The 106267-nt window shown below is 38.7% G+C and overlaps 1 protein-coding gene across 1 annotated transcript; it reads left to right on the forward strand.

Moving 5' to 3' along the window:
• Positions 1–41947: 41947 nt before the first annotated feature.
• ARMC2 (armadillo repeat containing 2) lies at positions 41948–105171 on the forward strand. Its single transcript, XM_086744181.1, has 19 exons — positions 41948–41971; positions 44470–44691; positions 45991–46063; positions 49324–49489; positions 50734–50941; positions 54344–54394; positions 64147–64217; positions 67986–68078; positions 70965–71140; positions 72501–72603; positions 75135–75355; positions 79717–79862; positions 82034–82133; positions 93382–93703; positions 95117–95239; positions 97080–97193; positions 98601–98733; positions 101222–101379; positions 104795–105171. The coding sequence occupies exons 2-19, from the start codon at positions 44474–44476 to the stop codon at positions 104950–104952; spliced, it is 2634 nt and encodes an 877-aa protein (XP_086600307.1). The 5' UTR covers positions 41948–41971; positions 44470–44473; the 3' UTR covers positions 104953–105171.
• Positions 105172–106267: the final 1096 nt, after the last annotated feature.

The following is a 106267-nucleotide window of genomic DNA, read 5'->3' on the forward strand; positions in this document are numbered from 1 at the left end:
AATATCACACTGCAGTTACCTATGCCAAGGCTCATCTGCTGGTTTGTTGCTCAGTCACTCAGCTTCCCATCGTTCCATGTGTTATCTGTCCACAGGAGAAGCTGCCTCTTTGCCCATGCAGCTTAAATTCTTCAAGAGCCTTTGGTAAAAGATGCCAAATGTCTTTTTTCAATTCCTTGTAGGTGTATCGACCAGATCTCCTTTCCATATACAGAGGGACTTGCGAGGCACTGCTTCCCTTCACAAGGTTTCTTTCCCTAAGTCACACTTACTTACCCATTTGTTCACTAATTCTTTTCTTTAACTAGTTCACCTGGCTTGGTCATCAGGCCTAATGTTTGTAGTTACCTGTATCTTTCTCTAGAGCCATTGCTAAAACTTAGCACCATGTGAGCCAGTGAGTTTTTCCTCAAATACATTTTTTGATACACTTAATAGTGTTCTTACATATATAACCTGCCAGATAGACATTCTCTTCTGTTTTCTTCATTTTTCTTCATTTGGATATAACTTCAGGTTTTTAAAGGATGCCTTTTAACTTGTAGCAACCTTAACTAAGTTGTTTAGCTATGCTCAGTTTATTTTTAAGGCTTTATAAAACATCTAAGATATGACCAGCCCTTGGCTGGTGTAGAAGCAAAGTGTGAAAGTCTTCAAGCATTAAATTGCAGGACTTAGAGGCTCTTATGACTAAGGTCTTCTCAGTTACATGCTAAAGACTCCAAGAAAATCCACGTTTCACCACCATCTCTGTAAATGAGCTTCTCCATTAATCCCTTAAATGAAGGTGAAATGGCAAAAAAAAAAATTAGTTTCGTTCTGGCTTTCTTAATGTCTCGGTGGGAAAATTTGTACAGATTGGTCCTTGAATCCAAGGAGAATAGCAGCCACCTCAAACAGGATTTTAGAAGTAATCAGACTAAAAGGGGGGAAAATTGAGACTGCCCACCAAAAACGTGGATGAAAGGAAGTGTAGGATAAAATTGGATAAATAGAAAACATGAAAAACTCCACAAAGCTTTCCTAAAAATAGTTTATGACACACTAGCCAGACATTTAAAAAAAAACAAAACAAGACACCAAACCGTACTTTCCTACGTGAAGGAAATGAGTTGACCTAATCTGACTGGATTTCAGGAAAACATTTGTTAGTATGCTATTTGAAAACTAAGGAAGATAGCAATTACTAAATTAACTCTTAATATGAATGAAAGCTGGTAAGTACTTTTGAAGGGGAAGTCTCAGGCTAGAGAAAAGTTGCTAGCAGACTTCCTTCAAGAACGATCCTAGACAGATCTTACTATTAATTTTCACTGACTACTCTAATCTAGGAATTAAATGTATGATCAGCTGATGACACAAAGCTGGGGCACTGTTTGCACAAAAGGGGACTGGAATATGATATAACACAGGGCACAAAAGTAATGTTAGATGATGGGCTTGACTCAGGATCCTGGAACTCGGCATACACCAAACCTAGCGAAAGTTCTCCAATATGGTACTTTCACTATAAAGATAAACCACAGTGGTCAAGTTTCTTAGTTGTCCCACAGGCATAGAAGTAAAATATACCAAATTAAATCGCTATATAAAAGTGTCATAATACAAATTTCATGCAGCAAGTTCCAAGGGAAGACAAAGAGAAGAAAGTAAAATAGATTTTTGCTTGTTTAATGAGAGACAGTCATAATGTTGCTTAACTTCCAGAAGCACAACTACCAAAATCCTCCAGATTCTTCTAGAAAAAAAAAAAGAATTCTGATTTTTACATGTTATTTAAGAGTGCCACACAACTCTTGCACATCCTGCTCTCCCTTCACTCTCACAGGCATAACCTGTAAACTGGAGATTAACCTACAAGATCAATAGAAACAATATAATGTGACATTCAGTCAATCTTCTCTGTTGATCCTGGAAAAATATTTCAGAATTTGGTCTCTTGCTCCCAGAGCTGTCAAGTGAAGCCAGCGCAGGACACCGAGTCAGAAGTACTGGACGACTTTCTGAAAGCTCACGTGAAATAACACACCAGGATGTGCCCAAGGTAACGTAATACTAGAGACAACTCTGTTTCATGAGCCAAGCTAGCTCACCTGTAAAGCTCTGCACTGTATCACGTGCATGTGCCGGCTCACGTCTATAATCATGCAAAATGTAGATGTTCCTGAACAAATCTGGACACGCCAGAAAATTCACGGGAAGCCCGTGGCTTGGATGACACTGATGACACTCTCCTTATAAAAAGCCTTTTGACACCCTTGTCATGCAATACCTGTATAATAGTGCAAAGTTCAAGGTCATAAACTAGAAATCAATAACAAGAACTTTTGCTATCAGCATCCATAAAAAAAGGTAAGCTGCGTGCTTTGCTCAGTCCTCAAGGCCTGTGAGATGTTGATAGCAGGTAGCTCTGAATATAAAAGAGATCAAAATATTAGTTGCTGTGTATCTAGCAGGAATAGGAAGGTATTAATGCCACCGTGAGAGGCTCTGATGACATCTTATCTGAAGTACTGTGTCTACCTCTAACCCTGCATGCTAGAAGAGATCTACTGAAAGTCGAAAAGGTGTAAAGGAGGGTAAGAAGAACAATGGGGGAAAGGCATCCTCCTCTACAACAGGTATGGCACAGCTGTTTTGGCTGAACTGAGGCTGGTCAGATTGTGGCAGTAACCTAAGAAAGTTCAAGGGGTGACAGACTGGAAGTGACTTTATACCAAGAGAGAGAAATGCTCTTTAAACTGAAGTCAAAGACCCCACAGAACACAAGGGGGTCAGCTGGTGCTGAATACACATTATCTGAAATCTTTAACCACTCAGAGGAATAGAAAATGAGGAGCAATCTCATGACAAGGGTAGCTTCAAGATGGAGTCTGGTATCTCTGCAAGTTGAACAGTGCAACATGGCTGCCTGCAATAGCTGGGATTGGGCCCGAGGGCTGAGGAGGTCTTCTCCAGTCTTGCCTGCATCAAGGTCAGAGCTGACTATGCAAACTTTGATTTCCAAAATGCATATCAAATTTACACATTTGTCACCAACCAGTTTATCACCACCTGCTATCCTGTATTCAGTAGTGTTACACAAGAGTGTAAATCACCATGGAGTGCAATCCTCCTGTTAATTCAGTTGGGGAACAATGGGTCTGTGCATATGCAAGTATCTAATTAGTCACATCGTGGTTGGACATATGTGGAAATACCCTGTTTGACTACGAAATCATACTGACTGCTTTGGCTTATACAACGATGCATGATGCTGTGACTCTTGCATAAGGAGAATTAGGCCTTCTGTTTTAATAATACTGCACCATTCCGCTCTATTCTGAGCCCTTAATCTTGCATCACAGTAAAACATTGTAGTAGCAACACATAATCATGTATTTTTCCAATTTTCCATTTTGTACAATGCTAGTTCCTGACCTCTGCTAAACGTGTAGAGTGGCCTACCTTGACACAGTATCATATTAATCTTAACTGAAAAGAGTCCTCGTAATGGTAAAAAGAATATGACTTTACCTACTCATGAATTTCAGTTTTCAGTCTTCTTTTCTCATGAGAGCTCTGTCGTCTTAGTACGTCACGTGTCTAGTTTCACAAGTTCTGTTTGTTTTAGACTGAGATGACTTGGCCTTATTAGCTCCTTCTATCCCTTCCAGTTTTGGTGAGGTCCCAAGTGCCTCCTTAGCAATATTGCAAAAGGAAATCCCCATAAACCTCACAAAGCTCTAAAAAAGCTGAGGGCAAAAATGAGCGGATGTCTGCTCTTGCAGGCAGTGTCCCTGCCTTGCACAGCGCTGCTATGGATGTCAATGGCAGCTCTGCAGAGAACTGCAGCCCACAGGTTTTGCTCGCTCTCCAAGTCTGAGAGGACACCCTCGCCCTGAGCACCTTTTCTGTATTTGCTCGACGTTTAGGGGAGCTTATTGCTGAGATTTCAAGGGAAGAGTGTCGTCACTGCAACATTTCTGTAATTTACAGCTAATGGGCGATGAAGGAGAAATGCAGTTTCTCGGCACGGTACGAGGTCATGTTCTCTAAGGCTGGTGAGATACTTGCCCTTCCACTCAATTTCTAGGGGCATCTGCTCATTTCTGAATTATCACTGCTTCATTTAGATGAGTGTCAGCAATGGACAGATAAAAAATTGTTTGTGTGCTTTTAAAAATACCTGGATCTTTTCTGCAGAATATGATCATTTCTTTTCCTTACATATAGCTATTCAGATTCCTCCTAATTGTCAATTAATTTTAGGGTTAATTTTACCTGCTTCCCCCTCTCCCAATACACAGATATGTATACACTGATGTACGCGTACATATGCATACCTTATCAAAATTATTTCAGCAGAAGTATGAATACCATGAACCAAAAGTTTGGCATCCCTACTACAATGAAAGCTGACTGCCACCTATGGGTAAGAGTTCATGCTAACATATTTAGATAAAATTTTAATAGAATTCTTTGTAATTAATTCAATTTCTAATTATCTAGCAGGACAGAGTTTTGATTCATTTGCTATATATTTTGTCAACAACAATCACTGCTCATCCTGTGAAAGTTGGGTATTAAAACCAACTCCCTTACAAAGGAGCATCAGCTTTACGACGAGTAAAAAAAATGGGGTATGACGTTCTTATTTTTCTTCTTCTGAATAAGGAATACATAGAAGTACCTTAATTCCCCATGCAAAGAAAAAAAGACTCAATGCCACACACCTAGGTACATCATATTAAATAATTCTGTATTTAATGATTACTACAATTTTGAAGTTTAGCCATCTCAAGGTTTTTATATTTTGCTTACTGCTTTCTTTTACTAAACACATACAAACAGCTTAGCTATGCAGTCTCATGAAAATGTGCATATAAGCAGTATGTCATAGTAATTTTCTATTCAAAATTTTTCATTTTTCAGAGTAAAACGAAAGCTAGTGGAGGAAGGGAGGCAGCAGAAAAAAATGTATGGCTTGATTACGTAAGCCTTGATTTTTCTGATAATCAGTCTATGTAGCGTTTACTTAGAAAACTCAAAAGGAAGTACGGATTGAAAAGCCGAACTTATTGTGTCAAAAATATTTTTCCAATTCAGCTTTGGGGTACTTAAAAGCAAACGGGCTGACAATTCTGTATATCTCACTACTAAAGAGAAAAAACGCTACATTACAGCTGCTATACTGTAGTAAGCTGCATTAAAATGGACATCACTATCCACCCCTCAGAAATATCATAGGTAAAAATAGCTGGAAGTGTATTAACGCATATATTTCAGTTTTGGAAAAAAATATTTTGCTCCAGTAAACAGAAGCTAATTGTAGCCATTATACTTCTCCCTTTTGGGGCAGGGGCATAGTATTTCTGAAGGAAGAGACACAGAAAGGAACTTACAAAAGGAAAAATTATATTAAAAGAGACAGCAACTAATATAAACTAAGAATCAGTCTGATAGTCATGTATTAAAATCCCCCTTTTAAAGTAATCTCAGTCCTATTCTAGTTTATTAACTATGATAATTAGCCTGTCTAAAAAACCTGAAATAAATATTACACTAGTGCTTACCTTGTGCATTTTCACACATTTAGTTTTATTACTAAATGTATGTTAAAAACTTATGAAATACTATATAAGCAGTCAGAAAATGCCACTTACGTATCAGACGTTATCACATCAACATTTCATGCTTGCTCTCCGACAGCGTCAGTACGCTTTAAAATCTACGTAATTCAGACGTTTATGATAAAATCTTTGTGCTTCATAGAAAAAAAGCATCTTGTAGCTAAAGTAACTGTGCTCCACAGTAATATATTTGTTACACATTTTCCTTCTTACTTCTGAACTGATATATTTTAGACACTGCAAAAATAACATTCTCCAATTTACTTCCTTGCGTCCACTTTGGCTATCGCACCAAGCTGTCAACTGTCCAGTAACATTCCCCTGTATTTTCAAACCACAGTTTAAACTTAACCCACTCTGTCTCCTTAGATGGGAACTTCATATCAGACAGAAATTACTCCTTAGTGTGTTTGATGAATCCAGCTTAAAACAAAACACAGAACTGCACGAACATCTGTGACAAATGACTTGTCTCAGCTATTCTACTCTTTCTTATTTAATCTCCCCCTGGAGTACAATTTAGTAAGTATACTCTTTTACAGTGCAGACCCCCTCCCACCAACCTACTGCTCGCAAAAAAGAATTAAAAAATATTTTCCATGTGTCATACCAAAACCTGAACTGAATATAGTTGAACCTTTAAAAATAATTACTAGTAGAAGAAGAGAAATAAATTAATAAGCTAGCACCCCAAAATTTACAACAGCAACAAAATGGCAAAATAAAAAGTAAAAATGCAGCAAAGGTTTGTTAAACTAATACATCTATTAATAGAATATGAAACAAAACCCTCCAACCCTCCTTCCCTGGTGACACATCACTGAGTTACTACTTGTATAATTCTAAAAGTATAAACTGAGAGCAAAAGAGCAAAATTTTTCTTTATCTAGTCAGTATTATGAATTTTGAGATATTCCTATTTCAGTATCTTTAAAACTGAGGCCTTATTAAAGGACAGGCTACTTGGAAAGACCTCCACGATATTGGAAAAAAACCAGATAGGTTTCTCCTCATTTTTTTTCCACCAATGATGTCTATGTTTGATAGAGGGGAAAAAAAACCACACAAATGAGGCAGTGTACCTAATTCTCTGAAGGGCTTGTTGTTAATTTTATGCCTCTACAAAAAGACAAGGAAAATTCCAATTCCCAAGTAAAGAAATACAGAACGTCGTAACATCACAGCTTTAAAAAATGATTCGTTCTATTCTACACAGATTCTCATCAATTTCCCTGGAACGCTGCTTATACTGTATAACACTGATTTTACTTTAAATAATAGTACTTAATGCCTATATGGATTTTTTTGTTATCTAATAGCTTTGCTGGACTGGTCATAGATTTTTACTATGCTACGTATTTTTTCAGTGCTTAGTTATATGCCTGCATTTTTCAATAGACATTCCAAATATTATTGTATTCTGGTCTATTCCACTGTATTTTGACACTGGAGAAGCACATTCGGATGCTCACAATATAATGTGCTTACAGACACAACTAAAGAAAAAAACAGATTACCTTCTTATACAGTGGAATGAATGGGACTTTCTTCTAATGGGGAAAAACCTGTTTGTTCATAATAATTTAGTTCAGAGTTGAAAAAGGGAGCAAAGCACCTGGAACTGACTCATCGTAAATTCCAGAAATGCAAGGAGCTTCACAAAAAGTCTGCGGTTACCTTGTTTTTTAAGTAACCATGCCAAGCTGACAGCTATTAACAGTAGCAAGGACTTGCATAACGAGGACTTGAAGGAAGGCTTAGTACTATCCATGCCGGAGTGATTTAAAGAGAATGAAGGCACGTATTTCTTTATGATGCATTATGTAACAACAGAGAGGGCAATCTGAGGCATTCAAAAAAATACAGGACCCACATTTGATCTTATATTTGGTATTTATCATACAAATATTTTACAGTGCTTATTGCTTAAGGCTTATGAAACACCTAACTTAGGAATGTTATCCAGTACAAATGAGTTTTAAGTGTTTCAGATGACATATTTTATGTTTTGGACATCTTTAGGAAAATGTAATAGGTCCTATAATTCATTTTCTTCAAACTTCTGCAACACATGCAATCTCAGATAAAATAAAATTGTCAAAATCAGTGATAGCTGGACCTTCTGGTTCACATTAGTGTGAAGAGAAAACTGCTGTTGAGCTGACACATTGATAGATTACGAGTTATGCTGAAGAATAGCTAAAAATGGTGATTCAATCTTGTCGCTACTATATAAGAAGAATAACAGAAGTGGAGATGTTACTCATTATATCATGTCTTTTATCAAAACCCTAAAGGGTTCTGGTGCATCGAACACATTCTCTTCTTGAGAGCTTCTGGCTTTAAACAATACCAGTGTAAATAAATGAACCAAAATTGCCGACTAAAAAACCCAGGATGAGCTTATGCCCTAAATTTATCTAAACATGAAAACAAAGATCAGATTGTAAAAATACTATCTTTTCAGGGCTTTTTTTTCCTGTCCTTTTTTTTTTTTTTTACAGCAGAGATGCTGGGCTTGTAATGATGAAATGGAGAGCTAGGAGGATTATGAAACACAAGTTAACATGAAGGGCAAATCTGCCTGAAAGAGAGGAAGAATATTATTCCAATTATTTAAAACTTAGATGGGTTAGTTCCTTAACTAACTTAAATCAATACAGCTCCCTTGAAATCAGTAAGGTGATATAGATGAACTCAAGATGTATCTAGCATGTAAGATACTGCAGACTGTCATCTTCTATTAGGACACGTAAACATAAACACATGTGGAGAGTCATCTTTTCTAAATAGCTCCTTAAATACTCCAAAGACAACTTTTAAAACAGGCACCTTAAGTCCTTCTGCTATTTTACCCCTGGTCCTGCATTGATTTGAACCTTGCATGGTCATTTACGCTGAAGTGAAGTCAGATTTAAACACTGACTTCAGTTCCTCAGTGCTTCATACTTCCCTGTGCTGCTGCAAATCATCACGGAAGGCTCAAGATGGAGGGAAAGGGGTCTTGGTAGCTTGTGCCTTCCTCCCACAGACATCACCGAATGCTCCTGGTGCTTACTTCCGATTCATCCAAGGCGTCCTGCAACAACAGAAGGGGAAACAAGCCTTCACAGTCCTCGTCCTTCACAGACAGGGATACCAGGTAAGGAAAAGGAGGAAACACAAACATTGGGGGGGGGAAGGATTTCTCATTACAGGCTCTCCTTTCCCAAAGGGAAAGAAAGCTTGACACAAACTTCATCATATCATAAAACCATAAACAGGCATGCACCTCAGACTTCCGATTCCTCGGTGGTTTTGTTTCATGGAAAGATAAAGCATTCTTTTGATTTTTATTTTTACTTTCACCGGGGCCTCTATAGTAAGTATTTGCAGCTTCTCCTACAATAATTAATATTTAATGTTGCATAGGAATTTCATATCTTAAAAAAAAAATAATCTCCCCAGCAAAACTGAGACATGTTTTATTCTCAATTTGGGTATGAATGGGGAAGAGGGGAATAAAAGCAGAAAGGCAGAAAGTTCCATCACCTTCCTCTAAACCATAGGCAGAGCCAGAAACCGAGATTAAATCCAAGAAATGTCTCAACCCTGGTCTGTGTTGTGCCTACAGTTCTTAGACACACATTTGCCTTCTGAGTATGCACACCGACATCTTTAGGATATTCAGGCAATGTATTAACACATTGTGGGTAAGGGAAAGAAATAAATCAGAAATATTTGGAGGGTGTGAAGCAGTAAACAGTAACTAAGTAGAAATGTTTTAAGCAATGTTATTACAGCTGGACAGCAAAGTACATTTCTACATTCTCCTTTCAAACCTGTAAGCTTGGTAACAAGTGAAACGAGTTAGATTTCCTCAGTCTGAAATGTAACTGATTTTTTGTTTGTTCCACAACGCCGTGCAGCTCCTGGGTACAAGAGCTCTCAGAGATGAAGGTCCGCTTTTCGGACAGGCCCCGCAGGGAAGGGCCGCGGCACGGCAGGGAGAGGCGCGGGCGATTCTGGCGGGGCAGCCCCTGGCGCTGCACGGCCCAGCGGGGACCCAGCCCGCCTGACGAAGGACGGCCTTTCCCTTACTCTACATTTCGCCAGGCAGAGGAGGAGAGGCTTTTACATCTCCCCGTGCAGCGCCAGGCACAGTATCCGCATCCTCCTATTTTTCTTTTTAATATTTTTTTTTTCTTTTCAACCAGACAGCACATCGACACAGCGGCGTTTACCTCTTCGCTCGAGCCCTGGCTGCCATGCAACCCAGCCGAGGCAGAGCCCACGTTCAGCGGAGCGTCGCCAGAGAGGAAAAAAAAAAAAAAAAACAAAACCAAACACCACCCCGTCCCTCTTCGGCGCCGGGCCAGGGGCGCGCTGCGGGCCGGCTCCTCGGCAGCTGTGGCGGCGGCGGGGCGGCAGCGTCCATCGCAGCCCGGTGGGGTGCAGACATCCACGGGCTCCGGCGACTCGCGGGGGCACCCGGCCCCTCTCCGTCTCCTTCCCCCCGCCTCCCCCAACACCACTGCCAGGTACGTTAAGCCGCGGAGATAAAAAAATACGGGGAGGGGGGGTTAAGGAAAGAAAACCCACCCAGCCCCGCGGCTGCTCCCCGTCCCCGGCGTGGAGGGGCCCAGCGCACCTGACAGCCCGCCGCGCCGCGCTGTATTTCCCTCCCTTAGCGACAGGGGAGGGGCGCGGCGGCGGCGGCCTTACCATTGGCGGAGGCGAGCGGCGCCGCGCGGCCATAGGCTGGCGCCGCCGCCAATGGGGCGCGCTGTATCCGGGAGGCAGGGGGCTGTGGAGCTATTTAAATCCAGCTCGGTGATGTCAGCGGGGGTGGCGGTTGGCGGGGGTGGCGCGGGGGAGAGAGGGGCGGTTGGTGGTGGGGTGAGCGTTGGTGGGCGCGCCTGTCAGGCCGCGTTAATCATCGGGCGGCCGCTGCCTCCGAAGGGAGGTGAGCGGGAGCGGCCCGGAGCACCTGCGCGTCCTGCCGAAACACCACCCCCTCGCCCCCCCCCCCCGCCTTAGGGGACCCGTTAGCCCCCTCCCGCTCCTTCCCCTCTCATCGGAGCGCCGCGCTTATCCTGGTGGCGGTGCGGGAAAATGGGGGTTCGTTTCGCGGTGTCGGCATGGCGCACGCTGAGACTTGAGCGCAGTCCGGCGGGCTCCCTAGTTGTGCGAGTTTCGCGCTAAGCCGTTCCTTAAAGAGAAGGCAAAAGCGCCGCTTCCCGCATTAAAAAAAAAAAAAAAAATACTTCTGCAACTGTGCAGGGGCAGGGCTCACCTCACGTTACCTTTCGACGCCGCTCTGATTGGCGTCCGGTGCCTCCCGATGGCCTCAGCGATGCTGCAAAAGCAACGGAGCGCGTGGAATTGCATCCCTTGGGCCGTGGACGCGCCTGACTCCTCGGTGTGCCAGGGTTGCCTGGTTTGGATCCTGAGGGAATGCCACAGGCGGGAAATCCCCAGCTGATGACGCAGGTTTAAAGGTGTGTGTTTGGGCCGTAAAGCATAGCGACAGTAGGTACAGCCACCTGGCTCGTTTTCCTTTTGCGTTTCTGATTCCTGTTAGGGCAGATGCTGTTCTTCTGGTCACAGGGAGGATTTTTACATGTGGAAACTTGATAGATGCTTTTAGCTGCCTGTGTTCTGTTTCCTATTGTCTCCCCAGCACAGCAATCACAGGTGGAGTTGAAATGGTATTATGTTACAACAGAAGAAGAAAAGCAAAAACAAAATCCAAATGCACTGGTCTGTCTTGGCAGAAAATGTCTTGTAAATTTTTCAGTGCTTCAAAATGCCGGAGACCTGTCCTGGAGCTCGTCTTGTTTAGCCTAATAAGGGCTGAAAAGTGAGACTGGAGTAGAATTGTTTGACCTGAGGCATGTGATCATCCTGCCTGATGCCCCATACCCTGATGGCTGCACAGCTCTTTCCCCTCTTGTGTGACTCAAACTTACCTGTGATGTGACCAAAATGCAGGCATCTCCCATCGTACGATGGTGTGTCACTTGTGATGGGAGCACACATAAACATCAAGTAACAGACTGCAAGCTTTTCTCAGTTTGCGGATGGATGTGCGCTGTGACTATAGATTTTGGCCTGTAACGAACAACAGGCATTTTCTTTGCCTTAAGATATGTGTTCAGCTATATGGCTGCAGAAGGAAGTGATGCCTTAAAAGGGGTGTGATGAGCTGAACGTTGCTGGTGCCAGACAAGATTTATCATGAGGAAATTGGGACTGGAAATGAGAAGGAAGGAGGTTGCTGACAACCAGGTGACTGAAGGTCTCAACAGCCTCCCAAACAGGACAGTGGGAGCAAACAGCCTGTGCTATTTCATGGTGGAGCTTCATAAATTCAGTCACCATTAGTATGAGAGGGCAGGTTTGACCTAGGGCTTAGTAATTAGAGATTAAATGGGTAGTTGTTACTCCCAAGGAAGGATGCAAAGCCCTTACTGTTAGGTGTGAGGGAGCTGTCATTGAAATGACACTTCTTCACTGTGGCAGGATATGACAAGAGAAGTAGGAGACAGCAGGGGAAGGCTGACCATGGAGGCAGCTTCTGTGAGGGGAGGGGAAGGCTTGTCATAATTTGAGGTCCTCAAGGTGACTCTGATTATCTTTTTACGATGCTCTTTCACTGAGAGTCAGATGGAAGGATATGAAAGCTCCTTTCAGGAACTGACTCAGTGTCCCTTTTCAGTCCTCTTGGCATTTCCTTGCTTTTTCCCTATTTGGAAAGCTGCTTGGAAAAAAAGATTAACTCACAACAGTCAGTGTGTTGTTTATATATTGTATTTGTCCATTAATCCCACACTCCAGATTTTCTGTGAGTTGCCTGCAAAGCTCAGGAAATAATATTCTTTGCTGTTTTGACTGACCTTTCTCCCCATGGTCCCTGGCTGTATTACTTCTAGGGTGAGAAGTGTCATCTTCCTTTGAAATACCAGATCAGCATTAGCAAGAGATGAAAAGCTGGGCAGAGGTGTTTGTGGTGGTCCTGTTCCTGACTCATGCATCTTGCTCACATGCTTGGAACTAATCTTATGATCAGATTTGAATTGAGAAAAAAATTTTCTCTAACACAGGCTATTGCATTTTAGGCGAAAAAGGGAAGGAGGAAACATTCACTCTCCTTTGCAAGATAGAATGTGGCTTGCTTTGTAAAATGAACTTGGGTATTTTGGGGGCAGGAACTGCTGGAATGGACAAAGCCCTTGGCCTAGAGTAGTATAAACCTTAAGTTTGTTGTGGGGAGTTGGGGCTAGGTGTTAATATATATGAGTGGAAGAGGGGAAGATGAATAGATCTTTCTGGATTTCACAGCTATAGCATAAACTTACTGGGACAGAAAGGAATGTGAGGAGTTCATCTGTCCATCCCATGATTTCATTGCTACAAAGCAGGATCCAATCTCACCATCTATTTCCTGGTGAGTATGCAAATTATACAAAGATCTTCAGGGATGGGACTTTATAACCTCCCCAGGCATCTCTTCCAGTGCTCCACTTCCCTTAGCTTAGGACAGTTTTCTGTTGCTTCCAATTAGATGCCATTTAACCCCATTACTTCTTGTCCATCTAGAGAACAGGGTGTTCCCTTCCTTTTTACCATAGTATTTACATATTTTGAAGACTGTCAGCATGCATACCTTCAGTCTTCTCATTTTTTAGGCTAAACAAACTCTTAAGCTGTTCAATTTTTGATGACCAATACTTTTTTTTTTAGTTTGCTTCATGTGACCCTGACCTATCTTCACTTTGCAGTCTTATGTACCTGTTTAAGAAAGTAGCAATGTCAACATTTCCTTATAGTCCTTTTTTCCCCTAAACAACCATGGTGAATGAACAAAATGAATGGCAGGTGAAATGTGCAGTCCCTGGGAAAGAAGCATATGCTGTAGGGGAGGGTGGATGGATGGATGGACAGTGCTGAAGTGGTGATACCAGCTCAAAAGAGGGACATAGGGACAGCAAGCTGATAACCCAACTAAATGTGCAGCCCCATTGGGGGGGGGAAGGCAAATTTTAGGATGCTTAAGGAAAGAGAATGCTGAATGATGAACTCTGTGCTCTGTAAATGATGATCACTGGATATTGCTGTGTGTTGTAGCACCTCACATCTGGAGTTTCACAGGGTGTATAAAGACTGCAGCTAAGGCTGAATAAACTGAGGCATGGAGAAACTAGGACACACATTAACTGAAGTTCAGACAAGGCAGAACTGGAAATCTCCTCCTACTCTTGACACTGCTTCTTCTTGGCCAGTCTTTAGAAATCATTCCTGCTTTAGGCTAGTGATACATGATACCGTATTTTTTTCTTGTTAAGAACACATTTTGCAGGAGGGTGTATAATACTGTGTAGGATTCAGCTGAATTCAGGCTGCAAGATGGGGTCAGTTGCAGTCCTCTGTTTTAAAATATCATTGATTAAAATTTATTTTAAATGTTCTGGTCAGGAATAGTGAAGCTTTTAAATTTTTTAATGTGTTTTGTGTGGCAAATCCCTCTGTTAAATAATTAGCAAGTGCTCTAAGCATTACTGCATATTTTATATTTCATCTGCCTAGAAGAAATGGACAGTTCTGTTGCTATCGCAGTTTATTTTGTGATACTCTGACTGCTGGAAGAGTGACTTCATAGTTTTTCATCTGATTATTCAAGGAATGGAGCTGGACAGAAGAAGGATTTAACCACAACTTTTCTTCTACTCCCAGTCCCAGCAGACCTTTGAGTTTACAAAGAAAAAAAATCTACACAAGCTGAAAATGGGAAAACCAGAGTGGTTCAACAGTACAAAGGATTACAGTGCTGGATCTTATTTTCTTGGCCAGCACTGCTATAATGGTTTGCTTATTTTACTTTTGACATACCCTGAAATGTGGAATAAGGCTAAATTTTTCTCAGGCAGCAAAAAATAAAAAAATAATCACTGCAGCTGCTGTTGTATGAATTAGTCTTGGGTACCAATGGACACTAATTGTGTTTAAAATGAAGAATTTGGCACCAAAAGCTGTTCAGATTTAACCTTCTCTTCACAGAAACTGAGTTACTAATGATTTTTTTTTTTTAATGGAATGAAGGATAAGATCACCTTTTAATTGATTTTGATGATCAGGTCTTTGTTCCTGAGGCTCTTTGAATAGTAGGTTGCGTTAGAAGTGTGTCCCTGGCTCTGCTGTGGGCAATTCTGTACATGTTGGTGCTGTTAGCAGGCCACACCAGCAGGCCTTGGAAAGCAACACAGAATGGTAACTGCCACATCTGTTTTCCTGGAAAGTTGTCCTGTCTTCAGGACAAACTTTGAATTCTGAGATGGCTTTCTATTCCTAGCACTGCAATTGGCAGCACCATTCCTGAAGGAATGAAATGCTTCAATCTCCATGTGTGTTGGACCTAATAGCCCTCCTGGCAGTCATTGAGAAGCTTTAATATGCCAAAAAATGCAGACATGGGCTCCTCAGCCAGAAGGAATTGCCCTAGATTAGAGAGTACAGACAAATGTTGATTAACCAAACATGGATACAACACACGAAACTCTTAGAGTATAAGCTAACTTCCAGGATTTCTCCTCAGGTGTAGCACCAGTAGTAGCTCAGAGCTCTAAGCAATCCTCTGCTTAATTTCACAGCCACTGCTTAGGTAGCTGATGCACTTTGTTTTCGAAGCTATGTTATACAGAAGACCATTACCTGTGCACACTATCTCTGCATGCACTGAGGCTCAGTTGTATATTTTGCCCACATCATTTTCTTACATAATGTTGTTAGCACTTGCAACAAGTGTCTTCTGAAGCCTTTAGAAAAGTCTCTTCTGGCTTGCCAGAGACAAACATGTGGGATGCTGGTGACTGTCTGGGAGGATGGTTGCAGTGGTACTCTATGGTCTGTTAAGGGCCAGATCCCTAGTCAGGCAACTAGGATTGCGGGGAAAAGATCAAGGAGTTGAGTAAAGCTAATTCTCAATTCTGGCAATCAAACTGGGGAAATGTGTATTTTCTTGCAGTCCCGCTGAGGGACTTGCAAAAGCTCTTCCATCTCCAAAACATTGCTGAGACTGATGCCAATGAAAATAATGTGCAGAAACATTTTTAACATTTATGCCTCTCCTTTGCAATTGAGTATAGTGAACTCTTGTGTGCTGAAGTGCAGGGAGTAGAACAGAAGACCATAGAATAGAACATTTTCTGTTGGAAGGGACATACAATGATGATCTAGTCCAACTGCCTGACCAGTTCAGGGCTGACCAAAAGTTAAAGCATGTTATTAAGGGCATTGTCCAAATGTGTCTTGAACACTGACAGGCTTGAGGCACCTACCACCTCTCTAGGAAGGCTGTTCCAGTGTCTGACCACCCTCTCAGTAGAAAAATGCTTCCTAATGTCCAGTCTAAACCTCCAGGTTTGAACCATTCCCATGTCCTGACACAGCTGTGAACCATTCCCATGTGTCCTGGATACCAGGGAGAACAGATTGGCACCTCCTTCTCCACTTCCTGTCCTCAGGAAGCTGAAGAGAGCAATGAGGTCACTCCTCGGTCTCCTTTTCTCTGAGCTAGCCAAACCCAAAGTCCTCAGCTGCTCCACACAGGACATTCCTTCCAGCCCTTTCACCAGCTTTGTTGCTCTCCTCTGATATGTTCATGGACCTTCACATCCTTCTTAAATTGTAGGGCCCGGAACTGCACACAGTACTCAAAGTGAGGCTGCACCAATGCTGAATACAGCGGGATAATCACCTCTTTTGACCGGCTGTTTGTACTGTTTGATGCACCCCAACAGACCAATCAATCTATGAAGACTGGAGGGGTTATTTGCCATCACTGAGATTTAGAGAATTCTTTAGTTTTATTGATTAGTATTTCTAAAACAGTGTTGAATTGTAGCTTTCCTGTTGCAGTAAAGCTATATGACTAGTATTCTGCTATTTTGTTTGTTAGAAGCTTAGGACCACAGATTAAAAAGTGGGGATGTGAAAAAAGGCTATAAGAATGTGTTCAGAATAGCATAAGGAGGAATTTTATGCAGTATTTCCTAAGTACAATGTTGCTGAGGCAGTATAAAATTTTACCCTATTCTTTAATTAAACTTATAACAAAGTCTATTTCTTAAGTATTGGTCTGTTTGGGCGACTACTCTTGGATTTGGGACAAAGTTTAGTGTGATGTGATATCACATCAGTAGGTAATAGTAATCTCTGCATAATTTTCCATAAATTTCCATAATATTAATCTCTGCAGGGAACTTAAGAAGAATGTCCTTTTACGACCCCATATAATGATGGGGGAAGCTTGTAGGCTGAATTTCCCAGTATGTAGATTGTTTTTGTTTTTAAAGTTAGCTCTCACATTTCAGTGTTGTCTTCATTCTCTCCACAATCCAGAAGAACAGCCTATTCAATAGTTAGCCTAGAATTTAAATCTAGAGATGACTGTTGCAGTAAATACCAGCATGACATTTAATCTAAATTCTTGCCTAAAATATCTGCGATAAAGCCTAGATACTATAGGTATGCATATGTATATATTGGTCCTAGAGTGTGATCTAGGCGGGGTTTAAGCACCATGTTCCAAAAAAGCAAATCCATGTAAACCAGTCATCACTTCTTAATCATCTGAGCATATGCAGACACCTACCATCTTTGTGACACTGTTTTAATCCTATGTGGATGCCAGCTGCATCTTTAGCACACATGGAGCTTACCAAGTTCAGCACAGAGCTATTTCCAGTCATGAATGCAAAACAGCAAAGGTCCACTTGTCCACTTCTTGTCAGCCATTAGAGGATTTGCCAAGGAAATCAGACCTTCAGCACCTTCAGACAACAACTCCCATTTACTAGATGAGAGATCTCACCTTGGTGACATGAGTGGAATCATGACACAGCCTTCTCCATGGTTTTGAGAATTGATTTATATTCTCTGCCATGCAGCCATGGCACTGTTTTCCTTTCTATAACCACTTAAAATGCTATATTACTCTGGTTTCTATGAAATTCATGGTTTGGAGTAAGGAAAGGGATAATTTTAACACAAGAACTGAAATCGTGTCCGACTCCTAAGTAGAAAGAAGGAAGAAAATGTCTGTAGTGCTATTTCCTTAGGTTTTCTTTAATTTCTGAGATGAAATATGTACGTCTTCGCTCTGGTACACATACTCTCTACCTCAACTTCTCTTGCATCCTTTGAGTAATTATTCTGTTAGGAGTTGTAAGTCACACAGTGCTTTTCAATTTATACAATTCAGCATGCAGGAGAAGTGTTTATCAAATTTATGGGCTGAAATGGCATCATCAGCCATTCACGAGGCAACACCTGCAAGGAGCACTCACAGCTTCTTGTCCTGAGCAGTACAGAATACCGAGCAGCTACTGGGTTAACTTGTCCTAACACAGAGCAAAAGCCCCTGGAGTAAATCCAGCATTACTTATCTGTTCGAGGGCTGCATCCGTGTGTTTGATTGGTGTCTTGTTTTGGTTTTGTTTTTCCAAGGGAATCATAACTCATTTGCACAAACAATCCCTAGTCCATAATGAATACACATACCAGGATTTATAACATAAGTTAAAGGAGATGTGCTCATGAGACAGCAAAGCATGCAGTGGTAGAAAGGAAAAGAAGTACCCTTCTGTCTGACAAGAATCATCACTGAGAGCAGAATATAATTTTAATTTCTAAGTTATCCAAATACTCACATCAAAAAAAAGGAAAACAAAGAGAGAAAACAGGTATTTATGGGCACACTGATGTCATAAGTGCTTTTGTACATTACATTCAATATCTGATGGGTAACATACAGCATCAAAGTGCACAGCGTTTATAAAGACGTCATTAAAAAACGTGACAGTCTAGGCTGCAGGAGAAGGTAAAAAAAAAACCATGGTCCCACTTAATCATTTGCCTGAATCTTACATGGCTGTTTTCAGGGTAAGAAAAGCAAGGACTGTTAAGCAGAAACTGTGTCTGGTGGCAAGTCAGCTGCTGCTCAGGAAAAGGGGTGAAACTCTGCATGGCGTCCTGAAAAAAAGCCAAGAAGTTGTGATCTGCTGCAGAGAGCTGAGGGTGCATGTTACTCTTTAAATTAATTTAGGTAAATTTAATTTACCAGTAAATCAGCTATGATAAGATGTTGCAGAGAGATAACCGTGTTTTAGGTGTGGGTGGAGATAATACGCACAGCAAAACAAGCTGGTTGGGTATGTGGAGAAGCATGTTGCTGGAAAATCTAGTGAGACACTTCATACTAGCTGCAGTATTTTATATAAACTCATGTCACATGCTGTTGATCAGGCAGAATTTAAGTGCTGAAGAGATTGAGCTGTGGCAGAGTCTCTGGCTTTGTGTGATGGCCAAACAGCCCAATGTGGACCACTTATTATCATCTTAACTTCTACTTTCAGGTTGTTATGACTACATAGTACTGTTTCATGGCAATTTTAAGGTTATTTGAAGGACTCTGGGGAGGGGAGTCTGAATGGCATACAGCATTGGAGGGGACACAGCAACAGCTGGAAGATGCAAGAGGATTCATAGAGGAGGAGAAGAGGAGAGGGCAATGGAGAGAAGGAGAAGTGAACAAGCATGGAGTGCAAAGATGGAATAGAGGTGTACCATTATGGTATAGTTTAAGACCCTACCTAGGGTAGGGTCTTAAGACCCTAGGGTTTAAGACCCTACCTAGGGATGCTAGGACCCGTGGGAAGATGAAGAGTTTTATCAGTGCTGTTTGCTTAGCATGGCAGACCTGCTTATCTAATTATTTTTATCTGTAGTGTTTCTAGAATACAAGCCATGTGCGAGATGTACTGCAACATGGAGACAAGTACTACAGGCAGTTCATCTGCTGGGATCTGCAGATGCTGATGCTTATGGTCCCTCATAATCTGGTATGTGGCTAGCAGGAGTAGAGGAGGCTTAGTGAAGGAGAGCCACATACACTTGGTTCCGTGATTCAAACAACTATAGCTGTCAAACAATAGTATTGCTTGTTTGGGAGTTAGCTTGCGTTAAAGCTCTTCAGATCTACTTGCCAGGGGCAAGCCTCCAGGCTGGAATGCTGTTAGGAATTTGCAGCTTAAAGCTCCTTGGCAGCAGTTGCCATTTTCCAGCTTTTGTGGCAGCCGAGCAGGTTCCTGGGAGTGGGAGGGGATATCTCGGAGGGTATTTGTGAGATACCTGGGAGATGTGTGTAAGGATGGGGAGGGAATGTGGGAGAAGCCAGCAGGATGTCCTGGGTCTGTGGCAGACCTGGCAAGGGGAAGGCTGTACTCAGTCTGTTTCCCCTCTCTCAGCCTGCCCCCATTTCTTCCTCCCCAGGGATGGCTCCTTATGTTCTTGGAGTTCCCAGCTTGTTTCCAAAGCCCACAACTGTCTTCTTCACGCTTTATAGCTGCCTTCCTCTATCAACTCAAGTCTGCCCAGAAAAAAACCTCCTTGTGGCTTTGCTGTAGCCTCTAATTCTTCTCTACTGAAAAGAAGAGGATACTAGGGTGACTCCTTAAAAAGCAAAGAAGGAGCAGAAGGTGTTTATGAGGTTATTTAGGCTAGAACAGCAGAGTCTGCCTTCCAAGGCATAGGCAAAGTCCCTTAAAGTCTTCAGCTGCCTCTGCCTTTTCTTGGCCTACTGAGCTGATGTCACTTGAGTAGTTACACTGATATCAGAGACCCACAGTTTGACCTTCATTATGTTGCTATGTAGTTGTTAGGGATGTAACTTTCGTTAGGTAAAGCACAATCAGGCAAGTGTTATGAAGAAAACATAATTGGTAGAAGCAGCAGAACTGACCTAATACAAGAATATGTGCCCAGCGACTTGCTACACCCATCATGAAGCAACATCTCGGAGTGGACCACCAACCAGTAAAGGTGCTCTCCACCTTATCAAACTCATCTACCTCAGCCTAAGGGCAGTAACACAGTGCCATCTGTGCCATCTTCAGGGACATCTGACTGTGGAGGACCTTCAGGAACATCTGGGACCAAGCTTGTGTAGCTGGAACCAGCACACTTAACACTACTCCTCCTGACTACTGACAACTGCTGGTCCTGTCAGCAAGGAAAGAGGAAGCAGAGAGAACCACTCTTCCGTACCTTTGTAGTGTTCTTTGCATTATTAATCACTCTTTCACAGAGGTAATGAATATCCACAGTCCTTCACAAAGACCCAATTATTGCATAATAATTAATGTGTGCATTTAGCCCATCCTGACCTAAACCACAAGATGCTGAAGTCTCTTGACTCAGCTGAAGCCTGCCTCGTAGATTTCCAAACCAGGATCAATCAGTGGTAGGTATTTCTACCCACTCTCTCCAAGTTCCTTGCACAGTTTCTGCCCTTCCCTTCAAAGTCTGTTTCCCAGTGCAATGATAGTCAGGAGAGAGTGATTATAGGACACATCAGGATCACAGATCAGTGGGAAGAGACCTGATGGGCACAGTAGCCTCTTTTATCTCTATACCTTCAAGTGTATGTAGAGGCTACATCTGTGCAGCTTTGTGTCCAGCTTAAATGAGCAACTGAATTAATGCTAACTGAATATGCGTGGATGGAGTAAAACATTTTCCTCTTCACCCCAGATTTGTTTTCTATGCAAATTAAAATCTTGGCCAATTGACCTAGCCACATCATTGATATTGTCCTCTGTCTCCTAGCATAAATAAAACACAGCTCTATGTGTTCCTTGCAAGCTATCCTGACTTAGATGACTATCCATTTTCCCTTCATTCAGGTGTCACCTTTGGTCTCCTCAGGGTCCTCATATCCATCCAGTGTGTAAAACTGGCTGATTCTTCCCCTAAGTTATCCCTAAAATAGTTCAGTCTTCTCGAACAATTGAAATTTATCTGGACTTTCTTCATCTCATAGCTTCATTAATGAAAGATGAGTTTCAGTGCTCTGAGGAGATTGTTTTCCTAGCCCTTTGCTCTCTCTCCTGATTTTCAAGGGAGCTGCTTCCTATCTTTGCTCGGCCAATGCTTCCATACTGCTTTGCCCACCTGAGTTTTAATTCACACTTCAAAGTATTTTCTTCCTCACTGGTCTTGAAGTCTGAGAAGAGTAGTCTTTTACAAACATACATGGTAGACCATTTTAAATGTTATCCTTCTTCCAGTCACTCTCCAAAACTGTCTGTCACGATAAGCACATAAACATGGCCAGAATCTAGTTGCAGACATTCTGGGATTTACACTCACCATCATAGCCACTCCTTCGTAAATACCATCTCTCTCTCTCTCTCTCTCTCTCTCTCTGCATCGTAGCCACTCCTTTGTAAATACCATCTCTCTCTCTCTCTGCATCCACCTCTGGTTTTTTCTGATGATTAGATAGCAAAATCTTTGTGGCCAAGAATGTCATCATTTTGCTCTCTGTTTAGAGAAACATCTAATACAATTGGCTTGTCATTCATGACTGGAATTCCTAAGTATTAGAGAAATGCAGGTATTTTTTTTATTTTATTCATGTATTCATTTAAAAATAGCATGTGATTTTAGGGAGTATTAATTTTAAGAGATTTTTGGGGAATATTCCTGAGAGAAAGTACAAACTCAGTGATTCAGGATTCTATCCACAAAATGGTTTCTCCATCACTCAGATTGCCATGGAGTCCTTCTTCTTACCTTGTCTGTAAAACCAATATTCAGCACTTTTAGTGTTCATCCGGACCCTCATCACAAGACCACAAACTGGATGAACCTTCACTGCAGGAGTGCTGTGATATGAAGACAGAGCAGTTTCAAAACCGCAGCCACTGTGTATTCTTTCAGATACTTAGAGTAATAGATTTTCTAAGCTGTGTCATCTCACCAGATTCTTAAAGGACACCATCTGGCTGTACCATCACAGAAGTCCAAGTATTCCCTCCCCCTCCCCAAAAATGCAAAGCTGTTTTGAAGCATAACTGTTAAATGTATTTTTACAATTAAACAAATTGAACAATGTATTTGAAGACGAAAGAGCATCAACAAAACTAACAAAGCAGATTGTGTGACTCCCCTCCCTAGAAATCCTTGAAACTCCCAGACCTGATGGGAATGTGGAATTTGAGTGATGTTTGTTCTTTTTTCCATCCGCTCAGGAGCACCATTCTTCCTGCACTAGTGACAAAAATCATAATACAGATCTCTGGATGTACCATGGGAATAACACGACAGGATACAGAAATTACTTACTTACTTGTGACCAAGTCCCACTCTGTTTAGTGCTTTCCCAAATTAGGACTGTTACTAGCAGTAGATCTGATGATAACAATGAGCTTTCTCATCACACTTCTTTCTACTAAACTATGACTTTCCAGTATTCTGCAAGCCCACAAGTCACAGCCCAACTTCTAGCTGGAGAGTTTCTGATGAAGTAGAGACAAAATGTTCTGTAGGTCAGTAACTGTTTAAAAGCTATGCAGCAATGGATAAAAATACAAAGTTTTTCACAACAGGGACTTGTTACAAGTTTACTGGCGATCCGTGCTGGTCTTTTATTACTAGGTGATGTTGAAAAGGTGAAGAATACAGTGATGAGGTTTACTGATGATACATAGTTCTTTAGGATACAAAAATCAAAAGCCAGCTGAAAGGTCCCATGAATAGCTGAATGAGAAAAGGGGTGATAAAAGTAGGTTAATTTTAATTTTTCAATGCAGACTAATGGTTTCTCAACTAACATTGCTACCATTCAAGAAAAGTGGCCATGGAATAATTTTGACCAGTTTGATGAAAATACTCAATCATAGTTGAAATGCAAACCTCAAGGAAAGAAACTGAGAACAAATGGACAACATTGGTATAGCACTCTACTTTTCTGTATCTCGTATTTCTCTAGGTTACAAGGGAAAGCAAGAAGAATGATCAAAGGTATAGAACATTTCCATGTGAGGAGAGAGCAAATGAAAAGTAAACAGACTTAAGACATTTCTGTTTGGAGCAAGGATAACAGAGGGGATACTATGAAAGAAGTCTTTGAAAATGGTGACTGGTATGGAGAAGGGCACATAGGAAGCAATCATGTACGGCTTCTCACAGTAAGAGAACTGAATGGGAGTCTATAAAATTCTCATTTGGCAAGTTCAAACATAAGGAAGTTATTTTTCCCATAATGTAGAATTCAATGTAGAGTGCACACACTGTTATGGTAACAAAACCAGTAATGGGTTAAAAAAGGAGATGGAGTGATCTGAGAGACAGGCCCATTGAAGACTATTATACAGTGGTCTAGAAAGAGATCTCCAGCTTGGGATTAATGGGAGCTATGGGATATGCCCTGGAAAGAATCAATTTGTATGTCTAATGAGCTTTTCTAAGCACCCACAATTGGCCACTGTGGGGAAAAGGAAACCAAGCTACAAAGACCTTTGGCCTGCCCAAGTACAGACATTTTAACTTCTACTTTCCAAACAGAGTTAATGACTTTAATGAGGCTTCTAATATCAACCACATGTGAGGGTTAGCACAGGTAAAGGATATTTTAAATATTACATTTAGTTCAGTATTGCGTCGATAACAGCAATGAAATATCCAAAGGGCGTCATTCAAGTGGCGTTGGTTATATGCCATGAATGCAACAAGCCTATATATGGGACCAGAACTCTTTCTCCTGGTAAACATTATGCCATATGTTTTTATCAGGCACTAATTTTGGGGAGAATTAATCTTTATAAAGTTATTACATTAGAGTGTCCTAGTTATGTCAAAGTATAGAGCTGGGGGCTTCTTCATTTATACAAATATTGCTGAACATTTAATTTCAGAATCTCAGTCTGGTGGATAATAAAAAATGACTACTCACCAAACTTGTAGCATTAAATGAAGACTATATTTTTGGCAGCTCATCGGAGAGGGATTAATATTACTGGAATTGCTTTGTTTCTCAGCAGTGCCTCCTTAAAAACAGCTTCCTCTGAACACATATTTCTATTTTATTGAGAAAAGGAAATACGGTATTAGAAATAAATGTTTTTAAAGGGTAATTTAAAGAAATATAATCTTGGCAGATGCTGAAATATTTTCAATTTAAAAAAAACAGTATTTCTGTCATCCAGTTGGCTTTTTAAAATTAGACCATTACTCCTTGATAAGTTAATTACAAAAAAGAAAGAGACTCAACCAATCTAAAAAAGCGTTTTAATGAAAGTATAGAGCACATGTCTAAAAGCTGCTCTTACTGATTTATTGGTGAAATTTTACTTTTTATATGAAAACCCTTGTCTCTGACATCTTAAATCATAGAAAAAAATGCTCAATTTTTCACCCAATCACAACTAATTTTTTTTACATTGGTACACTGATGGACTATTGTTTTTCTGTGCTACCATCCATTATAAAAAGTGACAGCACCATAATTGAAATTATTTAAAATATAGTGCATTTAGATATTTTTTTTTACTTCAATATAAGAAATGCTGCTACTGGAAATTGCTAGGATGAGTTACTGAAATGGAATTATTGCTCAGCAAGCCTTATTCCTCTGGGGGTAGGAAATGAAAAATATCAGAAATTCTTTTGAAATGCAAAAAGATCAGAGGAATAGAAGAAACATTTTTTTATTGTGTCTGAGGCTTGGTCATCTTCAGTCAAATCTTTATGCTGCAGGGCAGATGATAGCCAGTATCAAACACTGCAGAAGTTTCATGCTGCACAGGCACTTAGGAAACACGGAGGATGTTGTAACCGTGGGTTAAAATGTCTCCAGGTTCATCAGCTGAATCCTGGTCTCACTGAAATCTCTCACAAGTCTTTCAGGCTAGTGAAGTCACAATTTCATCCCAAGTATTTTGGGTAAATGCAAGCAAAACTCACCAAAAAGTTGCATTGGGTGATTAGCTTTGTAATATCTGCTCATGGATGCCTCTAACTGTGCTGCATGGCTGCATTTTGTGTGTCTTACAGGAAGAACCAGCCAAAGCGCCCAGTGGGAATCCTTCCTGGTCAGTGCTGGGGTCTCAGGTGTGCCTGAGCCAAAGTCATGGCAGGTATCAGTCTAACAATTTAACAGTATGAACAGTGGCAAGCCAGAGTCCAGACTAAATGCCCTATTCCTGATTAGTCTACCGCTATAGAAATTGTCCCACAGAGCCAGCTGGTTTGGCAGCCTCTTTGGGAGCCTGTCACTTAGCAGTGTTTGCTGACTGGTAAACCCAGTTCACGTAAAATGCTATTTAACCTCTAACAACTGGAATAAAAACATAACAGAAGAGGAAAAGATTTTAAACCTTAACAAAAATATCAATACCTATCAGCATATACATATACATTTATCAATATATATTTCAGCAAAAGGTATTTCAGCCCAATATAGTCACCTCTGAGTGCTGCTGTACTGCACATCTCTCCCCCTTGACCGTAGCCAGAACTAGAACATCATTTACATCAGGCTCCTGGTTTTTTTTATTCAACACTTCTCATGGCCCAGTTGGCTAAGAGGTGGCCAGAGTTTCATGTAGACAAGATTGTGTGACCCCAACAAGGGCGAGCCAAGATCATAATAAATGGCAGCTGCTGCTGCTGCATTGGCTGTACCTGATGATGTCCAGCACAAGTTAAATCATAAAAAATCTTCATGAAAAAATGTTTGTAGACAATTTTTATACTTCAAATACAGGGGGAAAAAAAGCACAGGATACAGTCAAAAAACCCCAGCCTTGCATATATACTGTCCAGTGGTAATTTTAAGAACCCAGAACTTTTTTAAAAAGGTCATTTTTTAATTGCATATGAAGTCTCCTTTATACAAGATTTTCTGTATTACTCCTCATATCAGTACTATCTCAGAAATAACAACCACCTATAAATTGCAATACTACTCACCTTCATAAATGTGGAGCAAAATTTGGGCAGACACTAGGCCTTTGGCTGTACCCCTCCTTCCTTTCAGTGAACAACAATCAGGTACCACTGTAAAGTTTGTAACTTTATACTGTTAGATGAGAATAAGCAAGGGAAGCAATTATGCCCATTCTCAGGAAGTATATGAGCCCAGTGTCATCTCCAGATGTTTAGCCACATCTTGGTGGACACTGTAATGGGAGATCTAAGATTGACCAGTCTGACCATTTCCTTAAAAGTTTTATAGCAGGTGAATACCTTTTACCATGTACTCCTGCAATCATGCAGGTAATTAAGTAGCACATCCCAGGTGAGCCCCAGGAGCCCCTAAAATAAAATTCCTAAGCCTCACAATGTTATTGTAATTAGTTGTCTTTCTTTCTTTTTTTTTTTTTTTTTTTTTATATTGCATCTGTCCTGTGCACTAGGGATGACAAAACATAATTTGACACAAAATATTTAGAATGTTTTATTCCGAAGATAAGAGCTTATTTTCATTTTCCCAGACTGCATGCTCTTTCTTTCCTTTGCTTTTAACCATGAATATTCATGGCAGTGAGAGACATGGTAATGGTGTTCACCCCTTCTGTTTAGAGGGAAAACCTGTCTGGTGATGTTTGTTTTCTCTTCATCTTACAAAGTGACACAGTCTAAGTACCCTGAAGGACAGGCATGTCTGCTCTGCAGTTTTGATTTGGGCTTGTTCCAGGTCAGACTATTTTTCAAACACTACTAATTACCACTGTGGACTAGTTTGTATTTTGATATAAATGAAATAACTCTCTTTAAGTGCAAACTCCTAATTTTTGCAGGGGGAAAATGGAAGTCGTAAATTCTATATGAAAAATAAATATAAGCTACACTGAAAATTGGAGTTTGGATCGTTATTCATTAGTTGACATTAACATGCATTAGGGAGGTTACTGATAGCATGACAGTAGAGCTCTGAGGCCAGGTTCCAGTTCTGTCACTTGCTTGTGGCTTTTCAGCAGGACTTTCTTGAGTTGCTCCATGGTGGAGCAATGTGCAAGGTCAAGCGGGGAATGTCACCGAAGACCTGTGTTAGGGGCTGTGTCTGGCCTGGGAGGATGTAGTCTCCCAAGGTAAGTCCATTATCAGGGACTGTGTTTGATTCTTGTGATATTTATCATAGTTACTAATGCACCAGCTCAAAAGGTCAAGTTTTCATTTGAGGAAAAATGAGTCTCTAGCCTTGTACTTCTGGAGAAAAGATGAAAATATAAGTGTACAAAGGCTTAAGAAGTACAAGGATACTTAAAAAAATTATTAAAAGACACAATAAACATGAATTTTTGATCTGATGCTATGATCTGGGGGATGAATTAATGATTTTTGAATGTCAGGGATAGGAAAGATTAGGACAGACAATAGAAAAAGGGGTGGAGGTATCTTCCAAAATATTGGTTATTTAAAGAGCTGTTGCCATGTGTTTAAAACATGAGATGATTTTTTTTTTTTTTGCTACTTACAGAAAAACCCCGACTATATCAAGTCAATGCAAGATGAAGAATCCATGAGGTGTTGTAGGCTATGATCTTTCTAGCTGTTATCTCACTTTAGTCAGTCGGAGTGTTACTAACCAAAAACCTGACCCCTGTTGCTGCAAAGTAGATCCACAAAAGGCACATCTGCTCATCTAGCACAGAATTTCTCTTCCACAAGGGCCTCAAGACCTGCTCGAGGGCTGGCGCCTCCTGCCAATCAGTTAAATATGTTTAATTTTATTTTTAAAATGAAACCAGATTTTACAGGAAATATGGTAGGATTCTGCTGACTACAGTTTGTTACGGGACGATTAACAATAGCCAGGCCTGAAATACTGTTTCGATTAGTATTTGTTCAGAATAGTGAAATGCTGGAACAAAAAGTACAATAGTTTAGCAAGCTTCCAACTGCTATGAAGCACACATATAACAGCAGTAAGATCTAACAGTAAGAAAGAAAAGAGTTTTGTTGAAGCATTAGACTGAGTGTGAGAACTCTTCAGGGAAGATTTTCACACTTGGCCCAGCTGCAGCTTTGTGCAAGCACTGCATCACTTCCTAGCTGGGCAGAAGTCTTTTGTTGCCAGCGTTGCCTGTTCCATCTCTGAGTATCCTGTAAAGGGCTTCACACAGGCTCAGTGTTGGAAGCATGGTGTAGAAATCATGGCATTTTGCACAATGAAATGGAGGAGGAACAGCTTTGCTGCCTGCATGGTCTGCCATAACCCAGAGCATCTCCATCTGCCAGCCTTTGCTGGAGGAAGGTTTCAGTCCTCATGTTCAACTGGAAGGCAGGTGACACAGTGGGGAATCAAAACTGCTGTTGTGCACCCCACTTTTGGCTTTGAATTATTGTATTGGCCTTCAAGAGATGGGACACAGAATCTCTTTTCTACTATCAGTTCTTATAAAACGAATTTAAAGTATGTAAAGCATCTTTCTTTTTATTTTTTTGTAGTGCTGTGTAAGAATAAGATGGGAGGATTGGTTTATTTGTTTTTGTTGTTTTTTTTTAATTCCTGTACATTTATTTTAGTTAGATTTCACATGTAATTTGCAGTTAAAATGTGTCCTTTTCCTGGAAACATATGCCCTTAGCAAAGTGAATTCTTATCTCCTTCAGGGATCAGGGTCCCCACAGAACTTCCTGGGACTAGAAAAAGTATTTTCTTATTTGCATTTGACATTGCTGCCAGAGTATGAAGAGAGAATTTTTGTATTGAATTTGATGGCTCCAATATTCCCTTTTGATTAGCTAGCCAGTAGTCAAATTTCCAAGGGAAGGGCACACCTGTTTCAGAAGTGAAATCTACCAGTTCTTCATAAATGTCTTTCCTTTCATATCCCCTGACATAAGGTGAAACCTCAATATCTGAGAAGTTTACAACAATTGCCTTCTAAAAACCATAAAATTCAAAAATCTGCTTTGAGTGACAAATACATTCTTATTTTTCACTTTGAACCCATTCTCTGTGGTTCAACTTCATTTGTTTGGTTCATCTGTCTCTTGCAGACTCATAAAACCCTGGAGTCCAGTCATGGCCAGGTCTTCATAATGTGAGATACTGTATAAACACACTAGCAAAATGATGCTCCACCCCAGAGACAACCTAGAACTGTGGAACACAATCCTAAAGACCACTAGGCACCCAGGGAAGCAGGAGGATTATTGGTCAATACACTACTATAAAATGTGACAGGCTGGCTTTAGCTTGACGGTAAGTTATCTTTTGCCATGTTTGTAGTCTTAAGGTTGGAGCTGTATGCTAAGACATCCTTATTTGCTTCTCACATTTATTAATATTATGTTTTTCTGCTTGTATCACAGCTGGAGACTGTTAGAAGGTATTTGGGAGCCTACTGAACACAACTTGTGTTTTCCCCTGTGCAGGCTTGCTCCAGGAGCAGTGAGTAGATAGCTGAAGGGTAGGAAAGAACCATCTAAAAAAGATGTGTGTGATAAAAGAAGACAGCTAAAAGAAATACTGGGTTTTTTAAACCCCTCCCACCTAGGAATGCTGTTTCTTGCACCTTCAGTTTCATCTGCTTTTCACAGTCTATCCTACCCAACCCGCCTTTCACAATTACCCCGGCTTTGGAATGAAGGTGTCAGCAGCTGTAAGACCCCGTAGGGTGTGATTATCTTATTTCCTGCCTGTCGACTATGTTTAAACATACGGCAAACTGGAAAGGTCAGTTTTCTAGCATGACTCTGGAGTACACTTAATTATAGTCTTGTTACTGACTGACCTCTTGTACCTACAGAGATTAAACATCTTGGACAAATTTTCATTGCTTGAATCTGTGCCAAATCCTTTTAATGCGTGAAGGACTTGATCACTTTTAAACCAGTGGTGTAGAGCAAACAAGGCTCAGTCATTTGATGCCAAGGGGCCTGCTTGAATTTTGCAGTAAAGAAACAGAAATTCATCACAACTGTGAGGATAGCAAAAGAAAATGTATCTGTGCAGATCTTTGTTGATAGTCTTATCTGACTGCTAGGTACGTCCTGTTTGGACCAGGCTGAGTGATGCTGCAGCAGCCAGCAGTACTACAGCCATACTACCGTGCATGATGAAAACATGTTACCTGGGTCCAGGGCTTACCATCAGAAGCATAACCTTAGCTTTCAAAATAAGAGATTTACTTTTTAAGTATTTACGTAGTGGAAATTAAAGTAAATTAGATCATATTGTAGTGTTGGTTTTAGCAACTTGCACTTACTCTACTTCCATCATATTTAGACTTAAATGTAGCTGAAAAAAGTCTTACTTAATCTAGAATGGGGCTATTTTTAGGGCTGTTTGTATGCAACATCGACTACTTAAATTTCACAGTACCTGGCAACGCTGGCTTTTCTGATTAGATTGAACCTTGCTGAACAGGAATTCTTGTATCATTTAAGAGCAATTCTTTGCACTGCCTGTATTCTATGTCTTCTCCTCAGAAGCAGGGATGATGACAGATGATGTCTCAAAAGATAAGTAATCTTTCACTGCATACCCTCTGCCTACAGTAAGTTCTCTAGATGTCATCCATAAGGGTCACCAGGAAGATCCATCATGGCATCCTACCTACCTTATTTATCCGTTCCACTTGCTATAGCTACTAAAAATAGCTGAGTTTGGATGAGTGAGTCTTCCCCTCTTGCATGTGTCAGTCTGCAGGATCTAATTCTGTAACGAATTTTACAAAACTGAAGACTCATAAGATGAATGGGCTGCATTTACCTGCTAACGAAATGTGAAACTGCATCCCCTAAGAATATCTGATGATTTAAAAAATCCTTAGGACAGATGTCAATTAAAAGGAAAAATAAAGGGGAGGGATTTCACCCACCCTTTCATGCTTATTTCCTCCTCTTCTTCACTGTGCTTCAATTTTATTGTTTCTATTCTCAGATAAGCTTTGTCTCCAAATTAATTTTGCCATTTTGTATGTCTTTTTTTCCTCTTCTTTACTTTTGCATATTCTAAGTTACAATACAACTATATAAGAGAATATTTCTACTTATTTCTAGGCATTTTCTGTATTTTTATTATTAATAAGCATGTACCTATTACATACACATTGATATTTAAATGATTATTTAAACCTACTCATCATTAGTATGATTGAAACCAAGTTCAGCATCAACCAATGGCTTATTATTGGTCTTAGTCTATGCGTAAGAATGGGCAGATAACAGTCAAATTTTTGAAGGAGAGGCTAACTATTAAAATTTTTTTTTGCACACCCTGGGCTTCTGTTGATACTTTCAGTAGAAAAAGTAAATGACTGAACGTAACCTAGCTTCTCCCCACCAGAAATGGTTTGCTTACATCATGACTGAATACTGCACTGACAGCAGACCACAGAAAAGCTTGCAAAACCTGAGCTTGTGGTTTAACATTGAATAAATCTCCTCTGCACTAAGACAGACAGGATGGGCCAGATTGTAGTTTGCTGGGCAGATATGCATAGGGACAAGGAGAGAAGGAAAAATAATTCTTTCACCCATTCCTTCCTTTCTGTGCTCAGGAGCAGGTTGTAGAATACAAGAAGTGATGACAAACAGCAGCTTGCAAAAATACAGAAGAGCCCAACCTTTCTTCGGAGGTGGTGCTGAGCAGGCCAGCAGGCTTGCAAAAGTAGGTGGGCTTGGCACAAGTACGGAGAGAGTACATCCACAACAGTTGCAAGGTCACACAGATATCACTAAAGTATCTACGAATATTTGAGCTGCAGCTACTGCCAGAAATTAAAGTTGGTTTTTGCCAAAGTAATTCTACAGGTAGAATTGTTTGGGTTTTTTTATGTAGGATAGTATCACTCCCCACATGGAGGTTCTTGTTCCAAAATAACAAAGAATGCCTTTTTTCCTGAGTTTATTTATCATGGAATGAAAGTGTCCATACAGGGAGCCTTACATTCATAAATATATTGCTAGATTTTTACTGGTTCATTTTTCAGTGTAGACACGTCCTAAACCTACTATCAATAAAAAAAAAACCTGAGGAACAACAAGAATAGTGTTGATGCTGGGATATCCTGGGGATGTTATCATTGTATGCAAAATCCATTGCTGACTCAGGACGAATCTAGACCATTACACAAAACACTGTCGGCAATGGAGCACCGTGTTTAGCAATTTAAGGAAAGATATGTAAGGCAATAGAAAGGAATCCAAACAAGCAACAAAGATGGTTAGACACATGGTTTTGCGTTTCACAAGCACTGAGCTCTCTTAAAATAACACGGAAGGAAGAAAGAAAAGCCAGAAAATTATATATCAGCAGTACTATTTCTAAAAATAATGGTTTTCAAACTTTTCCATGAGGCATTAACAGCTCTTTAAGGGATAATCTTTATTGCTTTGTAATGTACAAAGCAATAAACAGCTGCTGAGATTGATTAATAGCCAAAGCAAAGTTGAGGCATGTAATCAATCTAAAAAGCCATTTATTGTGAGTATACTACAAAGCAATAGAGATTATTGCTGTTGCACAACAAACCATAACAGAGAAAACACACAGGCACACAGACACACACAAACACACAGAGAGAAAACAGTTGTTTTCTTTTCAAGGCTCGCAGTGCTACGCTGCCTTTTCCCTGAGCTTTCAAGCGGCAATCTCTGACTAAGGCAGGTGACTGGCCTTGCAGCAAGTGATCTCCTGAAAAAAGTAATGCTCTAAGAACTTCAGTGTTATCTGAGAGAGAAATAATATTTGGTTTTTTAGTTCTGTAGCTAGAAATACAAAATTCCACATTTACTCATCTTGTCCTTAGAAATGGTACTGCTATTCGTATTACCAAGACAAAGAATTGACTCGCCAATTGAAAAATTACCTAATTTGTGCTCATGCAGAGCTCATTTAGAAATGAAGGCTCTTTACTTTTGCTTTTTTTTTTGTGAATGGTTACTAAATCACTTTAAAGTTTTTCACAGGAATACTGCATGAGACAGCTGGGTTTCAGCTGCAGTTATTTAGGCCAACTACCTCACCCCATTCTTGTTATACAGCTTCAATATAGCTCTTAATATAGTTCCATTTTTGCCTCCTCCAGTCTTCCTGGGAGGCTGTTTCAGAATCTTACCTCTCCAGGGGTTTTAAACCTTTTACAAAATTTGCATTCTGAATTTTGCAGGTCAGATAATGCCCATTTGTTCTTGAATCAACATTGTCTTTTAGCAAAAATTCCTCTTTATCTTCTTTAAACATATGATATGGAGAGCCTCTGACCCTTCACTTCTGCAGAATAAATGAGCTGTGCTGTTGTAGTCTTATGCCATGTTAGGCTTGTTCCTTCATCAGTCTCGCCACCCTTCTCTGCACCCATCCCTGTCTCAATCCCTCTCTCCTGAACGCAGATGGTCTGGATGGCATGGAGCTCCAGAGAGAGTCTCAGCACTGCCTTCTCCAGCCACCCTCACTCACAGTGTCTCCTGGAAATATCTCGCCTGCTATACCAAATTTGGACCAAATTTGCCTTTTTCATCTCCCCTTAACATTCAAAGCTGGTGGTTAACTTGCACTTTCAGGCACAACTTGCATATTTCTGTTTCTGAACTGATGACCTTGCAACTTATGACAGAAATTTGTATTAGTTCGCAAGGGCACAAGCTTGCAATTTGCACTATTAAGTTTCATTCAATTTCTAATACTTTAGTTCTCAAGGTTATTCAGGTCTTCACGTATCGTATTGCCATCCTGTTCCATACTAATTATGTCTCCCACTTCTGTGCCATCAGCAAATTTCATTTACAAACTCCATCTTCCTACTTTAAGGTAATGACTAAAAATATGACGGAAGATGTATCCTTGAGGAACTCTGTTAGTAAAATACCATTCAAAGCCAGGTATCACAATAGCAGGAACTGAATTCTTCGATTTCACATTTGCAGGAAATACAGATCAGTTCAGTTCAGTGAAATTTCAGATCGTAGTGGACATAAACTGTCCAAATGCTTGTCTTTGAAAATCTGAACTATTCCATACCTGAAATTACCTAAAATTTAATAACATCTACTTAAAATATTAGAATAAAGATTTGCATAATTCCACTTACACACCTCTTTACAGCTATAAAAATGAGGAGTGGAAGAATTGTACTCATGGCGTGGTGGCCACTTTGATTATTTCTAGGCATTTGACTCTGGTAGTTAAAATACTTGTTTTAAAGTAATTTTTACCCTAGCAGTCAATTTTACTCTTTAGCCAGTCTTATATTTAATTTGTTTTCACTTTCATACTATTCCAGCAAATCACAGGTTCCCTAGAGAAGATGATGCCTGTGCCTGAGACCACATTCACTGTGAATTCCTGTTCTCTGTGGGTCTGAAAGTTCAAATTGCCTCCTTTTCCCACTGTGGGCTGCCATACCATTCTTCCTGCAGGAAACACTGGGCCTAGACTCACACCTTCTTAGCCCTTCCCTACTTCTTCCTCTTTTTTTTTCCAGAAACTGTTGAACATCAAGAGTTCATGCTAGCAGCTTTCTGCCAGTAAAACTACGCAAGAGGAGCGTACAGAAGAGGAGCTACAGGTTTCTGGGGACGCACGTTGGCCTGGGTGTTGGTGAGGAAAAGGGCTGCTGGGCTCTCCCCTCACCTCTTGCACTGCTGCCGCTGTGGGAGCAGCCACTGGATGCCAGCTGACGGGCGCCCTGAGGCCATGTGGGCCACTGCTGCTGCTGCCGCTGGCCTTGTCTGAACTAGAAAGTTTTACTGGCAGAAGTTCTGCTGGCATGTACTACTGACACAGCTGTTTTGGCAGGATGGGTTCACATTTGGCTATTTTTTTAAAGATGCAGTATGTCCTCAGAGCATCAGGCTGTTATCAGCAAAAGAAGTCTGGCATTGTGGGAGGCTCACCCAGCATACCTGGTGCTGCTTTTGGTAGATTGCCTTCTGGTCATTTTTTGCAGCATATTGTGGAGCTGCCATTGTATACTGTAAGGTACAATATCACATCATAAAATCTGTGTAAATATTGGGTCAGATTTTCAAAAATTCTTCTATCTATCTTGTGCAATAACCTATTTTTCTATGTGTTGTTTCTCCATATTGCAGATTTCTCACTGCCAGAAACCCAGATTGTATCAAACAGCAGAGCTCTCTTGTTCATTTAGGGCAGATGAAAAGATTCTTTCATATCGAAAGAGCAGACTAAAATATTGGGTACTGGAGACAAGTGGAACATAGAGACAATGAATGGCAGCTAACTATTTGCAGTAAGTATTCGCTAAACTACGAGAACAAATTGTAGTTTTGAGTCATACTGTGAACACTGGATGAGAGAACGTTTCAGAGTTGGATGTCAAGTTTGTGCCAACCTCATAGAACATTCACTCTGAGATAAGAGCTGCTTAAAAGAGGTGACAGTGGAGAAATAGGTGGTGTCAGCTTTCTGGAAAGCTGTGCCGATTTGAGCATATTGGCATTATTTGGGGTGCTTAGTCTGCAGTGAGCTACACAAAAATAAGTATTTCCTGCTGTACAGTCTCTTCATGCTGGGTAATGTACTGGAAATAAGAGATGAACCTGATACAATGGGCTTTACTAACTGTGGTGGAACAGTAAATAAGGTTTATGTCCAATTCGGTCCCATCTTGTTTTGAATACATAAAATGAAAGCAGTGCTTCTCTATGGTGATCTCTCCAGACAGCATTTTACATCAATATTGTTTGGGAGAAAGATGATGCTTGCCTCCCCATCTATCCTGTTGCCATTAATGGAGGTAACAAAGCAACAGAGACAAGGCAGCTCTGATTGGAAGGGTGTTTGTAAAAACAAAACCACTGTAACTGGAAAAAAAAAAAAAACAGAAATGTCCATCAAACCACAAAATTCTAATTTAGCAGTCTCCTGCAAAAAACCATGAAGGGTCTCATAGTATCCCTTCATTTGCTGAGCGAAGTTTTATCCTGTTTCCTGAATTCAGCACAAAGTCAGTGGCAGTGCTTTGGTTTTTTCCATGACATTTCCAGATATTAGAGACAAGTGCTTTTCTTAGATAGCATGTAGAATATATAGATGGATAGAAAATATATAGAGCTTAGAGACTCTATATGCGCACAGAACCTGCTGGACCTCTGCATAGATAACCACATGTGTAACATCAGTTCTGAAACAATGAGTCTGACATGTTATGGACATGCAGCACCTGTGGTCTGCGGACAGCCTGTATACATGTAGTAAGTGCCATGGGTTCTAGACATGTCCAGTTTATTATGTACTCACAGATATTCTGCTTAACACATGCACAGAAGGTCTGGTGTGACTGTGCTGCACATGGACTGAGACGGCTGTTTTAGATTTCCTGGATGAAAATCAGGAAGACTAAGTTCTATAGAATGATTTATTGAAAGTATATACTCACTCATTTGGTTCCACTGTCACTAAAAATAATCTAAAGTAATTTGGTTTTGTTCCAATCATACTGCATATTATTGGTTTAAAGCAAGTGTGTTTTGTAAATGATGAATGTGCTCACTCACTGCTTTGCAATAGCTTTGTTTCTGCTCTGTAAAAGTTTTGGGCTTGACTTTTTGGACTTTTGCTGAATACTGACATTTCAGTACTCTTAACATACTCTTAGTATTCCCTCCCACCAGCAGCTGGTAGATACAATTTTGACAGGAGAATGCGTTAGGAGGAAAGGCAAGGAATGCTGATGTAGAAATCTTCAGAAAGTAAACAAGAGCACTGTGTTAATGCACCAGCCCTATTACAGTGAGTTCCCTTTCTAAATTAGCTACATATGTTCAGTGAGCTCCCTAAGGGGTTCTGTATGTCAGTAGTTTTGACTCTATCCATGTCTGTGTTTCCAAAAAATCTCTTTTGATGCAGCCAGTTCTTGGTATCATTCACCACAGGCTTATGTGAATGACAAGAGTAGTATCCCAGCTCAGTATACTGTCTGTAGTGAGTGCACAATCATTGCAAGGAGTGCACAAGCTGGTTATAAAAGGAACACCTTGGACCACTGAACTTAAGGCTGTGTCTTGTGAGAAAACAAACTGCCTTTTGTTCTTCTTCACCCATTACTGGCTCTTTTCTTGGCTTTTAGGCTTTACATTGGATTGTGGCCTCTGTGATCTTCACATTTTCCTTCCATATCTATTGATTCTTGAAAGAAGTATCCCTTCCTGCTCTAGTTGTAGAAATTCTGGTCTTAAACTGAGTAGCAGCACCAAAGTCATATGGAGTCCTGTCTCTCTAGTTGGGTCAAAAGGCAAACTAGAAGAAAAGCATTCATTTCGCTAACATGCCAGAGATTTCCAGTCACTGGTAGAGGCAGCAGAATTAACGGGAAATCAATGAAAGCAGTCATTGATGTAGGGACAGTTGCATAGTGGGTGTGTGGCTAGCAGATGGCTCACAATACTTAGCTGCTACAAGAAGTCCTTGCATGCCATGTGTCAACAGAAACACACCAACTAAAGGGTATTCCACTTGGAAAGCTAGCATAACTTCACCAGGAAAGCTCAAGTTTTTATTGACGGGACTGAACAGTGAGCATGGAGGGAATCAAGTGCTGGCCAGAGTGAGGGTAAGGTGCAGAGTTTGCAGGACACTGACACAGTGACCAAATCACACTGAGCAATGCAAGCTAGAGATTGATCATTGCAATTTTTAAAGTCTTAAATTTCAGCCCAATCTGAATAAGATTTTAAGGAATTTTAAAAAATAAATATATCACAGAATATTTAAGATTGGAAGTGACCTCTAGAGATCATCTAGTCCAATACCCCTGCTAAAAGCTGTCAATTAGAGCAGTCAGCTAGAGCAACTTTTTCAATCAGATCTTAAATACCTCCAAGGATGGAAACCACACAACCTCTATGAGCAATCTGTTCTGGTGTTTGACCACCCTCACCATAGCAATCTGTTCTTATGTTTAAATGGACTTTGCTGTATTTCAATTTGTGCCTACTGCCTCTTGTCCTTTCAGTGGACATGACAAGAAGTCTGGCTCCACCTTCTTGGCACCCTTCCTTCAGATATTTATACCCACCCAGAGCCTTCTCTTCTCCAGCCTAAACAGTCCCAGCTCTCTCAGCCTTTCTTCATACAAAAGATGCTCCAGTCCATTAGTCATCTTAGCATCTCTTCGCTGGACTTAGTCCAGTATGTCCATGTCTCTGTTGTACTGAGGAGTCCATGATTGGACCCAGCACTCCAGTTGCAACCTCATCAGTGCTGTGCAGAAGAAAAGGATCACCTCCCTCCAGCTGCTGGCCATGCTCTTCCTAATGCAGCCCAGGAAGCTATTGGCCACCTTTGCAGCAACAGGACATTGCTGGCTCATGTTCAACTTGGTGTCAACTGGGATCCTCAGGTCCTACTGGTGCACGAGGTTGTTCCTCTTCAGGTGCAGGACTTTACATTTCCCTTTTTTAAACTTCTTGAGATCACTCTCAGCCCATTTCTCAAGCCTGTCAAGGTCCCTCTGAATGGCAGCACAACCATCTGGTGTATCAGCTACTCCTCCCAGTTTTGCATCGTCAGCAAACTTGCTGAGGGTGCACACTGCTGATGACTGGCCTCCAGCTGCATTCTTGCTGCTGATCTCAACTTTTTGAGCTCTGCAGTTCTGCCAAATTTCAGTCCATCTCACTATCCACTTAAATGGTCCATACTTCAACAGTTTGTCTGTGAGGGTATAATAGGAGATAACCAAAAGCCTTACTTAAGATAAACAGCATACACTGTTCTCCCCTTATCCACCAACCAGTCGTCTCATCATATACCCAGCACTCTTTCCCTGTGACAGATTTCCCTGCTGCATTTAATGGAGATCTTCATAAACCTGCTTGATTAAAACTTATTAGGCCACCTATTACAGAGGTTGTTTTTAACCACCGTAAAATGAACTGCTTCACCTGCCTTTGTAATGAGCTACAAGTGATATAAAACACAGAGCTGACTTGACAGCACATACCAGATGGTCTATGCAAAGTTGAATATGACAGGGAAATTTTTGTCCAGATTGGAGGTGGGACTGTTGTTTTGTTTTGAGAAAAGAGGAAAGAAATAGGAGAAAATGGGGATTGCATTGCCACTTGTGTTGCTGAAATCGCACTGAAGGCTGCTCTTACAGGTCAGCAACAAGAAGCAGTGAGTATGATCAATGAACACTTGGCAGGCAAAGTGTTTAACACTGTTAACTAATTCTGAATTGCATTGAAGTATAGGTCTTGTATGCTTGGATATCCAGGTAAGTTTCATTTCTACACAAATTTAAGTTAGCCAAACTGGAAATTGAGACTGGATACCAGCACAAAATCCCTTTCATGATTTTCAAATTTAAAAGGTAAAGTAATTTGAATGAATATGACATAATTGAATACTTTGTAATTTTTTGTTAGCTAGGCAGAACTGCTCAGAACACATTTCTTTTACCTCAGCAATCTTTTGAGCAAATACTGGCTTGCCTAGACCTAGTCAGCTTATATGTTTTGATGATACTTCCATCCTAAAGTGTTATTGCAAACAAGATTTAATTAAGTACCTGCATTTAAAATAGGTGCTGAGAGAGTTCATTCAATAAAAAGCACGTAAGAAAGGGATTTAAGTGAGAAAGTTGTAACAGTTGAGACATATCAGAGAGACATCACAAAATAAATATATGCTATAAGTGCCAAAGCTCAGAAAATGAATAAAAATTAACTCTCCAATTTGATGACTTAGAAAATAAAGAGAGGAGAAATAATGTGCATATGAAAAGGATTAAAGAAGCAGCCAAGAAGGAAGACTTAGTGAGTTTAACTGGGTGGATTTAAAAATTGTTTAAAGAATGATGAGATGATAACAGTAAAAAGAGATTCAAACTGGCTTTACCAGGAAACCGATCTACACATTTTTGTGTGAAACTTCACTTGTATTATCTCAATAAAAGAAAGGTTCAGAAGAAAATAACAGAGAATGAGCTAACTGTGAATGATCTGAAAATAGTGTGCACGCACATGCATACACACACATACATTCTTTTGGCTTTTAAGGAAGAAAATACAAAGAAAAGCAAGTACAATACCAACAAGGTTTTCATTACTTCTGAGGTGTTGAATTTGGCTGCAGAAGAAAGAGGACTAGATGTCTAATAATTAGAGATAAAGTAGAAGCTAGGAGAGATAATGTCATGAGTTATGTAAACCAGGTGGGGTTACACATGGAATCTTTTTACTGCTATCATAATGCCTGTCAGAGTCAAAAGAAGAACTGGAAGAGGACGTTTTTCTAGAAGAAAGGGGCATAACAGGCTTATAATAATATTCAGAAAGACAAATTACATTTAAAATATCCACAGGGTTCTTGTCTAACAAACATGAGGAAGTAAAAGTTATTATGTTAGTAAGCAATTAGTAAAAGGAACTTTTAAGTCAGTAAGATATATGTATATTTACATATAAATATATACACAAGATGAACTTATTTGGAGAGTGCTTTCAGATATATCTGAAGTATGTTATAAAGGAACCAAGGAAGAAGCTTGGTCAGACGGAGCTGTATTTGTTGCATTTTTCTACTATTCACAAAGAGATAATAACCACCCTTCTGGAGCAGTTTTTAGATAAATTTCAAAATGCATTCAGAGATAGCTAACAAAGATTGTCCTTGTCAGTCATGAAGAACCCACTTGCCGCAACAGCCCTGTCTGTTGTTGTTCCATGTCTGGAGATTTTCCGATATGGGCCCTGATCACCCATCCCGGCAGCAGGTGGCACGCAAGGGAACTGTTCAGTGAGTACCTGGTGCACCTGGTTTACGGGGTCCCGAAACCCAGAGGTGGATGCATCTTTGGTAGGGCCTTGCCCAGGAGGCAGCTTTGGGGGAAGACACTGTGAGTGACCCCCTTGTGCCACTCCAACAGAGATCTCCGGCCTGTGGGACCAATTTGTGTGACGGTCTGCTACGGACAGCGTGAGAACAGCTCTCTTTTGGCCTCCCAGAGAGCAGGAGGCGAGCAGGAGATGCAATGGTGCATCTGGCCTGCTAGGCAGCCGCCGAGAGGAGCGATGTGCGTGACAAGCGTGACCCCGAGAAGGGGTTTTGTGGCTACTGCTACACTGCACCAGGGTCCCCCGGTTTTATTTTACTGTGGAAAACTTTCAGTGTCTCAACTTTCCAATCTGTAAATCTGAGCTCAGAGACAAGGTACTGTAAGAGGACACATCCAGCATTTCCAAAACGAGTAACTTTTGCCGCCACTCATCTGGGCTTTTACCAGATGCTATGCCATACATGTGGGCCAGGACTGGATGAGGAAAGCGCCTGCCACCAGAAAACTACCATCCTCCGGGACAACGGTGCGGCAGGACTGCCCCACTGCCCCCGTCCCTGCCCCCGCAGTGCCGGCACGCCGACCCCGGCAGGCAGCAGCCATGACAGCCGCGGGGCAACCGGCCTGAGCCACACTGCGCATGCGCCTGCAGGTGCCGCGCAGGCGCGTCAGTGCCTCCCGGCTCCCCGCGCCCCAGCAGGTGCGGCTGAGGGGAGCGCGCGGGGCGTAACGGTACCGGTAAGGGCGGCGGGGCCGCTGTCTGCCTCGGCGGAGGTGAGTGCGGGGCCTCCCGGCTCCGGCCTGCTGCCGGGCGGCTGCACCTTCCCCGCCGTCCGACGGTTGTGGTGGTGTTCCCGGTTGCCATGGGAACAGCGGGCAACGGAGGCTGCTTGGGGCGGGAAGGGCGAGGGGGGCCGGGCCCCGCGGAGGCAGTGGCAGGTCCCGACCCTCCGCGGCTGGGCGAGGGGGGTGGGGTCGGTCGGCGGGGCCGTTATGTCTGTTACGCCGGCAAAACGCCTCGGCCAGCGCCCGGTGTCAGCGGCAGCCGTGCCCCGCGGGGCCATAACTCTCCTCCTCGGGGCCTGCCGCCTCTCTGCCCGTGCTGGGGTGTGCGGTGAGTCGGGGGGGCGGGGAGGCGGCTTTGCAAAAGTGGCCGGAGAGGAAGACCCTCCGGTCGGTTTCGCGGCAGTTTGGGGCCCACCGTGTCCAGGGGAGAGTCTTGTCTGCCAGGTTTGGGTTGGTTACTGGGGAAAGCTTTGGTCAGCTTTTGCTCCACAGGTGCTGCTTGTTTGGGGAGTTCCTCTTGCATATGTCGTCTGAGGGCCACACTGAAAATTTTGCTCTGTTGAGGGTTGCAGCCTCAATTTCTTGTAACTTTGCTCTCATTTCTTTTTGATAGTGATTTCTCTGCTTCAAAATTTCACCAAGCTGAACGTGTACCAGTTGTGATTGATAAATGTTTAAAATTATATCTAATGACACACATTATAAGTTCACTCTTGCTAAACCTATATTTGAATTCTAATTATTTTAGAGGTTTGCTTGGGAAGATAGAATCTGGACTCAAATGGTGGTGAGCGGTGTTCATGACTTGAGTACAGGGTTTCTCCTCAGTGTACCTGATGATTGCAAGAGTACCCACTCTGTACGCTAGCAATTAAATAACACTGGCTTTGAGATGGGAGATAGGATGGCAGAGTCAGTGTGGTGCCAGATTTGATGTAGTCAGCTGTGCTTCTCTCGTATGCTGGTTGACCCAGGGTAAGTGCTGCAAGAGTGCAGCTATCTTGCTTGTGGAGATAGCTATGACTAATCTGGGATTCTCTGATCCTGTACTGCTATCTACTGCTTTCAGATCTTCATGTACAGCAAAGACCAGACCTCTGGAGTAAACACTTGGGGGAAAAAGACAGCACAAGTATGGCTTTTCAGCCGTACATATTGGTATACATATTTTGCGTACCGATTATGCTGTCCCCATTGACACTGCAATGTTCCCTTTATCTGTCCTGTGCTGGGATAGGGGAGCAAAATGGGAATGCTGCTGGATTTTCAAAAAGAAACAGTAACTATTAGAATGATTTCTTATTTGCAACTAAGATACTGTATTTTAAAAAGGATATAGAGCACAGTTTGTGGAAAAAGAGAAATTCTTACAAATAAATAAAAACCAGACAGAACTAGTGTTATATAAACAATGAAAACCAAGGGTAAAACCAGATTGTACCCTAGGCAGCCGGTGCAGTCATTCCTCTTCCACTCTTGTGCTACTCCTTCGCCCTATATTTCCACTTTCTGCTTGTTGCGTTTTTTTTTTTTTTTTTTTTGCAACAAGCAGAATAAATTAGTCTCTGGCACTGCAATTGAATGATTCAGGTACCTTATTCTCACCAAAGTCAAGAAAGCTTCTGGTGGCTGGGAGGGTTTTTCCCTTATGTATGGATTTAGGTTGTAGTTTTCTAGGAAGAGAATTGGCATAATATAGCTGAAGGTGCTTCCTCAAAGCTTGTAGCATGTGGGACGCCGGAGAGCAGATGAAACTTCTTTCTTGAGTGCTGCTGCAGCAGAGCAATTGCTTGATGCTTAAATGTTTCAGCCTTAGGCATTATAAAATGGAGAGTACAAATCATCTCTCTTTTGAGAAAGAGGCGGTGGTTGTATTCTGATGGCACCGTGGCCAGACTCCTTCAGATGAAGAGTTACTCGTGGTTCTTAAATGCTTGCAAGAAAAAGTAAGCTTTCTTGTCCTATCTTATATATCTCTCTATATGCATATCTCGTATTTTATGTCACTGCTTACTTGTTTCTCTGTGTTCTGTTACATTTTCTGGCTAATAATTATGTGATATCAGTTAATAATATATTGGGATTGTGTCACTACCGCAATTCTGAATGTGTACAATACAACCTTATGCCAAAATGACGAAGTGTTAATGCTGTCATCGATTCGTTTGATAGTTTTACGTTCTGCTCACTGCCGCCCCACCGTGACAGTTCCCGGCGCGCTCCTGTCTCTGCCTTAGCGCCTGGAAGCCGAGGCTGCCGCCCGCCACCCTTGCCGCTCCGGTGGTAGGGAAGTGCCATCCTTTCCTTTCGCCACTAAAGTAGCAACGCAGCAGTGAGCTCAGTCAATCATTCAGACTAAGTCATAGGTTCTCTTTGCAACGTTAATTATTAAAACTTTGGTGAATTAATAGTTTATAATTTAAAACTAGCTTTATATTCTGTGCCTTGCATTATATTACACAGTGTTCTTTTGCACTACTTTCCAGAGGAATGCAAGCTTCAAAGAATAAAAATATGGAAAAGGCAGAACCATTCTACAGGCTTTCAGTGCCAAAGCAGAAGACCAGTTCTGAGATTATAAATGAAGCCAGAAATGTCCTACGAACACTAAGAACTCGGAGACCGTTTACACCTACAGAGGATCAAAGGAAACTTTTTGGATCTGGATCCTCACGAGCTCCTCAAAATAGACCCCCTTCAGTTTTTAGGTACTGTGGCTTTAAGATTTTTTTTTTTTTCAAATATCCTTCAACAGCAAGAGATTTGATTCTGTAATTATGTTTCCGGTTTTTTTTTTTTTTTTTTTTCTCTGGTGTTAATCTGTGTTCCTAATCACATCCTTTGCCTTCTTCTAATGATCCTTACTGTTGGTGTTAATCTACATGTCCAGGAAGTTCCTGTGGATTAGAGCTACCAGAGGCAGTCATTACGCTAGTTTTATACGTGGAAAATAGTATTGCAAAATGGTCTGTAATTCACCTTTTTCTTAAGACAATGTATGCTTTTAATTGATATAGTCTTCAACTTTTCTCTAGAAACTGTGAAAGCTTGCTCGTTTCCACATAAACTATATGCTAGATATTTTTTCAGAGCTTTCTGAGATCTTTTTAAATATATAGTTGTAGGTCTTGAAGTTTGAAATGCTCATTTTTAAACAAAATTTATACTACTTCAAAATTACTTCTGTGTGGAGTTTTATTGCACAGCATAATTCACAGAGCTCAATAGATCTAATTCTTGTGACAAAACCCAAACACATATATTTGGCTTTTTACATCCATTTTCCCAGGCATTTTTTAGTTCTCCTTATCTACCAATTCTGTAGTGACTGTAGGGAGGAGATGTGACCTGTATTTGTTAGGTGTCACGCATGCCGGAAAGGATGCTGAAAAATGCTTGAATGGCCATACAAGTCAGTGTCCGTGCTGTTTTCGTGGCAGCATGACTTCAGGCACTCAGTGTATTCAGTATTCCTTACTGTGTACTGTTGTGCCCTTACAGAAGGCAAGAGCCTGAGAGTGGCTTGGCTGTTTGCTGATGACCAGGTAATGACGTCACTCTGGCTGACATTCATGCTTGTTCTGTCTGTGCTTCTCCTGTGTATGGGAAGGAGCATGCTCATGCCTGCACAAACCTGGGTTTTCTGCCCTGCAGTCTTCTGCAGCTTGTGTCAGATAGCTTGGGCACTAACCACAGTTGGATTTGTGCAGGAATTTAGGCTTGTATTAGAGAATTGTTATAGATGTGTATGAAATAAAGTGTATCATGGCAGGTGTGCAGGCATTCTTTTAATTCTTCTTCCTTGATGCTGCTGGTTTCCCAGATATCAAAGCTAAATAGCATTCACAGAAGAAGTGTGATAGTATAAAAGTGCTCTTTCACTCTTCCTTTCTTCCTATTTTTCCTCATATTGATTGGCATAGGGAAGAAGCATGCAATTTAAAAAAAAAATCCACCACGAAACACAGTCTGCTTTATTCATATTATGTTTAATTTCTTTATGCTAGTCTTCATGCATCCAGTTTTGATTTGGCTGAATCAAGACCAGTGTCTGGTGTTCGTCTTAGCCCACTGAATCATGTGAGTACTCTGGAAATAACTATACAATACTGACATAAAAATATATGTATCAGTAGTGCTAGGAAAATATGTGGTTTAAATAGATTGGGGAGAAATGGAAGCCTGTCATAATGTTAGTCTGAGACTTATAAAGTCAATTTTGTCTTTTTTTTTTTTTTTTCCCCAACTAAACCTGAAAATAATTTTAACTATTTAAATATTGATATATTGCATTATATTTCTAAGTGACTTTAATAAGAATCAGAAGACAGATACTTGAGTCAGCTTTCTTGTGTAGGATTACTAAAATAAAAAAAGGTCATGAGAGCCTCAACATGAGCCAGCAATGTGCCCTTGCTGCTAAGAAGGTGGCTAATGGTATCCTGGACTGTATTAGCAGGTGTGTTGCCAGCAGGTTGAGGGAAGTGATCCTTTCCCTCTATTCAGCACTTGTGAAGCCATACGTGGAGTGCTAGGTCCTGTTCTGGGCTCCCCAGTACAAGAGACATGAAGCAACTGGAGAGTCCAATGAAGGACCACAAAGGTGATGAAAGGACTGGAGCATCTCTCTGCAAGGAAAGGCTGTGAGAGCTGGGACTGTTCAGCCTAGAGAATAGAAGGCTCAGGGGGATCTTATAAGTATATATAAATACCTGAAGGGAGAGTGCTAAGAGGACGGTTCCAGGCTCTTTTCAGAGGAAGTGAGCATGTGAGCTGAAGCAGAGGAGATTCCCTCTGAACTTCAGGAAACACTTCCACTGTGAGGGTGATGAAGCCCTGGCACAGGTTGCCTAGAGAGTTTGTGGAGTCTCCATCCTTGGAGATCTTCAAAAACTGCCTGGACATGGTCCTAGGCAACTGGCTTTAGGTGGCCCTGCTTGAGTAGGAGCGTTGGGCAAGATGACCTCCAGAGGTTCCTTCCAACTTCAACCATTATGCTGTTCTGTGATCAGTAACTTGAAAGTAACTAGGTTGATCGTGCTTTCTATTTGACTTACAATCATTACACCTTTTTAGATAAACTACATATCTATAAAACAGATAGAAGTACTTGTAAAAACCCCATTTCCCCCGCTGTGAAAATGTTGAACTATTTTCAATTTGTAAGTATCTGCTCTTTCAGGTATTTTATATTTAATCTTTAAATACAAGATTAAATCACAATCGTTTGTTTAGTACCTGAGAGAACAGAGCATGCTAAAATGGATAATTACACTTGCTGTATATATTGTTTCTTGAAGACAGTAATCTGAATGTAGCATTCTTTAGGAAGCTATGGAAAAAAATTCCAAGAAATGCTATACTTCAGTATTTTCAATAAGGTTATGTATTTATATTTATTTATTTATATTAATCAAAATAAGAAATTCTGACCATACTTAAATTAGATTAAATATATAGAATCATAGAATGGTTAGGGTTGGAAGGGACCTTCAAAGGTCATCTAGTCCAACCCCCCTGCAAGGAGCAGGGACATGCCCGACTAGATCAGGTTTCTCAGAGCCTCATCCAGCCTGGCCTTTAATGTTTCCAGGGATGGGGCATCTACCACCTCTCTGGGCAACCTGTTCCAGTGTAAATTTAGTGTAAATCCAGTGTAAATTGTAAACAATCCTCAGTGTAAAAATTTTTTTCATAATATCTAATCTAAATCTACGTCCCTCTATTTTAAAACCATTACCCCTCATCCTGTCACAACAGGCCCTGCTGAACAGTCTCTCCCCATCTTTCTTGTAGGCCCCCTTTAGGTTCTGGAAGGCCGCTATAAGGTCTCGCCGGAGCCTTCTCTTCTCCAGGCTGAACAGCCCCAACTCTCTCAGCCTGTCTTCATAGGAAAGCTGCTCCAGCCCTTTGATCATTTTCGTGGCCTCCTCTGGACCCTCTCCAACTGGTCCATGTCCTTCTTATGTTGGGGGCTCCAGAACTGGACGCAGTACTCCAGGTGGGGTCTCACCAGGGCAGAGTAGAGGGGGAGAATCACCTCCCTCGACCTGCTGGCCACGCTTCTCTTGATGCAGCCCAGGATGTGATTGGCCTTCTGGGCCGCAAGGACGCATTGCCTGCTCATGTTGAGCTTTTCATCCACCAGCACTCCCAAGTCCTTCTCCTCAGGGCTGCTCTCAATCCATTCCCCGCCCAGCCTGTATTTGTGCCTGGGATTGCCATGACCCAGGTGCAGGACCTTGCACGTTGCCTGGTTGAACTTCATGAGGTTGGCTTGGGCCCACCTCTCAGGCCTGTCAAGGTCCCTCTGGATGGCATCCCTCCCCTCCAGCGTGTCAACCACACCACAGCTTGGTGTCAAATTGTTGAGGGTGCATTCTATCTCACTGTCCACATTACCGACAAAGATGTTGAACAGTTGGATTTAAATACTGGTGTTAAATTTTCATTTGTCTTGTGTGTGACAGTGGAAAGAAACTAGACAAAACTACTGTTAAGACCAATACAAAACCTGCCTTTTCTGCTTTACCGATTGAGATAAGTGAGTACCCTGTAAATGTAGAGCTTGTATTAGTCACCGTGGTTGTGGGGAGTGGGTCTCACCTCTTGGCTGTTTTAAACTAATACCAGAGAGCTCTGAAGGATCAGACAGGAAACTTTCTAATGGATTCTTTATAGTAAGGAAATTGGAGAGAACCTTGATCTTAGAGGGCAATGCCTTTATGTAGGGCACAACAAATGTTTTGTACCAGAGGTTCAGGGATTTGGTGCATCTTTAAGGTGCAAGATACTGATGTGAATAAAACTAGAACTTGCGTGTTTCTGCATCTGCGTGACTTGTCTTGGCGTGATAGGAAGTAGTACATATGATATTAACTTGTTTGAAGGGTTTTGGAAATACTATTTTAGACCTCAAAAACAAATCGTAAAGAATAGATGTGCCTCTAGAATTGTTAGTGCAAGTCTTTGGCACAACATTTGTTTTTTTGACAAATAAGCATACTGCAGATGATGTTAAAGGAGGGAAATAAATTGTTCTGAGTTTCAGTTGCTCTATGCAGGCTAGTTTTTGTTTTCTGCATCCTGAATGTTTGCTTTTAAATGACTTTCTGCAGTGATAATGGTATGGATATCTGGTTGCTTCAGTGGAATGGTATCATTAGATTCTGGACATGAAAATTTCTTGATAAGCAAACCTATGTAACTTTTATCTATTCTATTCTTAACTTAACCCTTTGTATAAATCATCTGGGTTTTAGTTTGGTTTTTTTTTTTGCTTATATGAAAATGAAATTATCTGTGCTTTTATTAAAACGTTGTCTTTATCTTTGTCACAGAAACCAATCCTAGTTGCTTCTGAAAAAGATGAATTTTCTTCCATTTCCCTTCCAAAGCCTCCTGCTGATGCTGCAGAGGTTAGAAAAGTCAGCAATGCTCGGGCACGCTTATTTAGAACTTCTCAGGGAAATTTTCTTTCTGCTAAAACTGTTTCTCCTGATGAGAGTAAGAATGTTTTGATACGTATTATTGCCTAGAAAAATAACTGCGTGATGGGTTTTAATATCACTAGTTACATGAATTATTATATTAAAGGACCTACATATCATGTCAGAGTTAATTTTAAAAATATCTAAATAACTTTAAGGCAGTTTTGAAAATGTGATTTCCAAAAGTGATACTGGGTTTCACTTCTGAAAGTGTTTTGAAAGCTACTCAGGTGCCTTTTTTCCTATTAGTTTCCAAGTAATGGAATTTTTACTAAAAGTTTACTTCAGTGAGCAAAATCAACATTAAATGCTGAGATGTTTAGAGAGATAATGAGATGGCATCAGCTAAGGAGATTTCCTGATGGATTATTGAGCATAAAAGGAGTAAAAAGGAATGATAGGTCTTGACAGACCTCCGACTACGTTGTATTTGTTAAGAGTTTCATTAGTGGAGACTTAATAAAGGTCACTAAATGTGGGACTTTAAAAGTAACTTACTTGAAACTGGGGAATGACTTGACATCTTGGTTTCCTACACATTGTCTCATAATAAAACATGCTGGAACTCTATCTTTAATGAAGACTCATTTGTGATAGTGACAATGCTTACGTTGGCTCGGATTTTTACTTTATATGATAAACTGAGTATCTCACTTTTTACCTTATTGCAAAATAAGTCTTATAAAAAAAAAAGTACTTACATTTACTTTATTATGTACATATTCTAGAAATATTTACATAATGTACCCCTATATGTAGTTTAATCCATTAGCCTTAATAAGATGGTGTTACTGATTGGAGAAGTTGAGAACTTAATGTAGTTATAGCCTGAGTCTTCTCTTTGGGGATCATGCAAATATTTATGTAAGTTTTTTGTGCAGGTTCTTATTACATGTACATACCAAGATACAAGATTAACAACTACCTTTTTCTTGAATTCTTTCATAATATTCAGATCCTGAAATATAATCACTTCTTTGACAAAGTACAATCCACCTATCTATAAAAGGGAAATGAAAAAAAAGTCAATGAAAGATTAAAATGTTAAAACACAAAACCAAAAGACTTTTAAGAATTTATGTCCATAAGAAGACTTTGGCTACTTTCCTCTAAATAGCATTAAGCTTTCTTACCTTTTAAATTGGTAAAAGTAGTTTTTTATAATGTAACATGACAAACAGTAGTTCATTTTGAGCTCCATTGTGTGTATTTATTGTGTAAGAATGCTTCTACAAAATATGTTGTCTTTGGTTATTTCAGATGAAGAGAAGCTAGATTCTGAAGAACCAGCTATGATGAGTAATCTTTGCAGAAGGAGTGATAACTGCTTAGCGGAGCAAAGGCCATACACACCATTTAATGATGAAAGTAGACAATTAATTTGTAATGAGCAGAGCAGCAGACTGGAGAGGGAAGACTTCCTGAAAGGAACAGCAGGAAAATTCTTATTTCAGCTGAGAGGAGAAAGGTCGGTATTGCCTGAGTATGGTAATGTGCACCTTCCACACAGCTCTCCTAGATATTCAATTGTGCAACTATCAAAATGTTTAAAATTGATGGAATTTGAAGCACTATTTATGCATTAAAACAAAACTTTGTTTAGATTATTAGGAAACAAAAATTTTTACACTTCTGTTCTTAGGAAGTTTCTACACTTAAAAGACTCATTTGTCCAAAAATTGTTGGTAGAAAGTTCCTTGATAGAAAATAACTTTAATTTTGTGTGATCATTAACGTTTCAAAACTAAGTCTTCTAACAATTGCATATAGAATATTCAAGTTCAATTTCAATGTGCTTGTTTTTGCAGTTCAAGCCTGTTGTTTTAAGGTGCTATACAGTCTAGATGAGTAGAGCCGTATCTTCAGTTCTGATATTGAGTAAATATGTGTTCAGACACAAAAGCCAGGCTTAAACTCACTGGCAATAGAGGCAGATTTTTTTTTTCTTGTAGCTTTGAGTTTTTTTCAGTTCATTTTTTTTTGATGACCAAGTAGGTGTAAGAGATTAATAAGACTTATGTACATACAGACTGTTTACTGAACCTAGATTATCACATCCATTCTGTAATTCACAATTTTTTTTTTCCTTCTTATTTTCAAATCACATCCTATAAACACTTCAGTCACTATTAATGATTAAGGAGTATATTCGTAATTTTATAAAATTAAATGCCTTTCATTTACTAACTTGATGATAGTACTGAATAGTTTAGAGAATCTTGTCCATTGAGGCTGTTACAGCAAATGATACATAGCAGAGCTATCATAGCACTCTTTTATATTAAACTGAAAGCAGGATTAAAATGAAAAAAAAAAGACTGATTCTGAAAGACTGGAAACTTGTGGGAGTGAAGAAGTTGTTTCATGAGTATGGAGAGAGGGAAAAGAGAAAATAAAATAAGCACAGTGATGAAAAAATGTGGGTCAATGAAAGTACAGCACCAAGGAGAATGACGATAATTTTGCACTGAAGCATTCTCCCATTAAAATCGGTGATCCCAAAGACTTTTTAGGTAAAGATTGTAGGGATTATCATAGTACATGAATTACTGTCATTTGACTCTTATTTAATAAAGCTGTGGTGTAAAGTACTTCAGTGTTGCAGTTGAAAGGGGTGATTAGTTAATGGTGTCCAAGTGTCTCTAATAAGAAAAGGTCAGTTGATGCTTTTACTAATTAGAAAGAATGATCTTCATTCTGAGTGATAGATTGAACAGTAAACTTAGACATCCTTGCTATTTGTTCAAAATCATAAGCTTGAGAGCTCCACAAGTCTTTGATTTTGGGTTTTTGTTACTGGTGCTTTTTACGATAACACATTCATATGGCGTTGTGTACAATAATTACTGAATTTTCTGCTAGCCTGAACCACAGAATGACTGGCTTCTCTGTTGAAGTATTCTTAGGAATAGGTGAAAAAAGCCTATTGCCAAAAAGGTTGCTCATTGCAGCATGAAGTATTATAGGACGTTTTCAGTTCAGTTTCTTAGTGTAAGAGGCATTTTAGAAAATATTAAAAGTTGAAAGAGGAAAATTATGTCTTTTCAATTTTATATTTTTCAAATATCATTATGCATATTTGAAGAATAGGTTGTCAAGGTTCATTTTGCATAAGCTCTGCTGGCTTAATTTCTTTAGGACCTGTTACTTTCTTTTCTGATTCTTAACATGATAGCTAAGATACTAATGACTCTAACCATAAAAGATGGAATGTTAATGCATGTAGCTTGTCATATCCATGTCTGAACTAAGGAGAATAATACTAGAGGTAGTTGAATCTCATTCAGCACTTAAATTAGATCTCAAATTACTGACTTTAAGATAGTACAAAAAAATATTTTCCAATCTTGTTCTGACTGGTTTTCTCTAAAATAGAAGACTAACATAATATTTCTTTCTCTTTCTCTGTTGAGTACAAGATCTGTATTTTTGGACGGTACATCTTTACCTTCTCTTGTGGGTTGTGGTTGCTTGCTTTGTGCTTGAGACAGAGATGATCTATGCCACTTCTGCCTAAGAGATGCCACCTGTGCTGCTTTATACCCTTGCACCAAGGATCACTAACAACATCTAGGTGCTCATGTGGCTTAGAGTGTCAGGCATACCTGCAATATACACAAGAATAATACAAAATGCTTTCCCTTTAGTAAAGGACAAAGATCCCTCCTCTATATCAACCCAAGCAGTTTGTGCCATCATATAATGGAATGACTCAGGTGATCTCAGCTGCTCTCATGCGTTCTATCTCATTGCTAAGACTTATGCCAATAAACACTTCGGTTCAGTATTCACATGTGATGCTATACAAGTCAGGAATCTATATCCTTTTTGCAGTTCAGAGGTGTCATTCTTCATCTGACAAGGTGGTTGAAAAGTATCACAAACTTTTCTTTCAGTATAGTTTGTTGAGTTTGGTCTTGACAGGAGTTGTGTATAAAAGGTTCCAGTACCATAAAGCCATCATTGCAGTAAAAGAGTTTTGGCATTCTTTCTCAATGGAACATGTTTGCAGGTACTAGGCAATTGCTGTGATTAGATTGCATGTTTTTCTATGTCATAAATGCTTGAGGCATCTTGTATGAAGTTAAAAGATACTTTTTATTTAAAGTACGTTGTATTCAGGAGTAATAGGATAAAGGCTTAAAGGAATGTGAAAAATTCATTACGTAGAGTCCTGTCATTCTCCATATGAAGCACTTGTGTGAGCCTCAATTCTGTATCCCAGTGATTTAAAATTCTTGCAGGAATTAAGCAAGAGGATTATAGAAATAGTACACTTCATACAGGGGAAGGTGCACAAGACTCCATACTCTCCTTTCCCCACAGTTCCTATATATGTACCAAAATACCTTTTCTAATAAAGCTGTTTTTCTGTTAATGGTAAAACTGTAAAGCATGCCAAAATAACATGGCAGATACCTGCCATTAATGCTATTACATTTATTTCAAAGAGAACAGAAGGGAAGTATTTTATTCCAGCAAGAGACTTGCTCACTTTCCATCTCAAATTCTTTTGTTGTCCCAAGGACTGATGAAAAGAATGAATAGCGCTAATGAAATCACTACTGCTTTTAAAGATGCTGAGGGGGAAAAAGAGAAAAAGACTTTTTGAGGGGAAGAGTTATTTGTCATTTTGTTTACAATTCTATTTTTCAAATAACCATCTAGTTATAGTAGAATAGGTATATTAATTGAAGCAGATTGAATTTATTGACATGTTGCCTCAGGAAAGCAAGGAGCAATTTCTGACAACCATAAGGAAGCTAAGGTTTGTTTACATCTTCATCCAGCCATTGTGCTTTACCATCTATTGTGATTGCTATAGAAATGAAACTTCTAAAATGTTTTCTGCATTCATATATTTCAACAGAAGTGTCAACAGTGATGGCAGATTTGCTGATGAAAAGCAACAGTTTCCCTGGTGAGAAAAGATGAATTTTTTTTTTTTTTTTCTCTCCTTCAAATTTTGAAAATTCTGAAAGCTTAGATGTCATTCCAGGACTCGTTAGAAACATAGATTCCTTCAATAAGGAAAAGCTTGGTGGCAAACAGTTGATTCCCAAGTGGCCTGCTCTACACTTCTTTAATAAGTAATTTCTATAAATGGCTACAGAAGAATTAGAAAGTGCTGTAAAGAAGATACACTATGCCCTTTTTTCCCCTCACCGTTGCTGTCCTAATTAAATGCCTGTTTGACAGAATCCTTGAGAGGTATTCATCAATGGCTTCCATAAGACTGTTTTCTCTTTCTTGTGCTTTTTAGTGTTTTGGAATGCTTCAATAGAAAAATGATAAAAGCAGGGGATGAGTGAATACTGGAAATCACTTCTGTCTGATTGCTTAAACTAGCTTCACATCTGCTTCCAAAATATTTGTTCCTTTTCTCCTCAAAGAAAAGGATTCCTGCAGAGGAGATAGATTTCTTTCCTCAAGGGAATGCCCATTCTGTTTTGCTCTGGATGAATTTTTGAAATGAATGACATGTCCCTGCTCCTTGCAAGGGGGTTGGACTAGATGATCCTTCCAACCCTAACGATTCTATGATTCTATGATATTAGTTTGTTGTATGGTTTAGCTGATATGGCTGCAGATTCTCCAGACTTCTTTCAGGAATTGTCTTTTCTTGTTATGTATATACGTAACTTTTAGAGTTCTCATAAAGACATGGAAACAGGAAATTAATCTACTCTTTCTGTATTTCTGCCTCAGTTCCACTAGCTGTTGAGACCACTAATTTAAGAAAGAAACAATTGAGTGGTGGGAAAGCTTTCACAGGTAGAGCTTTTACCATGTTTTCCAGAGAAAGTATGACATCTAACCTTCAAAGATGCCTGGTTTTATATATGGTTAGGGAGTACTGAGGAAAAAATTGAGAATGAGGAATTCTTTTTTCAGAACTTCTTGTAGGCTTCTGAAGAAAAGAGCAACAAGTAGCTGTTGCCTGTGATCCCATCAATTCTGGAAGACAGTGGAGTTCAGGCTAATTTTTACTGCCTATTCCAGAGGGAGTCTTTCCAGTCTAGTCATTAGTTTCAGGATAAGGTCATTGGTCTCCAAATCTGGGAGACCTAGGTCTTGTGAGTCCTTATTACCAATTGAATGCTAAAAGTGTGCCAAGGGGTAAAGAAGGAATGGCAATTCAGTCTAGGTAGGGTTATAGTAAGAATGAATTTAGATTAATTTTTTGTTTAGAATTAGAATGCTTATGCAAGATTCAAGTTAGGAAGATGAAGATGCTGTGGTTTTCTGACTGAAATATTTTTAGGCTAGTATTTTAGGTGGTTTTTATAGTTAGAATTAGGCTGTCAGTTGTCTGCTTGCTGAAAAATACCTACCACAAATAGATATTGTTAATATTCTCTGTATTAGGCAGAAGATGCAAAGACTGTGAAGAATAAAAAGAATAAGGATATAGGTTTTTCATCAACCTCTATTATTCTTTTAAGCCATGCTATTTAACATGTGCATGAAGTTCTTAATCAACAGCCTGTATAAATAGAATACTATATTCTTTTATCGTTGGAGCTGTCATGAGTAATGGACTGTGCCCGTGATCGTGTTTATAGAGGAATTGTTATTTGCTCATCTTTAGGATGACTCAGAGTGTATTTGGCCTATTTGTCAATGTATTTTTGCAAATTATCTTGCCTTTCTACTTTTTTTTCTTTCTCATATCAATGGTATCAGTTATAGTCTCAATTATAGTTTTAACTCCCCTTGTTTTTGTCTTTTCTGGTGATGTTACTTATTATATAATCCTCAACAATTCCTGAAATAATTGCTGGACATCTGTATTATCAGTTTTTCAATTATTTGCATGCTTTTGAAAAACTTTGTAGCTGAGAAACAGACTGACTAGAGATTTGTGTAATTGGTTTAATACTTTAATTTATATTTCTTTTAACTATCTGCAAGTAATTTAGGATGTCTCCACTATGTTTTCTAAAAGGAAAATAGTCTTTAAAAATTGAGCTATTATACTAATTCTTTTTTCTTTGGGGCAGACCTATTACTTATTTGACATTGTGTTTGTATCTATCTTGTTTGTCCCTGAGATGACATAATAGAAAGGGAAATTCAGTGGTAGTTGAACGAAATAGGGACACATTCTCTTAAGTGGCTCAGTGAAGATCAATTCTTTGTCTGAAAAGACAGAGTGTCTTTCAAGTGCTAAGTTATGGGTAAGGAAGAAATAACTTGTTTTAAAACAAAACAAAACCTGCAAAAACATATTCCCTACCATTCAACCAATTAAGGACAATACAGAAAACTAATTCTGATATTCTTTTCACAACATAAAAGGTCAGGATAGTATAATTAAATAGGAATAAATGGATTAATGAGAAATGCAAATGTTAATTGGCATATGGAAAAACTGATTTCTATGAGAGGGAATGATAAAGCAAAATACTCATTTTTCTCATTTGGGCAAAAAGCTAAAACCAATTCCTGTTAGTTGCATTGGCAAAAATACTAGGATGTTATTTATGCCTCCTTTCAAAGTCTACACAGCAATGTCTCGTTATTAAAATCAGTAACTATGGTTTAGAGTTAGAACTCTTGTTTCCTGATCACTAAATGCTTACGGTGGAAGAATCATGGTAGCAGAGGGCTTATGTTCCAAAGCGGTGCTTGCTAAGCATTGTGTAACTGAACGTTGTCTGAGAAAATCAGTCACAGTCTCTCTCACTGGCTCCAGCTCCACATCTGACTTCTGCTCTGCCTTGGGATTCATGCACCACCTTGTACCTCACTGCTGGCTCGGGGTCTGCTGCATCATCCTTCTTGCCCTGATTCTCAGGATCACCGTTAGTTCCTCTTAACTTTCCCGGGAGCCGCCGTCCTTCTTTTTGAGATGAAGCAGCCAAGTTTGGCTGTGCCCTGATAAACTTGGTCTAGAGCCCCTTAGGTATCTTTGCACCCTGCTCCCCAGTGCTCTTGCCAAGAGACCTGAAGGAGAGCTCATGAGGCCACAGTTCTGAATAATTTAGAAAAATTATAACTGCCAGTCAGTTTATAAGCAACCCATTAGTTGATAGAACAGAGGGTTGTGCAGCTGTCCAGGGGGACCTTGACAGACTGGAGAAATGGTTTGACAGGAACCTCATGCAGTTTAACAAAGGCAAGTACAAAGTCCTGTATCTGAGGAGGAAGAATCCCAGGCACCAGTATATACTGGGAGCCATCCAGCTGTGAGGCAGCTTTGTGGAAAAAGGGAATCCTGATCGACAGCATGTCCATAGAACGGATCAGGTTGAAAGGGACCTCAAAAGATCATCTGTTGTGGAAAAGGAAGCCTAGATGGGGCTATTTAGCACCCTGTTCATTTGCATCTTGAAAACCTCCACCAAACCTGGAGTGCTGGGTCCAGTTCTGGGCTCCCCAGTGCAATAGAGATATGGAGCAGGTGGACAGAGTTATAAGCTACTATGATGATGAAGGGAGTCCCTCATATGAGGAGAGGCTGCGGGCTGGGACTGTTTAGCCTGGAAAAGAGAAGGCTCAGAAGCGGTCTTACCAATGTATATAAATACCTGAAAGAGGAGGGTGTATTGTGACACCCTCATTGGTTGTGTGACAAGAGCTCTTCCTTCTCCCCCATGGCAGGCACTTGAAAGAGGAAAAAATAGTTATTTACCTGTGACTGTTCTTTTTAGAGACTTTTTGGTTGTATATACTTTCACAACACATCCTTGCACCTTTTCCCTTTGTAGTCCTTATAGGATTTGGGAATCTTTGGTTGAAAGGAAAATACACAACTGCTTAAATAGCCAAATGATCCTTATCAGTAGAAGGCATGCCATCCTGGGTACTACTAGTGTTAAAAATAAACCCAGATTACAGTGTAGATGTAGTCACACTCTGAATATATGTGTCAGTAACATCTCAGCAGTCTTTCTAAATAGCGTATCTGTTTCAGGATTATCCACAATCAGGGGACTGAGCTCTGATCTAGTCTGAAAGAACACCTTTGTGCCTAGTAGTCCTTTTGATACATCTGGCTTGCCTGAACAGGCCCCCAGGGTCTGCTTAGCATTGCTCTAAATCTATTCTTCTTACTACTTAGTGAAATGCCTTGATTTTTGGGTGTAGATACATCATGTCTGGCTTTCCAATGCACACGACATATGTTTGTAAAGTCAGATGTTCAGTGCTTGTATTTATGTATAAACAGTCTGCATCTTTTACTTGTTGCAGTGCCTAGGCTGTTTTAGAGCCTTGTGAAAAGTTAGAAATTGCTCTCGTAGATGTTTGAAGACCTGAAAACATCAATATATCAAGGATCCAAAATAAAATTTGTAAAAATGTGACTCACGTTTTTGGGGTTTAAATTAACTAGAAGAAAGGAAGTTTGTGGGGGCTGAAGCGGGTGGAATGAAGGAAAATACATTGGGGAGAAATTGAGTGACTATTGGAGGAAAATGGAAAAAAAAATAAGAAGGAGGGAATGCATCAGGGTGTAAAACAGAAACTGAAGGAGAACTGCAGGCAGGACACCCCAACACCACCTTCTCTTTGCTAGGGGCATCTGAGAAGCTTTCTGGTTACTGTTAGAAGACACTGAGCAAGGTGAACTTTCAGTGTGACCTATTATGACTTTTGTATATTTTTGTTACATAAATGGCTAGTGTACTTCTAGATTAAGTATGACTGGTTTTGTTTACCTTATCAAAATAAAGACAAAAAAAATAGAAGGGTTCTAAGGACAAACAAGGAAACTATCCAGGGCTTAGATTTGCTTACGAGGAAGGAATTAAGAAGATGAGAATTGTGGTTCTATAGATACAGAAAATGCTCTGCAGATTCAGATGTGTAGAAATTGTATGCTTGTAATTACAGTTTTCTGACTTAATAAAAAAGTCTTAATTAAAAGAAATAAAAGGAAATTGAGAGGCAATAAACTCAAAAGACATAGAAATTTATCTTAAAATAAACTGAATCTCACCCCCCAACTAAATATTACTTTACTTTAGAAAATGCTACTGTAAGTTAGCAATGATGCTGACGTTTTATCAAGAGCACATGGATGATAAGAGATCTTTCACATGGCAGCAACACAGACTAAAGCTTCTTATCAGAAAGGAACTTCTGAAGAGGTTTTTCTGTCAGTGTTTGTACTTATCAGTTTTATGTCTTCTGATACACTGAAAAGAGGTAGTTGAAGACAAGCTTTTGGACTAACTAGATCATATTCTGTGTAGTATTTTTATAAAATGTATGTAAATGTATATTCTGTGAATTTTAGTATTATTTTAGTTTATACAGGTGGTGCTTTCAGAAGGTAGTGTGCTGTGTGTTTTTTCCAGGTATCTTCCAAGTTACTTTTTCTGGTTAAAAAGTTGCTGATGCTTGAGATTTACTAGTATTTGGAAAGTTTTGGGTGGAGCTGATTGAGTGAAAATTATGTTTTGTTAGTTAGTCTCCATAAACTCCTTGGATGTTAAGCCTAATATTCCTTCTATTTCTGTCAATGGAAACCAGTTTGGTGGTTCTGATGTCTTCAACCATCCCCCCACCCCAAAGAAGTTGCCTTAAGCAGTCATGTACAATTCGCCAACAGAAGCTACTTATAAATACAAACTGAAGGGTGCTCTGCAGAATCTTGTCATCTTCTGGATCATAAAGTTGATAGTTCATTTTCATTTCCTTGTTTAAAAATGAAAAATAAATTTATTTCCAAACACCAGCTAGTGTCTACTGTGTATGGCTTCCTCACGTTTACTCAGGGTGTGCTATGCACTATCTGCTTTTGAGTAGCTCTCTGTGTTTGTGAGACTGCGTTCAGATTCCAGTTTACGTGAGATGGTCCAAGTTCCTTTCTCTACTTCGAGAGAGAGTCCATAGATTCAGTTCACATGGGCACGAGAGAAGAGGCTCATAATCTCTGGAGGAGCAAAGTCATGTGAGATCTTGGCACTTGCAGGAGCAGATAGTATGGGGCTTATGGCCTTTTCCATATCCACTGCCCTTATCTTTTGCTCATTCCCCATTATTCTTTCTCTTCTCCTTGAAAACTAACTCTTATATTCTTTATTGCATTATCTCAGTTACTGTGTTTCTCTATTCTTGTCCTGCTTCCATATTTTCTAGGTTTGCCTCTTAAAGAAGTTTTAACAGTATGTAGATGTTACAAGAGCCTTACCATGAGGAGAGGAGAGGGTAGTGTCTGGAGAGAATGCCTTCAAGTTTGACAATTCAGAAAAGATGATAATATTCTTTCTAGTTAAGCTTTGCTACCTCACTGATCAAATGTGCTTCTTAGAGCCAATTCTGTAGAGAACTATTAACTTGCTAGTATTGTGCTATGTGTCCCTCTTAACTGGTAATTAAATAATTTATGGAGCACCAGGGCTACATCTGTACTAATAATTAGTAAAAATTAAACAAAGGAGTTAGTCTCTGGCTTGGTGGCCGACTGCTTTGTTTTGGTTATGTTAATACAGTAAAAGTACTCTTAATCACCTGCCTACCACACACAAGATATTGGCTGAGAGTGTCCTTACCTCTGCTTGTCTGTGCCCAGGCATTTGTCAAGGAAAGTACTACCTTTCTTGGACCAAAAATGTTGCAGAGACCATGCTAAGGGTGTAACTGTATGGAAAGATGTGCCCCAAAATTCAAGCCCACTGCCAGATTCTGTTTTAGAAGTAAAGAGGTAGCCAGGTGCTCAGATGTTTAAGGCTCTGCAGTATAAGGAAAGAGCCCAAGCGCTGTTCCCCTGTTTGGATTTTACACTCAGGTTTGTGACTCAGACTATGGTGTTGTGTGCAGCTTCTTTGGAGAGAACTAGCCCAATTCTTTGCCTCTGGGATGCAGTTCTTAGAAATGTAGTTTTCCCTGGAATACCACTGAAGATGAGAGTTTTCAGACTTAGCATTAACAAGAGGTTCATGGCAAGAACAAGCAAGTAAACATCTGAACATGTAGAGTTTCTGCATAAATGCTGCTTTCACTTAATTATGTATTCTTTCAGGGAAAAAATACTGAACACACTACTGCAGTGCTGGCTCACCTTCCTTTTGGAAGCCCTCATAGTCTGCATACATTAAAAAAAGCAGTTTTCTTCATAGGGACTACTATGATCTCCTTTATATGAAAAGGATAGAGATGATCCAGTTGCCAAGTTCTTTTTCCGCTGTAAATCATCAGAGCCTCTGTCAGTTGGTTTCTTGATGAGTCCCTTATCAGATGATCACATTTGTGCCAATTGACTTTGTTTCTAAGGCAACCACTCTCTCGACAAGCCAGTTCCCTTCAATAGGAGGTAACTTATTTTTTAGAGTAGGTTGATTACATTTTAACTGCATAGTTCTTAACACTATATTGCTGCTTAAGTTTCAGCCCTACGTGAAAGTGAAAAGATAACAAAGCAGCAAAAGTCTCTAACTAAAATGGAGTTGGCAGCATGGTAAAAACACATAAAGGGATTTTATAATCTTTCACAAAATGCATATATTGTGCATATTCCCTAAAGATAAGCCTTCCTACGAGTCATTCTCATTTATGTATGTGTTCAGTGTATTCTTTTTCTGAAAATACTGGGAGTTCTATTTGAGCTGTTTAACTTATGGGGATGTTTCCCAGAAGTACAGATTGTTCCGTGAATACCAGCAGTACAGCAATCCGCTTTCCTGTTTGCATAGGTCTCTAAACTGGTTGATACTGATGTTTAAGAAATCATACGTTGCAACCAAACTTTTTTTTTTTTTTTTTGACACAGTTCAGACTTTGACATGGTCTTACCCTTCACGTTACATATGTGGTGTTTCCATGTGATAAGTGTTCAAGTTACCACATCCTTTGCTTCAGTGTCTTTTCTATTCAACTGCTTTTGTTTCCTACAGAAGTTGTAGGATTGTCTTTGTTGAGGTTTCTTGGATTAATCCTGTGGATTTACATTTTAGGGGAAGAGGCACGGACAGGATATAGTTACAAAACTCTTTTTCTGAGGAAAGCAAACTCAACCATCCATATTCATATAGGCGGATAGTATCATCATGCCTACACATAATTCTGAAGATACTGATTTCTGAATATGGCTGGATTAGTGTTAGGTGACTGAAGTTCTTATTCTCTTGCTTATCCAGTGTCCTTTCAGGTTATAGTCTTGATTTTAGGGATAGCTGAATCTCGTAGAATCATTTCTTAAATTTTTAACATTTGTAGGACAAAGTATTCACATAAATGTTAACCAGATTTTTATTTCTATTAATACACTGAACTGTATTTAATGTGTGCTGTAGAAACTCTCTTTCTTACTGATGTCAGTTTATTTTAGAGTAAAGATGCAAGCACTTGTCTATTTTTTTGTTTGTTTTTTTTTTGTTTGTTTGTTTGGTTGGTTTTTTTTAAGCATTGCTTCTCCAGAGGAGTAGGAGTTGCCGTATATGAGCTGATACAATTTCAAGATAGTTTGTGTAAGCATTTGGATTTTGGAGCACTTAAATGCTCATGCTGTAAAAAGAAAACATTATTCACTATTAGCCATAATGAAGCAAGTGTTCCTCTGTAACATGATTGCTTGGGAAATTTTTGACTGACCACAGTGAGCTATCCAGTCCCTTTTGTAGGGAAGTGATCTTAAAAGAGCTTTCTCTTTTATTCTGTCTCCATCTGTTGATAGGATGACTTACATCTTCTGTCTGGACTGGCAGACAGGATTTAGGCGCCAATCCAGCAAACCACTTAAACAACAGTTCAGCCTTAAGCCTCATAGCAACTAAATTATCAGGTTAAAAAAATTGGAATAACATTGCTAACATGCTGCTGTTATCTTTAGAAGGAAATTTAGGAGATTAGGTGGTACTGGTTCATGAACTATAAATGCAATAAGTGTTAAATTAAACATACACTGAGAATAGAAAACATAGATTAAGACCTTTGTCTTTAGTACAGAATTTAAAGGAGGAAAGATTCTTGTTTAATAGCAAAGAGAGTCTATATCTTGTATATTTCTTTTAGATCAGTGCTGCTTGAGTGTGTAGCTAGGCAAACAATAAATTTATCACACGTTGTAGTTTCCTCTGGCCGAAGAAAGACTACCATACAATCAGCAGGAATTCTGACGTTATTCACTGTTGCTTTACAAAGAAATGACAACACGTGTGTTTCTTGTACTAACAGAACTAGTGACCTCTACACAGTTAGCAATAATTCACTGGCAGACCTGGAAATACTAATATTTATGTTGAAGGTTACTGAAGTGTTTGTTTCTTTGAAAATTCTTCTCATTAAATCTTTTAAAAGTATTAATTCTATCAGAAGAAATCACTATCCTTGTGAATGGATGAACTTATGGTTTTTGGCTAGTTTATATTCAGTTAATTAAACTGATGATAAAACAAAAATTGGATCTTTCTGAGTTTAGTTTGGTTCAATTTTATTGTACAAGTGGAAATGTTTTAGATTTTGTGTTCCGTAATGGTGACCTCTTGTGGTGTAAATATGTCAGTGTTTCTGAAGGAGCTTTCTGTAATACATACTGGAGAAAGTTGTATTTATATGTCATTTTTAATGAGCAGATAGCCTACTAACTTAGTAAAATAACTTACTACCTTTCCAATTAGTTGTTAATATGCAGATCTTGTACTGAATGCGTGTGAAGAAAGGAGTATTTTGAGCACTGTATTCTAATATACAATTATTTGTGTGTTTCTATACTGTATCTTTTAGTGACCAGATGAAAAAGCCTGGCACAAGTTCATCGTGGCCAAGGACTACAGACTGGAAAAGAAGAGTAACAGGTACTTCATAAGGCATTTCAATCTCCAGTCAAAAAAAGTGAAATACAGTCAAACAGAAATAATCTAATTTGGGGAATTTGAAGATCTTTTTCTTCTTTTTTCACTGAATAATATTTTTTGTTTTCTAGATGTATTAGATTTTTTTTACTGTTGTTGGTAAAGAGAAGTAATCTTCAAGAGATCTTCACTCTAAAAATCTGTTGATATTTTCTCTTGTTTTTCCCATATGTAGGCTTAAGAATTTGCCAATTCATTAACACCTTGTTTGCCCATCACTTTTTATAAGCTGGCATAGTTGCACAGAAACTAATAAAGTTATGCCAAGCTATATTAGCTGAAGATACAGATTCTGGATTGCCCTGTAGGGATGTATTTTTCTAATTTTACCTGAAAGATTTTAATTAATTTTTCCTCATAGCTGGCACATTTCATACATGACAAGTGCATGCTTGAGAGTCTGATATGGAAACCTGAAGTTCCTACTCTGCTATTATTGTGCTTTATTAGTATTTTTCTAGAACTAAGAAGTTGCATTATTCTGGATCATTCCAGCGAAAGCTGTAATGTGCTCTGCTTTCATTTCCTTCAGAGGAGTTGAGAGAATTTACCATGTCATGGGAGTTAGTATTCTATGGGGCTGTATTTTCTGTTTATAAGCTTTTATTTGTGCTACTGAAAAAATCATTTGTGTTACTAGGATGGTTTCTTTTTATATCCACTTTTAAAACATGTAGCTTCCTTAGTTTGTGCATACTTTATCTTTAATCCCAGAATAAGCAGTGGGATAGCAGTAGGAATTCTCAATCATTTCTTCTCTATCGTGGGGTCCAGGGGGGAGTGTTCACTTAGAGATTATTTCTGTTTTCTGGTGTGATTTATGTTTATACTTTCACATTTTAAAGAGGAGGTATACTGTTTTAATATTGATATATTTGTAGCTGCTCAGTATTCCATGAAAAGGCTAAATGTGATAAGTCAGGCAGTACACAGCTTTTGAAAGCTCAGTGTTGCTAAGGCTCTTGTATTTACATGCTAAAAACAGCAACCAATAAATGTAGACTGATTAGGGATATTTTTTGACCAGAATGCAAAGCTGTGGTTAAGACCTATGAAAAACTGAGACAACGAACTTTGACTTGCTGAATTCCTTTGCTTGAGTATTTTTGCTGTTGAGTTGTGTTTCACTCAATGACAAGGTTCAGTACAGCTTCTGTAATATTTTACATACAACTAGTGCCATAACTTTTCATCAGCTCCTTAAAAATCTCCCAGGACAGAGACATGCAAGTTTACAATTTATTAATGTTGCTTTTCTTTATAGTAACGTTTTTCCTGTTTGTTCCTATTGCTAGGATTAATATTGTTTAGTAAAAGCTGATTATCTTCTTTTTCCCCCTAGTTACAAGAGATATTTGTTTAAAAAATATTGCATTAAAAAATTATGGCATTATGACTTTTAGGTTCTTACATTTTTCTGATGAATGTGAGACAACTGCAGCAGAGTGGCACAAAAACCAGTTCTTTTTGTTCTTACCTAAAAATTGGATGGCTTTGTAATTTTTTTTCCTAGTAAGAAGTTTGGTCATATCTGCAAAAGCATATATGAACTATTCTATTTCTTGCTTAATAAAGTTAAGCATGTGTGTAGTTAGAAAGTCAGGTCCATCTTTTAGTTTGAGAGGTAGCTACAAATTGGAAAGAGAAGAAATAATAGAGTCAATATGTGGGTTTTGTGGCAGGAAGGAACAGCGCACGCTATTCTAGTGTTCTCATTTCAACTGCGCTCTTACATTATCCATAGCAGAACTTTCATTTCATTGCGAATGCTTTGCTATTAATTAAACTACTCATCAATCTAAATAAGACTATTAACTCATTTGATCTAGAACATAAAAAAGGTCTACAAAGTAAGTAATATTACATAATAACATGTACTTATACTAATATGTATATATGCACACACTAACAATATATAGTTATTGTAAAAACACACTTGCCAGTCTATTACTTAAGAAACAGCAGCATTTTTGTATAATCTGTTGAAACAGATATAATTGATAGATTCATTCTGTGTAAAATATAGGTAGACAGTTAAAAGTTAATACAGATAAACAAAAAGCATCTGCTTTTTTTTTTTTTTTAAAGAGCAAGCTTTTAAAATAGTCAGGAAGTTTTTAATTGTTTCATTGTTCCAAGTAATGCTCAGTAGACAGTAATTTTTTGAAGTTCTTGAGATACTGTTCTCATTATTAAAATATCTAAATATCAGTGTTATCATGTAGTACAGTATTTTTTGTGTTTGATAATGATTATGTTAAGAATTTACATTGTTATTTAAATGCAAGAGCTAGTAATGAAACTAGGAGACACTTTCTGACAAATCTGTCACTTAAAAATGTATATATTCTTAATGGCTTTCTTAATTTTATATAGTGGAGTTGTGTGACTTTTATTTCCTTATTTAAAAAAAAAAAATCAACAAAGCAAACCTCATCTTTATAATAACAACTTTGATTGCCTGCAAGATAAGGAGCTTAACCTAATCTTGAACTCCAAAAATAGGCCTACGTACACCTTGTAAGCAATTGTTAGCTCCTTTAAAACACAAGTTGCACAGAAGCTTTGGCTCTCCAGCTGTAGTAGGCCAATGGTCAAGACTAGAATTCTTTTACTTCTTGTAGTGCCAGGTGAATGTGAAAAGTATGTTCAGCAAGTCGGAATAATTCCCAGTGATACTACAGTAGTAGTAGTAGGAATCACTACTAGTGATTCCTAGTGATACAAGGTCAATTCTGGAATCCATTTTGTAATAAACCATGTTTCACCAAATTGTCGAATCTGAAAACAGATTCACACTTCCAGTCTTGTTTCCAGAAGAATTTTAGACCACGAATTTTTCAGTCTACCAAGTTCTAACTTGATGTCTCCTGGTAGACTTTTTTTGTCTTTTCTTTTTGAAGCAAAGTATAAAAAAAAAAAAGCTGAAATGTTTTTTGAAAATGTGTGTTTGTGAAATGGACAAGGTTTCTGATGATGAACAGTAGCTCTTTCTCAGTCACTGTGGAGGAAATTGGTTGAGGTTAACAAGAAAACTGGGAGTTGGTTGCCTTTAAGATTTCTGATATTTTTATTGGAGGTAGAACATCTTTCAGATATCTGTAGTTTCCTATTCATTTCCCAAGATGCTGTGTGAGAAATTGTTTAACATAACAGAGGATAAGAGGGAAGCATGCATTTTACAAAAATTCAGGTGAGAAGTTCTCCAAATTAATTGCATGAAGTGGTTAGAATTGCTAACAGGATGGGATGACTAACAAGACTATTTTTCTCTAACTGACAAAGGAGTCAGTTACCATGCTTAATATAATATTGTGCATATACACTAGATATGGTTGTAGAATCCTGGAGGATTGTCTGTAGTATGGATATTTTTTAACACAGAATAAGCTTTCACATGGACACAGAGCTGAAAAATAGTAGGACATGTTGATGTAAAAGTAGTCATTAATTTCCAGTTCAGTGATCAAATGAAACATTAATGTCAGCAAACAAAAACAGATCTTGCTTTACAGTACAGCTTTACATATCAAAACATTTATCTATCTAGTTTTTCTTGAAACTTTTGTTTTTGAGAAAATGTAAATAGAAACAAAAGCTTGAATAAGTAGAACAACCCGGAATATAGCAAAATGTATTTGTAGTTAGTTATTTGTGTAGAAGTCGAAACCTTCACTGAATATGTGCTTTTGTTTTTAATGTATTTTGAAGGCTTAGAGGATGAAACAAGAACACATGAAGCAGAAGAGGAAGAAATCTTTTGGCGTATGAAGATTCTACCAATTCTGCCTGAACTGGAAAAAGGTGGGTAACACGGTTCTTGAAAGGGTTTTTCTGTACCATTCCCTGCAGGAAACATGGGACTTTTTTGCATTTACTACAAAAGAATAATAGTATTTGGACTATGTAGCCTTTTATGCTTTCATATGTTCAGTGACTTTGCAGTGTCTCTAGGTGGCCCAGGGCGGTTGGACCAGATGACCTCCAGAGGTCCCTTCCACTCTCAGCCATTCTGTGGTTCTGTAAAAAAAAAATACTGGTTTAGAGAAGATCTTGTCTGATTAAATTACCTTATCTTAGACAGCTCTGCTAGCTTAGCAATCAGTGATGAGGTAATAATTTTAAGAATGAAGTACTGCACAGATTCACTGTTTTAAGCATAGACTGTATTGAAGGTCTCAATTAATTTTAGAAAACTAAGGAAATTTTAATGAAAATTTCCATTTGTTCCTAAAGTGTTAGGTATCTCAGAAAGTATGTAATGACCCAGAATACTGAAGCAAAATTGAGTAAATTAAGTATGGTTTCAAGGACTGAACTCTGAAATACATTTTAACATTGCATTCAAAAGATTGTTTCGGTAACTTCTGTAGACATTATATTTATTTGAATGGTGGGAATATAGAAAGTAGATTGGTTTTTACAAGTGGCTAAGAGTGAGTGTCGAATTAGGCGACTGTTCTGTTTTACAGGATCTCTTCAGTGTTCATTATAGCATGGTAGAGATTAGAAATTTTTTTTTGCGTAATTTTGCAGATGTTGATGAGTATGAAACACCTGTACAGTACTGAGTGATTCCCAAAACATATAATTATTTTTAAAAGACAGGATTCTCATTCCCACGTCTGTCACTGATGTGTGGAAAAACAGTGATCAGGAAATTTGAAAACAGCTATGCAGCTTCACATTTTCCTTCCTTAATGCTGAGATTGTAGAATATGAGCCACTGAGTTAAAGTTTTGCATAGTGAGATGTTCTTTATAGGTAAGCAAAATATTATTTAGAGCTAAGATCTAATAATGTCTTTCCCTTGTCATGAATGTAACTAAGGAAAATCAATTTTCATGCCCCTGTTCTGCAGTCTTTACTTGATTTGGTTAGTGTGTTGGGTTGTTTTTGTTTTTAAACTTCATTATGGCTTAGTTTTTCTAATAATAGATGAAATTATCTAATGATACTTTCTCACCAATTGATTGAATGTAGTACTACAGAAACCTTGAAGTTGAGTTTTGCTGCTTCTTGAATATTCACACAGATTGTAACTGAATTGCACCATTGCCTCCTGCAGCTGCATGTTATATTGCTTCATTTAGACTGTTTACTGCAAAATTGCAGTTTTTCCTATAAAAATGAATATTAGAATTCCATAATTTTAATGTTTTGAGTGGGTCTGTTGGGAATTCAGTATTTTTCAGTTTTGTGTGCAGTCACATACTTCATATCTTTCAGCTAATTCCTTGCACGTATATTGAGAATGCATTTAGTTTTTTTATATATTAATAGAAAATACTTTTTCTTCCCCTTTCTGCCTCACAAATATTTGCATAAAACTTTCAATTCAAAAACGAATCTGAAGTTTAATCTGGAACTTAATTATTGTCTAAAATATTATGAATATCATGTGCTTGATTGTTATGTGACAAAAGCAAATAGAACACAAAAGTCTGTTTTTCTAGAGGAGCAAATACTGAATTTTGTTACATTCCAGTATTCAAGGGTGCATAAGCTTCAAAACTACCCCATGGGATGAGTGATGAATTATTTTTATTGTTGTCGTTAATTTTGATAAAAATGGAGACCTTTTGGTTCCTTGCCACTCTTGTTTCACTGCTTATTGGAGCAGAGAGTTTAGAATCATGGTAAATTTTGTTAAATTTTCTGTCATGATGGGAGTAGAAATGGAGTAGTCATTGTTGTTCCTTGAGTATGATGATCCAAACTGAGAGCTTCCAGGCACTACTCAGCATGAGGTGAGTCCTTAAATCTATCTACAGGTTTGAGGGCTTAAGATATCATAGTTTTTGTCGTAATTTCCTGTCAATATATATTTCATCACAAGTGTTTTGCCTCCTTGAATATGACTGTTTCAGCTGTGAAGTACATCCTGAGTACATGCAGAGTTTATACAGACAGTTCAGGTGCATTTATACACTGCTTTATTAGTGTCACCTTATAGACAAAAGCAAATGTAAGAAAAGGAAAAAAGAAAAAACCCACCCTGAATTTTAAAAATAGACAAAACTTTTCCTTTGCCCTCTAAACTAAACCTGTACATGGTTCCGTTGTGTTGAGATGCAGATTTTGTAATAGTTGAATGTAGGTTTTGTTTTTGTATTTTTTAAGTGGTGCCTGAGGGACTCAGGATAGGAGGTAGATGACTTTTTTTTTTTTTTTTTTTTGTCAATAGGCAAACAGTCCACTCAAATATATCTTGCAGCTCTGCTATGCATTAGAGAGTTCTAAGGAGTTTTTACGTTCACTTGTTCTCAATCCTAGCAAGTTTTCATATATTAGGTTATGTGTATGGGCAGAAAAATACTCCATACCTGTCTCTTTTTTTGCATGTAATGTTTGGTGGAGCTCTTTAAAGAGTATATTTGGTTTCACAGTTTCCTGGTAGGCATTTGGTCAATCTGATTATTAAACATTAAAGGTGAGTTTCTCTTTAGCTTCAGGAATTATTTTGGCTCTGTGATTGCTTGGCTTGAGTCTCTTCTTGAAAGAGCAGCATAAAACTGTTTCTGAGGATCACGTTGTCATTTTAAAGAGATTTATTGGGTGCCTTACTTTTGTTGTTGTGCAACCCATTCTTTATTTTGTTCTCCTGTGTCTTTCTCCATTGAGGTCCTCTGGAAAAGGTTACACTGATAATTATTTTTTATTCTCTCTCTTCCTATGCCCTTCAAGTAGAAGACAATATAGAAAATCTTTGTCTGGCTTGCACCAAGCTCTATCAAGCCTTGAATGAAGGAAATATGCTTGGAAAAAGATTTACAAGAAGAAGCGTGCTTCTGAAGACATTATATAAGCTTGTAGACATTGATTCAGATCTACTTTGCTTGAAGCTGGCAAAGATTATTCTGGCTGTAAGTGTTTTAAAATGCTGTTTTGTAGAATGTGAAGCTCAAAATCGTGAATTGCAACTTACATTTAATTTTTAATGTCATACTTTTAAACTGTATTTAAACTAACCCTTTCTAAGCACAATTTCTTGCCATATGGATATTGGTTTCCCATTTATCGAGATTGGCACTTGTTGGAGCCTATCTTTGCCGAGAAATTACCTCTGGGGGAGGAAAGAGGGACACAAAACAGGATAACTGGTGTATGGTGGCAGGAATATTGCTTAGGCATGGAAAAGAGACAGTGTCCTAAGCTGGGATACACATGCAGGGATTTAAACAACACAATAACTTAAACAATTACGCATAGAAGTGAAGTTTAGTTTTTGAACAATATCTTGACCTTATTAAACACCTTTATCTGAAAATACCAAAACAGTTTGTTTTGTTTTGTTTTGGTTTTTTTTGGAAAGTGAGTAAGTGTAATTACCTCTTCCTCTAGTATTTCTGGTTAAAACTCTCAATTAAGTTGGTGCTTTTGAACCTATTAGTTCAGCTTCCACGAAGTATGTATGGACAGTCACTGGTGACAGGATACCAGCATTGTGTTGTAGACATTTTAGTAATTAGTGTGTGTGCTGGGGGGGCTTTTCCTTTAAGGTAACATATGTTATTTTAATCAGAAGATATAATTATATATATTTAGGTACTACCTAGATGTTAAGTGGTGCTTTTTCTTTAAAAAAAAAAAAAAAAAACAAAAAACACCCAAAAACCCAAACAGTTCTGTTACAGACATTTTTCCGTGGAATCTTTTTTAAAACTCATGAACAAAAGAAGAAATTGCCCTTGAAATGCAGAGGAGAGGAAGGGATTTCTCATTGTATTTTTAACACTTTTACTTCAGTTTTATAATCTCTCAATAACTATTGTACATCATAAGATCTTTGTTTTCTGATATTTGAGAATAACTTTCATTGTGACATGTGCTGTTGTACTGGAGTTCTCCCTGTTTTGGCATCTATGGCCATACCAGTGAATCATGTGCAGAATTTCTTTGTAAAAGTAAGTTAGAGAAGAAAATGTGCAAATTATTTATATACTGCCTGCAGAAAATATATTAAAAGTTTATATATCATCTGTTATTTTAAAGTCAGTCAGCACAGTTTGCTAAATAGAGCTTAAAATAACTAGGTTTCAGAGTCCTTTCATTCTGCAAACTTTTCAGTTTGTTTCAGTGTATTGTCAGGGTTTCAGCTGGAATTTAATAGTTCTGTGAGAATACAAGTTTGTCATGATGTCTAAACTTTTAAAATGTTATGGTGCATTTTTGTATGTAGATTTTAGGTGTCATTTTTATGTATGTCTTTTACTTTCTTTGTAGATGAAAGTGGATGGAAAAAATCTTCTTGGTGTTTGCAAGCTTGCATTTAAAATCTGCAGGAATGAAAAAAATGATTACATCGTTCAAAATGATAGATTATTGGGTATGTATTCTGTTTTTGCATAGAAGTTAGATGTTGAAAATCAGTGGGTACATTGATGAATTTTCAGGAAACATTCTCAGAGTTAACCTTGTCACACACTAAACATTGCCTGCTAGGTCAAACTAATGGTCCACCTAGTCCAGTATTCTGTGTCTAACGATGATGATAGGGAATGCTATTTCTGAGAAGCGTGGAAGCCTACGTGTTTTCTGTGACCCATTTCCCCTGTGCTTCCCTGGCATCCAGAATGGTTACATTCTATTAGAGAGATCAGATGATGCATCCCTGCCTTTTTAGTCTCTGTTTATAGATTTTTTTGTTCATTAATTTGCTTAATTCCCATTTGAACTTTTTGATTCTGTCTACCTCTACAGTATCGTAGAACAATAAGTTCCAGAAGTTCTGTCTGCTGTTTTAAACCTGTCTACTTTTCATCATGCCTCTGCTTGTAGTTTTGCAGGATTTATAAGAGTTTCTACAATCAGCTTACCCTCCACCTTCATGATTTTCTAAATCACAGTCATATCACGTATCTCTGCCTTCTCTTCAGGCTGAGGCATCTCAGCCTTCTAGCTCTCTTTGAAAGGATATTGTGTCATTCTCTCGGTTGTTTTAGTAGCCCTTCTCTGTACCTTCTTCAACTCCAGTAGATCCTTCTTGAGATACACAGAACAAAACTGTATATAGAAGTCAAAATGTGTCTGCACCGAATTTTATAGAAGCAAAATAATGCTGTCTATGTTCTTGGCCATCATCAGGAAGGATACTGAGAACAACTCTTGGCATTTTTTAACTGCTGCTGCACATTGAGCAAAGTTTTGGAGAATTGTCAGCTATGGCTCTAAGATCTCTTTTGTAATTGTAACTGTTTGTTAGTTACACCATGCAATAGGAGAAATATGAAGAAAATGACAATGTATGAATGATACTCAGTATCAATTGATGGTCTTAAAACTTCATTATCTTTTATTAATGTAGACCTTGATCTTGCAAGCATTTATTACATGTGCGTAAGTTAAAACATGTGTGTATCTGCTTAAATAAATGAGAGTATTCATGTTAAAGTTTAGTATGTGAGTGTTGTCAGAAATAAAGACCAGATAAGCCTTTCCAGCAGTAAGTTTAGCAGGAAAGGACTCAGAGAAAAGAGAACAGCTCAGATTGCTCAACTTGAGTGGATACTGAAAACTAGTTTTTAGAGATTAGTATCATACAAAAATCTGGACAAGCTGAGTGGCTATGTGTAACCATTTGGTTTTTTTGCTCTTATTTCCATCTTCACTTACTTTTCTTTCACTTGCTTTTCTTTCCCTGTATTTTAAATACTCATGAAGGAAAGAAAGTTTTTGGTAGGCTTTTGTTTGTTTGTTTGTTTATTCAGTCTTTATGTTTTGGACCCACCTTATCCAGGCCAAAGGCATAAACCTGGGCCGTCATCATAATCACTCAGATCCCTTTTGCAACCACTGGGTTATAGATTTAATTTCTCTTTCTTCCTCTGGCCCTGTGAACTGTATATGTGCAGTGTAGCAGCCCAACTAGAAGAAATAAATTAACGGTTGATCCCATAATAGACAGCTACTGTTCAAGACCCTGTTTGATACTAAGCAGAGCAGGGACCTGAAACTGATTTTTCACATTGCCGTAACCCAAGCGATTTAGCTGATCACCAGGCAATGGGTGAGAGTGAGAGTTTGGGCAAGAGCTGGGGGTGTGTGTACTTCATCCATAAACACCCATATACTTGGACAGAGTTTCAGCTTGAGATGAGACAGAAAAAACTTTAGAAATCTCTTAAGTTTAATAAGATGGGAAAATGTTTTTATTCAACTGGGTGGAATCCAGGAAGCAGAAGCAAATATCAATTTCAATCAGTTACTAGAAATGCAGAAGTATAAAATTGGTTAGGATTACTTATTTATTTAGGATACACCTACCAAATTCAGAATGTCTCAATTTGACTGTGAAAGATACATTAAGCTTGTGCTAACAACTGTTAGTTTTAACACTTCAGATAATGACAGTGGTAGCACAAAGCAAAAGCGCTACAGTAACTTTACCTCTATGAAAAGTCTAAAACTGTTGCAAACAGACTTCAAATGTGAAATTGGGATTAGACGCCTCTGCTTTTTAGTGCTCCATTTGAGATACTTTTAAGATATTTGATTATTAAAGAAGTAGTGGGAATAAACCTCTTAAGAATGTCACATGTTTAGTACACAAAATTCCAGTACAGAATCACTTTTGCAAATCTTGATTTAGGATTTCAATCATTACTGCTATATATTTACAACTAGTGCTGGTTTTTGAAGACAGGGAGAACAAGAGTCAGGCCTATTCTCTTATTGATCAAAAATTGTTTCTTGGTTTCAATCCAAATACTCAGTTTTTTCTAGCCTACTTGTTAGAAATGTATTCTAAAGAGTTCAGTCTGGGGTTTTTTTTCCCCCGTTGTTAATCTCTTCAGTGACTGGACTGTATCAAATATAAATGTTAATATTAGGCTTTCTGAATAATGATTTTCCTTTTAGATTGTTTGTTGGAGGTCCTGAGAACTGAAGATCTACAAAAAAACAATGAAGCTTTCTTATATTGCATGGGAGCTATAAAATTCATGTCTGGAAATGCGGTACTTCTTAATGAAATGGTCAACAAAGGAGCGATTGAAATGTTGCTGCAATTAATGAAGCAGATTAATAATATAAAAGAAAATGACACATATTTCTCCAACTTGGGCCACCTATTAGTCCAGGTTAGCATTTACTTTTATTTCTAAAAGTACACACTTCAAGGGCAAATTAAAAAATTTAGTTAGAGGAGATAAGCTAACCCCACGTGCTACTGACAGAGTTGTACCTATACTTGAATAGACTTATTTTTAAGAAGTTTACGTGTAGTTATTCAGGACAATAAATACAAACCGGTTTTGCAATATTCTAAGAGATTACAAAAATCTTTTTATTACAAGAAAAATGAATTTTAAAAAATGCACAGGAAAACATAGCTATATTTCTTTGACAAAGTGTTTCTGAACAACTATAATTTAAGGAAAAAGTAGTTGTAAAGCTTTTTGAAGGCAACAGACTCAAAACTATCTTTTCATATAGGAGGTACTGTGATGAGTGATGGCTATGAAAATTAATCTTTTCCCCTAAAACCGTAGTGTTTTAGAAAAAAAAACAAATGGCTATGTAGCTAAATCTTAAGTTAAACATAGGTTGTGGGTTTTTTGTTTGTTAAGGATTTGCCAGATAGATTCCTGGCATTTGTCTTAGAAATCATTGATGTAAAGATTAGTGAATGTATAACTGTAAGCTTTTGGGACTTCATAGGAAAATGAAACAAATGTTTGCTGGCTACTGTTGGCATTAATCACATAACACATATAATAGGAATCTTGTTGAGTAGAAAGAGATGGAAATTTATGTTAAGTAGATATAAAAATAAATTTTTGCCAGTTGGGGCATTTAAAAATAACAAATGATGTCCAAGTAATAAAACTAATGAATCAGATTATTTTCAGCTGTTTGACTAGCTGTCTGAGCTTCCCCACAACTTTGCGGAAATGTGTTCTCTTCAGTTATTTGTATGTGGATAAATTTAGGGGTTTTTTTAAATCAAGAGTTTAATATGCAAATATGTAGAAGGAAAATGTTACAATTTACACTTTTTTTTTTTCCATTATTGCCTCTGCTGTTTCAGTATGATTGGAAGGGTAGCAAAACTGTTCTGTACAGTTTGAATAGACTGGCTATTTCTAAGAAGGGCTCAAGAATTTTGTGGAAAAGACAATACTAAGTGTTTCTTATTGAGGTTGCTGTTTCATTTGTCTATATTCTCTTTTATTGTAGTACAGATACTTAATTTTTCTTCCTATTTTGTGAGAAAAGTAGTGATTCCTGCTGCTATGGAATTCCTGTGCGACTTTCTTATATCAGTTTCTCCAAAAAAATCTACATTAATGTGCACCATTTTTTTTCATGTGAGTTAATTGTTCAGTCACCATACAGAAATATAGGAATATTTCTGTTTTCAGGGATATAGTATTGAAGAAAGTTTTGTCGGTGATTCATGTCTTCAGAATAAAGGAAGTTTTTGTGGCATGCTTAAACTTGTAGCAAAAGATTAAATTACATACAGTAATAATGAATAAATACAAGTCTTCAGGAAAAGAGAGCAAATTATATTGGAGGAGAAAACCACCTTATATAGTCACAGTGGTCTCTGAGGGAGGCTCTGTCATCTTTAAATCCAGATAACTGAAATACCTGAGATCACTGGGACCAGCTCTTCATTCTTTAATCGTATAATTGCACAATCACCAGATGGCAGTGTTATACATGATCTTGCCAGGTCCTTTTTGTGGGAATAAAGTCCTCTGATTTCTTAATTGTTACATAAAGGATTTTATACAGAAGTCCGAGAATACAAGAAAAAAAATGTTTGTAATAATAATTATTTTTCCTTAATAGAGGATATGAAACAAAGATAATCTTTGACTCATTTTATGTTGCTTCACCTAATAGTCTCATCAGATTTATGTGAGATATGGTAATGCTTATTCAAAGCCAAGGCTTTTGAAGTGTCACTGACAAGACTTAACAAGTACTCTACGTTCCTTAATTGAAAAGCACTTAAATGTCTTCTACTTTAAAAATAGCATTTGTGTGCTGTTAAATTTTCTGTTTGGGTGAATTTGATCTTTCACATGGCAACATAAGGATTAGGGCTGGTGAGGATTGCTAGAGCCAATTGTTAGGCATTTCTCCCTGAATCATGTAGTCTGCTTGAAGCAATCATAGAATCATAGAATGGTTAGAGTTGGAAGGGACCTTCAAAGGTCATCTAGTCCAACCCCCCTGCAAGGAGCAGGGACATCCCTGACTAGATCAGGTTGTTCAGAGCCTCATCCAGCCTGGCCTTCAACGTTTCCAGGGATGGGGCTTCCACCACCTCTCAGGGCAACCTGTGCCAGTGTTCTACAATCCTCATTGTAAAAAATTTTTTCCTAATATCCAAGTATCTGTTGAATTCATCTGCTGTCTGGGTAGTGTCTATTACTTTTTAATATGTACTATTCAAATTTCACTTGCATACTAGCTGTTCTTTGGTGGATATATATTTTTATGAACTTCTGAATTTCATTGTACATTGCACATTTAAGGGTATATATTTTGCATTGCTTTTCCTTTCCAACCTGTCTCTGTGTGAGGATGTCTCTTGATAGAATTTACTGCTGGAGGATTTTGAACCGTCTATCTGTCTTGGGCAGCGAAAAATTTTAGTCTCTTTTTGGAGACCCCCACACCATTATATTGATAAACATTTTTTTTTTTTTTTTAATCTTCTAATATGTAAGTCTCTTTGCAGTGAAAGCCCTGGTCTGCCTTTGAACAACACTTGTAATATGTGGTTATCCTTTATTTTCTTTATTGTGAAGTTTAGCTAGGGCTTAACAAATATCATCATCCTAGGCTGGCTGTGAGCCTCTTGTATGTGAGCACTGAATGGAGTCTTCTGTGTCTATTCCATCTGGCAGGACTTTTTCCACCAAAACTTTTGAATAGTAAAGTATTTGATCAGAATATTTTTATTTTAAAATATTTCTCCAGTGTTGTGTTGATTTTTGAATGCATATCTGGAAATGTATTTTTATGCAGTTGTTTAGTTAAAATAACAAAGGACTTTAGGTGTCTTCTTAAAAAAAGAGGTAAAAGCAAACGGCTTCCACAGGTTCAGTTTCTGTTTATTCTGAGTATAGTATGCATTTCATATTTAGTGCTGATTTAGTTAAATCCATTCACGTATCACATATTTTTTTTCCCTCTATACCTTGCTTCTCCATTTTTACATTGTTCCTTCTCCTCTTGTTCCATTGCGGAACATCTTGAACTGCATTTTCATACTTCATTCATGTAGTAACTGAAGACATGTACAAATTTGTCAAATTTGTTGAAGTAGGACAGCAAATTTGACAGCTGCTGGAGAATGGATAGAGTAGTGCACAGAATCTGATGAGCAAAAACTCCTCAAACACAACAACTTAGCCTGTTGTTTGTCAGATTTTTCCTTTAAAAGTAGCAATTATGTATCACTGGACAAGCCATCCAATTGAGTGATAAAATACTTAATTTCTAGAGGTTTTTGTGATTACAAACAATTTGAACAGATAATCTTCGTGCCTTATCAAACTACATTTAAAACTAAATTGAAGTGAAATACCTTGCTCTTAGAATAAGGAAAATTTGAAAAATTTCCATATGCATATTAGATTAAAAGACTTGACATTAATTTTATAGTAAGTTCTGGTTTAGATCCACAGTTAACTTACGTGTCATTGCCTGTTGACCTTGGCATTTGAATACCCTTATCTTGGAAGAGAACCAGAGCATTTCAAAATATGCAATAACTGATTCATTTTGCATATCTACAAGTGATGGATATTTTATGCTTAAAACTCCTTGAAATAGAACAGTATCTTCCGAAAATATTTTGGTTTCTTTAAAGTAAACTTGAGGACTTAAGCTTTTCATTTTTATACTGTTCAAATAGTGGATTTCTCTTGATCTTGATTAACTTTTAAATTTTTTAAATCAAAATAAATTTTATTGTCTTTTAAAATAAATTAATCTTCATTTTCAACTTATAGTTATTCTCAAAAATATATTATATATCAGTATCAATTTGCAAGACTTGTAATTTTGCAAAAATTACTTGTAAAACTTGTAAATGTGCAAAATCAGACATTATGCAAAAAATCACTTTATCCACAACATTTCACCTAATTTCCAGTTGATATATGGTTGTATGCATGCATGCGAGACTTAAAAACATATGCAAGGTAATGTTTCCCTCAAAGAAGGAGGTTACATGCAGGCAAAGACCAGTATCAATATTTCATTTTCAAACAATTATTTCAATATACACAATTTTGTTACTTATACGTTTCCTGTTATAATTTATTGGTAGGTACATACCAGCAGAGTGTTAACAGGGCATTCAGATTGCCTTAGACATTGTAAATGGGATCTGAGTTTTATTAAATTTTCAAATTAGTGTGGATTCTGTTGTAAACGGCTGTGGTTAATAAATCTTTAAATATCCTATATGCAGCTGACAGCTACTTTGCGAAACTTGGCTGACTTACCTCCGGCAAGATGCCAGCTCATGTGCAGTGGTGCGGTCTCTGAGCTCTCTGTGGTGCTAGAGCAGCGTATGAATGATAAGGACGTATGCACCTATATTGTCAGGATATTCAGGTACGTGTAGAACGCAGTGGTATTTCTGCAGGCAGTCAAGTCAGTGTTGCTACTTCAAATGAGCTCAAAGAGGGCAGGATCAAGCACTAAAATTGGAAGACTTACTTTGAATTGGTTTTTTTAAGGCTCTGTGTAGTTTTAAATGATTTTGTATTATAATTGTGTCTTTATTAATAGCGATAGAATTGTTTAATTGTAGCCATGCAAACTTGGACTCATTGTCTCTGTAAGAAATATTTTGTTATATTGTGTCGTCCTTTGATCCCACGGATTCTGATTGAGATTTTTTAAAGTACCATTTCTTATATTTTAAAGCTGCATAAATTATTAAATATTTATTAATCTTATTTTAGGCCATGTTTTAAAAAATGAATGAGAGAAATTACACAAGCTTAAGGTATATCTGGGACTATGTATTGTGAAATAAAATACAAAAGAGAAAATGTGATCAGTGTTCATCGTGTTGAGCTGTCATAGAGTGTTTGAGTAGATTAATCTGTGGAATCAGGGCTTGAGCGTGCAGATGGAAGCGCTGAAAGAATCTCAGTTTTATGAGCAGCTCAGTGGCTGCTTCCCAAGATGTGCTTTTTAGAGGGAGATCAACATGAGTGAGTCACCCTAAAAGATCCTTTTGTAGTCTGAATAGTTTCTCAGTCAAAAATCTTCCAGTTAGCAAGCACCAGCTTGCAATATCCAAGGCTAAATGAACAAAATTTAAGGATTCCGAAGAAGTTATGAAATTAACTGTTGGTAATTTCAGGAGAAGTTAAGTTATAAGCACAATTTATGAATGCTGTTCTGGATGAAGTATTTGCCATTGCTGCTTTGTTATTGTATTGAGTCATGTTGCCTGTGGCGCCATCTTCATTGAGAAGTCATTCTGCTGTGGACTTCTCTTGTTCAGCCCTTACAAATTATCCATCACAGATGAGACTGTGTTGTGCTTTGAAGAGCAGCTACATAAGGGACTGTCTTTCCTTCTCCACGGCTGAAAACAAGCGAATCTGGTCCTTTGCCATTTGTGCTACCTGTAAAGCATGTGAATTGCTTCCCCAATTCCATGCCATCTTATCCAAATCTGTGTCTCTAATTTTCGTCCTAAAAATAAGTTGACTTCTAGCCATGATTACAGCACTTTGAGGATATTTACTTCTTCTAAGGAGAGAGTGTGCATTTTACTTGGAAAATGCCATGAAAAGTGAGGTAATGGGTTTGTAATTAAACGTGATCAATACTTACACTGTAATTCTGACAAGGACACTTACGTGATCTAGAATTCAATATGGAGCAAAAGTAATTTGTCTTATTTAAAGCTTCCTACTGCTTAAATTTTTTTTCTTAAATTTAGTGAACTGCATGCTCCAAGGATACAAATTAGCCATAAAATCAATTTAATTAGCTCCCTGGAAATTGCAGTCACCAAAAAAAAAAAAAAAAATCCTATGCAGTACAGAGCACAGATTTGAATTTTGTTTTATCTTCTAGTAATACAGGATTATTATTTTCTCTCAGTCAGTAACTTTAGGCAGCTTCTTTGTAGAGAGTATGTTCAATCTATTCAGATGGTTCATTTCTCTAAGTCTGTAAGTCTTGTTGTAATTGAAAATTGACACAGATATTTGCTGGTTTTGACTACATGAGAAGTAAGAGGTTATCCTAGTTTGTTCTGTTACTGCAGTATTTCTGGTACCACCAAAGCATGTCCAATTCTCTATTTTTGTAATTGTTAAGGTGAGCAGTGTAGGACTGGAGCAACTGTTAGGGAATACATGGAGATAAAATCATGACTGCAAGAAGGAGTGTTCTCTATATTTGCTGGTGAGAGACATGTTCTGTTAGTGCTGTTGCTGGGCTCAACTAGACATACATTAGCAAGGGACCCTTTATTTCCTCTCCTGACTTCCCGTGTAATCTTGAACTTAATGGTTCTCCCATTTAATGTGAAGAAGTGCTAGTGTTGGCATACTGTGCCCATATGGCAGGCAGGTTGGGAAGATCCTTGTGTTCACTTCTACCCGTAATTCACTGTGGCAAGGATAGTTAGACTTCTGCTGTGCTCTTATGTAACTGCTTATGCAGAGTCAAAAGCAGAATGATTTTTTAAAAAAAAAAATCTTTTGTGGAAAAAAAGTGCTTTCATTCATATATATTTTATTTTTGTACCTTTGTAGCAAACTTTCTTCCTATGATGACTTCTGTGCAGCTTTAGCAGACTGCTCCAGATGTTATGTCTTATTTTTAGCCCTACTAAACAAACACCAGAAGCAGCAGGTCAGTTTTTTTAATCTCTTGATTTTTATATATTAATCCTCTGATGCGTCTGTGTATTATTAACTATAAGCTTGTTTTCAGTGACCTACTTCTATGCATTTGCCAAATAAAAATTTTAAATGATTGACAGCATTTCTAAGTAGTAAATAATTGAAATGAAATAATTTAGATTAAAAATCCAAAGCAATACAGAGGACAGATAATATTGACAGTTAACTTATCAATCCTTTGCATGTGTAGAAACAGATTAATTGTTTTTCTTAGGTTTTTTTAAAAACACCCCACTTTTTAAAGCAAATAGTTTATTTGAATATTTAATACTAGGAAATTGTTGAGATTTCTCCTGCTCTCCTCTCCTGCAAAAGAATTATGAATTTTCCAGAGTTGAGCAATGTGTAAGCAGGTGGAAAATCTGCCCTTGATAACTGCATAAGGTATCAGAATGTCTCTCTGCTTTACCAGAGAAAACCATATGCCTAGAATACCATATTTGGAATGTTCGTCTAGAAATAAGTGTTTAGAGTTTATCAAAATCCCTCATATTACAAGGTGAAGTTATATGAGTATACTTCATTAGAATACCAAGGGTCAGGTGTTGCTGTATTGTCCTGCCACATCATAGTCATCTTTCCTATATTTACTGGGGCACCAGGCTGTGGGATTTTGGTGCAGGATCATGATTTTAAAGATTGCCATGTTGTTAGGAATGGAGTGTCCCATGTATAGCAAATTACTCGGCTCTACTGCTAGGTAAGATTTAAGAAGAAAATAATTTTATATATAGTATAGATGTTCAAAAGTGGGACAAGGTTTTGAAATATAGAACATTGAATCACATTAAGGTTATTCTTAAAAGTAAGGAACTTTCTTACCTACTCCAGCATCTAAACTAGTTTAAGGACATTTAGTTACCCTATACAATTTATCCTGTCCAGCCTGTCTTGATTTTCCTTACCATAACATGCTATCTATGAAAAATCAGTGTCCAATTTTCCTTACCATAACATGCTAGCTGTGAAATCTGATTTCACTGGATGTTACATTAGCAGGACCAAGCTCTCAAGTCAGTATTATGTCAGATCCTCAGCTGCTATAAACTCTCATTACTCCACTGGAACTGATTTCTCACTAGGACTTAAGACCTGCAAAGTGTTTCTGACAATAAAATGTATCAAAAAAAAAGACTAAAAACATGTCTTGCCCAGGAAGTATATTGAAGGGACACACATTTTTTTTTTTTTTTAAATGACCAACTCTTACAGCCTTACAGTCAAGTTTAGAGTTCTGTTAGAATATTTTCACTTTCTGCAAAGACTGTATCACTAGTAGAAGATAAAATCAAGACAGGCTGGACAGGACAATGACAGGACAGTTCTAGTTCTTACAGGCACTTGGATGTCAATATCCTTTTTGTTTGTAGCTAGGAAACTTTGGTTGAAAATGGGGCTGCAAAAGGGCAAGAGGTAGAGCACGTTTTGGGGTTAGTAATTCCTGGAGAATTGTTGAAAGGAGGTCGTCTGTGCTGCTGTTGTTAAAGGCAGTTAATGAAAGTAACCAGATTGACTATGCTGAACCATCTATTCTTTCTCTTGCCAAATACAAATATAACTTCTCCCTTTCCTGTTTACTTGCCTCCCTGTTTTCTATGATAATACACATGGAAGAGGAACAGAGATTAATTTGTTTCTATTCTTCTAAATGTCTGTTGATTACCATTTTTGCAGCATATCTGAGTATTTCTAGGTTCAGGCTGCTGTTGCATTGTGTAGTGTTTGAAGACACTTCAGTAAAAAGCTATGTGAATGCTGTGTAAATAATAGACAAAATATCAAAGGCATGATATTTTAGTAGATTTATAGTTATTTTCCCTTGTGAGTACTGTATTAAAAACTCAACAAATTATGGGACTGGGAATAAGGAGCTTAAATTGAGTAACATCTTCCTCTCAGTCTTCATCTATAATTTTAAGGGGAATTTTTCTAGGTTCCTGAGATAATAGCTTTGTGTCATAATGAATTGTAGGCTCATATATAAATTCAAATTGTTGTCAGGTAGTCTTCAGAATTTAGCTTCTTATTTCTCTACTTTAAGTGGTCCTAAAACATATCTTCAACTATATTAGCATTGCTTCTTGTGTTAAACTGTCAGTTGTTTTATCAAAATACAAATTAGTAAAGAAATAGCTTGTGTATTAAAAAAAAACTTAGTTATTATGTTATGATGATTACATTACAGTGTCTTCAGAATAATTGTTTCTTACTGCAGTTTTTAAACAAGCATGCAACTGTCAGTTGTCAGCTTAGTGAAGCCTGTGGGAACAAGAAGGGGGACATGGATAATGTAATGCACCACTTTTTCTGTAGTATGTAATAAACATTTGAGCTGTGAGGAGTGCAAATGTTTTTCCTGAGGTGTAGTTGGCACTGCTAATCTTTCTTTTAAAATACTGACAGCTCGTGAGTTACAGAGTGAGTTGGTATGTGTTGAAAAGAAAACAAGTAACAGCAGTGCGAGTAAAATTGTCTGCTGTGGGAAGAAGCAGCAAAGAGGTGGATATTGGTATTAACTCAAAGCATCAAAAATCTTCAGGACTAAGGACTGATAAGTTAAGAAAGGAAGTGTGTGTGTTTTCTGAATTTTCAGGTTGTGGAGTTTGTGGAATCAGATTTTTTTTTTTTTATTGATAGTCATGGCAGCTAGAAACATACTGGGGAAAAAAAAAATAAAAGAAAACCAGCATTCAGACTTTCTCAAGTGCTTTCATAACTGTGACTGTAAAAAAAATAAGCATTAAATATTGTGAAAATAAAAATGTGAGCACTGGAAATAGGATTAATGACTTGCTCCCATACCACACACTGAATTCCGCAGGTGCCGCCCAAATAGTCTCTGTTCTTCTCACCACACTGCAGTTTCAACTCTTCTTTTTTTTTTTTTTCCTTCCCTCAGCTCATTTTCTTTCTTGGGTGGGACAGTAGTAATTGAACTCTGTGAGAAAGACTTTTGGGGAAATTGAGTTGGCAACACGTGCTAAATTCCATGTGTCATAGTCTTAGGTAAGGAGAGGAGTACAGAAGATTGGAAGAGCTGGATCTGCAAGGTAGGAAGAGCTGGATCTGCAAGGTAGGACTGGTGAATTCAGCAGTGCTTTTCTACACGTCTGAAGTACATGTTCTGTTAGACTTCACTTGTGGTTGGTTTTGAAGCTTACTTGGTGGAATAACAAGTCCTTGTGGCTGCCAGATGCCATGAAATCTGTCAGAAGTGTTCTTGCAGAGCCACCTTGCAAGATGAGCTTTGCATGCTTCTGTTTCTAGTCAGCATTGTAGACTTTTGCCCATCTTCAGAAATCTTTTAGCAAGGTACTGTTCCTTTTTCTGAGATCATCATCTGGGAAAGATCATCTCAGCTTTTCAGATAAGCTATATGAAGGATGACTTTCTCAGGCTGTGGGTAATGTCATAAGTCACGACGGGGCTGTGCTTTTGGAACAGGGAGATTGCCTAAATAGGGCAGTAGCTTCTGTCAGTAAGTCAGGCACTACCTGAGCTTAGGTGGTCTGCCAGCTTCCATGTAATCTTTTAACACTGTGTAGTTAGGAGTCTGTTTTCAATCCTAAGTGCACAAACACGGAGTATGATACTAAAATTTGCACAGAAGAAATTTTGTGGCTGTTGAATAGAAAAGTCCCTTTATACTTCAGTGTAGCCTACTTTTTAAGTTAGGAAACATTTGTTAAGTATCTGACAGCAATTGCCCCTTCAGCAAAAGAATAATCACTTTCGTTCACATGAAAGTTTCATTGAGTCTACTATCCATACTTGGTAGTGGTGAAAATCAGATGCCTAGAGAACACTAAAACAGAGCAAGCGTATAAGATATTTCCTGTGTATACTTACCATAATTCCAGTTCTTTCCATTTTGGAAACTTCCTCAGCTAGCTGTGTTTCTCTGTGTATGAAATAAACCTCAGTGGGCTGCTTCTCCATGAAATTCTACAGTGTCCCTTCTACTTCATATAAACTGCTAACACCTTAAACATCCAGTGACAAGATGTTGCCATAGCAACCACCCATTGCACAACTAATTCCTTTTGCTTGTTTTGAATTTGGCCTTTACTGTCTTTATTTGATTCCCTCCAGTTCTTATATTGAAAAGTCAGTGAATATTTAATCTCTAGTCATTCATTTCACATGACTTCTGATTTTCTAGACCTTTATCATATCTTCTTTGAGTTGTGTGTTTTCCACAATGAAGAGTCCTTGCTTACTCAATCCTTTCTGATATAGAGGCTATTCCATACCATTGTGCATCCGTGTTGCTTTTCTCAGAACTTTTTACAGTCTGATGTCCTGTATCTTTTTTTGAGATGAAGAAAACAGAACATGATAGTTAAGATGTTGGCATATCGTAGATTTGAAGCCTGCATGAGTTTATTTCCCAGGAATTCCCCAAATTTTATTTGCTTTCTTGACCTCCTGTAAGCATTAAACCCCTGTGAGGAATCTGTCATTAATCTCAAGATTGCCCTCCAAGTGCTTATGGTTAGTTCAAAGGCTGTAATTCTGTACATGAAGGTATGACTGTTCCGTGTTTTTCCACATGCGTCTTTTCATGTTTATCTGCATTTAAATTTAATCTGCTATTTTATTATCAGTTGATTACAAATCCTTTTTCTGCTCTTCAGTCAGCCTTCATCTTTACTACTTTGAGTATCTTAGTGTCATCAGCAAACTCTTCCATGTCACAGGTGTCACTCACTTTACCATGTTGTTTATGGACAAGTAGAATGCAACAGGTCCCAGCATAGAACCCTGTGGAACTCCACTGGTCATCTTCCACCATTGCAGGAACTGCTAAGTTAGTCTATTTTGCATTGTCTAATCATTTACATATACCAGGACATTCTCCCTGCTTGACTGCTTAGTTTCGTTAGAATTTTGGTGACTGACTTTGTCAGAAGTCTCCTGGAAAGCCACATAAGTGATATCAGATGGGTCTCCTTTACACAGGTTTGTTCATCCCTTCAAATGACTCCAGAACTGGGTAAGTCAGGACTTGAGTCTTAAAACTGATTGTATTTATCTGACTATCTACTCATTTTATTGTTCTTTTTTATGATTCCTTCCAATTTATCCAGTCCAGACACCAGGCTTGAATCTCACTTGGATCTTTTTCTAGTAATAGATTTTGTGTTTGTTACCCTTGCACTCCTTCGGCATCAAGGCAGTTTTGAGAGGTTGCACAGCACTGTTAGTAATTAAGCTATTTAATTAATTAGTTCTTTTAGAACTATTGACTGATTATCTAGTCCTGTTAGTGTTTGTCTTGTCAGTTAGCTCCTTAAAATTTTGTGATCACTTCCGTTTTGGACAAATCCCCTGATGAGAGCATTGAGATCTGCCCAATTGCTATCACAGTGGGCAAGAACTCATTTAGCTTCTCGGCAATTACGTTTTCTTCTCTGAATGCTCCTATTTTAGCCTGATCATCAATTAGTTCTGCATATTCTGGCAAACTTCCTAGCCCTGATATGTTTGAAAAGATTTGTTGTTATTTTTGCGTCTCTCGCATCAGCTAGTAGAACTGCACTAGTTTACAATTGCAATTTGCATGCTGCTTTACCTGTTTGATTTAACAATCAGTTTTTCAGAAACAGTCTATTAAATGAAGCATAGACTGATGTTGCCTTGTAATCCTCTCTAAGGAGATATCCATATTTATTGAGTTGATCTGCCCAGCTTTCTTCCCAAATGCATCTCCAGGTAGTGGGTCCCAAATCAGTTTACAGTCTTCTGTGAGCAAGCAGGCTTCTGATTGTGAGATTACTACTTGTCTTCCTCCAAGAAAAAGACTCATTTTTAGGGCAGTTGAATGTCATTTTTGCTCTGAGGATTGCTGCAGTGGGGAAGGTTGTTGCAGATGAGGCCTGGGCCTGTAAATGCAGGGAATTTCTCTGGTTTGTTTCTGGTTTTATTTATTAGATGAAGACTTACCTGCATGCAGTGACTGGGCTTCCTGGCTGGTTTTTTTTGGCTGGCTTATGGAGAATTCTGTGGTGAGCTCCCAGGAACCCACTATCTGCTTATTTCAGTCAGTCATAAAACATAAGTCATGTAATACCCCGAAGCAACCACAGGGTCTTAACAATAGAGTCTAATGCTGCAGCTGTGTTTAATTCAGATGTACATGTTGGCCTCTTAAATGCTTTGAGAGTATTATTGTTACTCTGCTCAGTGGCATCGTAGTCTTAGGAGACACAGAAGATACTTTTTTATTATTCTTGAGGGGGCTGGGGGGGCTGTATTTCTGTATCCATAGTTGCATCTAAAGAAATGGTTATCAGTGCTGACCTAAGTGTTTTTTGTGTTTCAGTTACTCACTTTTCCCCTCTGTGCCATCCCTCCATTTGGGCTGAGGATAGCTGTTTGTGTGACTGCATGATGCACCAGGTCACAGAACTGATCCAGCTTCCAGTAACCTTAAAACTGAAAAAAAGAACCCTAGTCCTTTGCTGGGTTGTCTCCTGTATTGCTTTCCAGTCTAGTTTGTTGAACAGCCACACAAATGATTCCTTGTTCACACATACTGAGAAAACAATATGGTAGAGGAACCAAACTGTGACTGGAGAGGAGAGTGGGTGCTGTCACTGGAGTATTTTGCCTTATTTTTTGGTATTCATTTTGTTGAAAGATGCTAAAAGCTTGGGAACGGCTCTGAAAAGAGCTAAAAGAATGAGTAGAGTTAAAATAAAACAACTCGGGAGTAAGTAAATTAATTAATGCATTACAAAGGTCAGACCATTAGCAAGTTGCCTGTTTATAGAATCTTCACAAGGAAAAAACTTCTGTTAGTGGACCATCCTTTAATCTAGGAAAAAAGTGATAATAAGAAATAGAACAGGCTGAAACTGTACAAATTTAAACTAGTAATAAGAATGAAGATTTTAACCAGGGAGATTAGTAATCATTGGAGCAATACCATGGGGGATATGGTTTTCAACTTTTTTTTTTTTCAGTTCATTATTTCTGAAATGTTTTTTGTTAGAGAGTGTACACTGCTTTTCATCAAATGTTGTTTTAGTGACAATGTACTTGCTTTTTTTCATTACCTTTCCCAGATCTCCAGATGTCCACAAGCAAACCTAAGGACATGAGGTTTTCGTTGCTAAGTCACTAACTGCAAATGAACCCTTTTCTGAAAAGTTTACCTAAACAGATCACATTTTTTGGTATAGAAATTATTGGGTAGGGTGCTGTGGTGTATGACACACCAAAATATAACTACATTTTTCTAATAACCTCTCCTTCTCAAATGCATTCATATTTGCAGGGGAAGGAGGTTCTGGCAAAGTACTCCCTGCAGTCACTGTGGCAAAGCTGCTCCTCTCTGGTCCTTATTTCAGGTCCCTCAGTCAAGAACTTAATTTGCTTTTGATACTTCAGGATATTTCCTCTCCCCCTTCCCCCTTTTCTTCTTTAAATTGAGTTTTATTTTGAGTCAGTTGTTGTTTTTGGGTTTGACCAGGAATTTTCACAAACAGAACATCCCTTGAAGATTGAATCCTTACTGTGTTTGGAAGGTATTAGCTCCAGAATGGCATGATGACTGTTATTTTGTCTATAGACTATCAGACCCTGCAAATAAAAGTTTCAAATTTTCTTTCTAAGGTATATTATGAAGCAGAAATACAAATTTGGAAATTAAGTGTCAATTAGATTTGAATGAGAAGCAGTTCATACTGCTGAGCTGGTCGTAGAATTTTGACCACCTCCATTGAAGTTTGTGTAACATGGAAAGCAGATTTAATTTACAGCTGGAGATTCAGTAGGAACCCAGCTGCTGGAACCTGAATTTTTGTTTCATACTACTCCTTCCCTTCTGAGGATCCAGACACCAAGTAGACTAACTACAGGTACTTGGCTGACGTGTACAAACTCTAGAAAGAACTCTCCTCCCTTATTTATCTTGTTTTAGTTAGAAATTACTGACATAATTGGCTTTCCTTTCTTGCTGATAAGTAAACCTGTACTATTTGTACCTCTGATCATCATGCTTTATGCTGAAAGGCAGGTACATTTTAATTGCCAAGATAAACTGCTGTCAAGTTCTGTGACTCAGCAAGTACACTGGGTACCTTTGCTACTAGGGCAGTGAAAGGCATAGATTTTTAGAAGTAGATAAGCAAAGTCTTTCCTATCAGTGGTGAAATGTATGTATAGCTCCAGTTGTCAGAAAAAATAAGAGATAAATGTTGGAGTATGTGATGCCATTACAGCTTTAAAAACAAAAATATTGCAGTTTCTTCACAGATTGGAAGCAAAGAAAAAAGTCAGTTCTCCTTCTCGAGCTTTTCTTGATGTTTCTTCAAATTTGTTTATGTAAGTCAGGCTGTGTGGTCTCATATGGAACCTTCCAATCAGGTTTGGGTACACTTTGTGGATAGCATGTCTCACATGAATGCCTTGTTATAAAAACATGAACTAACTGAGTTAAATCCTATCTTTCATCTAATTTGTCTTTAGTGCCATACATGTTAAAGCCTCCATATTATATAAATTAATCTGATAAATCTATTTTTTTCTCTAAGTGTGCAAGAATGTCTGAAATTCCACGTGCAGTTAATACTCAAACTTTTGGAGATGCATAATAATCACATTTATTATACTGATTCTTTTCATTATGTACAGAAAGGCCCATGGGCCTTCTACAGGTTTAATCTTGCAAGCAGTTTCAAGATACCATTCATCTTTACATGTAGTTCTTTACACAGCAATTCTAAGCAGGTGTTTCTTACTCTTGCAGTGCTTACCTCATGAGCATTTGAAAAAAATACAGCCAAAAAAATTATGAACCCTTGAGTATTATGCTGCTCCGGAGAAGTTGTACTAGCTTTTCTCTTCGACTCTGCTAGTTAAATTTTCACTGGAAGGTAACGAGACTTTGGTAGTATGCTATTAAAACCGGATGTGCTTAGGTAAAACAAAGTATTTTCTAAGTTTGTTTTGCTAGCCTGTAGGTGGAAAGCACAGTTGAGATCACACTTCTCAAAATATCAGTTGATTGCTGTACAGTACCTGTTTGTCTGTTTTCTGATTGGGTAGAGCTGTTGCTGGGCTGATACTGTTTTGACCAAAATTAGAAAGTCAATATAAACGAGTCAAACTAGACTGCCTGCTTTTTTTTTTTCAGTTCTCTCATCTGATTCATCAGTTGTTTGTTTCAAATTCTTACAGCCTTTGTGAATTGGGGGTTGTGCCAGCAAAGGTGAAAGCTCTTAGTGGTTAGTCAGAAAGAATGTTCATAAAGATTTGTCTTGATGACATTTAGATGCTAGCAAAAATATGAAGCCTGGTTAAAAAAAAAATGGGAGCGGGTCCTATGATAATATTAAATACGTCGATGCGAGAACCTATTCCTCCCTCACTTGGGAGACTGCCTGCTTCTTGTATTCAGGGATAGCATTCATGTTCTTGACCCTAAGAGGATGTTATTGCCAATGTCTTGTGGCAGAGGCTTAAGACCTGAAACTTGCTGGTGAAGGCATGTGTGAAAGGATTCACTGCTTACACATCTTTTTCCTTTAGCATTAGTATCTATACTTCAACAAGTTGGGCTGTGCCTGGTTAACTGCATTATTAATACCACAGAGGATTAGAATATCTGTGAATGTAACTATTATATGTGAAGAAAAACACCATCTCAGTTGTTTAGCAAAATGTTTGGTTAGTGCACGTACAGCAGTTTAGCAGCTAAGGGTAGGTGGCTGTGCTGTACTTGAAGAAATGCTGTTACTTTAACTGTGCTGTTGAGATAAAGCTATGGACTTTTATTTTTGGAAATTAGTAGGATTTGATGCAAATGACAGAGGGAATTGTTTTAATTAGTTTATACTTGAGTTAGTTCAGACTTTCAGAATTATTTATTTCTTCTTCCATACAGGTGGGCAAGAAAAAATGAGAGTGTTGTTGAACGCTGTTCAGTTAAGATCCACTAATCTTGCCAAAAGATGACTATATGTCAGTATGTGCAAAATGAAACAATGAGAGATTTAATTCTACATCCCACTAAAGGGCAGGGATAGAAACTGCTTTAAGAGAGCAACTTTGTTAAATCATAAGATCTCAAGATACCGTATAAAAATAGAAAGTTGGTCTCATTTAGCAATGATAAGAATAAATGGGTAGCAAGAACACAAAATCAAAATCAGGAAAAAAAAAAGCTCAAAATGAAATACAACTAGAAAGGGACATAAAAAGGACCAGGAAAACTTTCTGTAGTACGTTAATAATGAGAAGACAATAAGGAAATAATTGCTGCAGTGTTCAGAAGAAAATGAGAATTATTGGCAGATGCCACTATGAATAGTGAAGTGTCAAATGCCTTTTTTTTTTTTTTCTTCCTTTTTTGAAAGGGTTAAGTATAATTAAATGATTAATCTACTTCAGCTTGAGCTCTTTTATCACTTGAAAATGACCTGGAGCATATTTAAGTGTCTTCAAACCAGATAGGCCTGATGAAATTTACCCTTTGGTATTGACAAAAGGACAGAACAGGGTAATGTCTCTGGGATTCTTGAAAAGTTATGTAGGGTGGCAATGCTGTAGGGCACCTTTCTTTGAAAGGGGAAAGAGGAGGAACTGGGCAATAACAGACCAGTCAGTTCAGATTGTATTCCTGGTAAAAATCTGGAACAAATAGTTCAGCTGTCTATAAGCAATTGGACTTAACAAGGAAGTGAGTAAGAGCTAACATGGATTTAACAGTAACAAATCAAGGGGAAGGGGTTTAACCTCTACGATGGATAACAGGCCTAGAGAAGAAGAGAACGTGGTGGTGTTTGGCCATCACAACTGACATTTGCTTACTTGAAAGATTAGTAAGCTTTGACCCATATTCTAGTTATATAAAGTAAATAACTATATTCTGGTTATATAAGGAGCTGTTTTAAGATGTTTTAAGATTACTGTGGGCTTGGTAAAAATAGATGACCTATACTAAGTATATCCTGTTACTAATTACCCCAATGCTATACTAGTTCTGTCAGATGTTTTTGCTTTCTTCTGTAAACAGGGTTATGAAAAATAGTAGCATAAAAATTATTTCTAGTTTCTGTATTTGGCATTCCTTCAGCTGTTCTTGACCTGCTATTAACTGAATTGTGAAGCAATTGTGTATTATCTTCCTTTTAAGCAGCTAATAGCTTCTGATGTTTTCAGTGTAATAGGGTTTGTTTATTTTATTGCAGGATTTGGTTATCCGTATCATCTTCATTCTTGGTAATTTAACAGAAAAGAGTAACAAGGCCCGTGAGGAATTTTTTAAAGAAAGAGGAAGTGTTAACACCTTGATATCATTATTCCAAACCTACTATGAACTTGATTTGAATGCACAGAAATGGTACCATGAAAGAGGAGAGGAAGAAAAAAGCCATCCAAAGCATCCTTCAGAAGCAGAAGATGTTCTGATAAAAGTGATAAGAGTCCTGGCCAATCTCTCCATTCATCCCAGTGTAGGAGCAGCTCTGGCAGCTACCCATCGTATTGTAGAATTACTTGTTACAGTACTAGGTAATAAAATCTGTTGTGTGTTTTGTCTTTGTTCAGTGCGTAAGGAGAGTTTAGAATTTTTCTACTTGACCTTCTTATCTAGGTTGAGCCATAACTAAAGCGATTCATTTTCTAAAATAACAAAGTCAATCTGCTGATATTCATAAATTGTTTTATGTAGAAAGCCTGTTTGAGACAGTGGAAGCATTGCTTCTTTGGTACTGACATTTTAATGTCTGGGGAAAGACATTGTAGCAGTGTTTCATTCAGTGATTCATTAAGATTTGCAGATTTGATCATTAAAGATAAGGAAACAAATTTTATTTTAAATACATCTCACTGAGAGTTCATACATAAGGGAAGTCTGTTCTTATCAGGTGCTGCATACATGTGTTTGGTGCTGTGTTTTTTAAGGCTTGCAGGTTTTGTGACTGCTCTGGATTATGTGGTTTTTTTGTTGTTGTTGTTCCCTACTTAAGTAACTTTCAGCCTTCTCAAAAAATTTCCTCTTATTTTTTCTTCTTTTTCAGATTTTCAATCTTTATCTCTTTCAGGTGGAAGGGAGTGTCCCTTTCCCTCCAAACAGAGGCTTAGGACTACAGTTCCTTTTCCACTTACTGATCTCTTTGTAAATCTAATTACACACTAGGACTCGGCAGTCTGTTTTCCCCGTTGACAGTTTAACAGTGACAAGATACATGTCAAAGAACTCAGTATATTTTAGTGTGTGATGAGAACATTACATATTATGTAAAGACTAGCAACTGGATTATATGCAAGTTTACTAGTTTTACCCACCAGCTATGGGGGATTAGAGAGATCAGACTTGCAACTTTGTCTGTTCTGTATTAAGCCCTATAGGAGCTTCCTGGGTTGGAACTGTCTTAATTGTGATCTAAATCAGTATACACAACTTTCAGACTTGCTGGTTTAATTTTGCACTGGTTACCATTCTGTCAGGAACTCTGAGAGAGAATCTTTCAAATATTGTTCAAGAAGTCCTTCCCGTGCCCCGCCCCCCTCCATCCCCCCCCCAAATTTTTCATGGTACCTGACATTTCAGTATTATAGTCCTTGGTATTTCTCGGTGTCTGTCTCACAGGCCTATTTTCTGCATGTGGGTTTTCCTCAGTTCCATCTTAAAACAGCAAAGAGGATCTGTAACATGTGTTAACTAACTAGATTTTAAACCATGTTGCCTTAGTCACAATGATTTATGTAGATGAAGACTTGGAAAGAGTGACTTTGTATTGCCATTTTTGGATCAGCTGTTTCTGTTAGCTTCTGCTATGTTACTGAAAAACAGAATAGTTGTCTAACAGTGGCCCTGTAAACTATTATTTGGTTTGCTTGTGAGATATAATGCACTGCTAAGTGAGACTCATGTGCATGACTCTATCTACATATGCTTTTTTTTTTTTTTTAATCTATCAGAATACAAATCAGTTGATGACTGTGAGGAGTTGGTCATCAATACTGCAACAACAATCAACAATTTATCCTACTACAAAGTGAAGAGTTCTGCTGTTCAGGACAAGAAGCTACACATTGCTGAAAGTAAGGACTTTTAAACTAGTATTTTTATATAGCTTTTTGAAAGTGGAAGTTATTCATGCTATATTTTGACACTACAGAAAATAAAAGGCACTGAGAGTGTTTTGTGGTACCGTATTGTAGGACTATAAAGTTCACAGGGCTAAATTCTTGCCATAATGATTTCTCATTCTTTTGGAATATAATTCTTTGACTTGTGTGAAAATAGTTAGGTTGTTGACAAAATCACTTCTTCCCTAAAGGAATTTGCCATATTGTTTTCTGGCAATTTTTGCCAGACTTGTTCAAAATTCATATGCCTGAACCAAAATAATCTTTTTGCTTTTTATTTCTAATCAGAGTATGGTAAGAAAGTTTGGTTGGTTGGTTGTTTTTTTCTTAGTACCTCCTAGACCTGCAAAATCTGATTTATGTCTGTTTCTGGCTTAAAAATCCATTGATGGTATAGGAGTTGTAGAAAAAAAAAGTTGTGATTCTCTCACCTCTCATGTTATGGATGATAGTCATACTTTAGTGATGTGTGCAGAGGTAGAGAGTGGGTATCTCGCATACCTTACTCTCTAAATAAACAAGGCATGGGGGAGAGATGGAGCCTAAAGTTTGTACAACGGGTAGAATGAGGAGTAGGAAAAAATATTCTGACTGTCAACTTAGTGCCCTGACTGGCAGACATCGTATTCCGTCTAGGTAACAGTTCTGCTGTTCTCTCATGAGTCATTTTTGTCACCCATAAGCCAGCTGTTGCTAGTCAGAGAAAAGTGGAAACAAATTACTTCCCTGCCTGTCCCATTTGCTCTCCCTCTGCTGTTTTTATTGTTAGCATGTGAAACCAGTCCCATCACCTTTCCTTTGCCTGAACTGAGGAGAGAGATCTTTTGATGGAAGACTAGCAGGCTTCCTCCTCCAGGAGACACTTTGAGAATACTTGCTGTTTGATACAAGTGGTGGATCCCAAAGACAAAAAATAGTCATTTCAGATGTCTCTTTAAGACAAGTTCAAGGCATGGTCAGTATTGTAACATTCAAAGACAAGTAATGGGAATGAAGCCAACCTCTTTTCTGTGCTTTTTCTGTCACTTTTTCTGTGGGAAGGGTTAAGAGTTCACTCATATTAATCCTTTATATGATTGACTGATTTCACTGGTTCACTTCATGCTCACAGGAGTCTGATAAATGTAGCTTCTGTAACATCACTCCTTTACCATGCATCAAAAACCTACATGGTGGTAGCTCTTCCTAGGAAATGCTGAAGGTCTCATTCTGTCTACTGAAGTTACATGCTAATCAGATGTGAAACCGCTAAGCAGGAAAGCGGCAAACAAGTAAATGTTTCAGACAAGGGGCAATATTAAGTAGTTGTTCAGAAAAAGTGGGTTTGCACTGAGAGAAAGTAGAGCTAATGTCAGAAAATAATTTGAGTTTTAGGAGGCATCCCACTATAAAACCATCTGCTCAGGATCTAAATCAGTTCTCTTTGTGTTACAAATTTTTTTTCTTCTTTGTCTTCCTGGATTTTCACACAAGGCCACTCAAAACTGTACAGCAAAACTAGCTCCCGTTACTACAACTGTGCTTAGGCTATCTTCATAACTCCTCATCTGTTCCTTTGCATTTAGCCCCGTATTGGAGCTCTTTGTCTCATCTTCAAAGCCCTACACAATTTAGCTCTTGTTCTGCCATCTGCTCACCCCCTTCCCTGCAACCAGACAGTTAGATAACTGTTCCCATTTATTACTTTTATTCCTGTTGCTGCTTGCATTATGATATTTATTGATAAAAAGCCAAGCACATGTTTGTGATACACAAGTAATTGTTTTTATTTCATTTCTTTGCAAACCAATAGTGCTTTTAAAGCTGTTAATGAGCAACAACATGGATGGAGTTGTGGAGGCTGTCAGAGTCTTTGGCAATCTTTCCCAGTGTCATGAGATCTGTGACTTCATCATACAGAAGAAGAGTGAGTTACTTTTGCACTTGTAGGAGTCCTGTTTTTAAATCTCCGTAGTTGTAAAAAAGACAGACTGTTAATAAGCTGTCTCAGTTAAAGGGTAGAAGCAATCTTCTCTGATGTTTAGCGAATTAGGCAAATGTCAGGATCCAATAGTAGTCATTGTAAACACCATTTTATTTCAATTTCATTTAAATGGAAATATTGCAGTAGGAAAAATGTGCCATGGTGTGCCTTCACAAAGGTAAATACCATAAAACCTCTTTTTTCCCTAAAGATTATAATTTTGAAACTTCCCTTCTCTCCTTCAATTTCTTAAATCCTACAGGTTGGTAGTGATATGATATAAAATGAAAATCCAACTTAATTCTCATTTAGGTTTATAATTATGAGTTTTTGATTCCCATGTTTGACAGCTTGTTAGCATTTTGTAACATGCATTTGAGATGTCTGACTGCCTCAACAGAGACCTATTTGCCTCTGGGTGAGGTTGGATGCAAGTCTTCTCAAGTCCTTTTTCTTTGGGTGTCTAACAAGCGTTGGGAAAAATGGCAACTCCTTGCTCGCCACAGAAGGTGTAAGATAGGTTTTACTGAACTGGTGTTTAATTAATTTTTTGTATCTGCCTGTCAGTGCTCAAAGTGAGGTGATATGCCACAATATACAACCCCTTCTTTCAAGGGTGGACATATCGCCACTTTTGGAGGAGCAAGTATCTGCAAAGGGAGAACTGACACTTAATAGCTGGTTGCTGATGAGCTGTCTCAGTTAAAGAACTGAATTTTCCACCTTGGAGAGACGGTGGTGTTGGTGCGCCGAGCTCAGGAAGAGCTGAGAGGCTGCCTCTCCACTAGGCAAGACTGACTCCCTTGCTGGAGTTTGCCTTCCACTGCCGACTGAGTTCAGCGTCAGCAAGTGCTGCGAGATGCTGCTCGTCCTGTCTCCCGCAGGAGCCCCAGGCTGCAGCAGTCCCAGCTGGACTTGGTATGCTCTAGGGCAACCCTGCCACTCACAGGGGTAAGAACTTCCTTCTCTGGGTGCCAAATGCCAAATCCTAGCAGTTTCTGATGACTGATTGAAAGGAGGGATGCTACTTTTGAGAAATAAGCTGTAATTTAGTTTGGTGAACTTAACCTCTTCTGATTGGATTTTCACATTACTTTGGTGTATTTTTGTAACTATAATTTTATGTGTTGCTTTGAAGAAAGCTGATGTTCAACATGATACAAAAATGGCTGTTACTCTGGCTTATATGCCTATTTTACATGTCACAGTAATAGGCTACAAGGTTAAGTTTTTGGGTAGAGTATCCTGCATTTGACTGCTTTCTGAGCATACATGTTTAATAATTATGTTGTAATGCCACTTGTATAGTAAGTCCATTTTCTGAGTAATATTTTTTCCTTCGCAATCCAGTATACAAGTTCATGATTGCTTTACTTGATGCCAAGAATAAAGATGTCTGTTTTTCTGCCTGTGGAGTTCTACTCAATCTCACAGTAGATAAGAACAAACGAGCTCTTCTGATGGAAGAAGGAGGAATTGGAAAGTAAGTTTCTGATTATGATTATGAAAAATGCAAGTTCCAGTAGTTTGGCCAAAGTTTCAATCAGATTCTTTTTTATTGGAGCCAATAACTTGTAATAAGGATACATACTCAATAGATATTCAGCATCTAATGTTCTTTAAGAGAAAGCCTTTCATATTTTTGGGGTGGTTTTTTTGGGTTTTTTTTGTTGTTTTTTTTTTTTTTTGCAAAAGCATTACAGTGGTTTAGTCTACTGCAGAGCCAAGAACCATAGAATAATTTCACAAAGACCCTCCTGATACACACAGCAGAGGGGAGTACAGTACAAGAAAGCAGCTGAAGCATGGCTTTGCGATAGGTGCTTGAGCTTGACTTAACTGGATCCTCTGTTAATTGGCACCATTAATGTGTTTCTGTTGTAAGTGTGAAGATTACTTCAAGAATTATGATACCCTATATGGTCTCTTGCAATTTTTGTACCTACTTCCTGCTGCAGGGAGAGCTATCTGATGTAGCTGTGCTCGGCAGAAAATAAATAGCTCCTGAGATTCCTCTCTCCGAGAGTTCAGGTTTAAGGCACGTGTACTGTAAGTGGTTTTAGATCTTGAAAAACCACTGTGGATGCAACACTTGTGGCTTTGATGTTCAGATAATAGCGGATCCAGCTTAATTGGAGCAACATGAAAGATCATGTTCCTGTGCTTGTAAAGCAGTTGATACAACCCATGTTTGTGAAACAATACGCCAAGCTTTGAAATGCTTTCCTGTTCATACATCATACTTTTTTATATAGTGTGAACAATGCATAGTCTGCTTATCCTTCCTTCCCATGTTCTAGTTAACTTACCAAATATAAATCTGAAAAAGAATAAAAATAATTTACAGGCAAATTGGGTAATAAATGTGAGAAATTTCTATTATATAGAATTTCTTTTATATAGAATACAGAATATTCTGTATAATATAGAACATAGAATTTTCTATACTCTATCTGAAAATTTGTGAAGAAGGAAAGAAAAACAGTATCAATATGGAATAAATCTAGATAATTTGGAAGTGATTGTTAAGGAGGTCGTCCTGACTGTGCCAGATCAGCTCTGTGGATTTTGGAAATGAGGTTATTGTACCAATATATAGTGGCCCTAATAAAACACGGAATTAGTCTCATCAGAGAGTTAAACTTCAAAAAATTAGGGCAAGGTCTTTTGGCTTTTCATTAGATGCCTCCCAGTCTTCCACAATAACAGCCTTCAGAGAGGAAAGAAAAAGCAAACCTCCTTTTAGTTGCTTTTTAGTTACTATTTTCAGCCATACCTGAATGTAATAGTTATCCCATGTTCCTTTTACTAATCACCAGATAATGAATTTCACAGTGAAGGAGAGAAGAGAGGAAAAGAGGAGGTTGTAGAGCTGGGGAAGAGAACAGCAGTGAAGGATTGCTGTTAGAAAGCTCACTAGGGAGAGGTGAAAAACAGTGTTTACTTCTACTGCCTCAGGTCTTGTGACCTCTGGGTAGCTACTGTATGTAAGCTGGTGCATACAGAAAAGTTTTATAGCTTAATTTCAGAGTCCTGCTTATGATTGTAGCCTGCATTTCGTATCTGCAAGGAAGTGAGATAGATTTAGATCAGATATAAAGAAGAAATTCTTTACTGTGAGGGTGGTGAGGCACTGGAACAGGTTGCTCAGGGAAGCTGTGGAATGCCCCGTCCCTGGAAGTGTTCATGGACGGATTGGATGGCGCTTTGAGTGACCTGGTCTAGTGGAAGGTGTCCCTGCCTATGGCACAGGGCTTGGAACTAGATGATCTTTAAGGTCTCTTCCAACGCAAACCATTCTACGATTCTATGAGACTGGGAGGACGGTTAAGAGCCTAATGGTCCTTAATATGACTGGCATTTCTGAGAGTAGTCCATTGGGAGTGCTAGCTGGGGAAATACAAGAAGATATGAGATCTGCAAAACAGTCAGATGTACTGAATGTAAAAAGCAGTTCTGTAAGTCATGGAAGTAGCAAATTCCTTAGGATTTGTCTTCTGGTTAGATCCTCTGATGTGTAATAAGCTGTATATTCTGACTGAAGCTTTTTCTTAATTCATACCGACTTTTCCAGATGAATTCTCGGTGCCTGATAAGGTTTGTCATTCACTGGGATCTCTGCTGTAGTGGTAGCCACATATTTGGGACAGTCACAGAGTGTAATGAAATCTAGAATTTTAGTGTCTTTGAGATGGTTACATTTTTGACATATGTGATTGAAATTGGTCAGCTGGGTTAAAAAGTTACAGGGGATGGACAGATGCAGTCAGGGATATACACATATGTGTCGACAAAAGGTATGTTCACATCCTTAGGGAACCAGACTAAATGAAAGGGGGAAGTTACTCAGGAAGAAAGTAGAAGTTTCCTGTGAACTTTCTTGGAGCCTGCATACATTTCTAGACTGCCAGCTTTTGAAGGGCCCAGGAGAAAACATGGAACAAACCACTGGTTTTGTTTGATACTGACAGGTTAGTTGACTGTTTACAAGACTTTGGGCCAGCAGACTGGCAGCTGGCTTGTTTGATATGCAAAACCCTGTGGAACTACAGTGAAAACATCACAAGTGCGGCCTCATGCTTTGGAGAAGACACCGACACATTGCTGGTGCTGCTCACATCGCTCTTAGGTGAGATTCCTAATCTTGGTCTCTTTTCCTTAGTGAGAGAAATTAGAAGAAGCAAAATGAAAGCAGTATTAGTTTGGGTGGCAAGTCTGTCTTGCAGCTTTAAGTGGTTGGGCAGTACAGACGATCCAGCAAGACAGTGATCTCTTGCCATTCAGCACGTTCCCTCAGATCTTACAGACTGCCAAGGTGGAACTGGCCCACTGTCACTCCCTGCTCTAGTTTGTCTAGTTAGCATGCTGCTAATGCTTTTCACCAGCTGCCTCTTTGCCAGCTTGAGCCAACTATCCCATAGACCTTCAGCGCAAAGCATACTTCTCACTGGATGTGGGCACTTCTGGCCCTAGAGGTCATTGCAGGTATGGACAGAAACGAGGGCTCAGCTCTGACGCACCCGGTTACTGTACAGCACACACTGGGCAGTCTGGCTTTTCCCCTTTCTCGGAGGGCTTTGTGGTGCAACGGGCTGAGCTGGCTGCTTGTGACAAGAGTCCCTTGGCTGCCCTTCTTGTCTCACCACGATCTCCTTATGGGAGGGTGTGCTCCTCCACAAATACAGGCTGGAAGTTGTCTATGAGTGACTGTTAAGACCCTGATTCACTTAACCACTTGGATCTTTTTGTCTGCATATTTACATTGCTTCAAATTTTAGAGTTGAATTGCTATGCAGTAGTCCTACAGTCACTATATTTAATTTTTCTCCTTTATTTTATGAGCACTGCTTTGGTTGTGATGTTGTTGTGGGTAGGTCATATTTAAACTTTTTTAAAATGTAAATAAAATTGAAGCAAAATTTAACTAATTTTTATTTGGTTTTAATTGGAAATTTACTAAAGATGTGTGCTTGCTGTGGAGAAGGCTGCATGTTAGTCAGACCCAGATAGAAAGTAAGATCCCCATGGTCTCTTTTGTTTTTTAGACAATCAGAAAAGTGGGTGGGTTTGTGAGGATTTTTTTTTTTCCAGTTACAGCAGAGTTACTGTTATTCATTGTTGCAATCATTCCTTGCATTACATTCCTTGCTATGACAGAGCATATCTTAATGTAGGCAGTAATTCCATCTATTTATCTGAAAGTACTCAGTGTTTCAGGATCATTAGCGCACTTTTAACATTCTGCAACAGAACTGCAAACTTTACAGGCACAATTGTGCTTGAATTTTCTGGCATGCAGCAAGGAATATGTATCCTTTCTTTGGAAAATTCTTACTTATTTTTTTCTCTGCAGTTAACACTGCTTATTCCAGCAATTAATTTGACTGCACAGTCCAGGCTGGGTGGTAATTAGGACTCTCATTAACTACTTTAGTGAACCAGAAGTTCATGTACAATTGCAATTGTAATACAACTGTAAAGACAATTAATGAAAAATAGGTCAGAATTAAATCAGCAGGCTAGCCTTTCTTCACACTGTAGTCAGAAGAGTAGCTGTGGAAAAAGCACATCCTGTTCATCAGATATGGTTTCTCTGTGTGTTAAGTGCCAACAAGTTTTAGTAATAGCAACTGGTTAATATTGTCCTACATCTTCCTCCTCCCATTGTATCCAGTAACAGCCTTGAACCATCATTGCTCTGATTCTATCATTCAGGAAGCAGGAGGCAACTGCTGACAGTCAGTGGACTGTACTTAAGCATCAGCATGCCCTCAGGAAGCAGAAAAAGTGCAACATGGCACAGCAGACACCTCACTTCACCTGCTGTGCTTGGCCTCTTCCCCTTTATTTTTCTTTCCCCTACCTGGCACAAGATGACAGAGGATGCAAAGGAGTCAAAAGGGAGTGGAAATAGCCTGAAAAGATGTTGGGCCTGAGAAAGGCTGGACAAAAGGCACCATTTGTTTTTCTTTTACCCTGCCTGATCCCAGCAGCCTGAGAGGCAATGATGGTGCTTTCCAATGGCACTGTCATTTGCCATCTTTCAGCTGCTCTTAACTCTCATGTCACTTTATTGGCTCAGAGCTCCTGGCAGCTGGTGTTTCCAGGTCCCTGGCAGCAGTTTTGCCCTGCCCCAGTCCCTTAGGAGCAGCAGTGGAGATGAGCCTCTGTCTTGAGAATATTCTTCTGTTTAGTTATTCCAAACAGAATGGGAAATCTCCTTTCTTCCTCTCCTTTTCCAGACTTTTCTTCTGCTCACCTTTACCTCCACTATCATTTCGAGGAGGTTATTTTGGAATCTCACTGCATGTGGACTCTTACATGGCATGATAGTAGCTTCCAGGGCTCCCGGCCCCTCTCTTGCTGGAGTTATAGGGATAGGTAGCCCTTGCAGACTAGAGTCTGTACTCTGTTTTCAGCTTCCCCCACAGCATGCAGACCCAGTGTGCTTGTCGTGTTCCTGGGCTTGCAGCCAGTTCATGTGCTGTTTGGCCAGTACCCAATTTTGCTAGTTTTGAGGAGGGTCGTGGGAAAATTAAATTATCTGAGGATGCACAGCTTGCATGTGGGACACTGATCCTCGCTGATGCCCAGTGTTACTCACATTCTGCTTTGGGAAATTTACTGTTTTGGTTCAACACTTCAGCTTTTGAACTAGTTGTGACCCTTGTTCTTGTAGGCTGGAATTCCTGACCTCAGTAAGTTATTTAACAGATTGTGAATCTGGTGCTCTTTCATAGCCTAGGACAAAGATAAGTCACGCTGCCCATTGGGTGCAGGATTCATTTTTAGGTCCGTTTATGGCCTAAAGGCTGTCAAATATCCTTCTGTTAAACTGTATGAAAACATTTGTGTTCAGCATTCTCAGTTGTGTTTGCAGGAGCATGCTTCTGCTTGCAGACTGCTTGCTTTTTTCTGTAAGGGTTTGTATCTTTTCCGCATCCAATGCCAGGCTAAATGGAGGGGGAATACAAGTGATGACTTCCTTTTGTGAGGACAAGTGATTCTTAACATTGCTTGTCTCTGTTAAGAGCATCCCATTATTTATGAAGTTTGTGAGGAAGGGAAGGCATCAGTAATACAGTAACCAGTGTGATTCGTGTTCTTTAAGTGTGATAGTAGCTCAGTTCGAAAGAGTCTTCATGAACCAGATTAGCAGAGCAATTTGTGACAGGAAAAACATGGTTGCAGTTAGATGGATATGATTACTTACATTAGGAAACCTGCTGTGGAGAATGTTAAAACCTGAGTAGTTTCCAGGCTGGCAGTCACAGTATATGCTTGATCTGAGGCACAGTTTAGCTACATCTGTGAGGTGTAGGCACAGTAGAGCCTGGTGTACCCTTTTGACTGTGATACTGATCTTAACTTCCTTTATTTTCAATTAAAGCCAAGTCCCTCAGACAGCGATGCTTAGTTAAACATGGAGTCGTTTTTAAGCTGTCAGCGTACACAACGGATAAGTCATATGAGCTGTGGGGAAAAAATGCACGATCAGGTATATTTTTATTCAGAACTGATTATGGTATTTTCCTTGCTTACAGATGAAGAGCTGGTGTCAGATTACAGCCTCAACAGAGATTTAAGGGACTACCACAAACTCTGTTGGGAAAGAGAGTTCAAACCTGTGGCAGAAAAACTTCTTGACAGAATTCAAAGCCATCACTCCTTTCTTCCCACTGTGACTATGACTCCGTTTTAATCCTTTCTTTTTTTCTTTGTGTTGTGGATTGTACAGCTTTGCATTTCTAATATCTCTGTACATTGCTACTGGTAAGCATGTTGGAGAGCGCAGTAATTTAATTTTTTTTAAAGTCAGTAAAGCCTGGCATTTATATATTGGATACTATCTTTTGAGAAGTTTGTATGAAATTTTTGCATGTGTAATTACTTTTTACAATGTATTTGAGCTGATCAAGCAGCTGTTGGGTGTGATTTGGCTATTAATCACATAGTTTCTTGACTGGGAAAATGAAACAAAACTATTTGCTGAACTTCTAATTTTTAAAAGATGATAAATTACCACTGAGTGCCTGGACCTCTGTGGTACCAAATAATGCTGTGCACTATAAAAGAATGTTACATAAGAGAAGCCAGGTCTTACCTACAGACTTTGACACACTTAGAAGCAGGGGCATTTAGACCAGATGTAAGGAAGAAATATTTTGTGATGAGAGTGATGGAACACTGGCACAGGTTGCCCAGAGAGGTGGTGGATGCCCCATCCCTGGAAACATTCAAGGCCAGGTTGGATGGGGCTCTGAGCAACCTGATCTGGTTGGAGATGTCTCTGCTCCTTGCAAGGGGGGGTTGGACCAGATGGCCTTTAAAGGTCCCTTCCAACCCAGACTATTCTGAGATTCTATGAAATTCTGTGACAGTAACCCAAATGCTACTGGGGCATTCTACTGTGTTGTATGATAAGCTTCAGATGGAATGTTGTCAATGGTCGGGGGAAAGTTGCTCCCTTTTCCTTTGGAGATCCCCCTTTCTTCACCTGACACCGTGTGGCTGGTGTATCATGGGATACAGGTCCGGCTGTGCTGGAAAGAGGTTTTTCTGAATTGGGACTTCATGTCCTAAGGCGAAACACCCATATCTCCAATGTAAGAGAAGATTTTAGCGAGTCTCGTGTGTTGTTCCCATGTACCCAGGAGCCACCTGTGTGCCTGTACTTCTCAGACCGTTGTGGCCAGTCACCTCCCATGAGCTTATGTCTCCATCCACAGGGCAAAAAATGGCTCTATATGTCCTTCACATTCCTTCTGACTGCTGCTGGTATTACCTTCAATGAAAGTAATGAAATTTGAAATGTTCCTTTTGTCTTGGGAGTTTGGGTATTTCTTGTGACCAGCAAGGCTCAGCCCCACAGTGAATTGCTTGGAGGCTGCCACACACACGTCCTATCACTGCAATTGGCAGGAGAGAACTGCTCGGCAGTTCAGTGTGGTTTGGCTCCAACAGCAGCTCTGCAGAGTTCAAAAAAAAAGTCTCCATTATCATTCCTTCTTTTGCCA

The sequence above is a fragment of the Chlamydotis macqueenii genome, chromosome 3, assembly GCF_036417535.1.
Source record: "Chlamydotis macqueenii isolate bChlMac1 chromosome 3, bChlMac1.mat, whole genome shotgun sequence".
NCBI classification, from domain to species: Eukaryota; Metazoa; Chordata; class Aves; order Otidiformes; family Otididae; genus Chlamydotis; species Chlamydotis macqueenii.

Bases quoted from the DNA above. Each gene is read 5' to 3' on its own strand.
- ARMC2 (XM_086744181.1), top strand. From the start codon at position 44,474: ATGCAAGCTTCAAAGAATAAAAATATGGAAAAGGCAGAACCATTCTAC. The intron at 44,692-45,990 runs GTACTGTGGCTT...TCTTTATGCTAG, and splicing joins AGACCCCCTTCAGTTTTTAG to TCTTCATGCATCCAGTTTTG. The intron at 64,218-67,985 runs GTACTTCATAAG...TGTATTTTGAAG, and splicing joins CTGGAAAAGAAGAGTAACAG to GCTTAGAGGATGAAACAAGA.